The sequence below is a fragment of the Calonectris borealis genome, chromosome 12 (assembly GCF_964195595.1).
Source record: "Calonectris borealis chromosome 12, bCalBor7.hap1.2, whole genome shotgun sequence".
NCBI classification, from domain to species: Eukaryota; Metazoa; Chordata; class Aves; order Procellariiformes; family Procellariidae; genus Calonectris; species Calonectris borealis.
This window is the reverse complement of record NC_134323.1, coordinates 7390325-7510712: the sequence shown is the minus strand read 5'-3', so window position 1 is coordinate 7510712 and position 120388 is coordinate 7390325. Positions and strand designations below refer to the sequence as shown.

The 120388-nt window shown below is 37.8% G+C and overlaps 2 protein-coding genes across 6 annotated transcripts; one reads left to right on the top strand and one right to left on the bottom strand.

The window, feature by feature from the left end:
- Positions 1–11891: 11891 nt before the first annotated feature.
- Positions 11892–80078, top strand: ADCY7 (adenylate cyclase 7). 4 transcript variants are annotated; one of them, XM_075161182.1, is made up of 28 exons: positions 11892–12153; positions 13871–13983; positions 45063–45597; positions 46884–47084; positions 49129–49293; positions 50112–50261; positions 53274–53422; positions 53741–53852; positions 56320–56447; positions 56699–56857; positions 60479–60611; positions 61852–62037; positions 62983–63026; positions 63854–63934; positions 64951–65023; positions 65848–65945; positions 66669–66753; positions 68416–68553; positions 69714–69776; positions 70354–70392; positions 71794–71957; positions 73205–73286; positions 73862–74017; positions 74725–74871; positions 75303–75410; positions 76218–76332; positions 76923–77047; positions 77164–80078. In XM_075161182.1, exons 3-28 carry the CDS (start codon positions 45427–45429, stop codon positions 77308–77310), a joined length of 3219 nt encoding a protein of 1072 aa, XP_075017283.1. In that variant the 5' UTR covers positions 11892–12153; positions 13871–13983; positions 45063–45426; the 3' UTR covers positions 77311–80078. The 4 variants fall into 4 exon arrangements, with proteins under 4 accessions (XP_075017283.1, XP_075017285.1, XP_075017282.1 ...); XM_075161183.1 differs by lacking the exon at positions 11892–12153 and adding an exon at positions 12305–12711; XM_075161184.1 differs by lacking the exon at positions 13871–13983.
- Positions 80079–81714: 1636 nt separating this feature from the next.
- BRD7 (bromodomain containing 7) lies at positions 81715–97096 on the bottom strand. Of its 2 annotated transcripts, none has more exons than XM_075161186.1 (17): positions 96942–97096; positions 96317–96525; positions 95408–95537; positions 94924–94981; positions 93200–93344; positions 91700–91810; positions 91169–91353; positions 90145–90268; positions 89435–89510; positions 88367–88474; positions 87635–87767; positions 86611–86722; positions 85367–85423; positions 84374–84485; positions 84079–84222; positions 82879–83022; positions 81715–81909 (listed from the first exon to the last, which is right to left on the bottom strand). In XM_075161186.1, the coding sequence occupies exons 1-17, from the start codon at positions 96988–96990 to the stop codon at positions 81845–81847; spliced, it is 1962 nt and encodes a 653-aa protein (XP_075017287.1). In that variant the 5' UTR covers positions 96991–97096; the 3' UTR covers positions 81715–81844. The 2 variants fall into 2 exon arrangements, with proteins under 2 accessions (XP_075017287.1, XP_075017286.1); XM_075161185.1 differs by having other exon boundaries at positions 96828–97084.
- Between the last annotated feature and the right edge of the window lie 23292 nt (positions 97097–120388).

Below are 120388 nucleotides of genomic sequence, written 5' to 3'. Positions count from 1 at the left end.
ACCACATTATGCATAATCACAGTATTTATTTTGTTTTAGATTATTGTGAATGTGTAGACTTATGTTCACCGCTTAGGGAACAATTATTTATAAATTATATTAATCCAGTATTGTTAGCTGCTATTAGCAAAACTGTTCCAAAACTTAATACTTGCAAAGATCTGTATCGCATTTACCACACTGAAGTGTTTTTAAAAGAATCACCCTCATCGTTGAAAGCAAATGTACTCTTAGGGTGCAGATATTAGTGTTCCAATAAGCATGTGATAATTTTAAGGTGGTGGTAGCGGGAAGATAATCTTGATTCCATTGGGAATCTTAGGTTTGCCTCAATTTATGGTTTTCATAAATTTAATGGAAAATAGCTTTTCCTGGACTGCTCAAGTTTCTTTTTGGTAAACAGTATCTTTCTAAAAGAAAAAAAAAAAAAAAAAAAAAAAAAGAAAAAAAAAGCATGAAGGAAAAATTGAGGTGTTTTACATTGCCTCAAATGACCAGCATTGTATTCATAAAATACTGTATATCTTGCAAATCTTTATTTAAACAGAACAGTTGAACTGTTCATTTTTCAATCTGAAGTAAAATACTTTCAAGACCTTTTAGTTTGCCTGCTCATTTGTCTTGTACATTTCATCTCTGTATTTGACTCGTCTAATTCCTTTTTGAGTTTCAAAACTTTTGTGAAGATTTTGTGAATATATGAAAAATAAATGTTTAATCTAACTACTGCAGTTTATCACCATTCTTGACACTTACCCTGTTTTTTCCTTCACAGTACTGTAGAAAGAGCAGATACTCAAGGCACTCTGTAACGTTTTTGTAGTATCTGGGTGCTTCCCCAGCTGAGTGCTGGGTCCCTCTGCCTGGAATTTGGAAGCTTATTTTGTTCAAGCGGGCCTGGTCTGCCGTGTTTCCTTCCAGGAGAGCTGCAGCAGAGTCTGTATGCCTGAGAATGAGTGGAAGAATACACACCTCTAAAGGGTTCTTAATGTATTCTTTTTCTCTAACTTACCTCTGCACTATACATAGGAAACTTGTGCAAGGATCTGTTTACTTTGCCTTCCGAACTTGGGTTAGCGGTAGTGTTCCGGCTGCAGGACAGCAGCCGTTCAAAGCTGCCACGCTGAGGAGGGCATTGTAGAAATAGGCAAAAGTTAATTTGAGTTACTTTCAGCTATGCACCGAGTTTAGCATAGTTCCTGGAGCACGGTTGATACTACTAAAGCATGTTCTTAACTTTGGTTATCTTCCTTCCTTGCATAAATCAGTAGGGAGACATACACATACTGAAAGTTCTTGTAGTCTTGCCGCTGGTGGTCTACCAAAGCCCATCTGAAATACATAAGTAAGCTGAAATATTTTTATATCTTCCTGTTTAACATTAGCTTGATTTGTTAAGGGTTTTTTTACTTTTTTTAAAGAATGGTTCAAATGGTGTATATAGTTAAAAGCTGTGTATTTATTAATTTTTCCTAATTGCCAGTCTTCTACCTTGTGGCAGAAAAGAAGCTGAAATATAAGTAAATCTTCCTGTTTGTGAGACATGACGTGATTCTGTTTAGCAACCTCCATGTTCTGTGCAGCTTCCTCAGAATTTGCAGCTCAGGTTTTTAAATGTTTATAATAAACTTGTTTTCCTGGAACTTAATCTTTAGAATGGCTGGTGGCAGCTTTTTCTTTTTTTTATGTACTTTGAAACTGGACTTTTTCCATTTTATATCTGGAGCCGACGTGTGCGTCCTAACATGGGAGCAAGTGGTTAGAAAATAGTGTTCTCTTGAAAATGTATTGTAAATAAAAGCAGCCAGCCATTCGACTTCTTGATGGCTGTTAAAAGTCATAGGTATTAAAACAATGTGTGACTCCAACTTGATTTCCTGAAGACTAAAAGCTATAGGAGATTACAAAGTATGTAATTACTCAAGAAGGAACTATGTTTACCCATTTAGGGGCTGTAGCAAAAAATACATTTAATTATTCCAGCTACTGTGATAGCGCAAAAAGTAGTGATTACTTACTTGATTCTTTTGCTTAACAATGCAAAATTATTTTCTAAGAATCAAGTTCACCATATCTTGAAACATGTTTGTCTTGAAAGTGCAAAATTTGACAGCTTTGTTTTCTAGCTAATTTGTAGTGTTTCCACAAGTTTTCCTCAAAAATGTTTTCCAGTTGTGGTGACCTAAATGTGTGTCTTGACTATATTTCCATGAGTCATTTACCAGCAGTTCTGACAGACGTGTATTCATGGTTTCACCTACAAGTTGAAACCAGCCTTGCAGTTCTTGTGGTGCTTAAATACCTCACAGTTGTAGATTTTTCTGTGCCAAAGTTACAGGGCTCCTCCGTGTAGTAATTTGCTCTGAGCCTAATTAACTAATCTTCAAAGGTTTGTTGTTTAGATGATTGAGATGAACCCAGAGAAATTATCCAACACCAAGAATCCTTTGCAAGTTACTTAATGAACAATGTCCTAAGTAATAGAAGAATTAAAATGCAAATGGCCTTATTGGGTCTTTACAAGCCCAAAGTTTGTGTCAAGTATCTACTTGAAAAGGAAATAAGAATAAAAGACCCAGAAAGTGGCTGTTACCTGTGCATTTTAGCATGATAGTGCTAGATCAAATTAATCTACATTTTAGATTACTCTCTGAAATTTAGATCAGTTAATTTTGAACAGCTTTGATTTTAACTCTTAGTATATTTAGTGATTTCCCCACCATGACCATTTTATTGATTTGTGGACTCCAAAAACTTCTAACAGAAGTGTGGTGCCTTTGTTAGACACCTTGGCCATAGACTTGGTTGGGGTACAGTTCAACAGGCCTCTCTCTTGGCAGTAGCTACCTTAAAAATGGCCTGTTCCCATTTGCTCCTTCCTTGCAGTGCAACCAGTGGTGAACTTGGATATTTATGAAGCTTGGAAAAAAAAGGAACATGAATATTTATTTTGCTGTAAATTAATTGGTAAAAGCTGATGGGATCCTGAAAATCACTTATGTACACAAATAAGTAAGGGAAGACAAAGAAGAAATCTTGGAGATCCTTCGCATAAAAGCCATTTGGAGGAATGCCATCTTTCTGCCTTCCAAGACGCATGAACAAGGAGGTGCTGCGAGTCTTCTGGTGAGTCAGTTTGCTCGGACGCTACTGCTTGTCAGATACTGAATGACCTGAGCGGCGAACCTGCTCACCATCGAAGTATGTTGAAGGTTTCTACGTTCTGCAGCAAGTTTAAATAGCTGCAAAGGTGTTTATCAGCAATTAGACTGATACTGGTATGTCTTAGTTTCGCTCTCTCCTGCTAGGAGTCCTTCAAAAGATGTCTTTTTAATCCTGATGGTTTTTGGTATTTTATACTTGCTGAATTGAGTCTACTAATCCTTTTTTAATCCTGAGTCCACCCTAGGACTGTCCACCCTGTTTTTTGTGGCCCAGAGATCTGGTGGTGAATGTGGCATTTACCAAATCCTGTCCAACGGGCTATAGTGAAGCAGGAAGGGGATGGAGATTGATAGTGCTTTAAAAAGAATATTTCCTGCTGCTACAGCTGCTTTTTAAAGAAAAATAAAAAATCACAAACCTCATTAGCAGGCTGAAGTAGGAATATGTCCTCATACATCCTTATTTGAAGCTAGTTTCTGTGCAAATCATTCAACAATCTAATGTTTGGATGCTAGGCTGATTTTTTTTTTTTTTAATCCTTCTGTATAATGAAATCCTAATTTCCCATAGTACAAAACACCTGAGGAAGACACCACTTGGCTGTATGCAAGAGCTGGCTTGTAAAGAATGCATTTGTGTGGTGCTGGAGGCAGTCTGAGGAAATCATGGGTGCAGATTTGGTGAGTGTTTTGCTTGTTTAAAATAAAAAAAAAATGCTCTTGTATGGGCATATGAAACTACTTTTGCTTATGTATGAAGCAATGTTTGACTCTTGAGCTGAAAGATCATTAAGCAAACAAATGCTTCTGAATAGCTATTAAGAGAATGTAATCTGTGCTCTCAGCTGCATTTTCGCAGGTCTACAGTTCATTTACTGTACCAGATTTGATGACAGTGAAATCTGAAAATAAACCTGGTTCAAATTACTTGTTTATGCTGCCTGACAATGTAACACAACATCTTTCTTGAACTTAAAGCTCCCATCTTAAAAAAACAAACAAACAAACAAACAAATAAATCCGCTTTGCTGGTCTGTATACAACAGATTGTTGCACGAGGAGTATGAAGAAATATTTTTCTTAAAACAATAACATTATGTGGTTTAGGTGAAATAGGCATTAATGGTTGCTGTTTGCATTTCCTTCCTTCTGTGGCCTATTTCCAAACAAGGCTGCTGTTCATTCTCACAATAAGTAGGCGACTGATAAAGGCTGGGTGGTTTTTTCTTCCTCTTCACTATAGTGGATCTTGAATCAAACTCATTTGTGGTTGCCTGGAAATCACTGACTATGAAAAGACCATTCTCAGTTAGAAATATCAACCCAACAGCAGGTAGAAATCTTTCATATTGTCTTCCTTCAATGCTAGCTTGTTTGCTTTTTCTTTCCAAAATTTTTGACAGTGCAAGGGAGGAATAACTTATAAAATAATGTAATCTTTTCTATAAGATTTTTATTCATCCCAAATCTATGTTATGATATCAACTTTTGTCCATCGAGAGAACATAATAAAGCAATCTACCTACTGAAAATGTCAGGTATCTCTGCGCTGGAGTATGTACCATCTAGTGAATCACTTCTGCGCAGTGTCTAAGCAACACGCTCCGACTACAAAAGATAGTTCGAAGGCTTCTGGTTTATAATGTTGTTTGTATGCAGACACCAGCACCTTCAGGTAGTAGTAACTTATTGCGGAGCTACTGCCTGCACTTACGCATCCTAAATCCCACAGAATCCCACTATTCTAAGGCTATAGCTGAGAAAAATGAATTTTGTTGCCTATAAAAAAAGTTTAAACAATATTAGTAGGGTCAAAAGCCAAGTAAGAGCAGTACCTGCTACTAGAAAGAGGAGCTGGTGCAGCGGCTTGCCCTGGCACCTTCGGCTGTACAGACAGGCAGCCTTCGCCTCCTCCGGCAAAACGGGTCAGAGACCACCATGGCCAGCTCTTGCTGACCCAGATCTGCTTTCCTACACAAAGAGCTTTATATAAATACATTTAACAACTAAGTACTTCTAAATTCCTGAGAACAAAGTCACATGATGGTCTATCAAAACCAGAACAAACTTCTCAGAGTATAGGCAAATACAGAAGTTGGGAGTCTGGAAGCTGAAACATTAACATAAAAGGGAAGGAATCCAACTTTTGCAGTTACAGAGCACACTGGTCTGGTAACTTTACCATGCATGGATAGTCTGATTTAAAAATACTAAACAAACCAAAACAACCCCTAAATCGTCAAATGGCATTACTGCACTTTATTTCTATTGAATAAAATAATATTTTAGATTACAGTGGTGATTTTAGAGCAGTATTTTTGAAATAAAAGCAATAGAAAACAATAACAAGTCATGAAATAATGCTAGTTCTGTAGTTTCTGTATTATGTATTTTTTTTCTAGTTATCAACACTTAGACATAAAAATCTGTCCTCAGAAAACAGGAGTTGTGAACTCTAATTACTGTATTTGTACGTTTGGGAGAGTCTGAATGCTCTGGTGCTGCTTAGCAAGGGAAAACTACAATTAACAATTGTGATGAGCTAATACTAAAAGGACATAAATTAGAACGGATGTTTACTTTTCTGATGTTATTATTAGAAAGTTACTTGTTTTCATTTCTTGTTTTGTATCCTCATCAATGTCTCAATTTTTCTATACTTTTTCTACCTTTGTGCCTCATTTGGCCTGTGTAGGAAATCACAGCTGTCCTGTATTCTAATTGACTGCTGGCATCGGTTAAGACTTAATTTTATGAGCTGGATGGATCACTGTGAAAGATGGATCACTGTTAAAGAACAGCAGGTATCCATTTTTGATACAATTGTGTTAGAAGCTAGCTAAGTTTCTCCCCTGTTCAGTAGTCTATCTACATGGAAAAACTGTATCATAACAATAGCAGTACAACCCCCCCTAATTCCAGAAATTACCAGTAAAAGCCTGGTTCTGTTGAACTTAAGGGGAGTTTTCCTATTGATTTCAATGAGGTCAGATTTATCCTGTTTTTTCTCTGATTTTTCAATCTCCTGATTTCAGAGCTTCAAACACTTTTAACTTTAGGCAAAATCAAATGCACATACATCAGTCGAGTGATTAGAACTATGCAGACATCTTGCTCAGTTCTAGATGACCCATTAACACTTAGTGACTTGTCTTCAATCAAAGTTTGTTTAGAAGACAACAATTAAACACAGCCGAAATGCCAGAAACCATGCCATTTGACAGAATAACTGTGCACAGGTTGTGGCTTCCTAGTGGGGGGTGGTGCTAGAGGCCCTTCCTCCAGCTCCTGGTGAATGAGGAAGGACTTGCAGTACCACAGACTCCACCAGGGACGAGGGTCCGAGGGCCTAGACCATGCTTGCCTTCACAAGCTAGATTAACCAGTTGCCCACTGTTTGATCTACTGAGGGGAGACAGACTCTTCAAACCTCCTCACCCCATGTTTAACAGCATCATGATGTCTGGTGGTAACAGGATGGTTTTTGATATTGGTCTTGTCAGCAATTAAATGACACCATCCATCACTGCTGCAGCAGAACTCTGATTTCAGGATAGTAATAAACTAAAGCATTTCCCATCTTAGTCCTTCTCAGCTTTGGGATAGTTATTATATTGGTACGTTTGAAAATGCCAACTACTTGGAGGAAAACAGAGTCCATTTCTCAGCATAAAGGAAAATAAAGGGAGGACTATATACTTGCTCTGTATTGTCTCTTAAAATCACCATTGCCAACTAAATAATCTAATCTTCAAGAATTCAGCTACTTCCTTAAGCTCAGTAAGTTAATATGAAAGGCTAGATCCTCAGGTAATACAAATAATTTTTACTCCAATGGCTTCAATATAATAGGGCTATGTTGATTTAACCAGATGAAGTTTGTCCACACATTTTTAAAATTGCTTTGTAACAGACCTTTTTTTTTTTTTTTTTTAGTAAATCCATGTTTCCTAATGGATTCTCTAGGAACTTTCTGTTCTAGAATTGCATTCTGATTTACGTAAAAGTGTTTCTTCCTAAAAATATACAAGATGCATTTGTTCCTTATTGATTTTTCCAGAGTATTCTTCTTTTCTTTCCAATATGCCCTCCTGGCCTCTAACGCAAAGATATTGGAAGTGCAAATTGAAAACAGTTAGCTAAATAGTTTCATCATTCACTGTGAAAACAAAACGATCTGTTCTCTTTTGTGTTCTTTAAATCAATAACATCTTCCATTTCGTTATAAACTCCATCTGCAGTGTTATGGCCTTCCTGTCATTTATTTTTTTCCCTTGCATAACTTACCAATTAATGAAAAGAAAGAGTGACCCCTTAATAAGACCATCTAACAGTTTTCTAGGAAGTCACAGACCAGATCTTCTGTCACTCAACACTGTTAAGAGTAATTCAATTTCTAGAAGAAAATGTTCCATTTTAATACAGGTCAGCTTGAGTATACAGAAAGATTTTAAAACAAGTCTCATCTACAGCCCTTAGTGCAGTCCAAATCACACCCGCAAGTACAGGTAAAAGGCTTAAGCAATTAGCCAGGCAGTGATTTTTCAAAGCACAATGTATATTCTCGCTCTGGAGAAAGAACTTTAAGCATGAGCAGGAGAGGAGATGGAGGTATTTTTCTGACTCTTAATCCAAGAAGTCAAACAAAACCTCCTAGCCCAGGCTGCGGAGCTGCAGGCAGTGGGACTTGAATTCCTAAGTCCTTCAGTTCCTCTAGAAAACAGCATGTTAGCTTCTCAGTCACATACTTTTTTTTGACTGTTGGTACTTTTCCTAATCTCTGCTATCATTTCACAGTGCTGTGAGTTTGCCTTGGGCTTGAAGTTCTCTTTGGAGAAATTACTGTTGTAAAATTAAGTCCCACTGACTTTCACGAAATCTGGAATGCTAGAAAATATGATCGTCGTTCCAAGTCAGTTAGACTCTTGGACAACTTTAACAATTAGGTCAAGAGACCTGAATAGCTTTTCATTTTCCTAAAGAAACATGTATGGCATTTATTGCTTTATTTACAGAAAAGCAGCAAATGATTCCCCAAAGTTTGTTGAATTGATCCGAGGGCCTAGAAATGCAAACTACGTAACAGCAGTGAAACTCTACCTTCTCTTAGCCTGGCTGATGCAATAAGATACTTCTGCATTTAATAGCATGAACTTAATGGTCTTCAGCAATTGATTCTAATATTGTCCTGTAAATGAGGGTGATAGCAATATAGCAGCTCAAAATAATTTCTCATTACACCCTTCCTAAGAATGTACTGCCTAGCACTTTGGGATTGTTATATTATTAGGGATCTTTGAACTCATAAATTTACAGGAAATAGCAAATAATTTACTCAGGTTATTTGTCTCATTCTCTAAATTGATCAGTGGCCACAGGGAGTTTTGTGTGCATGTGCACACTGGTAAATAGATGCTAAATCTCATCCAAAACAAAAAAATTGTTCTAATAAATACTTTCTACTGTTGCATTCATTAAAGACAACATTTTACTCCTGGCTTTCTGATTCAGAATCATGAAACTGGTGAAGAAAAGCAGAAGTTAAGGTTGTCTTGGTCACTGTTTCTGGGTATTTGAGGAACTGCAAAAAGGCAGCATGATAAAGCATGCTTTCCTAAATGCTATCATCTGCTGTGGTATTGCAGGATGTCAAAGGAATATTTAAAAGGAGTGAATATATTTAAAAGTCTACCTGCTAATTTTAAAAGTACTACTTAACATATTGTGCTACTTAAGATTCTATTATGTCTAACCCACAAAATAGTCTACTGTATATTAATTTTCAAATTATTCCTAAGGATTTAAAAGAATATTTTCTGAGGTTATAACTACATTTCTGATTTGCCTTCATCACATGTTTATTTGGTCAGCAACCATCCTCTGAGTCCTAGCTGACTCACTTATGGGAGCCACCGAAAATCTGAATGTCGAAACATTTTGCCAATAAAATGATTTAGAAGTAACTTGCTGGGACCAAATGCTGTCATCCCCTTTACTACTGTGAATAGTACAAGCGTGCATGTACCAAAGGCAGATTCAACCCACAATGACTTACCAAGAGGAAAATGTAACCCCCCACATGAGAATTGTACTTGAAGATTACTATGTTTTTCAATTTCTGCTTCTTTTAAAAATAGTGATCTTTCCCTGTTTCATAATGATTCATGGCACTGGGTACTATGGCAATTTACATTGAAGCACACATCTGAATTGCACAAAACAGACTTCTGTAATGCTCTATAACTCAGTTTGTAAGTGACACTGCAAGTAGATTTGATATAAACACTCTATCTACAAATAATTTAAATAATAAAATTCAAACTATTTTTCAATTTTCTATACTAGATTTTATCAGCTAATGTGTTGCATTTTAACTAAAAATCTAAAATTATTTATGATAGATTATAGTTATCTAATTCAATCTTTGGAAAGATTAGATTTCTGTGTTTAATACTCTGGTTTTATACATTCAATATATATGTATCGTTGTAGAGCTGCTGGACTTTTTTTCTAAGCAACAGCTTGAAAATAATAATCTTGCTTGTCTATGAAGAACACTTTCACAGAAGTGAATAAAACCCTAGGGATTGCTTTATTCTAATTTGGACATCATTTCGGATGGACCTTCAATTAAGGGCTACATTTTCACAATATTAAACATTTGCAGTTATCACATACACATAGGAATTTATTTTACATCAATCTGTAGGTGCAAAAAGATAAACCATTAAAATGACAGGTTAGGTGCTATCACTTTTTCTCACCCAGGACAGAACCTTACAATTGGGTAGTTGCATTGAGCAGGGCTCCCGGCAATGTCAGGTGCTCTCCAGTAAGGGGTGGTAGCATCTGCGTTGTGAAAATCAGCCCTGGCTGTACTTGAGCTGCACAGCACTCGAGAGAGAAATTAGCAGCAGAAAAAGAAACGGGGAAGTCTATGTAGCATATGCAGGAGCCAATTAACTGATATTAATTTCCGTATTTTGCTTTTTTCCTTTTACATCCATTTTGCTAGAAACGTGTTGTAGTAATTACCAGTAGTTTAAGAATAATCTGCAGAACAGGGTACATACAGCACTTAGAGTGTTTTGGAACTGCTGCCGTTAAAAAAAAAAACTACAATGTCGGTCACATTGAATCATGCAGGAATTTTACTCTGGGATAGCAAATATTTGTGGGTATACAGAAATGATGTTAAGCAATCTGTGTACTCAGAAGGTCCACAAAATTTTGATGAAGTGGTAAATGGAGTCCATCTGCTCTGAAATGACTCCATTTATGATCTCAACAGAACAATGTATTTTCCATTTCCTGCAGTTTTTAAATCTTGTTATCTAATCCAACTTTCAGTAAAGACAAGGAATTCTTTTTAACAATTGCTTTATTGGAAGATCCTTTTCTCCTCTCCCCTAAGAAATGGTCTGAATACCCTATGCACTGCTTCCATCTGAATGCTCCAATAATTTCCTAGTGCTTTTCAGGTACATGATGTCCAAAACAGGAACAGGAAGACCTAGGTAAGATTAAGTAACTCGGTCAAGATGCCGCATAAAAGTGTCACAGGGCAGGGAACAGAGGAGCAGAGTCCAGCTCGCTGCCCAGTCCTGTTCCTCAGGCATGTAATCACTTCTCCGGCTGTATTCCTTATACTTGTCCCAAATTGCTGAAACTGGATTTAAATTCTTTTCCAAGATTCCCAGTCCTAAAGCCCAAAACCATTGTGTAATGGCTGCGCAGTCTCGGAAAATACAACATTTCCTATTTGCCCACCAACATACAAGCAGGAGCTTAGGGAGTCAAATGAAGCCATTGTGCTTGTGGTGTGTGCGCTGAACTGCTGCTCCCTCCCAGAGGGTCAATTCAAGCACGTAACTCAGGCCTACAGTGTACAGAAAATACCAGCTGGCTAGCCGTACACAAATGAAAATTGCTGTATTTAGTTACTAACATATTATCGCAGCAATGGTACGACCGTGGATGACTAACGCGTGGCTGTAGCTGCAGGTAGCTGGGCACACGCCTGCCTGCCACGGGCTGCGTGCGGTCACCTGTGACTAACACCTCCCCAGATAAACTTAATCCAAAAATCTACGGAAATCAGCGTTTCTTTCTATTGCCTGCAGTGAGCTTTGCATCAGACTTATATATGGTAGAGCCAGGCTTGGTCAGAAGTAGCAGCCAGATGTTCAAAGCTCGATAGGCTGAGGAATCATTGCCAGCCCGGTGAAACTCACCCAAAACACACCGAGAGGACTCAAGCAGTAAGTAAATGGAGGAATGGGAAACCGGTGCCGCAGGATGGCCTCAGGGATGGCCTGTGAGGGTCAGGTCTCTCATCCCCAGGTGCAGCATGGCTGCTGGTACGTTTAGAGTCCTGCCAAAAGCACTGCAACAGTGGCCAGATGTTAAAAAAGCTGGCTGTAAACCTTCGTACTTTTTAGGGTCCCGGGCAGAAGTTTGTTTCCACACCTCTGCAGTGTGGATGCCAATGGCGATTCACTCCCCCCACATGAATCGGGTTGAGGGGACGCAGACACCCCCCAAGCCCTCACAAACTGTGAGGGACAGGGTGCTGCAGACCCTGCCGGGAGCCCCTCCGGCCTGAAGGGGGGGGTTAGCTGAGGGGCTCCCCCTCCTGCGGGGGGGGGGGGTGGTGTTAAAGGCCAGTGACCGAGGCGAGGCTGAGGCGACCCCGCCCGGACGCCTGACAAGCGGTGACCGTTAGGTGCGCGGCGGGGTCCCCCGCCCCTCTCAGTCGCCTCTGAGGGGCCAGCGGCGGTCCCGCCACCCGCCAGGGGGCAGGCGGGGCGCTGCTGCCGCGCGCGTCCCGCCCTCACCGCGCCGGGGAGGCTCCCCGGGCCCCAGAGATACCTCAGGCGGCGGCGGCGGCGGAGGAGGAGGAGGCGGCGGCGGCGGCGGCGGCGGAGCGCCCGTCCCCAGCCCGGACCCGGTGTCCCGCCGCTGCCGGCTTCTCTTCCGCGGGCCGCAGGTGAGAGACCGCGACGGGAGGGGAGCTGCCCCGGGAGGGTGAGGGCCGGGGGGGGTCGCAGCCCGCTCTCGCGGAGTGGGGCCGCGGGAGCCCGCGGGTGGCCGCCACCCGCGGGCTCCCGCGGCCCCACTCCGCGGAGCACGAAATTAAAAGCGTCGAAGACTTGGTAAGTGGCTTAGATAATGATTATTTACCACTCCTTATTACACCACTTAATACGCTTGGGAACGGCGGACAAATTTTCAGGCCCGTAAAGTTTTCTCCAAGTTTATTTTGCTTAGAAAAGGCAGATTTGGTAAGCTGCGAGGCCTGATAATTTACGTGTGTTTCTGCACACCGGATGAATGGGGAAGTTATTCGCTGGGTTTGTCTTTTGCTTAGCTATGCCCTCGAAAGCCAGAAGCTGACTCTTCTGTTACGCAGTATTTTGGATCCTTTTTTGCTTGTACTTTTTTAGGATAATAGGGCTTTAAATTTCTGAAAGAGGTCCTTAAATATCCAGGGAAAACTTGAAATACCTGCAGAAGGTTGGTTTGTGTCTTTTTTACTGCTGAATAGGTAAGTCACTTTTAATCTTGGTAGGACGTGTTCTGGCATTTCCGTAACAAGTGGGCACTCTGTGTTAGTAAAGGGATTAAACCGTTTTAATACATATAGTACAGCGTTTGATCATTATTGCTAGGCTGTTATGTTTGTAGGTGGCAGATAAAGTATATAATTTAGCAGGGACATATCGTCACCGACGACCCAGGACCATACTAAAGTCCGTTGATCCTGAGCCTTCTTTTATGACCAGTAAGGATGTGGTCAGCAGAAGTGCTGAAGACTGGTAAATACACTTTGAAAGCATTTTTGGACACGCAAAGTAAATATGCAGTGTAATGTTTGAATTTGGTTCAGCGTAGCAGTCTGCTTTTCTCCTGTCAGATGTCTTACATTTTATTTGTATTGCTGTGTGTCTGACACGCTTGGTTGTGGACCAAGACCATGCTGTGCGAAGTGTTGTGCAAATATAAGGTGGGGAAAAGCCATGCAAATACATCTGAAAATTACATTTTTGTTTCTGAGGTGGTTGTGATTTATTATAGGAAATAAAGTGTCCTGTGCTGGACACGGCAATATGAAAATTTCTTCATAGTGGGAAATAGGATGTAACTGTACCTGCATTAGTGACCTTACTGCTTTGTGCTAAGATTCATGATGCAGGGGTCTCTTTTAAAAAAAAAAAAAAAAGAAAAGAAAAGGAGCTAGGAATTTTAAAAGGAACTCTCCTTTAAAAAAAAAAAAAGGAGATATGAACTTTTTTACTTTATGTCTAAAAAGGAAAAGTACCACAAAGAAAGTCTATGGCTATTATATATTTTGAGGATAAATAAGAATAATGTGGTGTTGTCATTTTTTAAAATATTATTCTTAAGCAAGCAGGATTCCAGGAAAGAAAGAGAAAGTTTCTAGGAGGGTTTCATGATTGTGTCTAGGTCAGAAATAAATAAATAGTGTGGCGGTGTGGTTGTGTATGTGTTGGGGGGTTTGTTTGTTTGTTTAGGTATCCTGACCTTTCAATGTTGAAGTACTGATCTGGAAGTTTTTATATGATCCTCTATAGGTGGAAGATTAATGTGTTGCAGGTCTATGTTAAGACCTGTGATACAGTATACTTATGGTATGTTTGTATGTATAGTAAACTAAGTACTTTTGGAAAAAATCTTCATTGCAGTGGTTGACCTTAAAACCAGTATTTGCCAAAGTCACCAACACATTGACAGTTTCCCCCTATCCAGAAATGTAGAATGGAAAATGAGGAGTATGTGGAATACGACTCTGAAAACGGTAAGCCAATACTGATTTCTAATGGCCATTATAGCATGTTATTTATGCTTCCAGAAGCCATTACTAACAGCAATTAGGGTCATTGGGGGTTCTTGTAAAGCAGCCATTAAACTTCTTAATTTTTTTCTTAATGAAGCTAATGTCAACACCATTAAGAGTAAACAAGGAAGATACTTCATTCCCTAATGTATGTGGATACTTATGTCCTCATGGTTTGTGCTAAGTGAAAGAGCAGGTGCTGGTTGAGAGCTAATTAGTTTAGGTGTTAGCCTAGAGACAGATGATCATTGTCTTCTGTTAATGTGGGTGTTTGTGTAATTGCCAGTTGCTCTTAGATTAAAAAAAAGAAAAAGACAATCTCCCCCGTGGAATTACAAAAACATCTCTAAATTGAATTCTGAGATTTATTCTTGGGTTACATCTTTGACTTGGATTTAACATTACAGAATTTATCAAAATGACTCATTCTGATTTTAATTTATTATGAAGGCTGTAAAACGTAGGCTGAAATACTTCATCCAGCGATTCCTCCCTCAGTCTCATGGTTTGTGTTGAAGATACATTTTATCTTTCTGGAAAAGGATCCAGTCTACCTGGATTTGTTTGGTGTTTTGGATTAATAAAATGTAATAGTCAAACTGCACTAAGCATCTGCAGGCAGGGCTTTGGTATTGAAAGTGTCATTTGGGACTTTCTCTATATAGAAATCTTTTTTTTGTAAATCGAAGGTTGTTTTATTAACAGAAGAAATCAGCCTGGGAATTGAGGTGTGTAAGAGCAGATAGCCAATGGAATTGGTGTTGTCCTCTAGCTTACAAAGAGTTGTCTGCTTCAGTGCTGCTTTGACTTACCAAGGTGTGAGGAGCTGTATTCACTAGCAGTGAGCGCGTTGGCATTTGAGGAGCTAACCGGTTCTTTCAAAGACTGAATACTGCATAAATAAGGAGATAATCTATTAAACTAGCATCTGTAGAGTTTCAAGATGATTATTTGCTAAGCTGACAGGATGTTACAGTGTGAAATAGTTTGTAACCATTGTGCAGTTAGATCATCTTGTATTAAAATAAGGAAGTGCAACTTCTTCCTTAGATCATTACGGTATACTTCATGAATAGTCAATGTCTTGTGTTTGCTGAAAAACATATTTTATATTTTACATTTTGAAAACAGTAAAGACATTGATCTGGGATTTCCTCTTACTCTTATTTAAAAAAACACAACATTTTCACCTGGGAGAAAAATCTGTCTTTAAAAAAATGAGTTTTATAACACTTTTATCTCATAATAAACATAATTATCATTGTTGTTTCCAGAGACTTGCAAGTCACTTCAAATAACTATTGCTGTTGCTTGCCTTTTGCCTCTTATACCATCCTATCTTCCTGAGTCACCTCGAGTAGGATCCAGGCTCTGTCTTGCAGTGCCAAGCAGCAGAGTAGTCCATATATGCAGGCAGAGGAGCAAACAATACATTTGATCTTTCCTTTGGAAGTGTTTTTCTTTGCTTAATAAGAATAACATACAATAGTGTAAATATGCTGTAATAATGTTTCCTGCACATCATGTGTAGGTTGCTACTGCTGTGTGTTATGTCTTCAGAGTTAGTAAAATTAAGGTGTAAAAGGTGAAATCATTTTGTCTAGGTTACTCAAAGAGAAATGGCAAAATTTAAGTAGAACATGGTGCTGCTGTTCCTTTCCTCATCAAGGCATTGCTTTACCTCAGTAGCTTGGAGTTATGACGTGAGTTTGTGTCAAAACGTATCCTTCAAACTTATTCATTTTGTGTAGCCTGTTCTCAGTAGCATTTTTATAAAAATCCAATAAACCTTCTCTTCTGTGGCAACCAGGTTGCTGTTTTGATTTTTACAGCACAGGCCCTGCAGTTCAGAGACTTCAGGTCTGTTGGTGCTTTAAAGGCGAAACAAAGTCAAAGCTAGCTCTCATGTGACGCGGGGCCGCACATACCACTTTTCCTAAGAGCTTCCTTCACAGCTAATGGCCAAAATGTTCCTCTCTTTAACAGCTGTTCTGCAATCCTCATTTCAGCATTAAAAGTAGCTTCTGGTCTGTAATTAGAGAGAAGAAACAAACAGGGTGTGTTTAACTTCTGTTTCTGGGCATAAAACTGAGCGAGTAAGTAATGCATGCTAGCTAAAACCAGAAATAACAAAGATTACCAAGGCTGTAACTAACGGCATAAGTCAGAGAAAGGTGACAAGTTTCTTTGAATACGGCTGGCTGTTTCTGGCAACTTCTCTCTGAAGTGCCTCAGTGCTATGCATATGTCCGTGTTCGCTGTAGTGTATATGTGTTTGCTCTGCTCAGGTAGCTTGCAGGGCCTTCTGGTAAAGATAATTGAATGAGATTATTTTCAGACTCATTCTCCTGTGTCCTGCATCGCAGTTTGCTTAAGAGTAGTGATAGGGCTTTGTATCATCTTCTGTTCTGTGTGATGCAGAAACAAGTGCTGTTTGACATGTGAGTTGTCATTCAGCCCACAACAAAAGGAATGTGTTTTTCTGAGATGCTCAGAAGTGTAGCAATAAATTATTTTTTTATAATGCTGCCTTGTAAATGGCTGGTTATAAAGCTGCAAGCATACTCTTGTAATATAATCAATATGAAAATGTTTTAAAAGGAGTTTGATTAAGTTGTAAAGTCTTAAGAGTGCATGCTTTATTTCAAGGAAGGAAACAATGTAGTGAGTTTTATAGGTAGATAAATGTAGAAATAGTTTACATGTGACTATAATTTCATTTTTAATTTGCTACTTGTCACGCTATAAACTTTTGTTATGACTAATAATGGTGAGTTAGCATTTCAATGCGTTGAATAAAATATTTCAGTAAGATGCTCTTCATTTGTAATATAGCCTGGGGTTTAGTCATTATTTACTTAATGTCCAATCTGTTTTCTGCTTTATTTATTTGTATAAAGATTATAATATATTTATGCTAGGGGATTCTTTTAAAGAACTAGTTGATGATCAAATCACCTCGCAGTGACTAATTCTTACTCAGCTATCGTTTTCCGTCCAAGTAACCAAAATGGTGAGGAAACAAGGGGGCCAACAGAATGACAAAGCACATGGAAGGGCTGGGCATGAGTGCAGCTGGGAAGGAGTTGTCAAAGGTGGATTCAAGCAGACTGAGCTCACTGACGTTTATTCAAGTCAGCTGAAATTAATGGAAACGGGCAATAAAACTCTGATCATTTAAATGCCAGATATTCTTAGCACCTGGCTCATGTCAACCTGAGTCCATCTGTTATAATATTTCAGGCAGGGCCTGCTTGCTGAAACAAGCTTAAACTTAGTCAGGCTGAGGGGAAAAATCCAGATTAGGTCAAGTTGAGAGAGGATGAACTTTGTACTGGGGCTTTTCTCTGTGTCTGTGTCTTTTTCTCTGTTACTGCTACTGAGCTTATGTGGAACTAAATACAACAAAAATCCAGTAGCAGAACAGAAATTCAGTTTCAATTTCCTCATTTGAAAGGAAGCTGGGGTACCGCTATCAAAACTTTCTCACTTCCTGACACTTTCTGCGTGATATTCTGCTCTTCCTTTATTGGCAACTTCAGCCTGCTGCTGTGAAGGTGGCTGTCGTTTCAATACCAGGGAAACAAACATTTATATGTTTATGAGATACACATTTATTGGCATAAACTAAAATAAATGACAGAAGACGTGAGAAATGTATGTAGTCATTATGAGTACATCTTAATCAGGAACTGGGTTTTGAGGTGCAAATGCTTTAAAAATTCTTATAATGGATAAAGCCAATGAATAAATTCTGATACTTCAATTGTGCAAGTTCTTACTGTCCTGCTTACTCTATGTGTAGTACATACACTAGTGTATGTAGGCCCTGTGCAGTATATTAGAAGACAGGAGAAAAATAGAGGCGAAGAATACTTCTGAGGATTTATAACTTGTAGGTTATTGGCCTAATTTATTTCAGTCCGCCATCAGAAGGGAGGGTACGTGTTGCGGGGTGTGCGAGCCTTTTCCCTCGTGTTGGGTCAGAGGACCATCTGCAATTCTGCTCGCGACGGGGGAAAGCGAGCGGGCGCATCTCGTAGGCCAAAGCTGTGGTCCTGAGGTGTGCCCTATCTCTGCCCTTGGCAGGCACCAGCAACGAGCCGCAGGGAGGAGCGTGCTCCCTTGGTTCGGCTGCCCAGGCAGCTGTACGGCTGGGGCTCTGATGGAGCCTGGCTGGGCGTGAGAAGAGCCCGAAGGTCTCTCCTCCCACGTGAGCCCTCTGGCCGTGGACTTTTAACCCGAAAAAATCTTTTTTTCTTTCTTTAGAATTGACATAATCTGGCAGTCACTTCGCAATCTTGTGAGCTGGTTCAGGTTTGGGTTTTTTGGGTCCGATTTTGCTCTGTTGTGAAGTATTCATGTAGAATATTCATGTAGTTTATTAATTTAGTGATCTTTTTTTTCAACAAGGGCTTGTGTATTATGTACAGAAGGGCACAGCTGCTTTTGGGAACGTCCTGGAAACTTTAAACTCCTTTCTGTTCACTAGTTATGTAAAAATGACTAATGAGGGCTGTGTAAAATATTATTTTTTCTAGAAATATTCTTATATGACTTTGAATATAAATGCAGGAGTAAATGCAATGAAGGATGTGATTTTCATGGTGTTGCTAAGCTGGCTGAAAGAGCAGTTGTCACTACAAGCGGGCAGCACTGCTCGCTTCCTTGCCCCTGTGCTCCCACCCCACCCTGAAGTCAGCACTGGTGCTCATCTGACCTGCTGGTGAGCCGATTCATGGAACTAAATGAGCAAAAAGCTATTTTTTTAATAGGAGAAGCATTTTTTTAAGTCTGTTTTTGGTTTGTGGGGTTTTTTTTTTTTTGCCCCCCCCCGCCTCTGTAGGAACAGAACAGCCAGGCTAGAGGAAGTGGCAAGAACGTACTGTTGAACTTCTGGAGACAGGCGGGGACAGTTCCCTCCTTTGGCGGTGGCTGTACTGTAAAACTGTGCTCCTAATTATCCAAGTAATAAGTTCTACTTCTGCAGACATGCTGGAAAAGTGTCCTGGACTGTGTTTGGATTTGAGGTATTGCCAATTGAATTGTTAGCCCAATTTCAGTACTACTTAAGAAAGAGCTCTGCTCCTTTGCTTTACTTGTACAGCAGGAAATGAATGTGAAAATATTTCACTGTAGTACTTTTTAAAAATCACCTATATTTTTTTGCAAGTTCCTGAGGAGTATCCTGTTTTGGATTTAGTAGTTTTTACTTTTTATTTTTAGTCTCCTAATTGTAATACAATAACAGTTACAAGCCCCCCACTCCCTTTTTCCTCAGGATGCTGCATTTTTAAAATAAGGCAGAAGACATTGCAGCGCTATAGTGACAGTTGTGTTGGCATATATTGTGATTTGCTTAAAGTGCAGTGTTCTTGCACGTAACATAATAATACAAAATTCATAGCTGTTGGAAGGTAGTCAAAGCTAGGAGTTGCTATGAGAAAGTGAAAATTTAATTTGATAACAGTATAATCACCATGTTTAGCTTTCAAAGAAATAGGAAAAAACCCAGTATAGTTACTTTGTAAAAACGATTTGATGCAGTTTTTACAGTGCCACAATAGGCAAAATTCCACATAGGCAGTTTTATTTTCCCCAGGGAGCTGACGTGTTGATTACTTACATGTTCACAGCTCACTTGCAGAGTTGTAGAACATGATTTAGTGACAAACGTTGTCAGTGTGAGCAGAACTGCACGTGGGTGTTAATTGCTTCTGGTCAAGTAGACCAATAAATTAACAATGTTGCCAGATAAAGGAGATTAAATTGGAATTCATGAATAATATATTGGAAGAATAAAGGGGGAAGTTTTGTTTTTCAAGATTCTGGGTAGATTTAGGCAAGAATTAAGAGTTGTTCTTTTCTTATATTGGCTGTGTGTTCCATAACATCAAGCATGTTTACACAGGGAATTTGGATGTAGTTGTAGCTAAACTGGTTTACCAGAGAAGCGTTGAACACTTGTTTTACATGTTGAATTAATTTTTGTCCTACATTCATGCAGGCTGCTGTATTTAGAAATGCATTCTGCTGCACTTGTTTTGAACTGCATTGAAATATGGATCCTTAATCAGTGATGGTTAGGCTTTTCTTGGAGTTGTCTCTGCTGCCGATGAAAATATGTATATGTATATATAAAAATACATATACATGTATATGTATAAATAAAACTAACTAAAGTATCATTTCTGGAGGCTATAGAATGTAAAATATACTTGTGCTTGTTTCTTTTTATCTTTCTGGATGGCTTCTCATCACGTTCTGTGTATCAGTATCCCAGGCATCATTCTTTGGGCTTGTGCATTTACAAATGGATAACCAATGTTTTAAGAAGCACTTGCCAAAAAGAAAAAAAACCAAACCAACACCAAAACAACAAAACTTATTGTTTGCTGGTAAGTCTGAGGAGTGTTGGCTCTAGAAAGTATGGGAAATCTGGGAATCAGAAAGCTGGGAATCAGTTAATTTGCTTTCTCATTTGAACCAAGGCAAGGAGTGAGGCAGCACTTCTCCGGTGCAATGTATTCAGCATGCTGAAAGCTATGCTGAATAACATAGTGTTTAGTTGGAGGAGTTGGAAAGAGGGTGAGGTGTTGCATTTCTTACACGCTATAAAAACATTCACACTAGAAATAGAGGGGCTTTCACGAGGAGGGGGAAGAACGAGGTGGGTGGGAGGAGAAAGGATTTCTTTAACTGTGGCACTGCACTCGCAGAAATGGGGTAACTGTAGGTTGCAGGCAGAGGAGACCTAATTATATTGTATAATAATACTATAGTGAACCTGGGAAAAGCTTGCCCTAATCCAGAGTCAGGCTAGGTTAGTGATAACATTGAGATGGGGACTCTGGAGTATGTCTTCTGGAAACCTGGTGTGTTTTAAAAGCACTTTTGCATGCAGCTACCTAATGTGTTGGAGATCAAATTGTCCAGAAATACTTTTATGAGTTGCTGCGACCTGAGCTCTGCTCTCAGAGCAGTGGCCTAGCAGCGGGCAGGGGAAGCGCGTACATTCCAAGTGGGGAACAACTCCATCCCTCTTTTTAGTGTCATGGTTGAATTTTAATAAGTTCTCTTCTTGTATGCTAGTTAGTGGTGTTGTCACCATGATTTGTGCCTTCTCTACAAGACACCAGCTAGCTGTATTTGTGTCCACCCCATATGTGACTGCTTTAAACACCTTGGGATTCTAGGTGCTGCCTCTCTGGGCTCACTCCCTGAGCCTGGATGTTGGGAATAACTGCTCTGGACCTTAAAATCAATGCTGACTCTCTGCATCTGTTAAAGTAAACTTCTCTGGAGCTCCATCTGGGGAACACTTAACCCTTGGAGGCATGAGATAGCTGACAGTCACAAAGACACATAGCTAGTTGTGGGGGGAATTTTTAAAGTGGTTTTCCAGGTGATGCTGGAGATTGCTGGTCAGTGCAAAATAAACTATACTGCATGCCGTTCTCTGAATCTCCCTGTTTGGGAGTGTTTGGAATTTGGTCAATGTTCTCCAGGGTTCCCATGTTCCCGTTCCTGTACTTGACGCCCCCAGCTCAGGCTTTTCTTTGCTCTGTGAGAAGGGTCCAAGCAGACTTCGATTCTCTTGCTGTTCCCTCTGCCGCTGTGTGACCCTCCAGTCAGTCACAAACCCTTGGGTGGTCTGTTGTGTGGTTACCACACAATTTGAGTTCAGACCTGAAAAACTGGTTTTTACAGGCACTAACCACCTGTTCTGCTAGGGAACGGCCCAGGTAATTGTGGATGGTCTTTAATGATGCCTTGTTCAGCAGCGGAGGCTAAGCACAGCTCCTCCCTCTGTGCAATGCCATACAACCAGCCCTTCCTAACTGTGTTCCCCTTCTTGAACAAAAAAATGTTACATTTAAAGAGCTTTAGTAATGTCTAGCTGAACTTCAGAATATGTATGTCCTGTGACAATCATAAGGAATTTGTGATTACAGAGCTGAGCTGCTTATGATAGCATTGTTTCCTCACCCACTCCAGAAGTGTATGCAGTCAGACTGTGCGTGTATCTTCTAACATAAACACGTATTCTTACAGCAGGAGAGTAACTTGGTTATTTCAGCCACACTAGTTTTTAGACAATAACTGGGCAGTTAACAGGTCTGCATTCTAACCTAAGAGGATGACTGCACAAAATGTTGCCAGGGAACAAGCTAAAATGCCTTAGTTATTACCTGTGTATAATGTTATCCTACATAAGGTAAATGTGAGACAGGTTATTCTACTTTCCTTTACAGGAGGCTATGAGTTTGCACATTGGCAGTTACTATGAGAGATTTTACATGCTATTAATCTTCACGTTTTAATTGAATCTACTAATAATTTATTTGTGTAACTAAGTAGTTAGTTTTCTTTACCATGGTAGCCTCTAAAAAATAAATCTTTACAATCTGGATAATTTGATAATTTGGACAGACCATTTGTAGAACATGAACTGTGTTATGTGCCTCTTGATTGGAAATAATACCTCTGTCAGAATGATCCCAAGATGTAGTTTTATGTAGTTCTAAGCTGATTGGGATGTTTGCCTGTATTCCCATAAACTATTCATTAATGTTAATTCTTTTCTATGTTGATATATAACTAACAGGATGGAAAGGTAGGCAACAGTGATTTTTGCTCACCTGCCCTTTCTGTGTTTAAAAAAAACCAAGCCTTTTTTTACAAGGTAGTAACCTGGGGGGGGAGCACCCTCCTTGCAACATTGCCAAACATAGCTGTTGGTTATGAGTCGTTCAAAAAAAGAAAGGCATTTCAAAACTGTAAGGCTCATCTTTCACCTGCCGTATGAATTTTGATCTATTTTTGGCCTAAGTTGAGTTTTTCTGCGGTCAAGTGCTAAAAGCTTTGTTTAAAACACAATTTTGTGATTTAGTGTCCCCTAAAAATGTCTGCAATCATTAGTATTCTGATAAAGCACTAACCTTGTGAGCCAGCAGGCTAAATCATTCTTGTAACTTCCTTCCTGTCTTAGTGGAGAAGTCAGCAAACTTTTAAGCACTTTCCTTGGGCCTATGACTTACATTTTTACATGTATTTCCCTATAATGAAATACTAATTTTAGATTTCATAGACTCCTTCACTAAATGAAAGAATATATGGCTAAGATTATATGCTATGCTTCTGGAATATGCCATATGGTTTTGTATTGATGCAGCTACCTTGGTTTTGTACTTTATTATAGCTCATTTTGTACTTTATTATAGCTCGTTTGTGCAAGAGACTAATTTCTGAACAAGAGGTACAGCCTTCTCAAAGTGGGACTAGTGACACAAACGTCTACTTTTATTGATGAGCTTCCTGACTTTTCTTTTGTTTGACTTCTGCCAGAATGAGAATATACTGTTTCTTATTTGGAATTTCTTGACCTGGATTTACCATGCAGTCTGAGTTCCTTGATGCGTCATTCACTGAATCGTCCCTATTCCTTAGACTGACCTCCTGTTAATTGTTTCTGTAGGGTCATAAAAGAAGGGCAAACTGGGAGAGTCATTCAAGTGCTTGGAGAAGGAGCAGTCATCAGGCCAAGTATCTAAGGGGGAGGATCAGACCTCTGGTCCGGTCTGTGTCAGCTCTGGGGAGATCATGCATGGCCACAATCAGAGTTCCTGGGGAGTGGGGAGGGCTCCACCCCAGTGCCGCAATCTGCCTTCACGGTATAAAATGCAGGAAGAAACATTAGAATTACACACATATTCAGCATTTTTTTCCTCACAGTTTTGACTTTTATGTATTGCTTTTTGTTTAAATGATAGCTTTCTAAACACATTTTTGCGCTAGCTTCCAGGCTTCATCTCAGCCAAGGGAGGATACTTTAGGGGAAATTGATAATCAAACAACACTTAAAAGAACTGATGTATTAATTATTGTATTTGCTATCATGAATATAATTTTCTGTAAATCTTAATATTTGGTTTTTGTGGGTGACTTGAATCCTTGCGTTATGTTCACAGTACAGATTTATTTTCAGCCGTGATGTTGATAAAGCAGACACCTAGTATTCATTGTATCTGTAAAATATCCCTTGTACTTAGAATGCTTGATTGCAGCTTTGATTTTACTTATTTTACTTCTTTTGTGCATCATCCTGTCTAAGAATTCAGGATTTCATAAATCAGTGTTTTGGATGGAGAATTCAGTGAATGTTAGTTTCTATGTTCATTGTCCCTACCTATTGTCTAAACATAAAACCTTTTCTTAATGCTTTCTTAATTTGTGCTTGATATCCGCTACTGACAGTGTACAATTTGTTGCCCAATGGGATGCTTTTTACTTTTACCCCACTGATTTTTTTGGAACATCACTTGACCTGTTAGTACCTTTCTTGCAAATTTGCTAGGTCTCCCACATACACGCTTTGTTTAAACTCCATCTAAAGCTGAGAGTTTCTGTGAAAGACAGTCTTTTTCTATGCTGGTCACTGGACATATTCAAGCAGTTGTGTCTTTTTGTAAAAATACTGTGGAGCAACTATAATGTTTTGAAACTTAAGTTTTGACTGTTTGCTTCTATTTAATTTCAACTTATTTTCTCATCTGTTTTTTGTGCTTGAATATGCTTATATGTATACTTAACAAAGAGGTGGTGGTGAAATTACTGGTATAGTCCAAGATATATGTGCTTGAATACATATATCATCAAATGGTAACTACTTACAGTCATTTTAAGGAGTTGATTAGATCTTTTTTTTACAAAAATATGTACTAGACATTTTCACTTGCATTTTGTCCTTTCCCTTCCTCATTTCTGACTTCTTATAGTGTCTGTATGCCTAGGCTTAACATGGTGATAAAGTAGTAGAAGTCTAGGTGTAAACCAGTGTTTTATAATTTAAATAAATGTTACAGCATTTTTATGTCTTTGTGTAATATGTAGAGTAGCTAAAAATGTAGATGGGCCTGTTTTATGCATGGTCTAGGTCACTGAAGGGTTGCATTATGTTTTTCCTTACCCTGAAACATTTGGCTGTTAGCTCCTGGATGAAGTGGGCTGACTCAGTGATACATATGAATACAGGATTTGTCATCTTGGGCATTATATTGTATTTCAGTGGTTTATGCTTAATTTGTTAAATTTCTCTTTCAAGCAAGCATCATGGTGTTTCATAGTGAAACTTTGCGAAAGTCAGTTAAATGACTTAATTTAAAACCAACAGAAATGTCTGGGGGAAGCGTTAGTGTAAAAGTGGGTTTTGGATTTGTAAATATTTGGGGAATGTGTTACTTCAGAAACATTCTACTCAGCATAAATGTTTGTGGCTTTTTATTCTCATTGGGAGCTCGTATGTCTGGTAATGAAATGCAAAAATACTTGGTTTTGAGATTTGCCTAGGGAAGGTGTGTAAGATACATAAATTATGTATTATGAACTGCAAAATGGTCACAAAATGATTGCTACTTTTTCAGTTTGTGCCCTTAACTCCCTTTTGATTAAAAGCCTGAGCTAAGCCTTTTAAATGGTTCTTTTTATCTTGAAACTCCTTTGATTAATCCTTCTCCCTTTCCTGCACTTGAATACAGATACTTTTGGTGTACATCTTGCCATGCAACAGTTGTAAGTTGGAAGTAAAGAGCACTTCTCCCTCCCTCCCCCCCTGTGAAATTACTAGGGTTTTAGGCAGCAAACTTGAAGTGTGATTTAATGGTGGAAGCATAAACCTGGCAGTCAAAAAATGTGAATATAGTGTTCATAGGGTGATTCTAGCAAGTCAGACTTTATTCTGGCTTTTTCTTTCTGCAAAATGTTGATAGAAATAGGAATACATGAGGTTTTATTTACTCATCTTGGAGGCCCCCAGACAAAAGCGGAAAGTGTTCTGGTCATTAACAGTAATTTGGCTGCTGGAAGTTGCCCAAAGTACTGGCAGTATGTTCTTGCTCTTACTGAAAAATAAAGTAGCAGTTCTCTTTCTTTAATAAGCGCAAGTCGGCTTGGATCCTGCTCGGCAGCCTGTTGTGAAAGTCATCACTTCTAATAGCACAGTGCCCCAGGGACCGCTGCAGGGCACTGACTGGCTCAGTACTGACTCAGAGCCTAAATCGTTGACACTGCTCATCTAGAAAAATGATGCAATTATGACTCTTCTTCCTACTCTGGGAAAGCATCTTGGATCTCCTCATTCACAGCTCCAGTTTTCAGAGATGGGGTGAGCCAGTCTGACTGGGGTGAGTCTTCCCTGCTTGCGTATATTTATCAGTCCCTGTTCTTTAGATTCTTGAATACTTCCTGGAGATTATGGACTGGGTATTACTAAACTGTTAATGGCTTTTGTCAGGTGTTAAAATAGAGAGTTACAGACCACCCTGACTACTTGTTTAGCAAAGTCGTTGAGATGTCTGTTTTCCCTCGAGAAGTCGATCTTTTCTGTTGTTGGCTCTTGCCTAGCATCTCTCTGGGCTGTCCCTCATCTTGGGGACACGTGGGAGCACGGCTCCTTCCCGCGACGGCTGGGGCAGCATTTTCAGGTTAAGGAGCTCCTTCCTGCCCTTGCCTCCTTGTTCTGCCTCCAGTCTGCAGCCGGCCGCTCTCAGCTGTGCTGGCTGCGCTGCCCACGAAGCTGTGCTGCCCACAATCACTGACCGTGTCTGCCTCTTAGGCAAAAAGAAACAAAAACTAGGAGACACAAACGGTTATTTTGAGCTGATCTGACTGTGTGTGGGCCTAGGAACAGCAACAGGCACATAATGAAAGAATGGTGTGGTGTGGTGACAAGATAGGACTGAGTGGTGGGGAGGGAGAGGGGAAGAGGAGGAGAAACTCGTTGAGCAAATATTACTGGAGAGGCCCCTGTTGCAGAGCTATAGCCAAGACCTGTGGGTTTAGTTGTTTAAAATGAGCAGCAAAAGTTTTCTCTCTAGATTTCTGTTCATTAAACTAATTTAAACTCTGTGTGTAGGGAGGGGGAGGGTGGTGATTTATGAATAAACATGCATTTGCTGTAGTGGATATTTGTATTTGAATACATCCCTGGTAGTGATACCTCTTGCTTCACTTGTAGGCCCTTCCCCCATTATATTAGGATTTGTTTGCTTGAGTAGTGAGTTGTACTTTAGAAATAAGGAAGTGATGGTAATGATGCATGTGTCAGCTTGAACCGTATGTAAAAAAAGTAATGGTCGTGTTACAACTGTGTGAAAGGCCTGAAAGGAACTTCATGATTTCATCCACTGCTCTGTCTTGCCATTGCTCAGAGATACTGATTTCATTTGCTACTGAAAAAAATGGCATTATTTCTCAGATCATCAAAACATAAATGAAAGATTCCCCCCCCTGCGGTAGCCAAATCTACAGCACTGATTCACTGTGTTTTTGTAACTGCCATGTCTGTCAGTGGGAGTTGAAGGACTGACGTTCTGCTATCCTTAATATCATGCATTCTTATTTAATTATATATTTATTTTTTAAATATAATAATATTACACAATAACTTAATTATTATTTTATGTGATATTTAAAGCCCAGCATTGTGCTTCCTGCCACAGCTGAACAGACATTCTCCTCCAGGGATTATATCAGTTTCTGGAAATATGAGATTAAAGTCCAACAAAAAATTTAAGTGCCAACGAAGATGTTTACTGTAATGCATTGTTATAATCCAAAATTATTTGTGTCTTATAAGCTTGGGACTACGGTATTCCTAAAATGTCTTGTGAGTATTCATTTACTTTGCTGGCACCTTTTGTGGGTGGATGATGGTATTAGGTCAGTTCCTTTGGGAGAGAAAAAGAGATACCACACACTCAGAGCCAGCCAGCAGGAAATCCTGTGGGAGAGCCAAAAGTTAGAAACTGGGTTTTGAGTTCTTTGCTTTAACCACAGTGGTCATCCTTCTCATGCAGGGGCTAAGGGCATCAGAAGGTTTTGAGAATTTGTATGTGCACAGGATGGAAAGACGGAATTACAGGTGAGGAATTTATTACGCTTTGACCAGAGGATGTGGCTGTTGAAATAACGTTCTTGGGGTTTTGGCAATATTTGGGTTTTAGACCTGCTCTTAAACTGTGCTGAACAACTTCAGTGAAAGTGAAAAGTAATCAGAATTTTGAAGAGCGGGGAAATGGCTGTGACGCTAATTAAATGAGTGATTTGTGATTCCACGGGGCTCCCTGATCTACCAGATAAGATTTGGCCAGTGACCTACCAAGCCTCAGTTCTCTTCCCAGATCTGCTCTTGAGGTGCTTCATGCCATGGGTTTTGGTTGAGCACTTTCCCTATATGTAACTGTGTTTCTATGTAGAATGTGAAGTCTTTGAATCATGAGTTATCCTTTAGGAAACTACCAGCAGGTCAGATCTTAGGGCTATGGCTTAAGTCCATTATTATTTTGAATTTTGTTGGTATATGGTGTTCATTAAAACCTACTATTTCCTCCCCCAACATTAAAAGATAAACTCAGGAATTTTATGGAATTTATTTGTATAGTTTAATTACATTTTCATTAAAGGATATTGCTGCTTCTCAGTTTTGACTGGTTATTTCCTAGATTGTAATTTCTGAATTCCTGTCACTTTTAATTTTTTATCTCATTATGCCATTTGATCTGCTTATAGGTGAATAGTTGAAGTCCACTGTTGCATTATTAGTTAGCAATATTTTCTGTCTCCTTTGGTTGATTCTATAGGGTTTCAACTCTATAGTGCTTTTCACTCAGGCTAGTTTTGGTGTAAATCCCTGTCACTGCCAACTGTGTCAAGGTACACAGATAAACCAGAGAGTAGTATGAATGTGCTGAGAGAAAGAGAGTGGCAGATAGACCCACACTGAGTTTTACCAAATAGCTTCCACTGAAGCTGGAGAGCTACAGCTGCAAGAGCGGAAACCATGTGTTCTTTGAAACAGCCTTGTAGTAATGATGTTTCTGTTGTTGCATTTGCTTATTAAAAAAAGTTGCAATTTTAGCTGTGAAATAGTTTAAATATGAACCACTGTTTCCTAAGTTCTTAATTAACTACTTCTACCAGGTAGAAAAGCCCTGATTACTGAAACTGAAAACCACTGCAGCAGTGCTATGTAACCTTTAGATGTGTCAGAGCAAGAAAGATTGTACCAGAAACTGTTAAAGACCACCTTAGCAGTACTTTTAAGATTGGCTCTGCATGTGCGTGTTCTTACTTCAAACTTCCCGCATTCAGGAAGTAGTACCTGCATTAATTAAATATTACTTCTGAGCGACCAGAAACTAGTCTTTGTGTAGAAATCCAGTTCTCTAGGTGTATCCAGAGGAGGATCTAATTTCATGTGAGTTTGTAATACAGTGATACCCAAGTTCAAATGCAACGAGGTAAAATGAAGAAGGGAACTGAAGGCTGTTCAGTGCGTTATAACATGTACAGTCAGCATGCTCCTTCATGTTGAAGTTTAGGAATTTTAAAATCCCTTTTATGGGAGAAATTGATACACTCTCGACTCTTCTTGTGGCTTTCGATGTAATTTTTAAGGTGGTATGGGAGAGGAAGTAGTGCCAGTTTTATCTAACATTGTTTGCTTTGTTCTGACTTTCTTTTTTAATCCTGAGCTTTTATATTGTTTCTACAATAAACTGTCTTGGACGTTTCTGAATAAAGTAAACTTTAAGCTAAGCATCAGTTCAATTTGTATTTCCTTATACTATCATTTAGGATAACATGGAAGTGATTTTTAGATCTGTGTTAGCCAAGCAGTAAAGTAGAAAGAAGCATCTTAGTATTTGTAATAGTTTTAGTTTGATTTATAAATGATTGTTTATTTTAAAAAAGGTAATATGAAATATATTTTAAACATTTTTGAAAAATATTGAGAGTTCTTAAATATGGACTATACGTAGCCAAGGGGGAAATAACTTTAGCAGTGTTATAAAACGGTGTCTGAAGGATCTGCCTGTTAAGATATAGTTGAAGTATAGTGTGGTATTTTAATAATACAAATTACAATTTTTGTTTTAAAATACTTTTGTTCAGTTAAAATTATTGTAATGATATGTGTTTTTTACAGATTTGATATAAAATACTTCCAAACCTGTACGGGGTACATACAATGCCACTGTATTTTACCCAAAAAGACTTCAAATGAATGTTAGAGTTTCAGTTCAGAATATTTATTAGTGAAGTCATTCAGAAATGATACAAAAGATTTCCTGTAAAATATTTCACTTCTCAGTGCAAATGTGATTAATTTGAACTGAATTAAGATATTTCTGCAATTGTGGATATTCAGGATGAGCATTAAAATTGGAGCTCTGCCAGTATTGGTGTTGCCGTTATACCTACTAGCAGGCTAAACTCTTGAGACTCATGGTAACTTTATGCTTTTAAGTTAATAAATAAACTAAGCAGATAACCAGAAACCCTTGGTGCACTGCAATGTTTCTTTACAGAGGTTTGTGGAGGTGTCCACTGAACCAGTCAGAAAGTCTGAGTAAGGATAGTGTGAATGCTTTTGAAAATAGTAGTCAAAGCTGTTATCATTAATAATCTCTACTGATGTTTAAAAAATGAAGCTACTGGTCAGAATACGAAGTGTATCTCATAACTGGATCAAAAGAAAAAAGTGAAGGGGGCTGCTTTTTTGAAAAAGAAAAAGGAGTCAGACAAAACTGATGTTTTGTTAACTTCTGTATAATTTCCATAACCACAGTGAAATCTGGATTTCCACAGTTTATTTAATATGCTGGTGAATGATCAGTGAACAGATGTCTTGAATAAAACTGGGAAGAATCAAACAATTTTGAAAGTCTTTGCTCTAAATAAGTGTTACATTTGGTGAAGTAAGGATAAATCTGGGATTTCATGATACAAAAATAATCCATCCTTCCATTCTGGAGTTTCTGTTATGTGAAATTTGTTGTTTCTTGAAGCTAATGAAGTCTCCCTAAAATTAATCAAGAGCTATTGTCATGTCCTCCTCCTCTTTGTGCTCTGATACACCAAACTTAAAACAAAGGAAAAATCTTGAAAATAGTATTAGACAGAAGTGTTACTAAGTAGCGAAAGGAAGACCTTTTTTTAATACTGTAGGGTTTTTTTTCCATCTTTTAACAGTTTTAGCTTGATAAAGTTTAGATACTTTTTGAAAAAAACATGATAAAGCAGACCTGTGCTGCAGGTGCAGAATTGATCCACCAGCTCAATACTACGCAAATAACAATTTGGTAGGTGTGAAAAGCAACTGCTGTTATAGCGGCAAGGTGCAGTGCTCATAATGTAACTGGTTAAATGTTCTTCAGTCAAAATGAAAATGGCCTGCAAGCTGTTGCTAGGGAAATAGGTGCCTGTGGTTAGTGTTGAATGCAGAGAGGTTTGTCTGTCTTGCAGATCAAAAAATGGTTCAAAGTACTTAGTCTGCGTATCACTTTACTTCCGGAAACTTGCCGCTTATCAGCAGACTGGTCTCTGTGCCTCTGAGGAGCTTCAGTTACAAATATAGAGAGAATCTTTTTTTTTTTTTTTTTTTTCCCCCTTCTCTTTGCATTTTGATGTAAAGTATTTCTCTCACTTGTTATCTTTGTGTATAATGTCTGTGTATGATAGGAAGTGTACTGTCCTCAGGACCTGATCCTGAGAACAGTTCTGGGGGAGTAGCAGCTTGATCCCTCTGCAACTAAAGTGAATCTTGCAAGTAAGTGTTTATCAGGGGTTCTAGCGAAAGTTATGTTTTCAGGCACATCTTTAAAAAATAAAATAATTTTTTAAAAATCAGTGAAAATTTGTGTATTTGGCATAATCCTTAATTTAATCCTCTAAAAGCTAATTAGGTACATTGCATGTACAAATTACTACAATTAAAGCCTTTCATAAACATTGAAAACAACAATTCTAGGTCCTTTAGCGCCTCTTCTAAAATCGCTGAAGAGTGTTTTAAAAATTGTCATAGTATATTTTTCTAAAAGGCATTATGAAATTTCTGGGACACCCTAACTATTTGGGCCTCCTCCTCATTTCCCCAACTGAATACCAGTAAACTGCTGCCCAGTGTTGCTCTCTCTGCTGATTACCAGGGACTCATCCTTTATACTGGATACATAATAAGGTGAAAGTAAAGAAGCATCTTATTTGGGCATTCCATATTGAACATATAACAGAGGTTAAACAGAGTCTTATTTTTTTCTGCTTTTACACGCGCACAGACACAGCAGATTTGTCTCTGCCTTTTCAGATGAACCCTGCAAGATGTCTTACTGTTTCTTCCTCTCTCCCATCTGTCTCTAAGGCTGCCAGAAGGCTTTGTCATGATCTTGATCTTTTTCTTAAGAATCATCTCCAGTTTCCTCCGAACTGTTATAAATACTGATGCCCGTTGGCCTTGGCTAGCTGGAGCTAACTCCTGGCCAAAAGGTAATGGGATTTGATCACAAGTGTCCCAGGGCTTAGGTATGAACTGGTCGTTTAACCCACTGTGGCAGAATGGAGTGCCTATTTTGAGTGGTGATTAAAGTAGTTTGTATATCCTAGCAAAAATTTAACAGAAAATTACTATAGGTTTATTTGAATTATTTTTGCAATAAAATACTTTGCATCCACTCTGATTTTGTGCCAGATTATTTAGCAGTTTCACTTGCCTTTCAGTTTCCAAAGTGGGTCTCTAGTGACGGAGCTTTGGGGTGAACAACAAAGTAGGTGTTGATATATTCCCTTCCCAGCAGAGCTGTTTAACTTGTATCAGGTTTCCTACTGACATCTTAATTTCAATTTCCTGCTGTGGGCCTCTTCTTCTCTGGGTCATTGTTTCAACACTGCTGTATAACCATTTACTCCCCTTCTTGGTTCCTGTCCCTGGTGAGTGTGTACTGGATTCCAACAATGAATAGTGAGCAACCATGCCTCCTACCGGTACCTAGCACTTTGCTGAGGTATTGAACTTGTTTGGCATCTTGTCACATCTAAACAGTTGTTCCCATAATGCATGTGAAGATGATAAAGTAGGAAGAGAGGAAGACAAAGCCAAGAACTCTTATGTACAATGTGGATTCCCCTACTAGAGAGCTGGTGTGCCGAGTTCAAGGATGATAACCTGACCATGTCTTCTGATCATCTGGCTACTTAGAGATACAATTTTATGTTCACAACATCCTAGGAATGTGCCTTTCTGCCCTTCTCATGCTCCAAGACAAGCAAACCTAGTGGGCAGAATCTCTTCATTTCCACACCAGCAGCAGATAAGCCTTTATCCAAAGCTTCACGGTGCAGGGAGGGAACTTTTTTTTTTAAGCTGGTTTTCCTGCCATATTGTCATATTCGCTGTTCTGTGATCCAAAATCCCAAACAATATGTTACATTGTTTTGAATTATACATTGTTTTATTCAAGTTTTTCTTCTTGGGGTGGTTTTTTAATTGCTGATATTTCATCTTGTATGTAATAAAACTTACTGAAAAACTTAGGGCTTTCATTATCAAGAATGCCGTAGAAGTTACTGAAACATTCTTCTCCTATTTTGAGCAGAGTATCCTTTGCTGTCACACAGGCCTTGCTTGGAAAGCATTGGGATCAGTTAGCATAAAAATGATACCTCTCATCTCCTCTTCAGCTGCTTTCTCAGACATTTCCATCTGTCATTAAGTATTTCAATCAAGTTACATTCAAGCTGCAGCTTGCCACAGTATAGTTAAGTATTTTTTCTTCTATCGATTTTCTGGGTAAAAGGTTCATAATATGTGGAGATGGAGATTGAGTAGTTTTTTCTTCCTTGAACTACAAGGGGAAGAAATAGAAGCATTGTTAATGCTTACAGTGGTCTTTGGAGTAAAGTTTCCTTGTCTTGTTGCAGGTTAGTGTGTATGATATGTCAAAAGATATAGTGTCAAGGATCATACCTGAGTGGGCTGCACTCACTCTACTGCAGGAATTTCAAAATGATGGAACAGACCATAGTGGAGTGGAGAAATACAACTTTTGCCGATTAATCCTGTGGCCTGTAGTGGTAAGCAAAGAACAAGCATGTGTTTTTTATCAGTAGTCTCAGTAAGATTTAGGACCATAAAACCTCAGAATAATCTGTTATGCACAGCTCAGCATTACAGTCCAGGTAAAAAGTGCTTTCTCAATGGCTGCACACAGCCCTGGGGATTGCTTAGATACTGATCAGCGATAACCTTCACTGGGGTAGTGGCTGCCTACTTCGCTATTTTGGAAAGTTCTTCTGTGGGCTTCATATTGCTCTGAGGCAGTAACTGCATAGTGGTTTAGAAAAGTGACTTTTGCCATATCCTGACGTTTTACTGTGACTATCGTATTATTTCAGGTTTTTGATATTAACTAGTTCTGTTTTAATACTAGTTAACTGGACTTACTATCAGCAAATGCAAAGGATAAAGCTGCTTAAGGAAAATCTAATTTAAATGTGTCTGCTTCATTTTGGCTGTTGCCAGGTGAGATACCCATGTTTCCCATGGCAAGTCAGTGCTTTACACAGTGCAGGTTTCCAGTAGCCTGTTGGTGTTGGGAACAGTAGGGCTGGCTGTCAAGCAAAGCTTTGAAAATGGTAAGATGAAAGATAAGATGAATCGAGAAGAATGATAGTGATTAGATCTGTGTTTGGACATTCTGTTATCTTAATAGACAATCAAAACTTAGCATGGAAAAAAAAAATCCCGTGAGGCGTGTTGGTTGTATGTGGAAAGCTCTCACTGCTTCTGCACAGTTTGGCTTTTTCTGTGATCCAAGAGAGCTTACCCAGGCACTCATGAATGCTTGGCTCATGTGGCATGTTGTCTGGATCAGTGAAAAATAGGTATAAAACTCCTAAAAATTTTGAAGTGTGTGTTGCTATCAAGTGGGACTGAAAATACAAGATTTCAGAGGTTTGCATCCCATTATCATTGTTTTATTTCAGAATGAGTCTGCAAAGGACCTTTCCTAAACCCAATGTTACATTTTGAAAAACTTTTTAAAAAGAACTGTGTATGTTTGACTGCTGTTGTGTCCTGAGGTAGGGTATGACTGTAGAAACAACGCTTCCATTAGAAGCGTAGGTATGTCTCCTTGGTGTTGTTTTTAATACTTAACCTCCAAGGGCGGGAACTTCCTTATTGCAAGTGTTAGGTTTAGTTTTAGGGTTTTTGGCTGTGAAGTACGGATGTGGTGGTGTAACAAATGTTGCATGGTTGACATGTGAAGACGTTTGGGGAACATTAAAATTCCCCTATAATAAATAGTGTATGGAAATAAGATATTTAAAACATGTACTTGATAGGACTTACTCTTGAAGTACTAGTCGTTAAGCAAAGCGGGGGATGGGATTTAATCTGTCTCCTTCCCTTCCCCCTTGTTTAATAAATAGTATGAAGGCTTTGCTTTATTAAACTTAAAGGGCATTTTATACCTTAACAAAAATATTTGTACTGTAATATCACCCTGCAGTTCACTGCTCCAGGTACTGATGCACAGTCGTGTTCTTTCCATTGTCCATCTCTTGGCCTTGGGCTGAGGTTTATTTCCAAAGTGAGCTTGCCAGTGGGTCTGATTTTTTTGGGAGGAATACTAATCTGAAGAATGATAAGGTGATACTGCTGAGTAAGCAGAAATTCAGATAAAACAACCATTTTGGCCTTTGGCAGCAGACATAAGTGATGTTGTTCTTACATTACGGTTTACTCTTGCATTTTGGTTATGACGTTTGGCAAAATCGCTTTAAAAAAATACTTGGTTCTGTAATAGAACTCTGTACTGATAACAGAGTACGGTAGGAATACAGTGCTGATTTATGCTTTGTGCAGCCTTAAAGGTCCGTTATCTACTATTCAGTAACACATTTTCAGTGTATGTATCAATGTTAGTTCATCTGAAAAATTAGAGACTGGGAAAAAAAAAGCCAAAGAAACTGAAGTTGTTGTTGACGTCAGTGCATTAGTTGAATTTCAGCTGCCTGTATGTACTTCTACTCACTTCAGTAGCGTGGAAGTATTGTAGATAGGAGAGAGAGGTTTTTATCTTTGAGCCTTCTTCCCTGTTTTACTAGTTTTAGTTGGACTGAACTTAAATAGCAAGTGATTTCTTATCTTGCTCAGGTCAGGTTTTATCTTCTTCCCACCCATAGCGTGGCCCTTATCCCTTGCCGTATTATGATTGCACCTGTTCTGTGCAAATACACTATTTACCCTAGAGGTGGGTAAGATGCATTTCTATGTTGAACTGTAACACTCCCCCAAAATAACTAAGTGAGGCAGGGAAAAAAATAAGAGTAATGTGTGATGCCCATTACACTCCTGTTCACAGTGATATATTTTTTTTTTCTTTTTGAAAAAAATCTGTTGGCATATCTAGCCATAGTGAGAAGGGTCAAGCTATGTCCTTGTACTCCGGCTCTGTCATATCAGCAGTCTGTGCTTCTCGATTGCTTTAGTGAGATAGAAAATATTTAAAATGTTTAAAATATTGCTATACAAATGAGAGAGATTTCATTCTAGATGTAATTAAGTAATTACATTAAGCTTAGGAAGTTTGTCAGTCTGAGAACTGTTGCCTGCTATATGCTTGTAATTCTGTATCCTAAATGACAATGTCTGAAAAAAACTCTTGACAGTTTAAACATAGCTTTCTTGAAGTGATTTTTTTCTTGTTGCTAATTTCAATATAGACTATTACCTAGTGTAATACATTTTTTCCCTTAAAAAAAAAAATCTTCTGAAAATATCAGGGATTGTAATTTCTGTAAAAATCAAGGGTATTCTAGTAGAAATTATTGAGGCTTATACACACAGAGTCCATCCCTATTCCTATTTCAGTTGAAAACTCTCATTTTTCCCCATAGTATTCATGTTAAATATTCTGTGTTTCAGGGTTGGTTTTTTTCTGCAGTTTATATAGCTTAATAGTGCAGGGTTTATTGCGATAAATAACTGCACAAGCATTCTGCTTTTGATATAATTAAACTGAAATTACACAATGAAAAGCTACCCTGACTTCTGAGGCTGCTGTGTTCAAAGACATGAATTTTAGATAGGTCACTGAAAACTTAGTGTAAGTGGAATATTGACTTTTGTAGTGGTAAGTTCAATTTTAAACCAGCTAAAGTCCGAAAATCTATCTGTAAGATGTGACAGGGAGTCTGGGAATCATGAAATAATTACGCACCTTGGACTTTGAAAGATGCAGAGCATAGCTCAATTCCCTTCTGGTGTGATATATCTTTTTACACCCTGGAGTTTGCTGCTTATGAAAACCAGTATTATAAAAGGACTTTTTTTTTCCCTGCTGAGCCAGACCCAGCAGTTAATTATAAGGTTTAATAGATTTGTTGGTGAACCATCATGTGTTTGCACAATAAACTACCTTAGAACAGTAGTAAACCCTCTCATGTAATTCAGTAGCACCAATCTGGTTATATGGATTCTTCTTCTTCTTTTTTTTTTTTCCTAACTTAGTTTGTGAACTAGTCCTAAATTACAAATCTTTAGTTTCCTGAGCCGTCTTCTGTCACCATTTCTCTGTCCTACCTGGATCAGTAGCATAGAGATATCTTTCTGTGACTGTAATCTCTTTCCTCAAAGCACATCCTGTAATAATAGTGGTATTTAAAAATGAGCAACAAACCCCCCAATTCTAGAAGTTATATTCTTGGTATTCTTTTTCTTAGGCTGTGGACCCATGAGAAGTGACGAGTCAATTTAACAACTCACTGCTGCCCTTGCTTTCCTACTTGTGGTTTGCCTTTCCTTTCCAAACACTGGGCCAGCTCTGGAGCTCATCTATACCTCTGCTAGCTGTCGCACTCCACCATCCTGACAGAGAAGTAACCTACCAAAGAGAGCTTTCTGTTGTTGTGTTTGGTGAATAGGCTCCAAAGAGAGCCCAGTAGGTGCAGGAGCTGGGTGCCCGGGCAGGCAGGCCATGCAGCTGGCACAGGACAGGGGGTCCGAGTGGATGGGACCTCCTCCTTTGGGTGGTCGGAGCCGGCTGTTGGGCTCAGGTGTTTGTGAAAGCACAGCCTTTGTTATTTCACATCTTCCATTTCTACTAGTGACTGAAAAACTGTTTTCAAATTACACAACTTGTTATTCCTATTTTAAAGGCTATTGTGGAACAAATGTCACAAGAAGAAGCAATCTACTGAAATAAGAATGTGAATTTAAAAAGTTCAGTTTCAATGCTTTCTTTGCAGTATATTTATCACTATCATTGCCGTGGCTCTTAATGTTCAAGGGCACAGACTAGGTGATGTAGTGTCACATTTTACCGTGATTGTTCTGACATGTGGTGGGATTTCTTCTGCCTCCTGATTGTTTTTCCAAAAGACAGACTACTTTTTTGTATTGATTTGGCTTTTTTATGTAAATAGAGTTTTGAGTAATGATGCATTGAAGTGGGTATGCTCATTTTTTGTAAGAAAATAGAAGGTGAACATAAGTAAGGTTTTTCTGTATTGCAGAAGGAGCTCTTCAGAAATTAAACATAATTAAGGAAGGTGAAATTTCACATGAAAGCCTTCAAAATATATATATATTTAAAAAAGGTTTACCTTTGTAAAGAAACTTATCTGCACAAGTAATATTTACTACTGCTAAGAGATAGATCATTAAAAACGCATCTGTTCTCCATTTAATATTTTTGTATGAGTAGAAAAAGCTAAGGCTACTTCAGGCTAGCATTTGAAAGCAAATTGTAAAAGGAAGAAGTGTTGTCTTTAACGTGAGTGGTATTTCCTGTGGTGACTGCTGTGAAGTACATTTGGATTGCTAACGTTCATTTCCTAGACTGAATTAGTTGTGGAGTCCACTAGACTGGAGATTATTTTTGCCTGAGATTCATAATTCATCTGCTAATCTCCTTCAATTATTCTACTGGATGCATATAGATTCCTGATTCCCTTTTAATATCTGCTAATGGGTAATTATGGTCAGCAATCATTCGTGTCATGGAAATTGCTAAAGTAATTTCAGAAACACTGTTGTCATTTGTGTGAAACAAAAGATGGAATGGAAATCAAAGCTGTACCCTCTGTCTCTGGTGCTGTAGTAGTTAAAGATGGAAAAACTGGTTCTGCTTGCTTTTGTGCAGCAGTTATTGAGCGGAATAAGGCAATATGTATCACTTCACTTGGTTCTTGCTATTAGGATTTGTTTTTATATTTTGTGGGTGAGACTGCTTTTTAGTAAACAGACAACTTTAGGTGAGCAAGACTTGAGTCCTTGGCAAATGAACAGCTAAGTAAAAAATACTTCAAAAATTGTCCAGGCAGTTACTGTGAATGTATTTGTGAATACATCAGTAGTTTTGAAGTGAAGAACAGAACTGCGACGTACTCGGGTCACATTCGGAAAGGCATTAACTTGGTCAGTAGTTGCTGTGAATAATTCTCCCAAGAGAGGGGAGAAAGGACATGATCACTGTCCGTCTGCACATCCTGTTGCGTGAGTGAGAGAGCGGGCAGGAGGGTGCAGGTTTACCAGATCCACTCCCCAGCCTGCGACCCACCTATCACCTGAAAACTGTTCATACTCTGCAAATACAGAGAATAAAGGAGGGCCATCCTAAGAACTCTTTCCTTGTTATCAGTCTGATTTTTGTATCAGGTAGCACATCATTCTTTCTGTTGCTCCACCTTGCATTGCCAGGGGGGAGAATGCTCTTTGCGCCACAGTTCAAGCGGGAAGTCACTGTGATGAATGGCTTTCTGCTCTGCTCTCTCAATGCCTTCAATGTTCTCCTGTTTCTCCCTCCTCCATCTGCCCTCGTGTTGCTCCTTGCAGACTTTGGGGAGGAAGGTACTGAAGTTACCCCATGCATAACATCCTTGGGCTGATGTGTGACCTGCAGTGCTTTAAAAACAGAAAAAGAAAAAAAAAAGGGCCCAATGCAGTGTGCCTGAAACAAATGCACCTGCATGTTGTGGGGGAAAACTGATGGGCCTCTGCTGCTTACTTGAGCTCTAGATGGAAAGTGGGTGACCAAGAGATAATTGGGATGGATGTGTGTAGAAAAGCGGTTCCTACGTTTGCCTCCAAGCAGGCAGGGGACTAGGGACTTTCTGGAGACGAGGCTGTTGTCCAGACAGCAGGAAAGGTCGCTGGAACTGAAACAAATTACTGCTGGATAGTGATCACTAACTACTGCTGGCCGAAAGAGCTGGGGCACAGGGGCAAGACCCTTTAGTTGTTACCAGGACACAAGCCAAACTTTTAATCTCAATATATTTTGAGAGGCATCTTGAAAAGCCAGGAGCTTCATGGCATTTGCCCATTCGGTATTGTTTCAGAGAAATAAAACCTTTGCAGACAGAAGCTTCAAGGGGCTTACGAAATGCAAGAATTTGATGTGATTCTATTTCAAGTTGATAGAAAAATTGACTTGATTTTTCCTGGCTGTTCAGTGCTTGCTTCATCTATGCTGGTTGGAGTATTCACAGGTAGGGCTGAATGAATCACTGGGAGGCAAAAATCACCTCCATCTCGCAAACGTTTACATTATTTTACAGATGGTCACCTGACCAGAGAATGAAATTTGAGGTCCTAACAAAATTATTTGGGTGACAGTTGGCTATTAGAATGGAAAATACAGTGCTGATGCGCATTGGAAAGTAGTAATAGCCTATTTGGAAAAAATATGGGAGGAAGAGTGCTCTGTTTAGTAACTAGCCATATTATGAAAATGTATTATGAAAATATGCCTGCAATGCAAATGCATGGGGGGAAGGCTGTTACCTAGTGATACATTGCATGTTTATGACAAGGCTGGAGATGGGAAATGAGGGAAGTCCTTGCTGCTTTGGAGGCACAAGGGATTGTGTTCTTACCCCACCAGCTGGTTTGCCTCATCTGCCCTGAACTTTCTGCTTTGCCTCAGTAAAGGGTTGGTCTGTGTGATGCCTGTTCCCAGATTAATTTCCTTGTGAAGAGACTTGTTTTTGTAGCTACTTATCTTGAGCAAACTGCAAAAGAAAGAGGCTTCTCTGACTTTTGTAATATGATTTGTTAGTGTAGCCCATGATACCATGTTTCAGTTAGTTTTCTTTAAAACACTTAGTCTCCATAGGCTCCATAGTACAGTCATGTCTATTCTGCAACTGTTGAATCCTTATGTTCTTAACATTCTTAAGAAAATGTTGTGTATTGACACGCACAGCACTGTGGAGAGTTTTAACTAGCCTGGGAGAACAAAAGACTTCAGTGCAAGCCCAGTAGCCTAATGAAATGTTTGCTTTCATATTTTTTTGTAACAAAATCCTATGGTTTTGTCAGTAGGAGACTGGAGAGTTTAGCAATGCTTGAAAATTCCTATCTATGGGAAGGAAAGCATAGAGCAGTCAGAAATACCCAGATTTGTGGAAGATAGAAATGTTGTCTTTTTTGCTTGCATGTGAAAGGTGGCTGTGCGTGTGCTTGCCCAGTACTTACTTAGATAAATTTCTATTGCTGAATCTGAACACAACCTTGTTCCCAGTGGCTCCAAACAGAGTAGATTTGGAAGGCTGTAGCTGTTCTGCATATTCATTGGGCAAATTTCTTTATCTGACCAAATGTTTTTCATGTTAATTGGCATGCAGACAGCTGTGGAGCTCACCCAGATCTGACTAAATTGTATTCATTTGTTTGGTAAACATTCCTGTAGGTTCCCAGTGCAGTTTCTGACCCTTACTGCTGGGGTTGTTTCTTATATATACTAATCTGGTTGACAAATTGTTCCTTCTCCTTTCTAATTCTTCAGAACACAGTGAAAGCTTCTGAAGAAATGAGGCTTTTTCTCGATAAACTTATGATCACAGCTCCATGGTTTTGTGGCAGCAGCCCAGATCCAGTCCCCATTTGGCTTGGTGTGTTTGCCACTGGTGCTTCTGGGAGTGTTGTTTGGTTTGTGGCCTGTGTCCGTTTCAGGGTTACACCTCTCTTGTGGTGTCAGAATGGCAAATCTCCAAGAAACAATGACCAAAAAAAGCAAAAGTGATGCTGTGGTGCACAGTGCTCACATGATCCTTAAATATGTAAACAGGAGTGTGTTAAATTGATTATTTTACTAGTGTGTGATGCCATCCGTGAGACCGAATCTTTTTCTTTCTCTCAATCCGTCTTCCACATTTTTAGAAGGTTGCTGGAAAAAATTCAGAGAAGGGGAAAGGGGACAGAAAGTGGTGACTTTCAGCTAAGTCTATTAAAGTTTTTTAAACAAAAGATTGTCTTGTATGTTAATGGAAAGAGGTAATGCCAGTAATGTTTTTTTTAAAAAAAAAAAAAGGCAAAAAGCTGTTTAACTGTTTGTAGTGGTTTTGGAGCTGAAGTACAATTCCTGTACTAATATATATGTGTGTGTGTGTGTATTTCTGTTTTCAATTGTAAGATGATGATTGGCAGGTCATTACGTTTGTCACATGTAAAAATGTGTTTATTCAACTAATGCATAATTGCATGATTCTCAAATAGCTAATTTTGTGTGTTGCAAGTAATTTGCAATTTAAAAAAAAATGTAACCTGTACTGAAGGAGCACGAGTTGTTTTGTGGTACTTTTTAAAAAGGGGGGTGGTGGTGGCAGTGGGACGTGGGATGCAAACTGAAACTAGTTCAGAGTTGAATTATTCATCTCAAAGTAGCATTTAGGCAGTGTATTACAGATTCTTGGTAAACTAATAAAGTAGTGTTTGGGAGTTTCTTTACCTAATAGAGTTTTGAGAAGAAAACGCTATGACCCAGGAGTCATTCATAATTACTTGTAACGTATATCTACAAAGATCAGCAGAGGAATAAACAAATCGATAAAGTAGCGATCTCTTTTTTATTAAAATGGATTAAACCATTAAGCCAAGAGACATGTCTCTTCAACTTGATGTCCTGTAAAACTCTTAATTAATATTCAGAGGTAGTTCCAAGCTGACATTTGACATCTTTTTCATCTTTTGAACATTAGATAACTGAACCACAGCCACACAGTATAATTCTGTAGAATTGAGATTGTCCCTGGTATTGTTTTTTCATTGACGTAGTCAGAAGAATAAATTACAGAAAGCAAGCTGTGAAGTAATTTTTCTTGGATTTCAATATTAAGTAGCCCAAGACAGGATTACTTGTCTTTCATAATTGCGAATGTATTACTGCTTAGCAATTCATAGTTATTTTTAGAAAATGAATTTGGTTCTCCTAACTGGAAAAATAAAGCTGCCTCTCAAAATACCTATTATCATAAAAATTACCCTCAAAATCATATTTCTGCAAGTATATTAAAGAACTTTTTCATTGTTTTTGTTCTGAAAATACACTTTTAGAGGGAACTGGGACAGCGAGCCTGTTGTCTCTTAGGTATAGTGGATCACATCAGGCAGTGCGTTCCTGCACCCCCACCCTCATGGTAAAGGAATTCTTCAGGCTGTTCAATGAGTTGTCTGGCTCTCTGGTGCATCACAGTCGTAACCTGCCCACTGTCTAGAGCGAGTTGTCTTTGTTACTGAAAGACGAATTTGGATTAACATACTTGCCCCTGTGCACACTTTCCGATAGTTTCCTCTTCAGAAAAAACTGGCCTACACTCAAGTGAAGTAATTCTGCATTCACCTGTATGACTTGGAAAAATGCATTAGGGCATGATTTGAATGTTCCAATTTCTTCTTGGCATCTCCTTTACTTTAAGTGTCAGTGATTTCTAAGATGCATTCACACACCTTTGCAAGAGCATTATTATGCAGATGGTATGAGTACCCGAAGAATTTTTTCAGGTGAAAAATGGGAGGCCTTTTATTGTGAAGAAAAGCTCGGTAATAACCAGTACAAGTGAGATATTAGGTGTACCATTACCTATACATGGGAAAGATGTATTGAAAGGTGTCTTCAATTTATTTCCATTTTTAATAAGTATGTGAGTTTATTCTGGGTGTTACTGAATAAAAGTGATGCAATAGGATCTTTTCTCTTTTTGTGATTAATCCAAGTTTGTGATGTACTCTGGGCAAGAAGTTGTAGTTACTCATTTTGCTGCAAAAGTTCACCTTTTTTTGTCCAATCTCAGTATCGGTATATCTGGTTTTGCCTGCTTCGTCATTAATAATTGGGTAGTATGCTCGTGTTTGGCTCTATTTACACAGGCTGAATCACTCAGTATGGTTTCTGAAACTTTAACACCACTTCTGGTTGTAGTGTGAATGCAACCTAAACACATGTGTGTGGTTAAGCATTTTGCCTGAGAGTAACGGGCTAGGATTTGGCTTTTCTACAAGTCTTTTAGTAGGTTCCTTCTCCCTGGAGCAATGGCCTTGGGCACCATGGTGACGGCAGTCAAGTGGCAAAGAAGCTGTTGTCCTGTTATCAAGTTTTAATAAGACTTCTTCTGAAATCCTGTTTTTCATGCTTCCCTCCATCCCATCCCCCTGCTTTTTTTGTTTTACGTCTCTTGGCATTGAGTGAACTATATTCATGAATCTATTTGAAAAACATTGGTCATTAGTAATTAACAATACAGTTCATTCCTTATTGTTCATTGTTAACAGAACACACGTATTGCCTTGGAAACACTATTAATTGGAGTTGAATGAAATATATAGAACTAAATGTTAAGTATCTTTTTTTTTTAAAGTTTAATGAATTTTGGCTTGGACAGCTGTATTCTTTTCTCATTTTCTATGCCTTTTAATTAAAGTGTGAAAGGAATAAAAAAAAAGATTTCTTAAAAATTAAGATGATGTTTTGAAAAAGAATACAAACTGTGTATTGTGATTAAAGATTTTATACATATACATACACGGAGGGACACACTTTACTTCAAAAGAGTTGTTAGTATTCAGTTATACAACATGCTCATGGAAACTGTGTCATTTGCTCAAAAGGAAACAAAATAAATTCAGTACATTTTTCATATGACAGTGTTTCAGTTGCTAGAGAAAGGTGCAGTGGTGTGCGCAGAGCAGCCGTTGGCGAGCGCTGCCCGAGCCCTGCCTCTGGCTGCTGGGCAGCGTTGCCCACGCACGGGGCTGTTGGGCTTCTTCCACTCCGCCAGCAAGAAACAGCTTTTGCTTGCTGGTTAGAGCACGCAGATAGGAAGTTTAAGGAATGTACTCCCCCCTCTCCCCCCTTCTCCCCCTTGGGGAACACTGTGTACACTTAACTGAATACATTAATAATACTGTCTCTCTGCAGAGTTCATCCCAGCAAGTGAGATTCAAGCTTATGGGAAGGAGTTAGAGACCTGCGAAAAATTAAAAACCCCCATGCCAAAAACTGCTATCTGCACAAATACAAGTTGATTTAAAGATTCATGTGTAGAGCTGATGATGAATTGCCCGTGGTTTTGGGAAGGCTAATTCTTTTGCTTTTGATTGCATTGGAAATCTAAAGTTAATGCTCATGAGAAGTAAAATCAGAGAACGTGGGTTACTCAGCGTGCCTAAAGACCGCAGAGGCAGCAGCGAAAAGACAAAACTTCTCTTTGAAGCAGTAGCTTCAGCTGTGTCTTACTGTGTGCACTGGGAACTGAGAGAAATAGCAGCCAACCTGGGAGAAAATGCCAGCTAAAGGTAAATACTTCTTCAACGAAAATGATGACTGCAGGATATCAGACCCGCTCTATGAGAAGTACCGCTATACAAGCCAGCAGCATCCACTCCTGCTATTGCTGCTCTTCATCGCAATCATCTTCTGGACTACTCTAATTATAATCTTTTTTGTCACTGATGTGAGTATACTTTTTTCTCTGTGTTCAATGTTTTCAAAGATGATGAGGAATCGCTATAACAGCACACAAAACATTTCTGACTAAATAATTTTTTGAGCCACATGGTATCAAAGTTGCAGTGTTGAAAGAAATCAAGTAATTGCGTATGTAATGCTGTGTATGTTTTTGAAGGGACGGGGAAGAGAGGAGACAGTGTTGTCAGGGACATGCACAGTTACTGTAAGGATTGTTCTTTCCTTCCTATGTTATGAACAAATCATAATCTATGCTAAATGGTAGCTACAATAGTAAATAAGTAATAAAGGGGCCAAGGAAGGAAAAAGAACATAAGTTAAAATGTCATGCATCTGTCATATTTTCTTTTTAGAGCCATCTAAGAAATGTAAAATAATATAGTGATTCATTGGTTATGAATTCCTGAGGTGATTTTTTTTAAAGGATTTGTAGATATTAATTCCTTTTTTTTTTTTTTTTTTTTTTTTTGGTAATAAAAACACAACAGGAATCTCCCAGTACAAAGGGTGATCTGTTGAATCAATAGTTAGTTAGCAAAGAGCAGGGATCCTGCAGGCATAGGAAAAATGCAGCTTAAAGAATTTTTTGTTGTGTAGCGTAATACGATTTTCTGTAAAGAAATTAAGTGTTCTTCAAGCCAGTCTAGTTGATAGCTGGTAAAAAGGGGAGTTGATTTAAAGATAATGTTGTAAAAAGGTAATAAGGAAGCTGTTAGAATCCTTCATTGCCTTCTAACACTGCTTGCCAAATACTGTGCTTCATGATAAAGTGTCTTTAAGTCTGTCTTTAGCAACAAATCTAATCTTGCCAACTGCACTTATATCCCTTTTAACTTTTATTTCTTGAAAAAGGAAAGAAGTAGCATCACTATTTGTATGTTACAAGTCATCTCCTGTAGAACTTAGGAAAAGAGCTGTTACACTCCTTTTTAGCAAAGCTTGAACTTCTTAGATGCATTTCCTTGGTTGCATCTGCATTGTACAATATAGTATAGTCAGAATTTAGCTTAAAAGACAAAACCAAAACCACTAATTTGGGAAATAATGGTGGAACTGGGTTAGACTGGGTAATCTATAGTAGCATTTATTATATTATCTCTGTATGTGTGAATATCAGAAAGTGTTAATGCTGCTACAGTTAGACTACTTAGGAACTCAGGTTAGCATGTTTTAAAGCGATCTAAGCTGTTTCCAGGACAGTATAGATGCATTTTTCATTTTTTCTAGAGGGGACATTTAGACCAAGTATAACACTTTGTTTTGCTTTTGCAGGAAGCACATTATCATCTTGCCTTCATTATTGCAGTATGTGCTGCTCTTGTCATATTTGCAGTTATGTACTTACTTTTATCTATTGAATCCCTATTTCGGAGGTGGCTAACATTATTTGGAGTTACGATTTGGATTTGCTTCTTAATCGTAGGATATGTATCTCTCTTTGAAAAAGAAAATGATTATCAACTGTGGGAACAGGTATGTATATCTTGTTCATTCAGGTACTTACATAGAACTGGTAGTGAGTATATATGAACGTGTGTGCTTTATTTTTTTCTGAATGCTATAACTGCATAATAAATTTTTCTTGAGATTTAGGTTTACTTTCCTAAGTTGGTTTTATTGGTTTATTATAGTCAGTTTTCGTTTGTGTTCTTTATTATAGTGAAAATACAGTTCAGCTGAGAAAATTGGATAATCGCATAAATCTGTGCGGGGATTGCATCTTTAAGTTGTAATTGAAATGTATTTTTATTTAAGTTTTTTACTAAATCTTAATTACTATGAACTCATCTTTGAGAGAATTTTTCATTAGTACTACTTGCTTTGTTAATTTATATGGGTCAAAGTGGTGTTTAAGAAATGTATAAAGGACTCTAGAGCTGGGTGTGCCCTAGGGAGCATGTTTTCAAATCAATGGGAGAGGTGAAGTGAACAATAAGAATTAATGACACATCCTGGCATAGCTGGGTGTGGCTAAAGTTCATTGCTTAGTATCTCTGATCAGAAGACGGGCGATTTCATGACGCCAAAAATATCATAATCTGTAGGAAACTCCTCCTAAGCTCTCGTAATGTAAACAGAAGAGTTTTTAGTGAAATAAAAATGACTTTTAATCTTGTTTTACTGACTCTTCCCCTTCCCCTCTTTATTTCAAATAAAGAAAGATACAAATTATCAGTTAAACAACCAAAATCTGATTTGTATTATGGCCTGGATCCAGCACTGTGTATTTACATTTGCTGTTCAGTGTTTTTTAACTTAAGGAATAAGCTATTACCTTAGAAAAAAACAAAATTTACTGTTCTTAACTGTAAGTACAAATATGTAACGAAGCAAGATTTGGTTTTGCTGCTTTCAGTGCTGCAAGCCAATGTCTTGTGTTGTTGTCATGTGCTAATAATTCATTAATGTTGATTTAAAGCCTAAAATATGAGACCCTAGATTAGAAAGTAGAAGTGAATAGGTTCATTTCACACTTTTATCTAAAGTTATGAATTTATCACTAATTAAAGCCATTATTTAAATACAGGTATGACCTTTGCTTGTCCATGCTTATAAAACTATTACACAACATTCAGAACATTGTGATAGGGGTTGTATGTATGTCAGAAAAAGACTTTTTTTTTTTTTTTTTTTGTCCAGCTAAAATAGTAAAGATGAACATGAAAAGATTACTTTTGTTGAATGAAAACTTTTATTTGCTTGTTTGTTTGTTTACTGTTGCCCAACCAATCTATCTATTCTGGCAAAACATTTAAGTGCAGTCTGGGCCTTGAGACTTCCTTGAAGGAAGCTCGTGTCTGGAATGGCATGAGTTGAATTGCAATGATGAGACGGAGCTGAGCCAGGAACACTGCAGTATTTTCCTCTGATCAGGGTTGTTAGTTTCCATATATATGAGCTAAACACTATAACAAATCTATAAATATGGATTTAAGTTTTATAGACCTTCCTTCTGATCCCTAGCAGTTCAGTGGACCATTGTGCATTTTGTAAAATCTGTGCAGCTAACTATGTAGTTAGTGGCAATAATGATTATTCTCCTGTGTCAGCACCAGGAAGTATTGGTTGGATTTTGGGGTTTTATCAAATATGGAGTAAACACACACATATGGTCAGGTGATGTTAAAATTAGAATAAGAACTTGGAGAAGGTGAGAAATCTGGTTCTATTCAATATTGCTATCCTTGCAACACTCTGTTCCTGATACATGATGTACGAAGTGCATCTTCAGCTGTAATGGATAAATTAAGGATGAAGGGCAGGGACAACTGAAAAACCTAAAGGTGACATGTCATGTTAAATTGTCTTATCTATGAATCTATAGCTGCTAATTCCCTCAAAGCTTTTAGGACTACCACTGTTCTTATGTTTTAAATTGTGCTTTTGAAATGTCAATATTGAATTGTTCTGCCTGAAAATGAGCAAGAATCCTGCTACTTTCCTCCTTGTTCTGTAGCAAATTTTGGCAGGCACCTAATAATGTATTTTTTTTTCCTTTCTTTTTCTCTTTCCAAAGGTGCCATTCTTTCTATTCATAATCTTCACAGTTTATACCATGCTACCCTTTGGGATGAGAGGTGCTGTCATAATTAGCATTCTTTCTGCTCTCTCCCATATTATTGTTCTAAGCATTGTGGTAAGCATGACTTCTCAGGAAAATAAGGAATCCATTCTATTTCAGGTAAGGAAATACTACTTTGTTAAGCAATTAAATATGCTAGTCGTATTACCATTTGCTATTGGCATAACTATCCTGTTTAGATAAGTTCCAAACTTCCACATGGATGTTCCAAATTCATGGATTTGGAGTTTGGACCCAATGTGTTTTGCATGCTTTTCATAAAAACCACAATTCTTTTCATCTATAATGCATTTTGGTTTTCTGACCTAAGAGGAAGAAGCAGAATTATTATTTTAATTTTTTTAACTAAGTTACTCAAAATATGACAAACTTTGTCACAATTGTTCTTCCCAATCTGTGCTGTTTCAGATGGGTCCTATCTAACTTCATCTGGCACTGCCTACAGGGTGGATCAAAAGGGCCCTTGCTGCCCTGGGGAGTCAGCAGGGCCTGGGAGTGCTACTGGGTGCTTTCAGGGTTCCCAACACTTATTAATAGGGTGTGTTCAAAGGAGCACCCCAGCTCTTTTGATCCAGGTGTGTGTCAGACTTCATACAGCACGCTGATGCATGAGTTTGTAGACTGGTTTCTCTGTAAATCAAACACTGGTGCCTGCAAATAAATGTTAAATGATATAGCAGAATTTTCTGTTTTGTTATACTACTGTATGTTCGTACAGGAATGCCTGTGACTGTGAAAGTTAGCTTATATTTCCCAAGTACATCCTGGCTAACTGAAACACTATGATTTGGTGTGTGACAGGGTAAGAGAAAAATTGAACGTGGTCTGGGATTGATTGTTTTTAAGGGAGTAGTATGTGTATTGGTGAAGTATCAATGACTGTTCTGCAGTAGGTAAATATTTTTCTTCTTGTGCAGCTACTTGCCAATGCTGTCATTTTCCTTTGTGGTAACTTGATGGGTGCATTTCACAAACGCCAAATGCAGGTTGCTTCGTGGGATTTGTATAGATACACACTAAAGTGCATTCAGGTCCGAATGAAACTGAAGATTGAAAAGAGGCAACAAGTGAGTGAACTAATTCATGTTATAAATTGCTTGTTTTCATTTCTAAAGTCTGTATAATTTTATAAGGTTGGTGACTAATGCATGTTGAAAGGCTTGGTCCAATCTTTGTGATACCCACTTAGTGTCAAAAATAAAAGCTGTGCCATTTGTAACAAAAGAAGGAAGTTAAAGGGAGGAAGCTGTTCTCTGTGGCTTGTCTATATGAGAATCACGGTATTTGTAACAGGAATATAATTACCAGTTATTTTAGTTACTTTTTTCCTAGTATAAAATGTTACTGGGACTGGCCCAAGGTAACTTAAAAGAGCATGCCCTTAATGCCCTTAAAAATATTTGTAAGGTAACTTCAACAGTTAGTTTCATGCTTCCCTTGGTCACATTTTTTTTCTTTTGAATTCCAAAGTATTATTTGTTCCTTGTCTCACAAACTATTTTCTTTTGCTAGAAGGAGAAAATTGGAGCCTAAGGGAGAAAAAAATCATATAATAGATTACAGGATTCCAGTATGACTTTTTTTTCCATTAACTCCAGTGGTATTTAAAGAATAAGCAAAGAACGTGAATTTCTTACTGAGGAAGGATTGTAAAGAAGTATCAAAGCTGAAACTAGGGCAACTTTCCTCTTTTATCCTGGTATAAGTAGGGTTAAGAACAGCAGCTCTAGAAGGCTGATGTGTACAGAGTTCTCTGCCCACCAGTTACTAGATAAAAGGAAGGGGCTGAAAAGTGACTGACTTGATCGAATTGAAAAGAAGAAACTGCCACACTGCTAGTGCGGTCTGTCCTCTGATGCTAATCTTGTGAGATGAGATGACAAATCTGCATGAAAGTCCTGGCAGAATTTCCCCACACAGCAGCCAGGGAAGCATCTGATCAGTTTACACAGGCAGTGTGCGCTCATTCTTTGGGCGATGTGGTAACTTGCGTATGTGGGTTTTTTTGGTTTGTGGGTTTTGTTTTTTTTTTTTAATGGCTGCTTGTTTGAAGTGTAGATGTGCTTAAGTCTATGGACAGCTTTCTTTTCATCTGTGTTGTAATATGTCACACAATTTTGAGTCTCCTTTTTGCCACCCACTTTTTCTCTGTGAAAATGATGTGAGAAATGCTGTTCAGGGTTCATCATCACTTCCTTGAAAACTGTGTAATGTGTCAGCCTCATATGGCCCCGTTACATTCACTGGGGCTCTACTGTCAGTTTAAATTGTTCCCCAAGGTTGACTCTCCTAGTATTAAAATACTAGAGGAGGGGAAGGAGGTGATTCTGTTTCTCAAACTAAACTACTGTCTATACCTACTGTATTCCAGTACTTGATGCTCAAGGACTACCTCTTCCCACTCTGATCCTGAGGCATTTCTTTTTGGTGCCAGGCACCGGTTAAGTAACCCTGGCAGCTTACTGCCATCTGTGTACTGCTGCACTGGGTATTCAGGAAAAGGAGACAAAGATTTGGTCAAAACACAACAACCCCATGCAACGCTACAGGCTTGGGGAAGAGTGGCTGGAAAGCTGCCCAGAGGAAAAGGGCCTGGGGGTGCTGATTGACAGCCGGCTGAACATGAGCTGGCAGTGTGCTCAGGTGGCCAAGAAGGCCAATGGCATCCTGGCCTGTATCAGAAATAGTGTGGCCAGCAGGAGCAGGGAGGTGATCGTGCCCCTGTACTCGGCACTGGTGAGGCCGCACCTCGAATACTGTGTTCAGTTCTGGGCCCCTCACTACAAGAAGGACATTGAGGTGCTGGAGCGTGTCCAGAGGAGGGCAACGAAGCTGGTGAAGGGCCTGGAGCACAAGTCTTATGAGGAGCGGCTGAGGGAACTGGGACTGGTTAGTCTGGAGAAGAGGAGGCTGAGGGGAGACCTCATCGCGCTCTACAGCTACCTGAAAGGAGGTTGTAGCGAGGTGGGTGTTGGTCTCTTCTGCCAAGTAACTAGCGACAGGACGAGAGGAAATGGCCTCAAGTTGCGCCAAGCGAGATTTAGGCTGGACATTAGGAGAAATTTCTTTACTGAAAGAGTGGTCAGGCCTTGGAACAGGCTGCCCAGGGAGGTGGTTGAGTCACCATCCTTGGAAGTATTTAAAAGACGTGTAGATGAGGCGCTTAGGGACATGGTGTAGTGAGTATGGTGGTGTTGGGTTGATGGTTGGACTCGATGATCTTAGAGGTCTTTTCCAACCTTAATGATTCTATGATTCTATGAAAAGGGACAGCATTTTACTCAGTTACACAATGTGTTGACCTTGCTGGCGATGTCATCTGAAAAAGTTCCTGCCTATAGCTGCTCCACGCAACATTTCCTCTTCTGTGGTGACTCTGTCTCTGGGGCGGTAGAGCCCTTCCTGGGTTAAAAGTACTCTCTTTTTGTCTTCCTCTTCTGCCCAGCAACTTAGGGTCTTTGAAGAATGAGCATTTAAGTCAAAGACAGTGTAAAACAGTGCACTGAATAGTCAAACAATGTAAGTGGTTTTTGAAGAGTCTGTATTCTCACTCAGTTCAAAAGACTTTATTTCAGTGGCATCAGTTCCTGGTTCATTTAAACTATAGCAGCATGTTGTCAACACTTTTGCTGCTTTTCCAGCATTTGAGAATTCACAAGGGTTTTTAATACTGCATAGATTGTTCGTTATAGAATATAAGCTTTTACCAGAAGTTTTATCAGACAATGCTAACGTAACACTGAGATTGATGGACAAAATAAGTTTTCATTTATCCAGAAATTGTAGTACTCAATACTGAATTTTTTTGTGTTTCATGGTTACAGAGAGATGTCACATCTAGGTCACAAGGAACAAAAGAGAAAAATATGCAACACCCTTACTTAACTAAAATAGGTGATTTTGAGAACAGAAATGTAAAAGTCTTTCCTGGAAAACTTGACATGTATTACTCAAAAGCTATTTGAATAAAGGTTTTGTTTTTTTTTTTTAATTCCTTCTTGCAGTCACTAAAATCCTGCAGTTTCAAATTTACTGTGTTAAGAATTTTGCATCATTAATTTTTTTCCCTCTCCTTTTAGGAAAATTTGCTTTTATCCATACTGCCAGCTCATATCTCTATGGAAATGAAGCTAGCAATCATAGAGCGACTAAAGGAAACTAATGATAATAGGCAAATGCATGACAACAATTTCCACAGTCTATATGTAAAAAGGCACCAAAATGTTAGGTAAGTGGAAACTGTAGAAGTAATTTTATTAATATAAGCTGCTGGTTCTCAACAGTGTATATGGTCCAGTGAAATTAAAATTTGGAGGTAGACTTTCAGGCTGAAGTGAGCTTCTTTCCTGTTGTGGGAGGATAACGTGTCTTGAACTGACATGCTGTCTTCTAAATCAGTTGAGATACTTGAACTCTTTTTTTCTGGAGTTGTTTTCCAAAGAGAGAGATGCTTTCTATTAAATGCATTTTAATATTTAAGCTGACCGCGGAATAGACATATCTTCATATTTCAACTATTTTGTTTTTTCCTTTTGTTCTTGTCTAGCATTCTTTATGCAGACATTGTAGGATTTACTCGCCTTGCCAGTGACTGTTCTCCTAAGGAACTAGTAGTGATGCTGAACGAACTTTTTGGAAAGTTTGATCAGATTGCAAAGGTAGGTTGCAGTTTGTTGTGCAGTAGGGATAAAGGCCACCATCGGAAAAAGAAGTAGTTTTTTCCACAAGAGAAAAGGCAGTTGGTGTTAGTGTTTCTAAAGTCAGGAGGGGAAGACTGCTTTGGCGTTAAAGCTAACTAGCAAAATCACATAAAAAAAAAATTTAAAACAAAAATGGGAAATTTAGCAAGATGTTACTGTAATTCCAATTCTTGAGTCCGGAGGTTTATCTGTATTGTTCAGGGAATTGTCTGATGGCAATAAATGATTGTAATAGGGCTGTAAGAGGTACTGTATACAAGCTCTATTGAGGAGCTTTGCTGTGTTCAGTTAGAAGGATTGTTTGTTGGCTCTACACATGGAGAACTCTCAGGCACACATTTAAATTCATAAATTCAGTCATATTGCATCAGACTAAGGAGTTCTTTAGCTCAGGAGTAATAATTATTAATGGATACTTACAGAAAAGTGTAAGAATGGGAAGTGCATTTTGTTGCATCCTATGTGACATCAAAAAAACAAATACCAACTCAAATTCTGGTTGTAGAAATTTATCACTGGTAAAGCATAACTCAAGACTAGTGACTACCTATCAGAACTTCCCATGGTTTAAAGATATTGGTTTGATTTCATAATTGACTATATTTGGGTATACTGAATGCAAATTAGAAAATTAATGCACTTGGAAAATCTTGTTTTTGTGAAATTCTAAAAATTCTTCAGAAAAAGTGGGAAAACTAAAATTATTAATATAGCAGAGGAGTGAAATTGCTTTAATTAAACCTTTGTGGATGTCATTGAATAAATTCTTAAATATGTCACTGATTAAAACCTGCCTAAAATCCTTGTTCGTCTTTTTGACTAAATGACATTGCTAATCTTCGTATTTATATGAATTCAGTTGCTGTTAAAACCTCAAGTACTGGCAAGTAAGTGAGTCGTACTAACCGTATAGTTGCAAAGCAGCTTTTAAGAACATGCAAGTAAGTCATGTCATCTTAGTTGCCACGACCTTTTTATAACAAAGTAGAAGCTGAGGTTAAAGACATTTGGTCATTTTTTGCAACTGTTCCTCAGATACAAAAATAGAAAAGATTCCAGATTTTGAGTGATATGTTTTAATTTCTCACTCCTGTCTGCAAATTGCACTGTTTAAAAAATATCTGGATTTACTGAGTCAAGGACTTTTGCAACTCTGTGGTTGAGCCGTAAGAAGAGATTCCTGCTTTTTGTGCTATTTTAGTTCTGCTGGGGAGTATTCTCAGTCATCTTTTCCAATATGTAAAAATGTTGTAGGCTCCAATTTACCTAATAAAAGTCGATGGCTAACCTGGACACTGAGCTGGATACTGAAGTCTAACAGCTCTAACCTAGGGCTAGGTTCCCCTAGGATCTCTGAAACTGAAGCACAGGGCTATCTAAGCTTGTCACTTGCTGCAATGCTCAGAACCTACTGGATGGCTTAAGATGGTGCAGAATGATGGATGTTCTCTTAAGGCTTTGACTGATGAGGGAGAACGGCTTAGTTTGGTAAATTGCCACTGATTTGGGCTGATTTTGGAGTTGACTGAAGAATTGCTGGGCTGTTCCCACAGCAAGGAGGGTTGGGCAGCTGAAGATGTCAGCTAGCCCAAATTAAGCCACCTCTACTCCTCAGTGAAACACTATACAGCCTCACAGAATTAGCCCTGGCTTGTTTGCAACCTTTGTAGTTAAAATTCTTCAGTAATGTTTTAACAAAAGACAGTATGAGGAGCTTTTTGCTCTTCCCCTTTCCTTTCTCCAGCCAGTCATGGGCAGCAGTATCCTCGGTTGCACAGTTAGGAAAAAGTTTTCTGCTGCCAGATAGTATTGCATATTTTTTTTTTTATTAGCAACAGCAAACTGTAGTGTGTGCTGTCTTCCTTTTCAGTCATATTTGAAACAAAAAAAACCATTTTGCTTCTGCAAAGCTACCGGGTTGGGCATCTTAATTCTAACGTCTCCCTAAATTCTGTGCAGGTTTTACGACACTGCACAATGTTACTTATGAGGCTGCCATGCAAAAATTGAAGAAAAGGTGAACCATGCAAAAATTGAAGAAAAGGTGAACAAACCGCCTATAATTCAGGTGTTAATAAAGACAAAGATTAAAAGATAGATAAGTAGATTTCATCCTTTAGATGGTAAATTCTGTGACAGTTTGTTTTTATTTATAGTTTCTCAATTGCACACAGTTCCAAGAATACAGTCAGAAACTAGTAAGACAATTTTATTTCAGAAATGCTTGAAGTGGTCATTTCTGTTACCCTCCAGTGAGCAACGTCCAGGCATTTGGATGTGGGAAAAGAGAAATAACCTTTGCTTCAACAAGGATTGAATTAAGCTTGACTTTCTCAGGATGACATAGAAAAGTCCTAGTTTTGGTGTCATTAGCCTACTTGCAGTTCATTTTTTCCTGTTAAATATGTTTACCGTAATTTCACAGGAGAATGAATGCATGAGAATAAAAATCTTGGGAGACTGTTACTACTGTGTCTCAGGCCTACCTGTGTCCTTACCGGTTCATGCCAGGAACTGTGTTAAAATGGGACTCGACATGTGTGAAGCAATAAAGTAAGTATAGCACAGAAGACTTTGTAATGTATCGAGGCTATGAAGATATTGAATACAGTCATTCTTACTTTTCTTGTCAACATTCAAAGTGTATTTATTACCTGTAGTTGGATAGTTACGCATTGGGTCATAAGTTTGTCTCTTGTCTTTGCACTAAGTATAATGAGACTAAACCTTAAGAGATCTCCAGGAGGAGGAGAAGAGAAAATCAAAAGTGTAACTTACGCTCTAACACCCTCCTCCCTCCGTAGGCAGGTGAGAGAAGCCACAGGAGTGGATATCAACATGAGGGTTGGTATTCATTCTGGGAACGTGCTGTGCGGGGTGATCGGCCTCCGGAAGTGGCAGTATGATGTCTGGTCGCACGACGTGTCCTTAGCGAACCGCATGGAGTCCGCGGGCGTACCTGGGTGAGGATCTTCCCTGTCAGTGGTGATTCGCTCTGTCGTCATGGTTTTCATAATGCTGGTTTATGAGTCTGGAATTTGTAACTGTGCCGTGACACAAATCCTCATAATGGGATGATGAAAATAGGACAAAGGTATACTTACCAGCGCTGTAAAATGTTATTATTTTCTGATTCTGTTTTCAATGAACTATAAAATGCTATTCTTGGGCAAGTGACTGCTTCTTGACTTTCCCTTCATTGAAGAAACTTGTCCGTCTTCAGCAGTGCATTATGTTTATTAGTTAATTCATGTTGTGCACAGGGATAATACTGTATTTGTAAGTTTAGCTAAAGAATAGATATGCTATTTATGTCGACAAGGCAAAGCTGCATATTTACTTAGTGTTTCTGTTAATATATTGATCAGTCCCACTTGATTTATATTAGTTCTATATGCACTCCCTCCCTTCCCCCCCCCCAAAAAAAAAAACACAACACCCAAACAAGTCAGAAATTAAAATGCAACCTGATGAGGAGCATCCAAGCAAGGGAGTTTGGAGCTGTTGGTTGTTGCGTATTCTCTCTGTGTAGCGTTTGTCATGGGCGGAACGGGAAGGAAATTGAGTGGTCCTGAGTAGAAGAGCTGAGGCAAAGCAGTAATGTAACTTGCCATGTGTTGCTCAGCAGTGCAGAGGATTGGGTCTGAGGCTGATATTCATGCTGCCTTTTTTAAGATGCTTATTGAAAAGGGTAAATATAAATATTTTTTAAAAACACCAGCATTTTGTATTTCCCTCATTTAGGAAAGTATTTTTTTTTTCCCTAAGTTGAACTTGGGGATTAGAATTCAGCTAAGAAACTCCTTTTTTTTTTTTTTTTTTTTGGTAATCTGCACCAAAAAAGACCATGTTAAGAGTTTCTCTTTTTCCATTCTCAAATGAGACCATGATTTTGTAGGTTCTTGGTAGTCTGTGCAAATTGGTACTTCTTAATTGAATGGCATTCCTGTGGGTATATGTTTAAGCATTAAAGTATTGGTTTCTCTTGGAAAGTGATTCTAACCAGTGACATTATAGGGGTTCTTATTATTTCTATGCCTCAGACAGCTTTTAGGTATATGCTTGTAACTTAAAAATTAATTTCTGCAAAGTGATAAGGGGATATGAATATCAAATTATTTTCTTGCATTGGTGACCGAAACAGAAATAAAACTAATTTGAGCTTGGTGAACGGTTGCAATACCATCCAGGTTCAATGTTTTAATGTGATGACTCAGCATGATTAAACAAGAATACAGAATTGTAATGTTTCTTTCGTTAGTAAAGCAAACAACATGACTCTGAATATGGCACGAAAACATACTTTTCTTAGTCACGTTTAGGACCATTGCCTAATCTTGAAAACTTCGATTATTTCATTTTGTTCTTTGTACTTATGTTTGATCATCTGTTAAAGAATAAAGCTGGTTTAGGTTGGCATGCTGATTATGAAACATACAGTTGATACTTCCTATATCTATACATGTCTAGCACTCGCTTATCATGTGCTTCAAAACTAGCCAGAAGAAACCTTCCATCTGTGGAAGACTGAGCCTCATGGGGAGAAAGGGTTTCTATTCATTATGCAAATGTTATATGTGTTTCGTGCTCTGTGGAAAAAGGATGTGTCTGGAATTCCCCATTCCAATGTTAGCTCGTCCTGCTCCTTTGAAAGCAGAAGTTTTGTCATTAGGAGCAGATTGAGGTTTTTATTGAAAATATGAAGTATATATATTTTGGGTTTCTGTGAATGAAGGAATTCTAAAGACTTTTGAAAGGATGCAGGAAAACTTCTAGCTTTATAAATATTTTATTTCCATTGACAGAGTATCCTTGTTCATCATCTTTCTGATTTTAAAAATTATTTGCATTCCTAACAATGTAATCTACTAGTAAAGCAGAAAGGACTAGCATAAAACGAAAATTAAAAATGCATTTATGACCAATTATTTCTAATATGTATATGCCTGAAAGATCAGAATATGTTATTCTCAGGCCTGTTAGCATAGGAAATTCAGTGCAGTATGTTAGGTATTCTGTACTAGCATGGTAAGTGCAATAGTGCATGTTACAGCTTGCCTTTGAGAGGCAGCTTTAGCGGTAGCAGCTTTTGGTTATGTGCTGATCCTGAAATCCAGTAAGCATTAGTAACTGCTGAGAAGTCATCGGCATAGTAATTTAAATGGAAAGAAGTTTGCAGTAAGATCTGAAACGTACTATGGCAGCGTGTGATTTGGGGAAGAGGGGAGATGAAGATCGGTAAAATGGAAAATGGTGGATAGTGAACAAATGTACTGCCTTTTGAGATAAGTGGAAAACCACAGGAAACTTGCTGCAGTACATAACTGCGTTTTAAGGCTCAGTTAATACAGACATCACCCACTATGCCTCAGTCTCTATGGGAGAAAATGATGCTTTAGAGCAAGCTTTAAATTTTAAGATTTGAAGGTTCACCTCGATTGCAAAACTGAATAATCAAGGTAACAATTAAAAAAACAGTTTTTTGAGACAATGACCAGTAAACAAATAAAAACATGCATCCTCTATATTCCAAAACTCTTACCTTTTGGCTCCAAAAGTATTGAGGAATTTTTTGTTCTTTCTTGTGGGAAGCCACAACCAGTGGTCTCCAGGTCTTGGGTAAATTATCTTGAGGCAAACCTACATGCAGCATAAGGAAGTAGAGGCAGATGGGACAGTGATCCCCTTGCTCGCTGTAGTTAGATAGGAGTGCTGCACACTGTCAGCTTCCATTCTGGAAATGTTCTATTCCCAGCTCTGTGCTGACAGATTGTACGACTGACAGGACAGTGTTTAACCCGTCCGTGCCAAAGAAAAGTGAGAAAAGCTGTGGGAAAATGAACAATGAGAAAGTAGAATATAAGAAAAGAAATGCTATTTTATAAACACACTCAAGTCTCTTGTAGAGAAATTCTATGGAAAGATATTACTCGTAATTTATATCGAAATACATGATTTGGGATACTGAACTAAATAACATTTAAGGCAAAGTGTGAATGGGTACAGAAAAATACTAGCTGCTCTCCTTAGAAGCGTGCTGCTGTTGTTGCTGTGTTATGCTCTCCTCTGATTGTTTCAGTCAGAAAAGACAGACTTTCAGAATTATTCTCCTAGTTGACAAAAAACATTTTCAGGTTTTTTTTTCCAGACTTTGTAACCACCTCCTCCCCTCCTCATGCATTTCTAGCATGAGACAGTCCTCCTTGTGTGTGAGCTTTCCCTGCAGCTCTTGCCATCTGAAACAACCTGCCTGTGAGTCTGTCTGTCTTGTCAGTCATCAGATCTCCTTTGATCACTTTTCTTCTTGTTTCTTATACGTGTCTGCTTATTTCAACTTAGTTTTATACTATCTCATTCTGGGAAGTGTTTTTTACCATACTTGCTATGAAAGATGTGCAACGAAGAACTGCAGTAAAAGATTGCAAATATGGTTTTAAGTACTGGCAGGATTTTGCAGTTGGCTGCCAAAGCACAAGATGGCTGAAAAGCAGAAATGTCAGCAGTGGCCATTGAAATGTAAATGAAATGCTTAATGTGACCTTTCTCTAAGTGTTTGGGTCTCTTGTTCTTTCTCCCCTTCTCAGCCGTGTACACATCACTGAAGCAACATTAAATCACCTAGGGAAAGCTTATGAAGTAGAAGAAGGGAATGGACACCTGAGGGATCCTTACCTCGAATCCATGAATATCAAAACCTACTTAGTGGTTGATCCAAGGGTATGTGTATGCTTTTAAACATGTATATTTATTCAAATATATACATACATTTTAAGTACATAGGTAATTCAGGAACAGAATTAAAGCATGGTATGAGTCATCTGAGTAGCTTGGATTTGGGACTTCAGATCTGCTGTTTTATGACATGTCTATTAGCTTGAAGGTAGTGTTATGCTGAAACCTCTTATGTGGTCCACTTAGAGTAAAAATACATGTTTGAGTATGTATTTGCATGAAGTGTGTCTCTCTCAAATCCAGGTCAAAAAGTGGGATGAAGTAATGAAAGAATACCTGTACTGTGTGGCCACTTTCAGATAAAATATTTCCTGTAGAATAGTTTCCGACATCTTCTTCCTCACTTAGATGTGAGATTCACCTTTTCAAGGTGTAAAGTTAGCAACTGTTGATCGCCCCTTTAGAGCCTGGTAACTGCAAACACCTGGAGTATTGCTATGTTGAATCGGCTTGTGGTTGATGAGTAAAATATTTTGAAAGAAAAAAGAATGAAAATTACAAATTTCTTTCCTTCAGGATCTTTACAGGAACTGTATAGAGACACTTTTAATTAGCAAGAACTCGATCTTATCTTTGTTGCATGTTTTATGTACTCAACACTGCAACTCCCCCCTTACATGTACACAGCAGATATTCTCAGAATGAGGATCTATTAAAATGGTCCCTGCTCATTTGAAGATACCTGTGAAATGTTAGAGAATAACCAGGCATTGATGTGTCAGTTTATTTTGTAGTTTTAGCTTCCTTGCAAACCCACAAGGGTTTATACTGCCTGACTCTTCACCTGTGACGTAAGGATATAATCTAATGTCGAGTCTATAATTTGTGGGATCTTCTTCTAACCGCTGTTTTGATACACCCTAGCTCAGGAATTGGGAATCTTTTTCCCCTGCTGTTGTGCTGACTGCAAGGAAATTGTATCTATTCGTAAGATCTTGCGATCTCTCGCGTCATCGTAAATAAACTAGGAAGTTCGAATGTTGCAGCGTTACAAGCAAAGGCTTGTAAAGGCAGTTGAAGCAAATTCATTATGTCATGATTTGCTTTAGCTCACATTCATTAAATGAGATAAAGGAATTGAGATTGGCTGACACATTGCTGATGTGTGTTTAGAGTCCTACTAAATAGCTAGATTATACAGTAAACTACTCAAGTACGCAGAGCTTCATTTCTTTGTAATTTGTCTCACTTTCTGTTTTCTAAATGAGTGCGTTTTTTCTGTTAGTCCAAACAATGCATATCAAACAATCATCTCCCTAAAACAAGAGTTAATGATGGGCTGAAGATGCGAGCATCTGTTCGGATGACACGTTATTTAGAGTCCTGGGGAGCAGCCAGGCCCTTTGCTCACCTGAACCACAGAGAAAGTGTGAGCAGTGACTCTTCAAGTTCACAAGGAAGGCGAAGAAAGGTGAGGTTTGAAGTAGTGATTGTCATCCTACAATTGCAAACTGCTCCTCGTGTCTATAGCGTGAAACTTGAAATCTGACATGGTTTTTGTGGCTGAATTTCTGCTATTACTCTCGGTGTTGAATGTGTACACAGAACTAAGAAGGTATCTGTGCAACAAGTATTTCTGTCAGAACTTAACAGTATTCAAACTCTGCCAATCTCTAGCATGCTATACTCACAGTAAACCTTCAAAGTAAAACTTTGAAACGATCTTTTTTTTCCCTGACACTTTTGCATCTTGGGGTCCTGCTCGCTACATGTGGTTTTGGAAAAAAGATAATTTATCCCAGACTCCAGATGCACTCAACATCTACTTAAAATGTATAGAAAATAAACAGTCCTTCCACATGCTCTGCCTGCAACAGGATTTTATCAGTAAAGAATTTTTAAGATTAAGAATTCTTAAGATTTTTAAGATTTTAAAATTTAAGAAAAATAATTTTTGCTTCTATATGCTCTTCCTGAAAGCTGAAAGGAGGAGATGTGCATGCTTTTAGGTGCGCTCCTGGAGGCGCAACAAGGCGGTACTACTCTCTGTGGACAGATAGCTGTATTAAATTTTAAATTAAGTATCCGTCCATTCAGATTTGTGAAAGTGATTTTCAGTCTTCTTGCCTCTGCTGATGTTTGTTATTTCAGTGTGTGGAGAAAAATAAGAGGGAAGATCTGTTCAATTATTTTCTAACAATTTTTTTGGTCAGAAAATGCTCACTTGTTAAAGCAGAAAACATTGCTGGAAAGGGTTGATTTTGATAAGCTTTTCTATTTGAGAATGGTTCTTGATTTTTTGTGAATAAATTTTTGTGAATAAAAATGGTTTTGGCAGCTTCCTGCAGTTTATTTTCAATAGTTGTTTGCCATTTACTGAGCATGTAACTTATTCTTAATTCCTTATTTGATTTAGGAAATATCTTTGTGTTCCACTGGGCGCCAGAGAACTTCCGATAGGTTTGTCAAGTACTTTCTTTTTTTAAAATACATGATCCTGTGCTCCTCTTGCAGTTCAGTGTACTGTAAGCATGTGATCTTTTGGTTGATTAATCACTGTGTGTATGGTATTCCTGCATTAGAAAGGTTAAGCTAAATCTTTGGCCTTTAAAGAACTTCTCAATTCACATTTATTGTTAGCAGACTCTAAAAGGGGCTTCCCCCTGCTTCGTTTTAGCGGCCCCTCAGTCATTCAGTTGCATTTTGCTTTATGGGCTGTAGCAGGATGAAAGGGAGTAGGGAAGTAAGAGACCTAAAGAGCAGTGGAAAACAAATCAAAACACCTCATATATTGTATACGTGTATGTATTGTAACTGCTTATGCTACCTCAGCTTTTAGTTTTCTTACTCATAGATGCTAGATTTGTTTATAAATATTACAGTACAAAATAAATACAGTTTAACATAATATTATAAGTAAATATATATTATATTTTACATGGTATGTCTTTGGTTAATGTATGCCATTGTAGTGTAATAAAAAATTGCATTATATGTAGAAATGCTTACAATGGTACCTGTACTGCTGAGTTAACCAAGTAGATGATTTTCACTTGTAAAACATTCTCTTAGTTTATCAAAATATTGTCTTGAAAAATGCATGATTTCAGTAACTAGAGAAATGCTTAGTAAAGTGCTTATGGATGTATATGTTTATAAGTTTGTAGCATTCTTGTTTAACTTTTCCCTGGTAGCTTATCCACTTGTGTACTGAGAAAGTATGGTCCTCCGTGGCCATTAATTGTTTCTGAATAGCCTTTGTGACATGGACTTAATTTCGTTCTCAGAAATTCATCTCAGAAGGGAAGGATAGAGGAAGATATTTATGATGAAATGATGTCAACCATTGAGGGCCTCAGTTCAACTAAGTATGCAATATTTTACTTTTTTCTTAATCTTTTCTTTGAGAATAATCTGCATTCTCAATTTTAAGTCTAGATATAAAATTTACTTCTCAAAAATGAAAAGTTACCAGGATTTTTGTCTTGCCTTTTTTTGGTCTTTCTTTTTTACTTATTTTAGTTTCTTTTTGATTTGAATATAAGAAGAGTATTACTGCATTATTATAGCAAGAAGACAATGGTTAGTCTAGCTGCTCAATGTGGTATAGTACTATGAAATAGCAAAATTACTGCTTTGTTTCTTATGGCTGTCTGAAGTAATGAGCCAAACTGCAGCGTAGGATGGGATAGGAAGTTAAAATTTGTGTTCTGTTTATTAAAATAAGAAATGTCAGCAAATGGGGTGCAGTTCTGAACAAAATCTATGTATAAAGTCAAAACACAGTTTTGGGGGTAATAATAAAATTGCTTTAGTGTCTGGTTCACTGAAGGTAAATGGTCTGTCAGTAGCAGGTGGTGCATTTGGCACTGTATTTGTATTTAAAAGCAGACAAACACAGGCAATGTTGTTGTTTTTTTTTTTTTAATTTAAAATACAGTATTTAAATTCCTATCAAATGTAAAACAGTGAATTCAAGAAGAAAAACTCTTTCTTTCATCTAAATTATAGCAAGGCTGTTATCACTGTACCTCAGCTATTCCTAATAGGGGCCTGATAGTATTTAGGGGAAGTTTTTGGAGGCTGTGAGCCATCTCTAACATCTGCTATTATACTTTCCTACTTGTAAACCTTAGGGAAGGTCTGGGGTTACATTTTGCATGTAACTGGCAGATGCTGCTGTCTGTGAGAGTGTCAGCTACATAAAAACGTAACCACTCACATGTTATGCTATGAAACGTAAAGACCTTGCAGAACTGTCAAATGTGTGTAAAACAGTGGCACTCTCGCCCTGTATACTAGGAGCCTCAACTACAACGATGCTTTTGCATAGTCTCCTTGGCCTGTTGTGTACATTTTGTAACGTGTGTCTCTTTGAACGCAGTCCGTGGTGTGGCAAATCGGATGACTTCTGTGGATTTTCACTGATTTTTGCAGAACCCAGTCTTGAAAAAGAGGTTAGTAAGAGCAAAATAATCCTTTTTGGTCTTTGATTTGCACTTCAGAGCAGCATAAGAATATACTTGAAACTGTCTGTTTTCATTCTGAAACTGGATTCTGGAGGTGACTGCACATCCAAAGAGGTTTTTGGTAACTAATGGAAAGCAGATCTTATGATTTGTTTGAGTTGGTCATTCTTCCTTGAGAATGTAATTCTGTAGATTAAAGGAGATTGTCGCTAATCTGTGGTTAAATTCTTGCCATAACGGAGTTAATAGGAGTTTGGCAACTTTATTATATGAAGAACTTCTCTCAAAAGTAATGAGATTAAAAAAAAAAAAAAAGTTTTTCTGCATCCATAATGAAAATACTTTGCTTTCTGTGGTTGTTTCATTGCAAGTATAATACTGTTATTTGTTAGGTGCAGTGTACTTTTTCTGTTTGAATAACTGTTCTTTAATTTACTGTGCTCTGGTGTACTGTATGTAGTTACTAGTGTGTGTATATACTAGTGTATATACTAGTGTATATACACTTTAGGTTTACTTCTGTGTAGATCCTTTTTTATAAGGATTATGACTACATGCATCTGTGAAGTGCTGATTTATATACTTGGTGGATTTCCCTCTAGGTTTGAAATTATCCTTTGGACTGTGCTGCTTTTCTTGACAGATGTTCAAGTGAATTTTATTTGGTGGTTTTCTTTTGTTCTCTTTTAGTTCTGTGTATATTTTTAATAGTAGAATATAAATTTGCATGTATGTATCATCACAAAAATGTAATAGAATTTTTAAAAAACCCTGCAGTTATCCTTAAGATTTATTATAATCTTGTGTTTCAGTATCGCACCATTCCTATTCTAAAACTGAAGAGTTACTTCGCATGTGCCAGTTTTGTGTTCCTCTGTATATTTCTGATACAGATGTTTATAATGCCAAAGTAAGTGTCAGTATTTTAATAATTTATAATTCAAATTAACCAACAGCTAAAGTGAAACTCATGTGCATGAAACTTTTTAAAGTCTCTTGGAGTTCCTGAGGGTTTACATTTAAGAAACATACACCTCTTAGGACTAATTTACCCCTTAATAAAGGAGTGCATTCATGTTGTTGGCATAAGAGCATAGATATCAGTATGAAAATAAAATAAAAATATTTCTTTAATGTTGTGTTTGCTTAGTACACATAGAGAGATGATCAGTTAAGTGAGAAATACTGTTTTATAAGAATAGTTGGCTGTAAGCACATTGAGTGAGCAACAGAAAAACGGGATTAGCTGGCTAAAACGTGCTCAGTGATCCTTTTGTCTGTAGAGGTACAAGTAGGGAACTTGGAGCTTCTTCTCATACTTCCGAGAAAGCAGATGTTTGATAATTCTGAAGTTTATGGTATATTTGTTTTTCAAGGCTGTTCAGTGCAATTTCCATGTAGTTTATGTATGGGGTAGTGGTTCAGGCTGTCAGTGAAGAGTAGAATATCTTAAAGTAGTATTTGTGCAACAGAGCAACAATAACCTGTGCAATATTATGGTCATCCAGTGCTATTAGAAGAAAAATTCTATTTAAATTTAGAGAAACACTGTTAGCAAACATTAGTCTGAATTGCGGTTTGAAAATTTTTTTCATTTAACACTGGTTTGTTTAATGTTTTCTCTTCTGTTTAGAACTGCAAAACTAGGAATTTCCTTTGGCATTGTGGCAGTCATCATTGTACTTATTTTGTTTGTGTGCTTTGCTGAGAAATGTATGGTAAGTTTATTTAAAAAAAAAAAGCTTCCTGCTTTCAAAAGTGGATGGATGTAATTCAGCAACTTGGTCTATCTTTTAGGATGATGAATTAAGCTATTTATTTCAGTAGGAGTTACAGGAGCTTTGAACTTTAGGTTACTAGAAGATTTCATTGCCTGAAACAGATTTTCATGTCTGAAAATTCTCACTGTAATTCACATTTATTTGGGTAGAATTAGATGGGTAGGAGGGAGGAGGAAGATATTAACACTTGCTGAGTGGGGTTGGGTTTTTTAAATTTATTTTTATGTTTGTCCTTAATAGTAATTTTGGTTGTAAATCCTGGTATTTTCTATACTGGAAACAATATTAAAATCAAAATAAGTTTGAATGCAAGATTAGTTTTTATAATCATTTATAAAGCCCCATGAAAATTACAAACATATGAATAATTTATCGGCAACAATTTCATAGCTGTTAGAATTGCAAATTCACCATTACATCAGTTAGGACACTTTGCATTTGTCGTTCCTTTTTCTTTGCATTATTAAATGTATGCAATTACTGTTTAAAAATATATAGTGACATAGAGACAGCCCATAGTGACGCAGAGTTCAACGATGCAAAATAAAAAAGATCCCTCTCCAGTCCAAGAACTATCTGAAGGCAGGGGTGGGAGAGGGAAGGGATTTTGGGGAGTTCCTTACACTCATCAAACCTATGTTGTGCTAGACCAAGGGTGAGAGGGAATTCTGAAGTTCTGTTGAGAACATGCCACCATCATCTTATTGCACAGTGGTGATGGTGGTCTCCCAGGAAAACTGTCACAGAAAGAACCGATCTCTTACAGAGCCAGGTTCAAGTCGTGTAAAAGGGAAAGGAAAAAAAAAAAATTGCACTCTGTACATGGGATAAAGTTTTATGATTAATTTAAACGTACAGTTAGATAGTATGTATGGATTTTATGTATGTATGGTGTTTTTATATATATATGAGTGGATGGATTTTTTTTTTTATATGTGTGTGTGTGTGTATATATGTATATGGAGAGAGAGAGAGAGGTGTGTGTGTATGTATGCATGTATGGTTTCTACATATGTAAAAACACATGGAGAAAAGAAAAAGAAAACTCCAAGATTGCAATTGCACCAGACTTGAGTTTTACACTGGGAGTGTTTTGGTATAGCATCCTTGAATAACGCTTGCAATCATTAAAAGTATATGCTTTACTAGATGTTTTTCTTTATAGCAACAAATGGAGGATATAAGGATGGCAAGAAAGGGAACTATCTATATTGGTTTTGATTTAGTCATCTGAAAATGTAGTTCCAAATATAACATTATAGCTCTATAACTAAAAAATACAACATAGATTGTCACTATATTTTAGCAATGTTTCTCTAGAACTTTCAATCAGATCATAATTTGGTATTTTTAAAGCAGAAATTCAGAAAATTTTAGCACTCAGTCTCTTTGAAATAAGGAAGCATTATCTCTATTTTCAGTTGTGGAAAGGCATTAGGCATTTAATCTGAATGACTAGATTCAGAATTCTAAATTAGGATTCCAGTGAAGACTCCTGACACTGTCCTGCAGAGAAAATGTATTTTATATTTAGAAATATTTCTTCCCATGTATCAAAGCATTATCCATGCTACTGAAACAAACTAATTTTGTTTCCAGAAGTGCTGCTCAGAACAGTGGCCTTTCCTGCGCCATCTTTGTGCTATCTCGGAAAAGGTGGAAACAATGCCTTTACTTAGGCTTCCTTTAGCAGTCATCACTATAGGTGCCTTGCTGATTATAGCCATTTTTAACTTGGTAAGTAATCGCATTATCTTTATTGTGTGAACATCCACACACACATTATGTGTAACATCCACAGTTTAAGTAACTTCCTGTATTCTTTTCAAGTACTGTGCTTTTTGCTGCTTTTTCTAATGTCTGATTTGCAGTGAGTTGATTTACACAAGGATAATGCACGATGTCATATAAAAGCATTAAAAGTAAAAACTCCCAGTTTGTAGAACTAAAAGTACATGTGATAGACTTGAGTTCTAATCTACACCACCTTTTCTTGCTTTCAAGATGGCATTTATAATTACTGTTGATTGTAACTCTCATCACTAAGATGGTCTTCCATTTTTTTTAATAGGGGTTTAAAAGTTTGGCTGTAGCAGGTAGAAGTTTTAAGCAGTTTACTGTGCTATTTGCACTAGCTAGTAATAACACAGATGGGGGAGGGAAGAATATAGCTGGCTCTCTTTTAAAACCAAAGACATTATGGGTAGTTACTGCTAGACCAAGATGCAAATGGTGTCTATCTTTTAACTTTAGTTTGAGTGTTGTATTGCACGTGGAGTACATATATCTGAAAAACTACCCTTTGGAGTAACCTCATGCTCAAGATCGCTCTGCTGTGTTTTTTTTTTAAACAAGCTTTATGTGACACATCATGTTAACAGTTAAACCTATCTGATAGCTAGCTACTAAAAGTTATGTCCTTCTGATCCCACGTGCTTGGTCTGCCATTCTTCTGATTCCATGGGGAGTTTATTCTGAAAGCTATACTGCAGAAAATGCTTAATTTTCTTTTGTTGGGGTTGTTTTTCTGCTGGCTTAGGTCCTTGAATTGACTCAGAGTGGTGTCATGTGAACACCACCAGAGACAGCCTAAAAGAAAACAGAAACAGCAGCTGTGAAACTGGGGGGTGAGACAAAACCGCGTGTTTGTGCCAGTCTGCTGTTAGATTAGCATAGGCGTAATGTGAAACTTTACCCCAAATTAAAAAATAAGGAAGTAAACGCTTGGCAATTTTAACCTTCTTGCTCCTTGTGTGTCCATATATGTTTAATACAAGTAGAAGTGATATCATTGTATCATTATATGATACATGTAGAAAGAACTTAAAACTAGTGACTGCCTGCTAACAAGTTTGTATGCTGGTTTTGTTGTTGTTTTTTTTCCCCAATAAATCAAGACAACTGAAAAGAACAAACCTGCAAACTTTACTGGATCAAATGACCTGTGTGCTACCACCTATGTGAGTAGAATACCGTCTTCATTTCTAAGATTAAGATGAAATGAGTCTTGGATGGTGTGTGTAATATAGATGGATGGCAGCATTTTGATATCTTTTTATAAAGATAGAATTTTTAAATCATTGAACACAAAGACTTACTCGTGCCACAAGGCAGTTCTAGGGATATTTTCTATCATTAGCGATGGCTTTATTGTGCATCTTTTAGGGATTTTCAAAAGTCTGGAGTACTTGTGGATAAAGCTGAAGTTTTGGCTTATTTTGGTTACTCAGCACCTTTGAAAGGTGTTCTCTAGCATTTCTATAAGGATAGATTCAGCACGTACTAATGACACGAAAGGATTATTTCTGAGTGTTTCATTTTTTATCTTTTGAATTCCAAAGTAGCATTCCATTTTGAGATCATCCAAATATTTGGAATGCTCCTTTGTCACCTGGCCGCCCCTTTAGATGATGGACATGCAGCAGGTTGTGTGAGGACCCTTTCATTCAAGTCCTTATGACAAATGATAAGTTACACATATATAATGCACATTGTACTCATCTGGTAATTTTCTGTTTTTGCATGTCTGTAAATCAGCCTTTTGGAAACACAACTCAATCCTGCATTGAGGAAACTGTAAGTAGTGAATACATGTTACTTTAAAACCCAGATCTTTGAATATTGTATATATTACTGACAACAGGCAGGTTCTGTTGCTGTATGAAACACAGCTTTTTAAAGTATCTGACAGCGGAAAAGTTCTTCATGAAATCAAGATGTTTCAGCTGCTGTTGCTGTGCTGAATAAAGCATGGCTTTGCAATTTTTTGAAAGTTCAGACTCTAAAACTTTGAGGAAAAAGCAGTACAACAGGATGATGATTATGTTCGAGTTTGAGAGATGAGAGCTGTGCTTGCAAGTGTCCCAGTGAAGTATCTTGATAGAGTGAAAGGGATTAAATGGCCAACAGACCTGTTTCAATGTTCTCTACGTAGTGGTTTATTTTTCAGAGGTTTGGCTTCAGGGTTATACCTGTGAGTGTTCATTACCTTTTTGAGGTTAGACTCAATGCCTTTAGGATGACAGAGTTGGTTTAATACATTACTATACGGGCTCTGATCCTGAGTTGCCCCATAAATTGTTCTGGTTTCATTCAGTTCAGCAGAAACGTTACCTGTTTAGCTAAGTATGTCCCAGATCTGTGGTAGGTCTGTGCTATTATGGGTGAAAAACTGCTTTGTACATAAAGAGAAATAAATTTTTGAGGAGCAGAAGCAGAGGTTAATTTTGGAGTTGTCTGTAGATTAAAGTGTGCTAGGTCAGCATCTTATACCTGTGCCTGTGGCTGCAGGGAGCAATCCTGTCTGCGCCACGCACTTTGTACCACCTGACAGTTTTGATGCTCCCAGCTGAATGCTGACCTTGGACACCACACCTGAACTGTGATCCCTCTGCGAGGTTTTTCAGTAATTCCATTGGATAATGGCCCTAGCTTGATGCTTGGATGCTTATTAGCATCAAAATTCTTATGAAGGAGCAGTGTCTAAGGTTGGAGAACAGGTCAAGATCTTCACATGTTACAGGTGGGGGAGATGGGAATGTGGTATCTGCTTAAGGTTACAAAGGAGCACTGTCAAAAATAGGACCAGAATGCTGGAGTTCCTGGTTCAGAGCCTGTTCACTGGGCTATGAATCTACTTTAGGTTAGTCTTGAACTTTAAATAAATGATTGTGTAAATTAATAGACTTCAGAAGATAAATTCTCAATACACTTCAGTTTTTATCTGACACTGCTTATGTTGGTGTGATGCTTTTTGTTTAAATCTTTTTGTTTGTCTTTAACAAAAAAGTAAACTAAAAAAAAGTTCAGCCTTTTAGTGCAATTAAAAATAAAGCTTTAAGTGTATGTAGCAAGTGATTGTAATTTCTTCTGTTTAAATTACAATGATCATGAACTTAGAGCATTTACTATGGTTTGAAAGTCTCTTATGCATAAAGCCTGAATAATACAACTGCTCTTTAAATTCTTCTTTTACAGTATTATGCTTACTGCTGCATATTGGGGTTCATTGCTTGCTCAGTATTTCTTCAAATGAGCTTCGAACTCAAAGTTCTCCTCCTGTCCATTGCTGTGACTGTATACCTCATAATTTTTAATACCCTTCAGCATAGAAACTTGAGCTTCTATGGCAACAGTACCAGGTGCAGTGTAAAGTTTCTTATAATTGACAATAATGTCTCATTAAAGAGGGTGTTAGATTTTTGTACACTTACTGGAATATTGAAATATCAAAATCATGTAAGTCAGACATTACAAACGTTACAGAAAAGTTAATGACATGGAAATCATATTAGACCATATAACTTTTTTTTTTTCTTAAGAGGGTGTGTGTTTTCTGAAAAATTCTGTGTTATGGCTTCTGAGATCTCTGGAAGTTTAGCTTGCATTAAAAACTAGGGGAGTAGAATATTAATCTCATAATACTGTTGATCTTCTGTTAAACTATGAAGAAAAGCCTTGCTAAAAGTCTGATGCTCAAACTGTGCTTGTGAGACCTTGCTAGTCAATAGGATAGTGAACTCTTCATTTACTTACCTCACTAACTGCACGTTTTGAAAAGTAACAGCAATTTACCTGATCTAATTGAAGAAACTGTAAAAATACTTAAGAGAAATCATGTGGAAGGGTTTTATTGTTCATTTTGTAAGTCTGTTTCTCAGATTCTCAGCATAGTGTCATAGCTGCAAGTTAGGATAAATTTATTTTGCAGAGGCTATAACTATGAGCTGTCAGCACAGCTTAAAAAAGCCTAAATGAGCTCTTAATTTAGCCTCTTAATCCCAGGCTATTCATATAATGAGAATTTAGTTTGATGCATTTGTGAAAATTAATAGATGTGGTAAGACAGATCTTACTATGAAATATGAGTGGCAGCTCAGATTTGCATGGAACTATATACAGGTGTGATTTAATGGCTGCCTTTGTTTCAGCAATTCAGGTTTTTATTTGTCATCATCTTTCCTTCCACAGATAAGAAAGTTTCTTTTCCTACTTCAAGGTTTTGTGGGTGTGGTTTCGTGGGGCAGTATGGGGAGGAAAGCTGCAACTCAGTGCAGTAGAAATTAAGATGGCTTCATAAAGATACAGCCAAGTTTACTTGAACATCTCACTACAATAGCTACTTAACAAGGTCTTAGCACCCATTTTGTCATTACATGAAACACAGTTCATGTACTGAACTGAATGATAATCCTTTCTCATTATTAGGATAGGACCTGTAACCAGGGAGCCACTGGCACAAATGAACGATGGCATTGGTGGTGTATGTCTGAACAAAGACACCCTCTTCTGCTATGCTCTTCTTCCCCTCCCCTTCACCCCCCAACCCTTAGTCATACGGATTTTCTTGAAGGATACAGGTGACTTTGTATTGCTTTCTTGTTTTCAGGCTTTTCATCAAAGAGCCAAGGATAATGACTAATTTATACCTGGTTCTGTTTTACATAACCCTAATTTTACTTGCAAAACAGGTATGTATTTAAAAAGCAATAGGTTAGTTCTTTGACTTGCAGCAAGTTGATTTAAATAAAATGCAAAAGTATTGTTCATTGAAATTTTGCACTAAATTAGTATATATTTTAATCTTTTTTTATATTCTTGTACTTGTAGATAATGTACTTACTTGTACTTAGTTATAGATAATGTAAAAATTTTTACTGTGAAAGGGTGGGAACATTTTTATATTTTTCAATAGTGTTTGCATTACAGAAGTCAGAACTTTCAAATTCTTCCAATTTGGATCTATCTGTATTTATGTGTCAATATTCATCCTAAATCAAGGCAGTAATTTAAGATAAAAATAATCACCATATTATTAAAATGCTATTTTGGTAAATATACCTGATGGTACCCAAATGACATTCATTCATACTGACTGCTGTGGTTTTTTCTGACCTTCATTCTCAAAGCACATTTCTCATAACTATATAGGCTCAAAAGGCCTTGAAGAAACTCTATTGCTAGTACACTTTTTGAATAAAATGACTTAATATTTTTCAGCGAGATATTATGTGGATTTAATTTGTCATATTTGGTCCCTTTGCAGATTGACTATTACTGTCGACTGGATTGTCTGTGGAAGAATAAGTTTAAAAAAGAACATGAACAGTTTGAAACGATGGAGAATGTTAACAGGCTTTTGCTGGAAAATGTACTTCCAGCACACGTTGCTGCCTATTTCATTGGTGAAAAACGAAATGAGGTATGTTTAATCTCTACTATGTGAAGGACAGTAAATTGGACTTCTGTGACAGAGAACATCATGCTAACAAGCACACAGAAGAATATAAGGTTCTGCACTCTTTGCCTCTTGTTTGTATGCCAAGACCTTCATAAACCCAAGAATCTGCTATCCAGATGGCCTCAAAAAATGCCAACTTCTAGTGTCAGTCTCTGAAATCTGTTTTCAGAATTGGTAGTTCGGCTTCAGGGCACAGGTTGAGTTTGGCAAATATTTAAAAAGGATTTACTGCTTTCCAAAGACCGTATTTTACCAGAGAAGATAGGCCTTCTTTTTAAAGGAGTTAGTTGGGGAACAGATAGTATCTCCTTGATAACAACCCCAGTGAGAAGTTCATCAATAATGATTGATTTGTTTTTTAAGACGTCCATCCTATTCTGCCAGCATGTCATCAGAATAAATATTGCTGATATCACAGCCATGGTAAGTGTCATAAGACTGGCACTGTCCAGAATAGATGAGAATACATAGATATCTCAACTTTTCCTTAGGCATATGAGCTTCGTTAATGTTTCTGATAAAATAAGAGATGCCCACTGCACAGTACTGTGGTTGACTTCATAGGAAAACTGTAATTTGATTACTGGTTACAAACAATAATCATGGTTTTGAATACCTGTGGTGGAAGGTGACTGCTGACAATGTGTGAATATATTGTTTTCCTGTAGGACTGGTACCATCAATCTTATGACTGTGTCTGTGTCATGTTTGCATCAGTACCAGATTTTAAGGTGTTTTACACTGAATGTGATGTCAATAAAGAAGGCCTGGAGTGCTTGCGGCTGTTAAATGAAATCATTGCTGATTTTGATGAGGTAATTAAGCTTCTGGCAAAAATGGACTGGATTACATATTTACTGCAAAATAAAAAGTTTCACTAGATCTGTGAGCATTAGAGAGGCTGTTACGCTGAACTAATATTCTGAGTTCAGCCTTGCAATCCTGAAAGATATATTCCTATCTGATGGGGTTTTTCAATTACATCTAATGCATTAGTAGTATAGTTTGAAAGTCCTGAATTTCAGGACTTTATTTCAGTACTTCAGAGCTGTTATTTCTCCTATGAGCAGGTAGAGCAAAACTGTGAAACTAATCCTCAGTACTTTCTTATCTAACCTTCATGTGATTGATAGTATTCCTAGAGATGTTTAATGCTTACTGTAGACAGTATAAGATTTCTGGTTAAATCCCACACTGAAATATGGCATTAAAGTCTCAAGCTTCTATTTTCCTTCCCTTCAAATAGCTCTTGTTAAAACCTAAATTTAGTGGTGTTGAAAAAATAAAAACCATTGGAAGCACCTACATGGCAGCAGCTGGTCTCAGTGTTACGCCGGGCCAAGAGAACAACCAGGTATGTTGTCTCTGAAATCTGCCTTTGGTATTCTGTGTGTACAGAGGTGCGTTGCAAAGTAACAAAATGTAATGTGATATAAAAGAGAAAGTAAATCACCGAGAGTGACTTTCTGAAATGTGGGAAAGTTGATAAAAGTGTATTGTCTCCTGTTGAATTCACTATTTATCTCCTAGTTCCATTTTTTTTCCTAAGCAGGTATTAAGTTTGTAACCCCAGCGTACTTTTTACATCTTTAATCTTTGATTCCAGTAGCTTAACATTTCTAGATGCATAACAGAATAGCTCTACTAATAGGGAAGCCAAAGAATGGCTGCCAAAGAAAAGGCCATCTCAGAATTGGAGGGTAAGCTGTTTGTGATACCTGAGAACTGGCACAAAAAGAGAATCCTCAAGTGCCACGTTAGATCTGAATCGGAGACTGTTTGTCTCCCAGAAGAACTAAAACCAGTTTCTATACTCGGGCTCACTTTCACTATAGCAGGTTTGTGTATGACATTAGGATGCACGTGTGTAATATATACAAAACGTGTAAAATTAAATCTGGAATCCTAAAGGACAGGCATAAATTTGTTACAAAATTTAAACATATCATGCTTATCGCCTTCTAGCCATTCCAATTTAATTTAATGTGTTTTTTTAAATCCACTTTGAATGTTTGTTGAACTGTGCAATTCTGCACAGTTACAAGGACGAGTGCTCTCGTCCTTACATACTTCATTCAGTAATAGTACTGATTTGGAATAGTAGCCTGACACAACCTTCCATTTGTGATTTGATCATTAATACATGTTATGAATTGTGTAGGATAAGGAAAGACAGCATGCTCACATTGGGATTATGGTGGAATATGGAATTGCCCTGATGAGTAAACTGGATGGCATCAACCGACATTCCTTTAACAATTTCCGCTTACGTATTGGTAAGTTCGGTTTGTGAAGAACGTGAACTACGCAGCTCCGTACAAATTAAAAATGAGGTAGGATGACTTGGGTAAATTCTTGAGTGCTGTGGAGCCCTTCTTAGCACTGAACACAGTATTTGGATTATTATAAAATGCTGAATAGCTGAAGGTAGTCTTAGCTTTTTACATATGCCAAGCTCCTTCATGGATGGGCTTTTCTAATCACTGGAGGGAGCAATACGAAGACTGCAGCTGGATGAGTTTGGAGAAAATTATAGGTGCAGATGAAGAGGGAGGTACCCTATTATTGTTTATCATATAACATATTTCTATATATTAAAAGGAGAAAAGGAAGAATTTTGCTTTGGCGTGAACTTTGCCCTAGCTCTTTTTCGGATTCCCATTTCACGATGAATGAGTCACTTCACATCTCCTGAGCCTCAGTACTAATGTTTATAGAACAGTGGTAATGCTGATTGCTAGAAACGTGTTGCAGGGTTAAGTTTGGGTTTTTTTTTTCCCTGAAGCATATGACTTACGGCTAATAATGAAGCTAGATATCACATAACTTTCTACTTCAGTAATGACACCTGCTTTTGTTTATACAGGGATAAATCACGGCCCTGTGATTGCTGGTGTGATTGGTGCCCGGAAACCTCAGTATGATATTTGGGGCAACACTGTTAATGTTGCTAGCCGAATGGAGAGTACGGGGGAACTTGGGAAAATCCAGGTAAATGTATGAGCCTTGGGATGTCTAAGAAATTATTTCTAATTGGTTATGGATTTTTTAAAAATGTGAATAATCAGAAGAATTTCACAAGAGTTTCTAATTGTTTTCACACAAAGGTCACAGAAGAAACGAGTAAAATACTACAGGAGCTGGGATATTCATGTGAATGTAGGGGACTCATTAATGTCAAAGGCAAGGGAGAACTGAGGACTTACTTTGTTTGCACCGAGACTGCCAAATTCCAAGGCATGGGACTGAACTGAGGCTACGATGAAATTAATCAAAATAGGCTTAAAACTGCCTCCCTTCTGTGAAGACTTAGAATTTCCCTCCTTATGTGAAGGACTTTATTCTAAAAGTACATATACTGCTCCTATTTCTTCTACATCTCAAGACAAGAGAATGATTTTTTTTTTCTTCTTTTTTTTTTGAAAGAAGAGTTGTTCTGAAAAGTTCCTAGAAGACACATAACCACCAGTCTGAAAAAGACTACCTTTTCCTGAAATAATTTGAGGATTTACCTGGAATTGCCATGAAGCATTTTCAGTTAGTTCCTTTCCTTACCTGCACTGTGGGAGTCTTAACAGCTCCAGCAACAACATATGTGCATGCACTGTAGAACTCATTACCACGTTAAAACATTCCACTGCTTCATTCTTTGACACACACCTGCTTACAGTATTGCGTTGGTCACAGACGTGTGAGACAATACTCTGGGCACTGCATATCCTGCTCTTAATGCTAAACAGACCTCACAGCAGAAGACGGCTGAATGATGGAAAGAGGGATGCAAGTAAACTCAAATACGTATGATAATTGTGCTGAGCTCCTTTGGGAAAAAAAAATTAACTGCACAGTATCAGATCACTTTTTTATTATCTTCGCCTCCTCCATAGTAGCACCTTGTATTACGCAAATGTTTTCATGACCAACAGCTGTTCAGAAGTAACTTTTGTCTAGTTCAGAGTGTCTACATTGTATTACATGTTCTCCTTTGTATTTCTGTGCCTCTGTATTTGGTATCTGCATGTACATTTTGTACAGTCATATAAGAGAATGTCTTTAAAATTCTGGCTTTAAATTTCAAAAAATATACCCGATCTTGAGGAGCACTGAGCACCTGCAGGTTATCCTGCACGCTTGGTTAGACAGGCTCTGATAACAGCTTGTATCGCTGACACCCGGCAGGAGTTCTGCATGCTGACTGCATTTTTGAGGGCACTTATGGAAGAAAAAATAATGTTTTGAATTGTTTGGAAACTGAAGAACAGAACTAATAAGATAGTATTAGAAACAGTAGCAGATACTGTATAAACAGAACTGCATTCAAGGTGGGTTTGGGGTTTTTTTTTTCTATTCTTGTTTTTTCAATTTGACTAGCTACTGGCTGGTTTATATACCTTTTAAAGGCAATGCAGTTTATGAAACAAATTGGTTTTGAAGGTTACAAAAGGATGTATGGAAAAAACATATTCATAATGGAAATGTTTCAGCAGAGCCTCAATACTGAAAGTATGCATAGGGCATTAGATCACGGAAATTGACTTGCTCTAAGTTAGTTTGTAAAGTTTTTAGGCTGTTATTGGCTTTTGCCAATTTCTAAATTAACATTTTTTCTACTTATTGCAATCACTTAATCTGTTTTCTCTTGGTGGAAATGATAGTATTCTGTAAGGCTAACATCTTGTGCCTGATTATATGTCTTAACTAAGGATGGATAGCCCCCTCCCCCGATATACCACATGTACCATGACTGAAGAGCACATGATTAATGAGTTCAACATCTGTTTTGTTAAGCCTTACTCTTCTACAAACCAAGCAGCATTTACTGATATTTCTGGGTTTACTACTAAACCATACTGGAAAAGTGTTTAACAAGCAGTCCTATGCATCACTGCCGCTTTCTAATTACTGTGTAATTTCTTTAGAAGATGAAGTGACTATGTTTCAAGAGAGGAACAAATCTAAATATTGTCCAGCTGTGGATTAAAAATTGTGCTTATAGCCATCGTCAATTTGGTAGGTCAAAACTGTGTTTGTAGTAAGTCTCCAACAGAAAATAGCACGTTAGAAAACCTTAGTTTGAGGTTCTCTGGTTCATGTGTGGACTCTGCTGAAGAAGGAAGTTTCATACTTGGTGTCTTGTCAGTATGAGGTCAGTGTTGTAGTTGAATAAACTTTCAAACAGCTTTTGCTACTCTTTTATGTTGTATATTTGTAGTAACAGATGCTCAGCAAGCATTTGTGTTGAGATATTTATTTATTGTTTTGTAAGGACCATGCATGTGTCAAAGGCTCCTTTCAGCAGTCTTTGATGTCATGTTAGATAAAGTGACTGCCTCATGAATATATTTTGAAAAGTGTGTTATGCCTATAGATAGAGCTGGCTCTGAAGTGTTCCTGTTCACACACCTAGTAGAATGTAAATGTAAGTTATCTATGAAAGAAAACTTGCTGTCTGTAACGGCATTTTGAAAGGCTTTTGTTTACATTATATTGCCTGTCAGGCTAGTAACTTGCTTGGGCATAACTTCAAGTTAACCTCATTTACAGAAGTGGTAGAGAGCGCTGCAGCTTTCCAACTGGAAGCAGCAGGTTTTTGGTGCAGCTTAAAAGGACGTTACGCACTTACAGCGCTCGCTCAGTGTTACCGTACTGTGCAAGGCTTAGGAGAAGTTAGAAACTGCGTGTAATGAGAAAGGGGTTGTATCTGAGGATGACTTTCTAATTTCTCATCAGAACTGGAACTGTATAATATGAGAGCTATACTCAACCCGAGAAAAAGTTCAATTTAAGAAGCAACTGTATATAAATAATTGTCTTCAGCAGTCCTTCCGAGAGTGAACTGTGAAATTTAAGATTGAGGAAATAACCTTGTTAGAAAAATCTTCCTTACAGCATTATTGTTTTCTTAAACTGAAAAAGTGGCACTGTCTCTAATTTGAAGAACTAATAACGTCTTGAATTAGCGATCTATTTTAAAGAACAAACTTTTTTTTTTACCATTAAATAAAAAACTTCCTGAAACTTGTTTGATTTTGCTGTTATTTTAATGGAGATTCCCATGAAGAGGAGGCATATTTCTTATACCCCTATGGAGTTAGTACGATTGTTTTTACTCATAAACTCTGTATTTTTTTAAAGACTTGTGTAAGTGGAAAATATGTAGAGACATACTTGCGTTCAACAGCTAAAGAATAATTTCAGTACTCACTTTTCCTCCATCTGTGGCCGCCTACTGCACTGTATGAAAGGTAAGCGATGGGAAATGAGATACTATCGAGTGAGCCAGTAACAATTTGGCTGGCACGGTTGTTGTGCATCTTGTCTTCTTCTGTAGCATGAAAATGAAAAATGACTTAAAATACTAATGGAAAAATCCATTCCCTGTAGTAATATTTCAGCTGCAATTACCTAGGACTGTGAAAAAATTGTAGTGGCGACTTGGTTAAGAACTATTCTGGGACAACTACTGGAGAAGAATCCAGGTTGACAGCTCAAGCTTTTTGGAATTGTGAAAGTTTAAAAACAATTAAACAAATGCTTCTGCAGCCATTTTTAGAGAGGAGGAAGGAAAGGAGTGTAAGGATAATGTTGGCCATAAGACTGGGAGTGGAAGGTGGAATTCATGATTATGTTAAGTTACCTCTTAGTTCAATTCCATGCCAGTGCGCATGGTAGCAATTGCTAATCAACTGAAGCACTGCACGTCATTCCTGCGCGAGTCCAAGGTTATACTGGAACCATGGGGTAAACAGGAGCAACACTGAAGGATGCCTGCGGTAGAACCTATGGAGAGCACTGCGTGATTGTGTGAAAGTAACTGACGAGCACAGGGAAAAGCCGACTTGTACAAGAGTCGCTGGCTCCGCGTGTAACGCTGCAAAGGTGCTTGAGTTCTCTGTGCCTGAAAGCTGTCTTGTCAGTCTGCTCTGCAGTTCTGGTGAATAGACCAGTGCTATTCACCAGGGATTTGACTTTTAATGCTAGGAGTTTTCTAAATACGCTCTCCTTTCTAACAAGCAAGCCTAAAATCACTATCCAGATAGCATTTAGTAATACCTCCAAGTGATAAGAATTGTCTACGCGAGTGTCTCAGAGTTGACTGCACTATATTAATGTGGTATTTTTACTTACTGGCAGCAAGTGGGTTGGTTAGTCTCACCTTATCGTCACGGTATGTTTCTAAGCTTGCCCTCAAGTTTTAGAATACGATGAGCAGACGGCGTTTTAGAATACGATGAGCAGACGGCGTTGTTTCTCTAACACTGATTCATCCACATTTGCAGTCTCACAAAGCGGGTCTTTTGTTAATTCATCAGGCTGCATCAGTTTTATTTAAAAAGTTTATTTCTCTTCCTTGTGATCATAAGAGTTGCACAGTAATTTTAAAAAGGGAAACTTTCTGTTCAGATACTAATGATTTTTGCCCCAATGAGATTCAGATAGGCAGTCTATACATTGCTTTTAGAAACTTTTGGTTGAGTCCCTGCACCATCTATAGGCACATTTTCACTTACGCTTTGACTTTTCCAGACATTTAACAATCTAGGAAAACTTAAATGCTGCAGAGGTGCTTTAAAATAATAAGGAATGCAAAAAGAATAATTTAGTGCATTTATGTAGCAGAAGTAACTCTAATACAAACCATTCAATTTCAAATGTCATCAGTTCCAAAATTTAATAAACAAAAGTAGTTTAACACACAATATACACATGCTCGGTGAATGCACCTGAAGGAAGTTTATCTGGTTCTTAAATAGAATCAAACAAACAGCTGTAAACTTAACCGAAGCTTCAGACTGTAACTGGACCACACTCATTTTCAGGGATGGTGGCAGCCTTTTTAGGTTCTTGAAAGTCTGAAAGTTTACAACAGATACCAGGTCAATTAGCATATATAACTTTTAAATGAAAGAAATGCGTATACAATAGCATACTCCTAAAGTCATTTGCTGTTTGTGCAGATAGTCCTGAGTTAGCTGTGTGTTCTGTAACAGTCCAAGAAAACGTTATGTTTCAGTCAGTTCTGTTACACAGCCTCGCTTGTACAGTGCTATGGAAAAGAAACCAGTAATTTTGAAATCGAGATTTCTTGAGCAGTTTCCTTGAAAAGATAGATAAGTTCCTCAAGTAATCCTGCTCTTCTCATTAACATCTTAACTGAAACTTTTATAAACCACAGATTGAGTAAATTTGTTGTGTGAATTAGGTTTCTTGAAAGGAAATTCTTATCTGCCTTAAAAATTGGGGATGAACACAAACTCTGGGTACGCTTTTACCGTTTCTGTGCCACAAGGGGGAGATCTGGTTCTGGCACTTTTCCACAGACCTGACTCCTTTAATCCAGCAAAAACAGTAGTTACTTTTGGCTGGATGAGTTGAACTAATGCTGTCAACTTACAAAGCACTACAGCTGGCCCAATGAAGCAAAAGGAGTGCCCTGCCAAAAGCCTGGAGAAGAAGGACGCATGATGTCCTCGTTTTAGCAAGTGAGGAATTTTATCTCTTCTCTTGTAACTTCACGCTAAATGGATAAACTAAAATTGGATGGATTGCCCAGCTTTAAAATCAGGCAATGCTATAAGGTGAATAGCAAAATAACTACTTTATGTAGCTGAACCAAAGTTCCATACATCCAGGAGATTAATGTTGGACTGAGACCAAACACAGCAACTTACTTTCCATTAGAAACAGAATTTTAAAAAGGGCAGAAGAACTGAAAGCTGGAACTCAGTTACTGCAAGTTCTACCACAAGCCAGTCTAATGACTTGCAGATGGGGGTTTGTTTTAGTTGAACAGATGCTACGATACATTTTTGTATACTCACCCTCTGTCAAATCTACCCAGCTGTCTTCTGTATCAGGTAAAGGAACTGAAATTCCCATTGCTTTCCGGATTCCATAGGTACTAACAATATCACCTGGAGTCACTTGTTGAGCAAGTTCTTTCAGGTTATTGGTTACTCTCTCCGCTAGAAAAGATAAGTGGATGTACTTACATGATCTATACACACAATATCACTGAAATGAGCCCTTCACCCTGTAAACAGTTTAATTATTTAAGTACAAATGGAACTATGTTAAATAATGTTTCTGCAACAGAAGAGTTCTGTTGTACTGTGTGCAATCATGCAAGACATACTGGGAACTAGAAAAGAGACGGTTAGGAAGAGTAGGAGGAATGAAATAGCTGCTGACCAAGGCTGCCGTCAAGAAACACCGAAAGTTAAAGAGTAAGCTAACGACGCTTGGGTCACACTAATACAGCAGCTGGGAGAGATCTGGTGGCACCCACACAGCAGCGGTGTTAGTATTCAGCATTTAGTTTTGTATGTAAACTAGAGAGACTGTTCTTGTTGTTTTCCTTCAAGCCGGGCACTGTAAGTACTTACACTTTTTAAGAAAGGTAATATTTGGTCTGGTTTAGACTTGGTATAATACTGACTTGGTAATATTTTTCCAATAATGGGGAATTTATCTTATCACAGCGAGGGGGTTATTTTAGACCACATGTGCTGTAGCTGATATTGGACACGTCAGCTTTACTTGCAAAAGAGACACCCTCTGCACACAGTCCTATCTTAGAAGGTTGCTGTATAACTCACCTGTGAGACAAGAAGCTTTGCTCAAGTAATTGAAGAATGAATGATTGGTATTAATTGGTATAATAAAATAGACTGATAACTAGATCAAACCTGGAATAAAGCTAGCCTTACAACTAGAACTTGGTAACACTTAAGCAACCCCTGTTCAGAGACACTGTAAAAATCACGGAGTTAGAGGCGTTTGGCTATCATCTCCCCTATGGCATGGAGAATCAGTTCTCGGGGAATCTATTAATAAAGAGGAAATACTTGTAATTACTGTCCAAAACTTTCATCTGGCTTTACATACAAAAAAAATTAATCTTCTAGGCCTAACAGGGCACGTATTCTGCACTATAACTGTTAAACCTTTGTCTTTCTTGGAGTTGATACAAGTTGGGACTTGATCAATTCTGCAAAAATGATCAGAAAAAGTGTGTTTACCCAAGTGCATCTCTCTGTAAGATGGACCCAGAAGACAAATCATATTAGGGGGTGGTTTTGTACTTAGTCGTTCATTTTGAGCATCCTGGAGTTCTCTCAGAAGCTTTGTTGTTTCATCAAGTTTCCTTTGGAAGATTTCAGCCTCTGTTTAATCAAGAAAAGAAAGTCCTAACTAGTAAGAGAGTATATTTACTTACATTATGATATAAAATATGGTAAGGCTGATTGTGTGAAGGGATTGAGAAACTGAAACAGTTACAGACATATCAGAAGTGCAAGTACCAAGAAAACTCACCCTCAGAATCAAACTCCTCTATAGGCATGCCAAAGTTTGTAACTGCTTTTAGTGCTGTAAGTCTGTCGTTATTAGCAGAGTCCAACCTGGCAGCAATATCAATTTCCATAATCTGAACAAAAAAAAAAAGCAGCACGTAATAATTTAGATCAGCTTTGAAACAACAAAATTGTTTGGGGAAAATCAGAACACAAAGTTAGTTAAAATTAGTCCGCTCTACAACAACAGTGAACATAGAGAGGGAAAGTTGAAGACACCCCGTGAAACTTTTACTGTTCTGCAGTTACTCGGATTACTATTCTATTTCATACTCAAATAGAAATGGCATCTGCCAAAACACTGGGGGCATGCACAAATGATGTAGTAACTTAAGACCAGCATCCCAATTAAAAAAAAAATTCCTTGGCTCACCGAAAGCAGAGTTTATCTAAGATCCAAGGCCAAAATTCAAAACCAACTTGGGAACCTGCTGCAGATGAAGGCTTCGGGAGAACAGCCCTCTCCCTAGAATTACCGCTACGCTTTTTCTAATTGAACAAAGTTTGGGTGGAATGATTTTAGAGATATACTGTACGCCTACACGGGCACAAGGTATTTGAGAAAACTTCTGAAAGAGAGCTATGTATCGTGTGATATTTTACACTTGTATTACAAGTTCATCTTAAACCAAACCAGCTTAAGATAGGAATAAAACAACTATAGCTGCCAACCAGAAGATCTAACACATGGTTAAACAATCACGAACAAAAATATATAAGCATTTTCTTCCAGTTCTCTTGACATATAGTCTCGTTTAAGATGTAACTTTTTTGGAGATTCTTACCCTCCAAATGCCTACAAAATAGCATGCTGTTGTCACGATTCGCATAGTGTGTATTTACAGCTTGTCAAAGTCTCAGGGTAGCTGCACAAGCCTTACAGTTGTAGGCAGTTTTGTAACTGTGGGGTTAGACAGGTTGGTTAGAGTAGTTAATTGATACAGAAAGATTTTACCTTTATGTCTTTTATTGCATCACTTCTTTCATGTGGGCCTTCAGCTTCCTCCAATGGCTGAATAGAGAAAGGATTTTCAGAGGCAGTATTAATCTTTTCTTTAAGTTCAAAGTAAAACCTCACAAAATGCAGTATTTTTAAAGTGAGGTAAATATACAAAGTCATAATGAGCTTTCTCTGTAAACCAAGCTACAAAGTAACTATTTTTTAGAGGGCTTTCTTCAGATATTAATGTTTACTAAAATTGATTTTTACAGCACACATTTTATTGCTCTTTGCAAAGTCCACATGCTTTTCCCTAGTGATGTCACATCAGAGATTATTTTCTGGGGGCAGGAAGAAAAGGAGGGATGATTATTAGAGGCTGAAATGTGTACTGTTTCTATACATAACTGTATTTCTCTTAATACAGGCAACAGTAGTGGTTGAACCCTGTAAGTCAGTGTCACTGTTGGGTACTAGAAAAGAGCTAAACTAGTAATGTCTGAACAAGCAAAGGTCTGAACTGGGACCAAAGGTTGATCTTTGATGCATGAACTATTTCTAGTATTAATTTAGCTAATATTTGACCCATTAGTAAAAGACTATGATCTGTATTTCAATAGTTTACACTGATGTGAAACTCAAATCAAGTTGACAGGAACTGTCTTGTGGAGATTCTCAACTTCTTGGATTGTCAATTAAGTTAAGATCGTCAAATCAGCCCCTTTGCTTCCAGTCATGTTTGGCACATACAGGTATGAAATCTCCCAAGAATTTGAAGAGTAGCTGTTTAGTATTTTTACACAGCACATATTTGACTTTAAAAGCACTGCACCAAGTAAAGGGAAAAACTAGTTACTAATGCTCCTGAACTAAAGAGTGGCTGCTAGGAACATGATAAACTTTTCATGGAAACAAGAAAGCCTGTCCATGACCACCTCATTTCTAAACAACTGCTTATTGATATTTTCTTACTAAATGGAACAGGAGTTAGTGCTAATGGGAGTGGGAGAGTAGACAGAGAAAGAATGTGTGACTCTGACTCTGTCTACAATATTTTGTTAATTTTCACGTTTCACTAATTAACAAGTCAAAATAAGCCCTCTCCAGAAAATCCATCCACTGGAGACAAGTATCAGTTTTCACTTCCAAATTTTACCAATTAAAAGGGAGCCCATCAATAGGATCAGCATCACCTTTCTCTAGCTTTATAGCTTGTGTGCTAAAACCAAAGACCAGACAGTTCACAAATCCACTCTTACCATTTCTAGTTCTCTGAGAGCTCTAGAATGTCCTCCTTTAGTTAGAACATCAAGCAAACTATCAGCCATTAAGAAAGGATAATCTTGTGATTTCATCAGAAAATCATGAATACTAAAAGATCAAAAGATAGTTAACTACTTTCATACCAAACATTCAATGGAAAAAAGTTACATAAAGCCAAACCAATATGTACACCATAGAAAACACAAAAAGTAGCACAGAATTTGATCTAAATAGCTTGCTTTAATTTAATTACCCATGCTTTCTGTAGCTGAGGAACACACTCAGATTCCTAACAAAAACTAAAAAACTAGGAAGAGTATACTGCCTCAGGCAGCTGCATCAAACTGAAAGCAAACTTGCACAGGCAGTTAACATTTGCACTGTACTTAAGTATTCCCACACTTCACATGAATTTATACCACTGTGTATTCCACTTTTAAGATTCTCATAAAACAAAAGGACTTTAACTCTGAAGTTGTTATAATCAAGAATAATAAAAACCAATGAGAATTAATTATTGTTATTGTAGTAAATAATACAAAAATCAAGTATACACACTATTTAAGAACGAAATTGGGAAATAGTTATCTCTGGACTCAGCTCTCCCACTATGACCACAGTAGTTTAGTCAGTATTTGACATTAACAAAGATGCGTCTCACTCAAGGCAGTAATTAAGTTCATTAACGTTAAAAAATCTAGTTTGTATAAACATTTGTACCACTCAACATTTTTCTGGCTTTAAACACGAGTCCTTCAGTGTTAGTCATAAATATACTTAAATTTTAGACTGCGTGTTCCTATGTATCAGTAGCATCAAAATCTTTCGATCTTGGCTAATTTCACTTTACAGGAAAATTCTCTTATTAAGTGTTTGTTTCTTGAAACAAACAAACAAACAAAACCCAGCAGGCTATAAAGACAGGAGTGACATCATTCAATAGCAAAGACATAGCCCATACTGCACATTAACTCCTTCTGTACATGAAAACTGCAATACACGTCCTAGCTGTTTGATTACCTGAAAGATCCTTGATTAGAGTCTTCCCCATATGTTGAATAGATTAAGTCAGAATCTTCTTTGCTTATGTTGGCAAATGTAGAATCATATGTTGGAGCATAGGAGCTATAGGGTCCATAATTCAAGTATGTCACTAATGAATAATAACAGTACTAATTATTACCTCTGATACGTGTGCATCAGATAAAAATGGGAAGGGGTTGTAAAACAATCCCCAAAAAGAAACTTTCAGGAACATATTTCTTATGGTGAAAACAAGCTTTCACAGAATACCATCTGTTCACACTAACATCTTTTAGTAACATTTACATTAAATGCATTTTTATTTACAAATGTTTTATTAACAATACTGTATGCCTTAACAATATGAAAATTCAGTCTGGTGCCGATAACAGGTTCTCAGGCTCCCCGCTATGCTCTTTCAAAGCTAGCAAAAACCTTTATCTATCTGGTATAGTTCCTCTTCTCGATATAAATGAACATTTTATTAAATAGATGTCAATAGGTTAAAATTCTATGATTCTAAATACGCCTCCCCTTTTGTATGGGTAAATTAAGCTAGACTTTGTGATGTGCTGTTTAGTTGTGTGATAGATACATGCAATGATGTGCTTTATCATGAAAAAAAACTTAGTTCCCAACTATTTGTGTGCTAGTAATGAGATCAACAAATTTTGTTTATATAAGGAGGAGGACTTATATTTAAAAAAAAAAAAAAATATCAGCACTTGCCTGGAGTAACCTTGTTTCTTTTATCTTCTTTGAACCCTTGTAATGTATTAACTCCCGACTGAAGTCTTCCTGCTGTCATACCCAGCTTTACAGGGCAGTAACCTGGTTCTACAACAGGACATGTCAAAATACAGAAATAATGAAGGCATAGTTAAGTGACATAAGGCATAGTTAAGTAACTCATTTAATACTCGTAGCCAGAAACTTCAGAATAAACAGGATACAAATCTCAAAGTGTGTTTTCCTCTCCAAATCTTCATGCTAAAGACGGTGTGTAGTCTTAAACATGAATCCAGACCAAGTAAGTATCCAGACCAAGTAAGTGGTCATACTAGTTAAGTATAGAAGATTTAACCTAACTGTTACGTTTTCACTATCAGTCCTCCTCCCTTCTGTCCTCCCCTAACAGAGGCTGCATCATTAAAGAGGATCTGATTCTTAATGTGAAAGACCACGCTTTTTTTCTTCTTGCTGACGTTTCCTACTGCACAAACACGGGGAAGGGAGAAGTCAAGTTTTCGGCTTGGTTTCTGTCTATGCTGGACCTAGTCAGTTCAGCTCTGTAATGAGCTGGCAGTTAAACAGTCAAGCACCTGCACTCTTTCAGTTAGTGGAAACTACATAGATAGCACTGACATGACAAAATGATTTGGGACCCAGACAGCTCCCAGTGGCCAATTTTGGAACACCTGTGACCTTTTGGGCCAGCAGACACGGCACTCTGTACATGGACCAGACTTAAGGGGAGTCCAGGAATTAAATGAGCCCAAGCACAAGGCAGGTAGTCTCTTCTCCAATGGCAAAGGCTTTCTCTTGCAGCTCCCACAAACAACTGACACAAAAAGGAGAAGCAACAGCCACTGAGGACTGCCTCCAGCTGCTCCTAACAACAGCCACAATTGGCACCCATCTACATGCTTCCTCAGCTGCAGCTTTTTAAATCCAGATCTTTATCCAGACTGTGAAGAAGGATTAGGTTCTTGGCCAGCTTTTGCTGATCTGCCCCGGCAAAAAACCAGCAGACCAGGTAGGTGAAAGTGGCTTGTTACCTGAACCATGCCAACTTACCTCCTGCAGTGAGGTCAACCGGATTAAGAAGGCCCAGAGTTGTTGTACCATCTGGTTTTCTTCTTTCAAATTCACACTGAAATAAGATCAGACTATTGTGATTTACGTATTAGTTGAAATTCATGGTCCTTAAACGAATAGAAACATGTAATGAAACGGTCCTATCCATAGGAATCAGAAAGGGATTTGGAAAGATCAGTCAGACTCAGAAGTGAGTGCTGCTCTAACTTTTTTATTTTCACTAGATAACTTTATTATTGGTATAGGAATTAAGAAATTACAATAAATATTAACATTTCTGCAGAGGCCAAGAGATAAAAATATGCAATACATGTAGAAAATTAAATGGGCCCAGTATTACCAAACTGGGCTCCTTCTCCTGTAACGTTAATAACCTTTGATCAGATATGTGGCTGTTTCAGAACTACGGGGTTTTTTGCAGGTCAGATTTGAGATATTTTCTTGAGGTTCCTACTTTATCTAAAATTTTAGAAAACTTAAGCTGAACTTGCTCTGCTCATGAAATTCAGCATGCATTCAACTGATATGCCTTTTTTTTTTAACCTTATGATGTTACACAGCTGATCAGTCATATGTAAAATGGTGTAAACTGTAGTAAACGCATACCTTGAGTTTCAGCTGACATAAGATGCCAAGTAAGCCTGGTTTATGAAAAAGTGAAAGGAATTACCAAATACACAAAGATTTACCTGGCTGTTTGCAAGTCGTCTTGTTAACTTTCCTCCAGATTCTCTAACAATACGATCAATCTGCTCTTGTTCCCTTTCCAAGCTATTGTTTCGTAATTTGTCTTCAAATAGATCTTTGTCCTTCCTGTGAATAAAACCCACACAACTTAGTTACTAGCTTTAACAGACAGATTTAAGAGACACCAATTGGCTAAATATCACAAAAGGACGCAGTGAAGAAACTGTTTTTGCCAACTATGCAAACTGTTTTTGTAGACAAAACAACTAACAAAAAAAAGTGCCATTTAATATGACTGTATTTAATATAGCTGGGGAAAATCTTTGACAAAGATTTATATCCACAAATGCTTTTTTATGTTAGTAACTGTAAAGGTCTCTGTGTTTAGCTGACTTCAGCCATACTGATATCCTAGTTTAGCATGTTGCCGGATTTTATGTCATCACTGCCACAAAACTAACAAGGATATTTTTGGTAAAAAAAGGTATTACTCTGAATTTTAGCATCTGTATTTTCAAATCTGTGAAAATAAAGTCACTAGTATTTCAGAACATTGAAAGGAGTATTTCTAGATATTAAAAGGTATTTCAGGAAGTATATGTTCTTTAGCTATGCATTTACATGTTTCAAATACAACTACTACGCAAAAAAAAAAAAGGTTCTTGAAATTGGCTATATAGTTATTTGTACCAAAATGTTTAAAAGGTCATGTTTGCAAGCTTTCTCCAGAACAGTACCACTTATGTGAAATAGACACTAAAATAGAAAATAATTGAAGGAATGGAGTTGATGAGCAGTACTGGGTTACCTACATAAAAAAGTTATGGTATCATAAAAGATTCCAAACTTATTTATTTTTGGTATATGAGGACGCTTTATATAAATGTTGCTCCCTTGAGATGAAGAAGTCTTAGTGTATATGTAGTACCAGAAAGAGAGAAATCCACATCCACTGGTCCCTAAAAGTCATCTTGTTTCAGTGGCATTTAAAGGGTGTATCCCATAGTTATTGAGAAAATACTTCACTTTTTGTGTTCTTTGCTAGGTGTTTTGAACGCTTTGGTGTCACCACCCACAGGTTCTCCTTTGTCTTTCCCAGGACCATTTTCATCTTCCCCAGTTTGCTGCAGTTCCATCTTGTCCTTCTGCTTCCTTGTCTTCTGCAGGTCAGCCATGAATTCTATACTTTGTTTCAGGCTCTGAATTCTCTCCTAAAAAACATCAGAATCCTTTTATTTGCTACTTAAATGAATCTCTTCCTAACCTACCCATAGAGGATGATTTTATTTCAGTTCTTTCTTATACTAGCAAGTATAAAGGCAGTTTAGAAAATGAAATATTAAATGCAAATATTTCTCCAATAACTGATCTGCTAGCAGGACTAGAGCATGAGCCTTAAAACAATATACTATTTAAATTCTAATATGCAAGCATTTGAAAAATATTAAGCAAGTTTTTATTAATTTTCATGAGATCCCTGTAAGAAAAGTGGAATGAAAGAGGGATCAAAAAGAAAGAAGTGTATTTTTTAATATTTTGTTTTGTATTTTCTATTACCTGGCTAAGAATCTTCATCCCTGAGTGCAGCAGTTTTTTTGCAGCTTTGTAGTAAATGGTGTCTGGTTTGTTGTAAATCATTGCATTAGTACACATCAGTTTGAAGTTATCCTGTACAGACATTAATAATTTTGGAATGAAAGTTAAAATTTTCTAGTATACTGTATTGTTGCAAATGCAGTGTCTTGAGCTTTAGGGGAAAAGAACTTCAAAGAACATTTTTAATTAATGAATGAAAGAAATCTATTTCATTAAAAATTTTAATAGAAATAAGTATGTAAATGAGATTCAAGTCTCAAAACTAGCACCCCAATAAGTCTCAAAACTAGCACCCCAATAAACATCCTGAAAGTATTCTTAAGTGTTCAGTATTGTTTGTAGTTTTTAACATTTTAAGTCCTCTTAGCTAAAATTACCCACTTCCCTGACCAATCAGCAATCATTAAAAGAAAAACAAAGTGAAGCAACATAAAAAAAGAAAATAAAGCTAACTTTAAGAACACAAAAGCTGCAATTCAAGTTAAATCATTATAAGGAATATGCCAAAGTTTCAGTTACAGTGAAGAAAAGAAATGTATGTTTGTTTGAAGTTCATTTCTTAAATGACTGAGCTAGAAACTTCACTTCTATCCTCATTGCAGAGCCTCTACAGGTAGGTATGTTTTATCACATTCTCAGCTATTTAAAAAGACAAAAAGTTAAAATGAAAAACTAACCAGAAACAGCTGAAACAACAGGGAATGTTCTTCTGAAGTTTTGGAGCTCTAAAGAAGAATGTGCAAGAAAATACAACCCATACTATTAACTGACATCTGCCTAAGTTCAACTGTTAATTACACACAAATTACACTTCTCAGGTCCTCACCTAGCCCAGTAACGAACTAGAGAAAATTTATACTGAAGAAAACGAAACAAAACAAGTCCCAACACCTTTTAAAAGCTTTAGGGGCTTCAGAACAGGCCCTCGAATCCACTAGACACACTACAGCACAGGGTTAAGCAGTTGCTGCCAACAGGACTGAGTTCATCTTGCCTTCACTAGTTGTGGATCTACATGACTAGATAAGCCTGGCCAGCACAGAGGTGACAGGAGGCAAATGACGAAGCAGTAACAGACAGGCAAAGCCAATAAATTCACCAGAATCCTTGTTTTTTGAGAGGCAATACATTCAGAAAAAGAGAGCAGTCTGAAAGAAAAGCTAACATTTTCATTCTTAAGTAATGATCTAAAATGACACGCTGAAGGACAAACTGACAGGTTCTGTGTAATCCTGCATAAAACCTGAAACCATCCACATCTTTTTGAGATGTATATTTACAAACCACAAGTGTTTTCTCTTTCACTTCCAGAACTTATTTGCTCACAAAAATTCAACAAGAAACATTTCTTCAGGCAGAAGTACTGGTTCTTTTGGCATCTTCATATTCTCATAAAACACTAGAGTTCAAGTCAACTGAGCATAATACATCTCTATAATCAAAATAAAGTTACAGAATTACCTTTAATTCTTCTATGGACTGGTACCCATTGTTCTTGATCTTCTCTTTCATGGTACTAAAATCCATTGGGTTTTTAATGATCATGGAATAGCCAGGGGCAATAAAGTCAGTCACAGGAAATGAAAAGAAAGAACTTGGATCTTTTCTGTTAAGAAATGAAAAGACAGTTTTTTATGTTTCAGCTTATAACAAAGAACATATTGAGCTTGGAATTAAATAGAAAGGAAAAGACTAAGCTGAAAAGGAATCAAAAACATAAAGCTAGAAATGGCTTGTGTCAGCATAATCTTCCACTTTTGAAGGTTGAAAAGATCCCATACGCAAACCCATATACCAAAAAAGTGCTACAAACATATTTTAGAAGGTACCTCTACATTTTGGTAACTACCTGTGTTCTCAAGAAGATTAAAAAAAACCCACCCTTTTTTTTTTAAGTTTTGGCTTTTCGAAAAGTGTTTTTATAATAATTAAGTCATTGAAAAATAAAAGGAAGAAATGTCACAAGAATGTATACTTGTCACTCATCGCTTACTCTGAAATTAACAGAAGGGAAAGCTTATTGCTAAAAGTTATGATAGAACATGTGTATTTATGATTATGTTAATTTTCAGGTTACGTAATGTAGTAGTTTTTTACACTAAATTTTCCTAAGACTTTCGGTGATCTCTGACATACACTGATGTTCCTGGGTGCTTCTAATAGCATTAAAATCAAATACAGTTGGTTGGTATTTTCTCCTTAGGATCAAGCTTAGCTGGTAAGCTGGCAAGAATCTCTCCTCCAGAACCACTGTTTTTTTGCTTTTCACTAAACTCTGTACCATGAAGCTGGCCTCCTACGCCAGTGTTGATGCTAACACACTGGTGAAACCCTTGGCATTTCAGGCCTTTTTCCTGGGGCTTATTTATGACTTACAGATTTCTACTCCAAGTTGCTACAGAACAGTGAAAAGCGTTTTGCTATACATACTGCAGAAGCGCACAGTGCAGACATTCTTCAACTGAGAGACAGGATTCAAAACCAAAAGTGGCTGCTTCTTTCTGTATGCATGGAACGGTAGCCAAAACAAACACACACACTTTTTGGTAGCTGGTTGTTAGTTTCTTGAAACTGACACCAAGGTCTTGAAAATTTAAGATTAAGAGAAAACTCACAAACAAAGTCTCAAGCTTAATCTAGTGAGACAGGTAAAGGGAAAGATCTTTCAGCCACTCTTGTACAAAACATACAGATATCCTTAATTCTTAGAGTCAAGAAAGAATATCTTAAACCACAGACTACTTGAAAGAACTGCAAATTCTGCAAATCTGATTGTTTTAATCAAAAGACATTTGGTTAATAAGACAGTAAGAGAACATGGTTTAAGTTTTCAAGTGCATACTTCCTTTTTATAGTAAATAATGCTAAAAATAGGAGAACTCAAGGTAAAAGAAGTTTGGGCAAGTTCATTCCAAACTTGCGCCTCTCTGAAAAAAGGTTTTTAAAAAGAAAGCATCACATTATTGGAAAAGTGTCCTATTTTTGAAAGTTTTTAAAAAGTACTTTAAACTTTAAACTGGAAGCCTAAGCTGAGGAGAAGTTAAACTAGTACTTAAATTCCTAGAATAGTCCTGTTAGCAATATATTTAGCAATAATATTTTCAGTCAGTTTTTTATATGCCTCTTCCCTTAATGTATATTATTTTCATTTCATAGCTCTGAAAGCCTGTAGCACAGGCATTTACCTCTGCAGCTGTCTCATGAGTTGATTCAGAGCTTCCTGAAGTGGCGTCTGCTCCACCTCTAGACGAAAAAGAACCAAAAAGAAGTGGGGGAGAAAGGGTGTGAGACAGAACTGACCGCAAGAGGTACCAAACTTCCAAGATACTAGAAATTAACTAGACAAAGCTTGAGATGCAACTTGATGCAACTTGAGAATTCATCGTAAATGAAAAGAACACAGTGGCAAAACCCACAACATGTACAGGGGATCTACTTTTCTCATTGGCCTTACTTAATGTTCTGCTCACTCTGACACAGGTACCAGGTACCATTCTGCAAAAGAAGTATACGGTAACATAATTTTAAATTTTTGTACGAGATGGGGGAAAACACTCTGATGGCAAAAAATGTCAAGTCGCTTGCCACAGAAACAAAGAACAACAAAATGTGAGCCAATTAAAGAAAACTGGAATTAGCAAAAGAAATTTCTTTTTTTTTTTCTCCTACCTTCCTGTTTTGATAAAGTACTCGTCAATGGTTTCTCTGGTGGCAATTCCAATCTGATGGGGGTCTGACATTTCATCTCCTGTTCTCCCTCACTGTCTGCATGGTCTCGATCTCGTTTCTTTTTATCCTCCTAGAAAGAGAAAAGATTGTTATAGAAACTTAGAGAAACTGCAAAACCAGCATTATTACTGTACATAATGCTCTCTGCATTTTTCAAAACAACCTCACATAGTTTAAAAAAAAAAATAGTTTGTAGGTCTTTAAAAACCTTGTATTCTTTATGTACTGTCTCCATCTGCTGGACAATAAAGTAATTCAGCCATACAATGCAATGTATCACTAAATTATTTTTTTTTTAAAAATGTGACAGCCACTGATAGCATGACAGGAACGACTCTGCACTATTCTCTGCACAGAGAATTGTCTCCAGCAAAGCCCCTAAGATGATTTTTGAAGGTTTTAGAAAAATTAGTAAGAAATAGTCAGGAAATTTAAAATTAGAGGTACCCATAATGCTTCAAATAAATGTGTTATAATTACTTATCATGTTAAGAACCCCAAGAGGGAAATAAATCTTTTTCTTTTTAATTAAGAAATTGTAAAATCTTCATTCTGTTTTACATAAATGAGTTTATTTAGACAAAGAATTTTCCCCCCCTTTTTAATTTTCCGTGCTCTTATACTTGCCAATATTTTTTGAAAGATGAGAAATTTCAGATGATTTCACTCATTTTTTTTCTAATAAAAGTACCTGGAAAAAAGGAATCGGCAAAACTAATATACTGAGTTTGAATGTATTCCAGTTTAAGGATAGAAGTTACAGTTACATCTGCTTACCTTTTGATGTGAGGACTAGAGAAAGCTGAAGCTTTTTTTTTTTTGCTAAAATGCACCAGCATGAATACATACCTTAACTTTTCTCTTTCTTTTCTCCTTTTCCTCTCCAGGAACTTGTTTTTCTCCTTTCTTTCTCTTTTTCCTTTTTCTGTCCTTGTGTTTCTCATGTTCAGATTTGTCTTCGTACAGGCTGGAATCAAGTCCCGCATTTCCAGTAGAGAGCTCAGCAACTTCGCTTCCTCCAACCTTCAGCACCAGCTTCAGTGGTTTTTCTACATATTCTTAAAAGAGCAGAGAAAGCAGCCCTATCAGCACGGCGGAAGACGCGCTCTGGCACTCGGCCTGCTAACACAGCCCCGGCTCCCGCTGCCCGCAGGTCTCCGTCACCAACCCCGGGCTCCCTTTCTTCCCACACCCCGCAGCTGCTTCTACTTCTCCCGCCGACCGCAGCAGAGCCGCCGGGCCGAGCCCCGACGCCAACCCTCGGCCCCCCCGCCCCGGGCCCACGGCCGGTGCGGAGGCCGCTCTGCCCGCCCCCGTTCCCCGCACGGCCCCGCTTCACCCCCGAGTTTTCAAACCGCACCGGCGGGTGGGCCCGGCCGGGCCAGAGCCCCCGCGGCGGGGCGGGCGGCAGTGAGGGCCGGGGGCCCGCGCCCGCTTTGGGGCCTTCCTCCCCGGCGGCCCCCCGCCCACCCACCCTCGTAGGGGTGCTTGTCCGACTTGTGCTTCTTGTGCTTCTTCCCCATGGCGGCGGCGGCCCGCCGGGCAGGCCGCGCTCTTCCCGGGGAGACCGCCCCGCCGACGAGGGGCGCCGCGCGCACCCGGCAGGAAGCAGACCGCGGCGAGAAGAGGGCGGGCGCGGCCGTGCAGCGGCCCCTGGCGGGCTGGAGGTACGGCGAGCCGCGCTGCAGCCGCGCAGGCGCAGAAGCGGCCGCCGGCCGGCGGGCGGGTGGCAGTGGGGTGGGGTGGGTTGGCCGGGGCAGCTGCGTCCCAGCGCCGGGAGCTGCGCTCTGCTCCGCGCCGGTGAGCGGGGAGGTTAGGCGGTTTTCTGTCGTGAGCAGCCCCCGCAGCCGCGTCCGGCCTTGTTCAGCCCGGGGGGAGGTGCTGGCTGGCTGGCCCAGCCCTGATCCTCAGGCAGTGTTGCCTCTCCAGAGCCCTCGCAGCCAACCGCGCGCTCTCCCCTCACGGCCCGCCGCGGTCTCTCCCCTCGCAGCCCGCCGTGCCCTCTCCCTTCACGGCCTCCCACGCCCTCTCCCTTCACAGCCTGTCGCGGCCCCTCTCCTCACGCAGCCGCCAGTGAGCCCTCTCCTGCTCCCTTGGAGATGCCCCTCGCTCCCTGCCTGAGGCGGCCTGTGCCTGCAGCTCCGTCCCTCTTGTCCCCCGCCCTTGGGTCTCTGGGGCAGCCCAGAGTTTCAGCGGCTTTGGCAGGATTCAGCCTAAATACTCTTGTGTTTACACCAGCCTGTGCTGCAGAATCTCCCCTGCCACGGCTGTAAGTGCCGGGGGGCAAGTATGATACTAGCAAAAGGGGTGCTGGGGAAGCCTGCTTTCCTGAAGGTGTGGTTTACATTGCACCTGACTGGACACGAAGGGGCCTGCAAGGGTTGCCCACTTCCTGGCTGTGGTGCAGGGCTGTGACCTGGCCACTGCTGCCTGCTCGGACGTGCCAGGTAGAGCTCTAGCTTGCGGCAGACCCTCAATCCGGGATAAAGGCCACTAGCAGTGGCCTGCTAGTCCCAAAAGTTTGAGAACCTATGCCCAAATCTGTACCAGTGAGAAGAGCAGAGGCTCTATATGCCAGAGGAATGGTAGAGAGTTTGCAGGGGTATGCTGAGGTCTGTACTGACGAAAGGGTAGCAGTGATGGTTGTGCCTGTGCTGCACAGGTTGGGACAGGCTCAGCCTTACAGATTGAGTGCCTAAACTTCCTCGCCAGTCTTGAAAGCAAATCCTTTATAATCAGGTTATAAATTTAAGGAAAATAATATGTATTGTCCATTACAGGCTAAAAATAACTTAGATAGAAATTAGGACCTGCTAGAAATAGTGGAAATTAACGCATTTGCCTTGTCTGGCAGTACTTCCCAAAGCAGGCAAATGGTTTTCAAAATTAAATATAACACTGATTATATAGTCTTTCAAAGTTAATACTGTATTTGCTGATACCGCTTCAACTGCAGTCATTGCTGTTTCAACAACGCTCTGTAGGTATTGTTTTCTGCTAACACCTATTCCGTAATGTGTCTTGAAATTTCACTTCTGTGAAGCAAAAATAAACTGCATCATTTTCAAAAGAGAAGCTTTAATTTTATTCCCACACAATAATCCTGTATTCCTCAAGTTTGTTGAATCATATATGATATTTTATAGCCAAAGAAAACAATAGTTGTTAATTAGAAATTTATGGTATGTGTCGCTATACATCTAGACAAGGTTTATTTTGAAAGCTTGAGAAATTAGAGAAGTCTGTTGTCCATTCAGTCACTGGGAATTTAATCAGATATGACAGCGTTGTTTTGCATTTTACTGGTTAGATTTACTGTCGTTTGGTAACCTGCTCAGAGAATTGTGTGGGTGGTGCTCTAGAATAAACCACAACTTTCCTGCTTGGTCTTACTCCAGTAGTTTGAAATTCAGCTATAATAGACCCAGTTGTTTTTCTAATTCACATCTGGATCCTTTAATACTCTTACTACATATGCAGTGAATGCTCTTAAGCATACTTTAGTGAGAGGTAGAGGGCTTTTGCTTGAGATGTGGCCACATGTAGAAAATACAAGACTAGTAAATATTTAAAGGACATGTTTTATAGAATGAAAAAAAAAGTTGCTATATCCTCTATTCCCACAAGAGGACTGGAAGACTTTCTAAATTTTTTTCTTTTAAATGTTATATGGCAAGACCATTTGTTTAATTGTTATTCTGAAATTTCCTGACTAATCTTGTCCTGAATTTAATGAAATTTGAGAGAATTATACACAAACAAATAATGTGAGATATTGCCAACATTGACAGCTGCCCTTTCTAGGTGTCTTGTTGAATAACATCCCCTGGATCAGAGAAAGATACTTTTTCTTAACTGTTAGTGCAGGCACACATACGTAGAATACACATTGGTTTTGCCATCCTCGTCTCTAGCTCTCCTTTCCAATTAAAAGATCAGTATTTCTTTCCCCTCAAAAACACTCGTGCAGCCTTTCAGTTCAGCTTGGGCAAGCTTGGAAAGAGAAGATGCTGCATTTCTCAGCAATGTTCAAGAGCATTGCTGTTGGGTCTTGTCACCTCCCTGAGAAATGAGCCTGCATTCCTTCATACTCAACTGGCTCTGCTGTTAACCTGTTGCACCAGAGGAAAACTAAAGGAATCTTATCCCTGCATCCTCTTCCAATAAATTATGTCTTTTCAGCCCTGATTAGGGGCAGTCCTTTCAATTTCCGGGGAATTCAGTTGTGCAAAGAGGAAAGATGGAAGTCCTAATGTCCTACAAGTCAACACAGAGGCTGGATATGACTTGGAACAGCTGCCATTTAAATGTTTGAAAAGTAATTTGTTATGTCACCATAAAAAAAAGGCCTTACTATGACCTCCTATTTTCTAGCAATGTTTTCTCATATTTTCAAATAAGATGATATTTTTCAACAACAAATCACATTGTTTACAAATTATACTTTTGCCCAGTAAAAGTGAAAGCTGGTGGTTTTCAGAGCTGACTCAAGATCACTAAAGCTTTGCTGGTAGAATGTATGTCTGGTGCCATAGCAGAAGAGCTGTCACTGTAGACAGTCTTATAGCAGGACTAAATAGATGAGAGGTCTTCTATTTTTTCTAAAGGTTACAGAAATTTTTGTTTGGTTTGAAGAACTTGGTTTTGGGAGTTGATGATAAAGATTATCACTTCTTATATGCGACTTTTTGAAGTAAATTTATCCTTCCTGGATGATTTGCTTTTTGAGCAAAATATACTCTCTGGTTGAGGGAATGCAAATAGAGAAACTTCTATTAATTACAAGAAAAAGACAGTATCACTTTGGACCTTAAAATATTATGTTGTCACCTAGAAAAGTTAATAACTTTTATTGTTACTTGATCTACATGTAGCTTTGTAACAAGATCTCCATGTCAGCTGAAGCTGTATGATTTTTGCTAATGCAATAAAATGGTAGAATGCTTACTGTGACTGCAAGTTGTAGTGCGTAAAGTGTGCGTGTGTTTTGCTAATGTGAACGGAGATATTTTAGATGTCAGCTGAATGGATTCCAGAATTGCATCACAGAGTAAGAAGGAAATTTGTTGCAGCTTATGCACACAAAAAACCAGAGCTGAGCTAAGATAAGAACCTCTGAAAGCTCTTACCTATGCTCTTTGAAATACTTTTCGTTAGCAATCAAATAGCTGACAGTAACTGTCAGCATGTAAAAACCTGCTTCAGGTCACATTATTTCCATCTATGATATTATTCAGAAAAAGTCTGTTTGGGCATAATTTCTAAAATGCCATTTGTAAGCCTATGAAGAGTTTTTTCACTGTCTGGTGTTAGAAATGCAAGGTCTCATTCTTGTTGGTTGAATGTGCAGGATTAATAATTTCAATTCGCATATTTTCTGAGGATAATGTTACTCATCTTAATCAGTGTCAGGTTTCTATAGCAACTAGCATTTAAAAGTGAGAGACAATAATGCGTGTTGCTATCACTGTTAGCCACTAAGAGTAATGGAGAAAATGTTTGAAAATAGATGTCCCAAGTATTTTCACATGTACCTTCTTCCATCTCTTAAAGAACTTGGATTGAGACTTATGGATAGCGTAAGATCATATTAGTGTATATTCATTTAACTAGACATCAAATAATGTAATTATTTAAATTGGTCATAGTTTTTTTCCAAATATTGAGGAAAGAAGGATGCAATAAGCACAGTCATTTGTGGGTTTGTCTTTGATCAGTGTGTATATAGCATAACCAATATAATTTAATGTGTTAACAGAGATAGAAAAAACTTGGTGAAACCCTGTTGCTTTAATCACTAGTGTAGTCCAGGAGGAAGAGGTAGATTCTGGTAACAGCAGAAAGATGCAGAGACTACTGCAAAGCACAGCAGGCAAGCGCGCTAAAATCTTTGGAAGGTTTCCATGACTGTACAAGCATGTAGAAGCTTGGGATGCTAAAGTCACTGTGAGGTTTTCGTAAGTAGGTTTGGTTTGTAGTCTGTGACACACAGAAACATTGGGATAAACAGTTTTTGTGACAGACATGTATTTAAAACCAGTATTCTACACTAGCACACTTTTCTAAAAATATTCAAACACATATGGCTGAAGTAAAGAATGTATTTCAATATTTTATTGATTCATGTATTATTATCAATATGACTTTTAAATCAGTTATTCATTAGCTGAAAGATTCAGTATGACTATTTTCTTGATTCTGTGAGTATTAAAGGGTTGCTGTCATTTTCCATGTGCATATGGCCTGACAAAATCTAGTGTGGCAGATGGAAGTTTTTCCCTTAGTTTGAATAGACGGTCTCATCATTATAATGCATTTTCTCTTTTACTTTAGCACGGAAGTGCTGCATATTGGGAGGGTGATAAGTCCCATCTGGAAACACATTGTAAATTACTAGTGGTAAAGACATGGCACTTTACTTTGTCTAAGAAAAGTAAACCTAATTCATTTACTCATGGTAATAGGCAAATAAGTGTTTCTACCCCAAGATCCTTAAGACTGTAATAAACTTATAATAAGATTGTAGTTCAATCATAATTATGGATGATTACCTTATTATCCATAGAGCAGTCATATTGATCATGCTGTTAGATGTGTGTGTGTGTGTATATTTGTATAAGTGTATTTTGTAAATATCTTTCCTGTGACCTTGTCCAAATCCTCTTGAGCACCTCTTTTAATAACTGTCTTTTGAAGTGATTTTATGCACCTGAAGAAATACCTTGTTGCACACCTCTGAACTAAAATAGCAAAATTTTTGCTAGACATGCATGAAATTGCATGGAATTTAAACATTTATGACCTTGGTTCTTGCCTGCTATTGCTGGACAGGTTGGGAAAATTAAACAGGATTCAGCTGGGTCCACATAGCTTTCCTCACGAGTGGAGATGGATGGACAAATGGGATTTATCCATCATCGCTGCTTCCTCCTAGTCAAGTGGAGGATTTGGAGCAAAAGAAGGGAGAAACCTGAATAGTGAACAAGTTGGAACTGAAGCCTGCCTTAGCAGTTGTGGCAGGTAATTTCCTTAGAGAGCAGAGATGTCACTGGCAGAGGCTATTTTTCAATGCAGAGTGTTGTCTTCTGTGGTGACTTGTTCCAGCCCTGCCTGTTTTATCTTCATTCTCTCTCCCCCTTCTTCCCATTTAGCTAGCCTTTTCTGAACGCAAATCACAGTTGTATACCTGGGTGGGTATAGTTGAAATCTGCTTCCCATTGTGTTGTTTACTTAGCTTAATAGTTGTATTCCTCTATTTCAAGCTTTCTCTAAACTGTTTAGGGCAGCAGCTATCATTGAGTGGACTTCCTGGAACAAATAAGGAACAGAAGCTTCCCTCTGTGATTGCCGTATGCTTGTAGCCACGTAGCAGGGAAGTAGCTCTACTTCTGTGCATGTTTAGCTCAAATCTATGTGACTGCTGTATGCAACCTGGCTAGTGTCTTTCTACAGTGCTTGAAACAAGATCCAAAGTTTTGCTTGGCGTTTGCTATAATCGTACTGAAAGAAGTGTCTCCCTCAGGCTTGGAGGAGTATTTAACTCTTACTAAGATTCTCTCAGTAAGATAGCTTAAGGAATACATTATTTTAACATAAAAATTCTAGCTCAACGTTGTCTAAATGGTGAGCTAAATGGTGTCTAAATATGGAGCAGGTTTCCAGATAAAGCCATGCCATCTTGTAGCAGTGTAAGATTTGGCATTGAAAATGAGGATGGAAAGTTTGAGCTCTAGTTTTAACTGATAGGTGCACCCTAATATTTTTTGGAGATGTAGCCAAATTATATTTAGTATTGGTTCTGAGACTGATCTTGTTGCCCTCACTCATGTGTGCAGTCCTGCTCATTTCAAATACCTGCAAGTTTTGCTTGTTCAATTAAGATATTACAAGCCTGTTCTGAATTTTCTTGATTCACTTGCTTGGCCAGACTTTATTTGAAGTCCTAAAACATTTTTTTTCCTCAGTATATATTTTAATTACTTGTGTCATATTTTAAATTTAATGAAGTACCTGAAAATCCCTGTGTTCATAGCAGACGCATCAGACTACTCCATTAGACACATGTATCACCCAAATAAAAGTGGAGGTGAACCTTTTCCTAATAAGTTTTAAGTTGCTGTAAGAGGAGAAACAGATAATAAAATGTACACTTGTATTAAATTTGCACTTGTAAGCTATAATAGGAGAAAGTTCAATACAAGTGTCTAGCTGAATCTCTCAGATTATGCTGCAGTTAATTTTTTATTTTAGGTAGCAATTCAGCTTTTTAATTTTGCTTTGTTTTGTGTAGTGGTGTCTTTAGAGGAAGCATAGTGAACAGAAAAAAATAAGAGCATTAGGCCACTTGGTGGTGTAATATGCAAAGGAAAACGAATCTGTCACATTCAAGTGAAGGAAATGTACATAATAGACCATTTTTATTTGCAGTACAAGACGTTACCATGAACAGTAACTTTTTAAAGACCTTTAATTTCAAGCAGGTAGGCAAGTACATTTTGTAGGATTAATTCTGGTTTTAGCTCAGCTCTTACTGAAGGTGTTTGTGTTCAAGCTATTAATGGTCTGTTAGTTGGTTCAGAAATCCTGAACTGGTCCACAGTGGAAAATCTATAATTTAAAAACGGAGAGGGCCACATGGAATCTGCAGCCCCCCCGTGTGACTTTAGTAACAGCTTTGGTTTTCATCTGCTGGAGTCTGGCCTCCCTCACATTCACAACAGGTGCAGAAGCTTCTCCTCAACTCTTTGTATTTTATATGCACATCTGAGATGCTTGCGAGAAGCTGCGGCATTGCAGTGCTTTGGGAGATATCTTGAGTTGCACAAGCTGTGGCAAGAAAGCAGGGGTAATGGGCGCCAACAGTCCAGTACGCTCCCCGGCAAATGCATATACCCGCCAAAGATACAGGTGAGTTTGCATGGTGATACCGAAACACGTATACACTTGTGCAGTGAATACCAAAAGGGAGGGTAATGTGTGGAAGATCGGGTTGGCAGGGCCCATTTGTTTTTCTCCATGCAATAAGAAGAATGAAAGGTCCAGCCTTCCATTGCCTTTTAGTTCAGACTTCTTTTAGGCAGGTACAAAATGTTTGAGCTCAGCAGGATGCCACAGGGTCTGCAGAGCAGTATGCGCAGAGACAAAAATTTATACTCTATGCACTGGTGTTCATGCCAAGAGAGAAATGTGAGCATAAAAGAATCAGTATAATGCTGCTCTGCATATTCTAGCAGAAGTAAACATTTTCCATGCTAAACGGTGCCCGCTAAGGAATGTCAGTTTTAGTCAAACTATTATTCTGAAATGGTAATCAGAATTTTCTTTTCTGAGGGAAAGAAAAACAAAGGAAAAAAGAGGAAGTTTCCATTCCTGTTTGACAGAAACACAGAAATAATAGTTAAGTTTCATTTTCAGATTGAGGAAGGAAAAAATAAAGATGTTTTGACTGGTATTTGGCTTGAGTTTGGTTTGGCTTTTTAGCCTACAGCCTAGAAATGAAGTAAAATTTAAGAACAACTCAAGCCTGGGCTGTTCAGGTTAAACTGAAGATATGATTTAGCCTTGTCCTTGATGATTGTACCAAATCTAGGTACTAAAAGAAGTAGCAGGCACTTGCTAATTTTAAGAACAAGTGACGAGGGTAGTGTCCAAGTGTGTACTAACCTACCGGGACCTTGGCTTAAGTGAATTTATCTGTATCGTATTATTATGTTCCTCTGTCAATCCAGAATGTGTAGTTGAAGTGAGGAATTCACATGTCGACTCTTAAGAGCTGTAAGGAGGGGCTTACTCTTTAAATCATTATGGAGCTTACTCCTGTGCTTCAGAAGACAGACAACATCAGTGGTGGTTGATCTGTTGCTCATCGTGCTTGTTGGTGTGGGTGATGACATCCTGGATCATGTTCTCCTGGAATACCTTCAGCACTCCACAGATTTTTACATAAATTAGTCCTGAAATATTTCTAACTTTCCCATAACAAGCCAGGTGGCAGATAATTGATCACCTTATGTTGTACGTATTATCTCCTGAAACTTTCAAGTAGTACTGATGATTAAAGATGTAGCGTGGATGGGAAACACACAATTTGTAGCATACTTCTATAGCTTCTGTGATATCCTCCACAAAGCTTGGAGGAGGGCAGCATAAACAGAGTGCACTGTAAGGTCACTTTAGATTGCTGATTATATGTAACTAAAATAATACCATTTCAATATCCAAATATTAAGGACCTGTTGCAGGCTATGAATCTCTTAAAAATTACTACTGTGTAGAAATTACTAAGAACTTTTGGTTTAAACTTCTACTTTTTTTTTTTAATTCTGAACCCACTCAGTAGAATACAGATTCTTTAGAAGAGATTGGCTGGGATCAGAAAGTTGACAGTTGCAGAAAGGAAATTAAATTAGATGAAAACTATGAGAGATGTGTCTGGCTAGGCTGATTTACTAGAATTCTGCACTGATTTTTGTTCTTCCAAAGTCTTTGCGAATAACTAGCCTGACGTGGAATGAGAGGGGAGATGGATGCAATCTGTAGGGAGGAACATGGCTCCACTGTACTCTTATTATGCTTCTCTTTATTGTGCTGCTCTTCTATTGAGAGGGTTTGCTGAAAAAAATGTACTAAATGACCACTATATGATAAATGTTTTTATCACCTTTAAAGAAAAAAATAACTCATTTGCTCAAGAGAGTGGGGGAAGGATTTTAAGGATTTAAGCATGTAACTGTTCAGATGGAGTCTGTTTGGTTAGACCTAAATTCCTTATGTCATTGCTCATTAATGTTGTTGTACCAAGTGTTTATGCATGAGTGTCCGAGAAGAACTGGATGTGATCAATTCAAAATGGCCTTGTCAGACTGTATGAAGAATTCACTCTGAGATATATATGGAAATGCATGCTTTATGATTTGTTCTGACAGGGTATTCACATTGCTGTTTTAAGTGTTTCTCCAAATCTTTTCACAGTAGATGATCAATTAGTGCTTTACTTATTCTGTCTATTAATTTAAAACGTGAAAACAACAATATGGCCACTTCTTATAGGATTTTTATGTATCCTATGAAATGAAATCAATCAGATCAGTGATCTGTTTGGTTCTGCCGCCAACAGGTCCTTAGGAGATCTGCCTCTTGTTGCACTGATTTCCTTGTTTCCCCCTCTAGTAGAAGGTTAACTGAATTACAGCACTCTGCAGGCCCTGGGGCAAGAATCAGATTCTGATCTTAGAGTTGGAATGGACTTTTTGTGTAGGTGTTTGTAAACCCTTCTTTCCCTTCTGCAGTCTTCTTGTCTACAAAGGAGACTACTAATTCTAAAAATTGCTTATCTTAACAGGTTATGAAAGTTTACATAGAGTTGCATTAGGCAACTTAAATGTGTGGTGACATGGTTATGTCCTGATGTTACATCCTGATGTTGAACATTTATTTCTCTGAAGGACTTTGTCTTGCATGCTCAGGATGGAATGATCCAATATTATTTGAAGTTTTAAGCTCATGTTTTGTTTTTCACCCTGCCTTATGGCAGGTGGTTCCACAGACTGATTGGGCAAGAAGGTGTTTTCTTTTATCAGTGTTTTAAATTTTCTGTTGTTCATTTCATTCACATGCCCTTGTTTTCCATATAGAAAAGCATGAATTTCAGTCATGGTTACCCTCATGCCAAATTTTCTTGGAAAACCAAAACTGTTTGTGTTTAACCTTATAGCAAGCTAGCCAGTATTTTTGTCCTAAAACAATAGTACATTGAGTCATATAACTTCTTGCCTTCAGTTGTTTGGGGTTTTTTTTCTTTTTTTTTCCTTCTTTTTTAGAGGAGCATTTTTTCATCTTGTTGATGCAGGGTAAAAGTTGAAAATGTGTATTCCAGAGAGTAAATTAACAGAAAATGGAAATACACAACTATTTGTTTTAAGGTAATATGATTATTCTCTAGTGGAAAGAGCCTAACTTGTGATATTTTGAATGCTTGGTGTAGCTATTTTTTTCTCTTAAACCTTGTCTTTATTGAAATATCTGAACGTTAGAGGTATTTCTAAATGTAGCTCCTGATCTCGAGCTATGCCTAAGAACTGTTGTCAAAAGATACACATAGGAAGCAGTTCAGGAAGAAGTTTTAACCATACATTAGATGGCACTTTCAGAGTCCTTGCTGGACCAGCAATATTGCTGGAAATGTTTGTTTCAGATAATCTATAAGGGGGTGTTGCAAATGTTTTTCTGCTTTTTATAGAACCTGTTTCTCATTTTGCAAGTGGATGCTAGATAAAAAGGGCAATGCAACTTCAGAAAAATAATTTAACATTTTTGCTTGATTTAATTGGAGGCATAAATATAAGAGTCATACTTACTCAACTGAAACCTTATATTTATTGTTACCTACCAGAATTCTTGCTTTATAGTACAGAGCAACACTTCACAGTTGCCAAGTTTCACTGGAGATGAAGTGATAATCTCTGGGTGTAAGTTGTAAATTGCTTTGGGATAAAAGGTACTGCATAAATGTAAATTGTTACCTTATTAAATGCAAGTGTAGCATAACATGGTCTTCAAATTACTAATGAGTATTTTCTTTGCAAGTCTGATGGCTTTTTTAAGATAAAATAGCACTGGGTTTATTTAATCAGCGTAAAAGGTTCTTATCTTGCACATTGTGATACTTATTTTTATTGCTATAAACAAACATTATTTGGCAGAATTGCAGGATAAAAAAAGATAAAGTTTACAGTGTTTTATTAGTCTTAATGTTTTGATTACCAATCAGGTTGCTTATTTTTCTATTTAAATTAAAATCAATATTTTATGATAATACTTACTAAAATACATTTTTTGTTGTGTTGCTGTATTTAACAACACACAGAAGTAAAAATGTCATAGAATCTCTTCCAGATGTGCAAAATGATTAAAGATGTTAAAATCAAAAACACTGAATGAGAAGATCGTTTGGGGGATATTTAACTGAAGTACCGATGAATACCATTTTAAGATGTTTCTCTATCATTTGTATTACTTCAGTTCCTTCCCCCCATTTATATGCTTGGCTTTTAATAGGGTGGAGGCACAAAAATCAATGAGACTATAATTTAAATGAGTATTTTCGTCAGTAGGCTGCAAGATCATCAAATTCTTATCAATTTAATTGTGGCTGTTAGGAAGTGCTAGGATCTCAGTTCTACCTGACTAAATTTACCACTCATTTGAGCAACCATAAGAATACAAATAACATGTTTACATAACAACGGCTGAAACTTGACAGGTAATATGCTTAAAATTATTTTGTTTCAAAGCTTACTTTATCCAGGGAAGAAACGGAGGAAAATAGCAAGGTTTTAAGTAGAAATTGCTTAGAAAGAAGGACTATAGCTAAGCATGTCCTTGTATGTGGAGCAAACAGGGGAAAAAACTCCCGGGTAACTGGAAATTGTGAAGTTCTGTTACAGTTGTGAGAAAACCGGCAAGCAAAGCTTGATGAGAAAGGGTAAGACAAAGTGGCAAAAAAACGATTAAGGCTTAAATAATGATACAAGAGGTCTTCCCACAGCATGTAAAAACTAATTTTTGTTGGACACTGAACTCTTAGCAGGTCCGACGTTGTTTCATTTTGTGCTGAACGACACTTCATTCATAATATGTACTTACATATTTTTAAGAATACTAATGTGTATAAATGATGAGAGTTTTATGCATGTGCATTTTAGCAAGTCTAATTTCACTCTCAGGGCATGTTCACATCAGGTAAACACTGTCATTCTGTGTTTTGATTTGATTCATTATTATTCTGACATAATTCATGATGTAAAACATGGGAAGGGAATAATGCTACTACAGCAATAAGCAATATGGTGAAAACTGAAACTACATTTTCCAGAAGTGTATTGCTAAGCCAAACTCATGGCCAAAAAGGAACAGAAACCAGTAACTTTGCACTTGGCATGAGTACACATAGATGACAAAAGTTGAAGGGATATTAAGTATCTGTGAATATCTGTACCACAATGAAATTGTGTTTGAGTCCTGTATTGGTACATCTAACTAAGGCAGCAATGAAGACAGAAATGATGTGGGCACTATTAATCTGTAGTCTCTGCAAAATTTTTTGTTGGTCTGTGTTGCAGTCACACCTTTATTTTGCTGTATCACCATAGTAACAGTAGGAGCCACTCCACCTAAGATTTACAACAGCTTCTATTTTAACAGCTTCCTACCTTGTCCCCTGATGGTCAACTACAAACTGGCATGCTGCTTTGGGGATAAACAGTGAAGGAGTGCAGACAAAACTAATAGTATTTAATTTAGGTCCTCTACCCCCAGCTCAAGAGAGCAGTTAAGCATGACTTTAAGAGTCAGGGTTCAGAAATCAAAAGTAGAATTGTACATGCAACATTGGCTCTGATGTTTGATGTTATTTTCTTGGGGCAGAGAAAGGAGGGTGTGCAATTTTGCTGTGCAATTTTGGAGATTTCTTACATGGAATTCTTAATGGTTTCCACGTACTGGAATATTTAATTATGTTTCCTACATAAGTAAATACTGTTTAGGTATTTTAATTCATATTTTTGTATGCTATACAATAAAAAGGAAGTTAGTGTTTATGCAGTAGTCCATTAAGATGCTCCATTAATCAACTTTGTCAAGGAGTGGTGGAATGAGGACTTGTGGTCAGAGCTAAGGGACACAGGTCCAGCATGGATAGGGAGCCAGGGTGGACTAGAGCATCTCTAATTACAGAGATTGGTTGGCTTAAGCACACATTATATAGTGGGGCTGCAGGTCTGTCAAGAAAAGACAATTCAAGGAGAGGTATAGTCTGACCCCAAATCTCACATAAACCTTTAGTTACACTGATTTTTTTCTCCCTATAATCTCATGAACTCTGTATTTTATAACTAGTATTACACCATGTTTCCTTTTCACTATTTTTGTTTTCTGTCATCTCTTGCTGAGTATATTAATTTATTTTAGACTGTTGCTCAGTACATGATCTTGAAAGACTTCTAACATTAAATTTAAACAAAAAGTAACTACCTGTTCTGTGAAATTATAACATCAGCTTAAAACTGAAGGTTGTGAAGTAGAATAGCTTTATTCTAGTTGGTTTTAGATTATTTTCTGCTTTTACCACCATTTCACACTTAGGCAAATACTGTGTTCAGGAGAATTACAGAAAAAAATGCTAGATACGTAAATCACCATTTCTTGGTTTATCCTGTTCTTTGGATATGTAAAGATTACGTATGGCTCTGGTCTTTAAAACTAACATGCAGATGTTCTACAGCTGCTTGTTTATGCCTGACTCAACCGTGCCTGGACACCTTCCGACCTTCCTGGAGGTGTCATGGTGTATTCCACTGAAGTGATTAAAATAAGCATTATTTTGTGAAAAAAGGTGTAGTGCATAAAGTGAGTCTGAGCATTTATTAAGGATGAAGATAACATGAAGCAAAGAGCTTTCTCAGAAGGGAGACAATATTTATTTACCTTAGGCTCTCATGGTCCTGTAAATATCTCCGTAGTGTTAAAGCATTTCACAAAAATACAGCACTTCTTTAGCACAGTGACATATTTAGCAGTTTCCCCAGGCTATTTCAGACTTTCATTAGAACTATATCATTCTTTCAAGGATGCTTATTTATACACTTTCACAAACTGATTTAAAAAACTAGAGTGGTTATTTTTCTAGGGTAAATTTGGAATTGAAATTCACATGACAGTGCCAATATTTTCACCTGGTTTACACAGGTGAATAGTTGACTTGAATGTCCTTCAAGTACGTTTCATTTTATAGTGAAGGAGTTGCATGGGTTATTCTTGACTACAGACAACATTTTTTGCTTTAATTCTTTGGCAGCTATTCACTGACAAAGTTCTGCCTGTTCTGCTGTATAAACCAGCTAGATATCTGGAGCCTTTACATTTATAACCAAAGAAAAAAAGTATATGGCTTAACCAGGCTAGGGTGTGCTCCTGTCTAATTTAGCTAAATTGGGGAGTAAGGGTGTAAACGTGATGACTTCTCTTAGCCAACAGGCAGCTAATTAAATAATAAACTTTTCAGTTAAATGCATGATTCTTCACACCATGAAATAAGGTCAGACTTCTGATAGGCTCTGTTAATAGATTTCAAGTCACTTTGTATTAGAAACAGATTGTAACATGTGTTGACCATAGCTTTATGTTATTTTCCTTAAACCAAGAAAGCTTATTATGCGAATGTAAGGTTCAAGGCACTTTGCAGCCAGGATGAACTTCTGTTTTTGTAATACCAGTATCTTGGCTACCATGTAAGAGAACTGAGAGCAGATTTTACAAAGGTTAAAAATACTTGAATTCTCATGTCAGGCTTGGTAGTTGGGGATTTCACAGCCCACACTGACGTGTTCTAGAGATCAGAAGTTGATAGTAATATTTGCTGACCAGCAAGAGAGAAGAGCAAAATAGACAGGACCACTGTTTCTTCTCAGGAATGCTGTAGTTCATAAACAGTTAAATGCTGCCTCCTTGGAAGAGTTTAGCTTAGCCCATAAGGGGAAAAAAGACTATTTTACAGTTATTTGTTAGCACAACTCCTGGAGTATTTTAGCCAAAATTCATTCAAAACTCAATTTTATTCTAGAAATCAAGTTACTTTAGGATTACTTCAGTGCAAACAACAGAAGAATTTGAGCTCTCTGTTGGCTTTCATTATAAATAATTCTGAGTTCTGTTCCATAGCCTTCATTTGCCACTGACTGATGCAGAACTTCACTACTGAAAGTTCACAAGAAATAAGATGAACATGTATTTTGTATCAGCTGTGAAAATATGCTGTTGAGTGACACCTATGCAATCAGTAAGTCAACAGAGCAGAATTAAGCTTATTGCTTGCTTCACAAGGAAGGCCAAAACTGAAGCGCTGCAGCCACACTTCTGAATGGTTTGTACTGTTCACCACCACATCCATCTGCATAAATAGGCTTCCTTGCAGAATTTGGATGAATAGAAATGCCTCCTCTTTGGCTTTATTAATGTAATTTATTTTTAATAGAGGGGAAAATTGAAATACGTTCTTCATGTGAAGTCTGTAGAGGAAAGGAATCTGGGGAAAAAAACTTAAAAGTTATTTTTTTTTTTATCTTGAAATCTTGTGCTTAGTAAGTGTTTAAAAATTTCTGGCAGTCCTGTTAGTAAAAATAATTATTCACAGCCTTCTGGGTGTTGTGGATCTTTTCATTTTATATGTTCAAAAGAAAGGGGGATTCTTCTAAATCCTCAAATGTACAAAAGTACATTAATTTTATTTTCATCACATTTCTTCATTGCATTAGATTTGCATGGATTTTTAACCCAGAGATTTAGCAGTATTGTGGGAAGGCAAGCTTTTTTTTTTGTCTTTTTTTTTTTTCTTTTCCAGGAGGGCATTTTGGGTCATTTTAGATGAAAGAAAGTTCAGTTCATGCTATTATGTTGGTTTCCTGGTTACAGTTCAGTTTTGATTCCTCCTCTAGAGAACACACGAAAGGGAAAAATGTTGGCAACTGTATTGGATCTCTGGGTTGTTGTGTTCCTTTTTAATTTTAGCACAGATTCTAGTTAATACTTTTGAATAACGTCAGTCTTCCTTCTCAGTTTAGTCCCACTGATTATCTTTTGGGCGCAAGGATATTTATTAATGGGAAGTGCTTATATAGAACTCTGCTGGTCAGTGTAACTGGAAGTCGTGGATCTTGTTTATTTGACCAGGGTAATGTGTTTCCCTAAGAATACAGAAGACTTGCACAGTTTAACTAAATGCAAGATAACGCTGCAGTTTACAAGAACAGTTCCAGACACTCCAAGCACTGCATGATGCAGAGGCTCTAAGGATGTCTACCGAACAAGGATTTTTCTGAGGCGGCCATTGTTTAGGGCTCAATGTAATGTAAAGGCACAAGAGGGAAGGTTGGGCAGTGTTTGTGTGGAAGGGGGAGTTCTGGATAGTTCCACTACTAGTGAGTAGTCCCTAAAATACCTGAATTATTAGAGCAAGCATATTATATCTTTTGGATAAAAGAATTTTCCTGAAGGAAAATGCTAAAGTGACCTCTCAGTGTGCATTCCGTGTTACATCTACTGCAGGTGCAATGATGAATCACATTGCCCTTTTTTAATAAATTATCTAAATATATTAGAACATGTAGATTGTTGGCCATTTACATGGGTGCTTAGGAAGAACATCTTCCAAAACAGAGATGTAGGAATTTCTGGTGTCCATAGCAAATTTGGTTGTATTCTTTCTCTATTTATTTTTAGCCAAATGTAGATTTGTGTTTCACTGTCCTTTACTAATCACGCAACCACTTGCTGAATGTTTTACGATGGGTCTGTTTCTCTGGGAGTCACTGGTACACTGAGTATTCTTGATGACAACGGGTACTTCATAAATGCGGGATATTAATAGCATAAGAGCTTTATTACTTGTTGTTTAGAGTTTTACAGGTTGTTTCTGTTAAGAGAAGAAATTTTTATGTGGAAAGACACATAAAAGCAGTTCCTTATTCACAGACAATGCATATAGCACTGCTTCTCTAAACATGGTTGGGATCAAATGGCAGCAAAGAATTTCTTGGCTTATAGCCCTTTGTTTTAGAAAGTGCACTTGCTCTCTTGCTTTCTCTCAGCTTTCTCTCAGGGATGTATTACCATGCCTTTCTTCCTGTGTCCTTGACTTTCCTGCAGCCTACTTTTTTTTTTTGCCTCTGGCTGCCTCAAGTTGCCTTTATATAGTTGCATGTGACTCTGCCAAAAATCTTCAGGCTGATTTTAGCATTCAAACGTGAAGGAAAACCTCAGTCCACCTGGCTCAACTTCTAGAACTTTAGAGTTGCAGAAACTGTGTTGGGAATGGTGGCTGCCTTGTTCAGCTATTACCATGAAAAAATGGCCGTTAAGCTGCTCTCATAATGGCATATGGCTACTGTACCTGCTAGCCTGAAGATAATTTAGAAGACTACCAGTAGGTCAAAACCCCATTCCTAGGGAGCTGCCTTATTTTCAGTATAGCCTTTTAGCCATTAAGCCATCGAAGAGCTTGAAAGCATGCCTATTTCATGCACCTAAAGACCTTGGCAACTAGAAGGCTTTTGTGTATAGCTTATACTACTTGGAATGTCAGTGTTGTACTACCTCCTTTTTGACTCATCTTATTTGAGCATATTATTCAGCATTTAGGTCAGCACTGGTTTTCTAGCAATACTGCATAGAATTGAGATTTGGATATAAATGCAAGGATATCTGACATGATTTCAGATTTGATAATATAGGAACTAGTGCTTCTATGTGGAACTGAAGTTCCATATTTCATTGTCTTCGTTCCACAATCAGATAAACATTTGCTTAACAGTAGGGAGAATCTACTTTGTGGATCTATATCCATATTGATCACACAGGGAAAACATTGGCACCTTCATCTAGAATAAACGATTTCTTACACTTTGTGATTACCGGACCGATATTAGCAGCTTGTTGGATTTCATGTTCATGTGAGAACTGTTACTGCTTTTGTATCGATTTTGATAGCCTTAGACCTAATTTTTTGTTTCGATTAACATTAGAATATAACATATCAAAAGGTTGTCTGTCTGATATGTCTGGCAGCTGCTCTGTTGCTAAAGAGGTCAAGGCTTCATTGTGCTAGGTGTTATAGCTACCTACAGAAAGATGGTCCTTATCCAAAATATCTTGCCATCTAAATGCAAACCAGAATGGAGCTACAACTTTTTATGTTTTGGTGATGTTATAGCTCAGAATATTTTCCTGTACCTTTACCTTATCATATTTTCAGTGACTCCAAATCTGATTTACATCAACTCCTATTAGAAAGCTAAAACTTTTAAAACTTAGGAAAATTTTCCATCTTACAGTTTCATTTGTTCATAGATTTGTACTTGTGTGATCTATTATGTGCCTGGATTAAAAATAAATGAAACACAAAGAGTAGATAGAACCTGTAGTGCTGCACGGGGTTGCTGTTGTGTTTATGTGCAGTAAGACAGGTGCTTTTGAGGACCACCGATTCACTGTGACTGTCACGGTGCTCAACAGATCTAGTATTTCTGAGAAGCATTGAATATGTTCATTCTGTGTTTATACGGCTTAAGGAGTTCAGGATAATGGGACAGAATATTGTTGAAGTAGATAGTATCTGGGAATACAGAAAAAAAGAAATTGTTAGGATTGAGCTGTAATTCTGATGTTGTTACAGTGTTTACCACCCAATGACTAGGTGTCTCCTTTCTTAGATGATTATGGGAAGAAAAAAATTGCGTCAGTGTTTATTTACATTGTTTATATTCTTTTAGAATGACATATGTCATCCTTTCTTTAAATGTGATTCTTCTGATGTAACTTGAACTTGTATTTTAATTATTTAATTATTTTGGGCTTTTTGTTGAAGTTTCTTCTCTCTCCCTAGTGCTAATTAATTATGCTTTTATCCTAGATATTATACAGTGCACGGTGAAGCACTCATTGAAAGATTATTTGACATACTGAAGGAAAGATGAAGGTCTAGTGAGATATGAATATATAATGATAGGACAGTGTTGCAATTTGGATAAATATAATGGGTGATTTAACTTATATGGAAGGTAAATATGCTATAGAAAGTTCTCATTTATATCTTTACTATCATATAAGCTGGTATAAAATGCTCTTTTTTAAAAGAGCGAGTAATTTTGACTAAATAAGTGGAAACTATGTGCATAGTCAGTAGTTGCTATTATCATAGCAGCAAAGTAAAAATATGTATTATTACTTTGGGGGTGCTATTTTGGAGGAAAGAATGCTGTGTTTCAAGGCTAGTGGAAAGTATGATTAATGCTTTAGAAATTAAGTATTTTGAATGTTTTTATGTGTGGAGTTACTGCCATACCACTATAAAGACTTAGTCCTGGGTTGTAAATGAGCTTGAGCCTTACAGTTCATTGTATGAGATGTTTAAAGGTCATGTCCCTTTCAGGAGTTTTATTTCTAAAAGTAATGGAGCAGAAATAGTTTCCTATTTGAAAACTTTCTAGCAGAGGCAAATGTTGAATGCAAATTCAGTTGGGTTCCTTAGCAGTTCTGTTTTTACTGACACAGTTTGTTCTGGGGCAGTTGCCTGTTTTCTTCACAGTGTCTGTCCCATGTAGTTGCTTGTTTATAACTGCTATGCCAGCTACTTACAAGCAGGTGGCTGCTTACAGATGATGTAAAGAAATGACAAATTAAATTGCAGTTTGAAACAGTGGTCTTTTATCAAGTCATCTGCTAGTTTCTGGGTTTCTTCTCTTTGGTCCTGTGATAGTGAAAAATAGTTTGAACTACATTGATTATATGGATTGTATTTCTGGGAGAATGATGATGGAATCATTGAACCTTTTATCCTAAAGGAAGAGTCACTCTTTGGACTAATTTGAACTGGAAGGCTTACAGTTCAGCAAGGATCTGATAAAGTCAGAATGAGGCGATACAGAGATAGAAGATTTGCAACCCAAAAGCACAAGATAGAAAAAGAAAAATCATGATACTGTCATTATCAGAAATGGAATGAAAGAAGTGGTTAAAAATTGGAGGGTTTTATGAAAGGAAGCAAGAACAGGAATGAGGTCAGGAATGGAAGACCAGCAGAGCATGACTTTGGAATGGAAGCAACACCATACTTCTTAACTACCTGGGATGAAGTGGTGCAGGAAGTAGACTTGTTCATTCCTTGGTCTTAGTCATTTTTTCTCTGAAAAGTTGTTGTGAATAACATATATATTTGTCAACTATACAGTTTGTTTGTATCACAGATTGCAGTGATATTTCACAGTGATATCTTCCCGTTTTACCAAATTTTAAAAATGACATTTAATTCATGTGCTGAAAATGATTTGGGTAGCAATTGGAAGGAAATATTTCTTGAAAGATGCAAGGCATTCAGGATACCAGATGAGAACAGTGGCGTATAGAAATCTTTTTTTTTTCTCCTGTGAAAGATGTTGGAAATCTTCACCACAATGAAGTAGTTCAAAGTCACAGTTTATAAAGCTATTGTTTGCAATGCAAATATGGAAACCAACCTTGTAATTTTTCACTCCTGTTCTGCTCCGCAGCTTAGAATTCAGGAGAGTTTTGGAAACCCATAGCTGACATTGTAATGGTGTATGGCTTTACCACAGTGTGAATTCCTTTTAATGTCAGTTTCTCTATGGGGGATTAGCCACCACAGATGTCACAGATCCTGGGAATATCTTCCATGATAAAAAAAGGAAAGCTGGCATCTCAACTGTCATTTAATAATCTACAGACTCGTTAATTTATGTGTTTTATGATATTTGATACCTACAGATACAACAAACCTGTTCTTCAAGTGCTTGCCGGTTTGATTGCAAAATGTTTATTAATTTATGTTGTTGTAGAACAGTTAAATTATAAAATGCTATGTAGTGTTTGCTTTGAATCTTTTAACATACCAGTGGATAAATCAGGAGTGCTGATCTTCCCATTATATACATCTTAAAGCAAGCCTCTTTGACTGGTAACTTCTCCCCTCCTTTTCTCTCTCTCCTCCCTGTGTAATGTTAGTCTAAAATGCTGATTAAGGTCAAAACAAGTTTATGCCAGTTAAAAACAGACATATGGAAAGTTCCAGCACGGAGCCCCATAAACTATGAGGGAGGAATTTATAGCCTCGCAATGCTCCCAGCGCTTCTCTTTAATTAACTACTCTAAGCATCCTAAAATTCTCAACAACAGTCTGCCTGACAACAGGGAACCCTCTAGATCTGTATATAGAAGTAATCACCCTGCCCAACAGTATTGTATGTAGTTGAGTATATCAGGTGTTCTGTGACCTCCCAGCAAGCTGTTACACTTCTTGGTCTGCATTGAAGATGTGAAAAATAAGTTGGTTCAATTGTTTTGCTCTTATTTAAAGAAAGCATATCCTAACTTCCACTTTACTAATTTTACTTGTAAAAGCATGTTTGTTTCTTTTTTTTTAAGAAATAGCCAAAACCAGAATTCCACAAGGCTTTTAAGCACGTAATCACATGTATTTCTCTTTTAAGTACTGTTGTTCTTTTATACGGAGTTTTCATTTGCTTGCTTCAAAATAAGGACACTTAGATGTCCTCTGGAGGAAAAAAAAGAGACAAGTGTGTCAGTATTTAATCCTTTTGAAAAGGAGGTCCTCAAGATCTGTATTCCAGTAGTGATCTAAAAAATAAATGAGCCTACCCCATTATTCCCTGCTTATGCACCAGAAGAGCTATCTCAGTAGCTCTTGTACCCACAGCATGACACAGGAAGCCCGTGCTTTTTGGGTAATCTGCTACCTGTTATGACCCTAAGGTTCTTTTCAGAGTTACTACTTTCCAGAATACATCATCCTACAAATATGAGCACCTATATTTGTTCACAGATATATGATCTCACGTTTGGCTTTCTTTATATCTGTTCTTTAATTGGATATAAATGACCTATTCTTGCTATGATTCAGCTCTCCATCGATCGATCTGCAAACTTTATCAATATTTATATATTTTCTTCTTTGTCACTGTTGAAAACATGAAACACCCCTGACCACAAATTCATTTTATCTTAATGATAATTTAATTCATTTCTGTTTGCCTGTTTTTTTCCTACTAATTATTAACTGAAATTAAGAGCAGTTATTCATCAAAGATCTTACAGCAATGGAAGTGCATTATGTCTGTACCTCCCACCTTCATCAGCCAAACTTGTTACTTCACAGAAGAAAGGGATAAGTAAATCTGATGTAACCTTTATGATTTCTTCCAAGATGCCTTGTGATTAGGAGATAAGTATGCCCTGTAAACATCTAGAAATTTTCCTCCTTCGATTTTTAGAATTCTGCTCAAAGCTCTTCTTGCAATAACTACAAAAATATGATAAGGCATAAAGTAGTGTTATACAGTTGTCATTGATTATTATAATGACTAATAGGGAGAGACTTTGGTGTGGTGTGGATATGTCCAAATTGGCTGGCCTGGGGCATTAATTCCATCACAGAACTTAGGGGAAGCTGTCGCACCTGCTGAGGTTCAGGGTAAATACTTTCATGGTTAACTTGTACTGTGCTTTGTGCTGGTAGATCTGCTTTCAAACTAACCAGTTTAAAGCAATGTTGGGTATGTTTACAGAAATGGTATTAAAGATGTGTCTATAGGATGTAAGGTTTTGGGGACAGGTTACGAACAGGTACAGAAAATTGAAGGTCCTTGATTATTGAAATCCTAATGTGTGGTTGCTACAGTGGTACTAAAAATAAATAATGACGTATTTACTTCCATGAAATAATGTTACTGTCTTTGGTTCCAAGTTTCAATTTCTCACTGTCAGGGGTATTGATCAATTCACTATAGTGGAAAAAATGCCTGGAAAAAATATGGCCTTTGGGAGATTTAGGTATGTTGCCTTTCCATTTCATTGGGTGAGACAACGTTTTTGTTTAAAGAAAAGGGTAAAAAGTAGAGTGTCTGAGTTACATTCCACGTTACTTTAAAATCTTTGTCATGTTAGCCTATATTTCTTTCCTTTTGAAGACCTGTTCCCAGTCATCCCCTTATTTCTTTTTTTACCTCTGTCCTTGACCCTGTCATTACACTGTTGAACCCCCTCATGTATTATCTGTTATCTTTTTTGATGCTGGCCAGAATGGGTCAATGTCTCAGATGAGGATGTTTCATTGTTTTGTAAAATACCGTATGTATGAGACAATTTCTGAAGCTACAAAGGGCAGTTAAACATGTGACTGAAAATCAGTATTAACTGAATACTCCCTTTCTACCTTTGAAAATCTCGCCATATAATAATATTTCCCTCTGGAGTTGTCTGAATAAGAAAGATAACAGATGTCTGTGTATCGTGATTGCTTACCCAAGACATTGCTGTGTAAATCTAGTAAGTGAGGAT

Excerpts from the sequence above, each read along its gene's own strand:
- ADCY7 (XM_075161184.1), top strand. The coding sequence starts at position 45,427 with ATGCCAGCTAAAGGTAAATACTTCTTCAACGAAAATGATGACTGCAGG. Across the intron at positions 56,858-60,478 it reads GAGTCCGCGGGCGTACCTGG|CCGTGTACACATCACTGAAG; the intron begins GTGAGGATCTTC and ends TCCCCTTCTCAG. Across the intron at positions 77,048-77,163 it reads GGGAACTTGGGAAAATCCAG|GTCACAGAAGAAACGAGTAA; the intron begins GTAAATGTATGA and ends TTTCACACAAAG.
- BRD7 (XM_075161185.1), bottom strand. The coding sequence starts at position 96,990 with ATGGGGAAGAAGCACAAGAAGCACAAGTCGGACAAGCACCCCTACGAG. Across the intron at positions 91,354-91,699 it reads GGATGAAGATTCTTAGCCAG|GAGAGAATTCAGAGCCTGAA; the intron begins GTAATAGAAAAT and ends GATGTTTTTTAG. Across the intron at positions 86,723-87,634 it reads TCTAATCAAGGATCTTTCAG|TATTCATGATTTTCTGATGA; the intron begins GTAATCAAACAG and ends TTGATCTTTTAG.